Source organism: Xyrauchen texanus, chromosome 50 (assembly GCF_025860055.1).
Source record: "Xyrauchen texanus isolate HMW12.3.18 chromosome 50, RBS_HiC_50CHRs, whole genome shotgun sequence".
NCBI lineage: Eukaryota > Metazoa > Chordata > Actinopteri > Cypriniformes > Catostomidae > Xyrauchen > Xyrauchen texanus.
This window is the reverse complement of record NC_068325.1, coordinates 7,995,837-8,117,732: the sequence shown is the minus strand read 5'-3', so window position 1 is coordinate 8,117,732 and position 121,896 is coordinate 7,995,837. Positions and strand designations below refer to the sequence as shown.

The window sequence follows — 121,896 nt, the reverse complement described above, 5'->3', positions numbered from 1 at the left end:
ACACATATGCATACTGTTATGATTCTCTGTTGTTTGCCCCTGTCGTCGGTTTCCCATGGACTACACTTCCCATAATTCCCTGCCCTCATCACTGCCAGCTGTCCTTGATTGTCCTCACCTGTGTTTCATTAACTCATTTGTCATTGTGTATATAATGCCATGTTGTTTGCTTGTTCTTTGTCAGTTGTTGTGTGTTTTGACCTCCTGTTCCCCATCCGGTCCTTTCGTTCATGTTTTCGCTGTTCTTGTGTTTTCCCCCCCATCGTGGAGGTTTCTTTTGTTCCTGTGTTTACCCCATTAATCTGTACTTTTATTAAATACTTTAGGCTGCATTTAGATCCTGCTCCTGCGACCTACTTCATTTTAACGCATATAGTGTGTGTGTGTGTGTGTGTGTGTGTATATATATATATTTAAGCAATATCACACTAGCAAGAGTGTGATATGGCCCTACATCAGCACCGCTGTGATTCGGCCGCAGCGTGCCGTAGGTAATCACAGCAGTGCTGATGTAGGGCCATACAGCACGATTACGAGTGTGATATTGCTTATATACAATAGTTCAATGAACAAGTACATTTAAAAAAATACATATGGTTTAAAATAAGACTACGGTCATAAAAACGCATTTGTGCATGGAACTATATTACGCGACATATCAGAATCTGCCGTTGCTGGTTCAAAACAAATGATGCGTCTGTTAGTAATTAAAAATGTTCACTTCAGGAATAGTATCACGCCTTGTGCTGTTTCTAACAAGTTATTGGATAGACGGATTGATGTGTGTGTGTGCATGTGAGAGAGAGAGATGGAGCATGTGCAATCACCTGTTGCCACACCCAATCAGAGATGCTTACAGCTTTCTGGAGCTTACTAAAACACTTACTCCAATTCTCCAATACGTCGTAGCTTGTTCCTCGGCCACTCCTCCACCTTCTAACGAACGACAGCCACGCCTCTCCGGGCGGATAGGAGGCAGTCCTCCAGCCCCTGGCGGACGGAACACCCCACCGCGTTCTTGGGGAACAGAAGGGGTCTCCCCCGCCCCTGGCAGTGGTTCTCCACTCGCGGTCGGCAGTCTCAGACCCCGCCGCGTTTCAGCGGCTGGTAGGGGACTCCCTGCCCCTGGCAGCGGCCCTGACCACTCCAGGTGATCGGTTAGGAGCCCCTTCTCCCCTCGCGGTCGGCGGCCGTCCTCCACTTCCAGGTGGCCGGGCTCCTCTACTACATATCCCTCCTCCTTCCTGGATTTCGGCACCAGTGTAACGTAGTGGAATGGAAAAAGGAGGCGAGAACTGGCTTGACAATATGAATAATATTTAATTATAAACTTAAACAAAAGACATAAACACACATCTATATATACACACACAAATGCATACAGTTTATAAATACACACACCATATGCATACAGTATGTGTGTATATATATATATATATATATATATATATATATATATATATATATATATATCATACACACACACACACACACACACACACATGCATACAGTGTATATATATATATATATACACACACACACATCAGTACTGCAGTGATTCGTGCCATAGGTAATCACGGCAGTGCTGATTTAGGGCCATATAGCACGATTGCAAGTGTGATATTGCTTATACGCGACAGATCAAAATCTGCTATTTCTGGTTCAGACCAAATGATGCGTCCAAGCCTCCATTAGTAATTATAAAATGTCACTTCAGAAATAGTATCATGCCTTGTGCTGTTTCTAACAAGTTTTTGGATAAACAAGGATGGATGGATGGATGTGTGTGTGTGTGTGTGTGAGAGAGAGAGAGAGAGAGAGAGAGAGAGGAGAATGTGCGATCACCTGTTTCCACACCGAAGCAGAGATACTGTCAGCTTTCTGAAGATCAGCTTTCTCAGTGGAAAAATTGTGTCCAAGCGGGGGTATTTCTCCCTAATTCGCTGTAGCTGGTGCACAAAAGAAACCGCAATGTCCTCCATTTTAAACAGCACCCATTGTGTAATTAATCAGTCTGTTGTGTCTCTCAGCTGAGACACAAGTAATTTTTTTTTAAAGCCATTTGTATTTCCTAGCGATCATGAATGATCATGAATCATGATGCGGATTCACTTCAGTCACCTAACTGGCTCATATTACACACAAAAATAATCTTTCACCACCACCTGCTGGCTAACATATGTAATGTAAAAAAAAAAAAAAAAAAGACTAACAGAAGCTCTTAACAGATCTGCACTGCTCTTACACTTCAGTTTAGAACGGCACAAACACAAGCGGAGTGATACACACACAGTAAAGCATATATATATATATTAGGGCTGTCGATTTAACGCGTTAATTCAGTGCGATTAATTTTACAAAAAATAACACTTAAAAATGAACGCATTTAAACACAAGTAAACTCTGATATTTTTATTAAACTGTTTATTTATTTATTTTTCTTTTTGTTGTTGTGTGTTTTAATATACCTCTTGGCTCTAGATGTTAAAGTTTTTTAAGCATTAATAAAAATAAAAATAAATAAAAACATAGATAAAAATATGTATAATCATTATATATATTGAATTATTGTTATATGAGGGGCTTTCTCAGCAAATATTTGAAAATATGCGATTAATTAATAGGGACACCATGTAATTAATTCGATTAAAATGTTTAATCAATTGACCGCACTAATATATATACACACACGCACGCAGCTCGATTTTCACAGAAAGTGCAGATATCACTCGGTGTTCGACAGATTAAATCCATGGATGACGAATAACTGGAATAAATGATGGAGGCGGGAACACTGCTCTGTCCCGGCCCACTGAGGAGGATGTCGCTGCGGTCATGGCTCCCAGACAGATCGCGTATCATAGTGCAATAGCAAATAACTTAAAAGCAAGGGAATGCATGGCCATTTATTTGGTTTATAAATACGAGGTGTATTTTTAAAACACACGTCTATTTAAGTTTTTAGTTTAAAATCGTAACCCTTTATCAAATTTATGTGCGAACGAGGTATGGATGTGAATGTTGCAGACCGCTGCAGCATCAAGTCTGCGCCGCAAACAAACACCCCGCAGAATAACGCAGCAGATAGTGGAACACAAAATGCACCAAAGAAGAGGAGAAGAGGCAAAAGAGGGAAGAGACGGAGGGGCAAGAAGGCCAACGAGCCTCCGCCGTTTTTACCACCGGAGGTAAATAAATAGATGTGTATTAGATTGATGCTAACCATTAGCCAGATGAGATTACTGTCACTGTGTCAAATAAATAAACACGATCTTCTACAGATGGAAACGCATTGAGTGATTGTGGCTTTATGTTACACCACTGCAATACTAAGAACACTTATCATGTGTAATTACAAGCTGATCAGCAAAATTACAACATAAAAAGTGCTCAAAATTTACCATGGTAACCATACAGTCGCTTCATCCAAAATACCACATTTACCGCAATTACTGTGTAATAAACACTGTAAAATCACAATGAACTAACATGGAATGTCCTTTAAAGCTTTCAGAATCTTTGTATTTTGTTAATAATAATAAAAATGACTATTTTTGGCGGATAATATGTTTCTATGGTGAATGTTTGAAAGGGATTTTTTATTTGGAGTTATTACATTGTACTAATGATGTAACTACACTGTAATATGAGCACTTTTATGTAAAATGTTACTGAAGCAATGCAGAAATATGATATGGGCATAAATGAATGCACATATATCAATTTATGCTTCATGAACTTGAGCAAATAGGTACATAGTCAAATTCCACTAGTATTTGGGGAAATATGTAAATTACATATTTGAATAGAGCCATTTTTGTAGTATTTTGATATGCTCTATATATGTAGAAGTATTTGACTTTTTATTAGTGAATATACAGTATGTTTCACATATATTGCCATATGTCAGAATTCTGTATTGGATCTACTTGTATATGATAAAATTGAATAATTGTATAAATTAGGCTACAGAAAATACTTTTTTAGGCCTACTCCAAATTCACAATATTATATATAAATAATGTACACTGGCAGCCAAAAGTTTGGAATAATGAACATATTTTGCTCTTATGGAAATAAATTGGTACTTTTATTCACCAAAGTGGCATTTAACTGATCACAACGTATAGTCAGGACATTAATAATGCGAAAAATGACAATTTGAGGTTCAGAACATCTTAAACTACTTCAAAGAGTTCTTATCAAAAAATCCTCCACGTGCAGCAATAACAGCTTTTCAGATCCTTGGCATTCTAGCTGTCAGTTTGTCCAGATACTCAGGTGACATTTCACCCCACACTTCCTGTAGCGCTTACCATAGATGTGACTGTCTTGTCGGCACTTCTCACGCACCTTACAGTCCAGCTGATCCCACAAAAGCTCAATGTGGTTAAGATCCATAACACTCGTTTACAATTATCTGTTGTTCAATGTCTGTGTTTCTTTGCCCACTCTAACCTTTTCTTTTTGTTTTTCTGTTTCAAAAGTGGCTTTTTCTTTGCAGTTATTCCCATAATGCCTGAACCCCTGAGTCTTCTCTTTACTGTTGTACATGAAACTGGTGTTGAGCAGGTAGAATTCAATGAAGCTGTCAGCTGAGGACACGTGAGGCGTCTTTATCAAACTAGAGACTCTGATGTACTTATCCTCTTGTTTAGTTGTACAGCTGGCTTTCCACATCTCTTTCTGTCCTTGTTAGAGCCAGTTGTCCTTTGTCTTTGAAGACTGTAGTGTACACCTTTGTAGGAAATCATTTATTTAGGTAATTTCAAGCATTGTATAGCCTTCCTCATAACAATGATTGACTGATGAGTTTCTAGAGAAAGCCATTTTTGACCTAATATTGTCCTTAAGACACGCCAGTCTATTGCACACTGCAGCAACTCAAAAACAAACACAATGTTAAGCTTCATTTAATGAAAAAAAAAAGCTTTAACTGTGTTTGATATAATGACAAGTGATTTTCTAGTACCAAATGATCAATTTAGCATGTTTACTCAAGGATAAGGTGTTGGAGTGATGCTGCTTTCTAGATTTGATAATTTTTTTTTTCAAATAGTGATGGTGCTGTTTTTTACATCAGTAATGTCCTGACTATACTTTGTGATCAGTTGAATGCCACTTTGGTGAATTAAAGTACCAATTTCCTTCTGAAACAGCAAAATCTGCACATTATTCCAAACTTTTGGCCACCAGTGTACATATTTGTTTTTCACAGTTACGCATTGAGAATCTTATTAAATCAATAACAAAAAAGTCCATATTATTACCATGTTTTTGGGGCATTTAACATGGTAATACTAAAGTATTTTTGAAGTGCCAGGACCACATGACTACGCTAATTATTATAATGTAATAAATCAAAGTCCCATTATATTTCCACCACTGTACAATGGGAACACAGTACTTAAAAAAAGGGATTTCATGATATTTAATGACATCATTTGACAATGACGCTACCAATAAACTTGTTTTGTTAATTTAGCAAATTTTTTCTGCTTATTTAAAGACACTTATGTTTTATTCTGCACTGCGTAGTGCAGAATAAAATAAAATGTTATGTTTATTATTATTATTTTTTTACAGTTTTGTGCTATGTATTATTTGTATTTAGTAAGTAAATTAATGCGCAAGGAAATCTTCTTTTGACAAACGTAATTTGTTTTCTTTTTTCAGGCTGAAGAGGGAAACATTGAATACAAGGTACACACGAACCCCACTTTCACAATCTGAGTCAATGAAGTAGAAGTTAAACTCTCGACACATTCATCTAGTTTTTCTTTACTCATGCTCTTTGCAGTTGAAGCTAGTGAACCCTACACAGTATCGATTTGAGCACTTGGCCACTCAGTTGAAATGGCGACTTCAAGAGGGCCGCGGGGAGGCGGTGTATCAGATTGGGGTTGAGGATAACGGTCTGCTGGTTGGACTGACAGAGGAAGATATGAAAGCATCACTGAAGACCCTTCGCAGAATGGCTGAGAAGTATGTAGTCGAACTTATATATTTAATTCGTGTATTGTTTAATGTCAGTGTGTTAGGCATGGCTTACAAGCATGTTGTGTTGTCTTGGTAAGACTCTGTGACTCTGCGCAGGGTTGGAGCTGATATCACACTCCTCAGAGAGAGGGAGGTGGATTGTGATCGAGCTAGACGGAAAATCGCAGAAGTTCTTGTGCGGAAAGTGCCAGATGACCAGCAGGTTAGCTTGTGATGGCACAATAAGTTTCAATGCCATAGTAAATCATTGTTGTTATTGTAATAAATTATGTGATGCATATTTTTTGTGTGTCTGGATCTATCAGTTGATTAAAAAACATAAAAAGTATGTTTTTTGAAAATGAATTTTACACAATTTTTATGATGAGAACATGTTTTTAATGTGTATTAATAAAATATCTTTGTGTGGGACATAAATAAAAAAAATATCAAAGTGGTATACTCATACTGAGATTGGAAGAATATATATATACACACACACACACACACACACACACATACAATATATATACAGTGTAAACTAAACTTGGTAGTATGGCAATTATTTATTCTTATAATTAATAAGAGGCAGTGAAGTAGTTCTGTTTTTTAAAGTCATTAATATTTAAAAACATTTATCTTCCAAATCAGGTTAAAACAGGCTAACTGTCAAATGATATAACCTTTCGAAACGTCATGATATTCATAAATCAAACACACACACACACACACACACACACACATATATATATATATATATATATATATATATATATATATATATGCACATCGATCAGCCACAACATTAAAACCACCTGCCTAATATTTATCCGCTCGTGCCGCCAAAACAGCGTCAACCCGCATCTCAGAATAGCTTTGATGATATTCTTCTCTCTGAAATTGTACAGAGTGGTTATCTGAGTTACTGTAGACCTTGTCAGTTTGAACCAGTCTGGCCATTCTCCGTTGACCTCTCTCATCAACATGGCGTTTCCATCCACTGATCTGCCGGTCACTGGATGTTTTTTGTTTTTGCCACCATTCTAGAGTAAATTCTAGAGACTGTTGTGTGTGAAAATCCCAGGAGATCAACAGTTACTGAAATACTCAAACCAGCCCGTCTGTCACCAACAATCATCCATGCGATTATTTAATCAGACAATCCTTTGGCAGCCTTGCAGTGCATAAAAGCATGCAGATACAGGTCAGGAGCTTCTTTTAATGTTCATATCAACCATCAGAATGGGGATAATTTTTTATCTCCGTGATTTCGACAATGGCATGATTGTTGGTGCAGACGGGCTGGTTTGAGTTTTTCTGTAACTGCTGATCTCCTGGGATTTTCACACACAACTCCGAATTGTGCCATACAAATCGCATATACAAATATTTGCTGAGAAAGCCCCTCATATAACAATAATTGATTATATAATGATTATACATATTTATATCAATATATAATTATACATAGTTATCTTTAAATATTTAAAATATATATATATATATATATATATATATATATATATATATATATATATATATATATATATATATATGCACACAGTTCACAGCAATCCATTTCACAAGTGAATTTGTCAATCAGTTGGGGATTTATTATGAGGGCTTGTTTAAGGGCCCGTCAATTTACACCTACGTCAGATGTCTCTGGTGCGTTGCGTCATAAACATAAAATGTTTAGGTCACTGTGTCAAGTTAAATATAGTTTAATACTCAATCTTTAAACACATCTTGAGATCCCTTAGTTCGCATTTGCGCTCCTTCGAGTGTTTTGAACGCAAGAATGTAACACATGTTTGTGTTGTTCTGCCCACTGAAGTGTTGTTTTCTTCACTGTATAAACTGTGTGTTGCTCATAAAGCTGAAATTTCACTTACTGCCCTCTGGAGAAACAGGTGGTACTACAAGCTTGCATTTCTCAGGAATCTTCCTTATTATGGTCCGGAGGGGCATTGTGATTAAATGCGTTCATTTTTTTAACGTTTTATTTTTTGTAAAATTAATCGCACTGAATTAACGCGTTAAATCGACAGCCCTAATATATATATATATATATATTAAAAGTTATAGCTAATTGTACATTTTATTTTTACAAATTAATTTTTAAAAAAATACTTTCTAACTTGATTTTTTTTTACATGTATGTTTAAAAATAATGATCAGTAAGTGTTTGATTAATGATTGATTACATGTGTAAGGAATTTTTTTGGTAAAAATATGAGTTTTTTTTTAAATGTATGAACATAAATGTATGAATAGCAACATGAATATAAAAATATCTTTAAAAAATTTTTATTTTTATTTTTATCATCTATTCATTGACACACTAATGAATGTATTATATTGTAAAGTTGTTGTGATTTCTGTGTTTGTGTGTAGTTCCTGGATCTGCGTGTGGCTGTTCTGGGTAATGTGGACTCGGGGAAGTCGACTCTGCTGGGCGTGTTGACTCAGGGCGAGCTGGATAATGGGCGAGGCAGGGCGAGACTCAACCTCTTCAGACACCTGCATGAGATTCAAACCGGCCGTACGTCCAGCATCAGTTTCGAGATCCTCGGCTTCAACAGCAAAGGAGAGGTGGGAAAAATACTGAGAACCTTCAATTGCAGTTTAGTTTCAAATGCATTAACTGAGATTCAAACAAACAACCTCCTGCTTGTGAAATGTGAAAGTTGTGATATTACTATTTTTTTTTTATAAATTCAGGTTGTAAATTACAGTGATTCACGTACAGCAGAGGAGATCTGTGAGAGCTCTTCGAAAATGATCACATTTATTGATCTGGCTGGTCATTATAAGTACTTGAAGACCACCATATTTGGCTTGACAAGCTACTGCCCAGACTTTGCCATGCTGGTGGTAGGGGCAAACACTGGCATTGGTTAGTATTTATACATCTATACGCTGCACGTTTTTAAACTCGAACTTGATGTTAAAATTGGTTATGCAAAATTTCTAACACAAAGTAATTCACGGCACTTGCCGATTTATTGAATATTTCGGATGTATTTAATAGTATTTTGTTGCAAATACAGCATTTATCAACATCGTGAATATCGCAAAGAACTTAATGAGATATTTATTTGGGAACTAAAAATAAAGTAAATAAATTCTTTGATGTTGAAATACCCTTTACCTTTTACTATACCAGCTTAACCTTGTGCGACCCCTCGTCCACATGTGTGGACATTGTATTTTTGGTTCCGCTATACACAATGCGTAATTTAAATTTAAACCGACTTAATACTGTTCACAAGACTCTAGACTGTCATTTAAGGGTTAAACGTCTGACACACAGTCATGTGACGCAATAACATGGCGTAGATTTCCTTGAAGTGCTTCTACGGGCGCAGAGCCAACATAAGTGCCTCTGGTAAGACATTTTTTCATTAAAACCTGTTTGGGTGTAAAGAGTAGAATCTCTAATTTCGTTTGTTATGCCACTTTAAAAAATGGATGCATTTTTCATGCCTCAGCACGCTGGATAAATGCTGATGTCCACATACGTGGATTTTAGGACATAATTCCCTCAAAAGTAGAAAAAACATGTTAGTTATTTTGAATAACTTGAACACATCTGTGGGTCATTTAACTTCATTTTAATATACATTTTGTTATATTTTATTTGTAATCACAGTACAATACAGTTCTATTCATTAAAATGAGTACATGCATTCCTATTCACCTTATGCGCCAGAAAAACTAGCGCGCAGCCATCTTAAAAATTTGGTCTCGGAACTTCCGCTCTAGCGATTCTATATAGATTTCTATGGTGTCTGATATAAAGTGTAATTAGCTAGCAAAGTGGATTTACAGGTTATAGAGTTATCAAAAGTTATGAGTATTTTAAAGTTTTCAGAGGATGTCATAACAACTGGAAGCAGAGCGGGGGGAATTTAAAAAGAGTTCTTCGTTCATAAATACACAAGATCTTCATGCTGTGGACGTACTGATGTGCCTCAGTGCTCATGAAACTCCAAGAGACAACACAAAGTCATTTCAAATATCTCATACGACACCTCTGACCATTCTCTTCCCATGTCATTCACCCATCGTGTTATACTTAAGGTGAGAAGTTTTTTTGAGCGTTAAATCGGGACAGGGGGAGGGGTGTACTATACACACAAATTATTAATAAGTTGAAACCTAAAAATGAACCAGAATTACATGTATAACAAATAATGCTTGTATAATGAAAAAGTGCAGTGTATCATAGCTGTCCGAATGTAATCTGCCAGGTCCAATTAACCTTCGCAGGTGTCGTAGAAAACAAATAATTAGACCAGTGTTTCCCAATCCTGCTGAATTAGGTGAATATTCACTGTGTATTTTCACATTCAGAATCAATGGGCTCATGCAAAAGTGGAAAAATGTTGCTTTCAGGGGCTTTATATGGAGTTAGGATGAAAATAAGGTGCATTCAGAACTGTTCTGAGAACAGTGCAGACAGACAGCACACTGGAGGTCAAGTCATTCTCTAAATAGGGAGCAAGGGAGCATCATATAGCTCTTTATGCAGCTAAGTGCATTCACTCCTAAAATGCAATCAAAGTGGACATTGCTTGGTATAAGATATAAAAGAGACATTCGTTTATGATAAACATTACTTAAATGCAATAATTATTTTAATTAATTATAACGGACATATCAACATCTTGTATAAAAGCTTTCAACGTTTCTTTTTAGTGAACCACCACTTTAAAATGTCTTGGGGTCTGAAATATTAAGGAATCTCAGGAATGACCCGTTTACAACAGTATATAGTAGCGTCTCTGTTCCAAAATTGCAGTAGAGTCATTACCAGATACAGTCAGTAAAATCAAAACACTGATTTAACAATGTGTCATTGCTCAAAAATCTTCACATAAGCATTTGTCATGAATTAAAATGTTTCGGTTAGAAGGTTGGAAATTTTGCATTGTTATAGTGGTGCATAAATGTAAAAATGATTTCAAATAAAAAATATATTTAATATTTGCCTAGTCCTACTGGGAATACATACTTTATATTGTCAAACACTCTCTCTCTCAGCTGGCACAACAAGGGAGCACCTGGGTTTGGCTATGGCGCTGAAGGTGCCCATATTCATTGTGGTGAGTAAGGTGGACCTGTGCGGCAAAAGCACTGTGGAAAAAACCGTCCGTCAGCTGGAGAGAGTTCTTAAACAGCCCGGCTGCAATAAGGTCCCCATGGTGGTGGCAAACCCTGATGATGCTGTCACAGCCGCACAGCAGTTTGCACAATCCTCCAGGTACAAATGTGAATGTGTGTGTGTTTAAAGGAATAGTTCACCCAAAAATTTAAATTCTCTCATCATTTACTCACCCTCATGCCATCCCAGATGTGTATGACTTTCTCTCTTCTGCTGAACACAAAGATTTTTAGAAGAATATTTCAGCTCTGTAGCTCCATACAATGCAAGTCAACAGGGTTCAAAACTTTGAAGCTCAAAAAGCATAAAGGCAGCATAAAAGTATTCCATAACAGTGGTTAAATCCATGTCTTCAGAAGCAATATGATAGATAAACTTTTTTCACAATATAGCGTTTAAGGGGTTATAACCTCTTTTTCTCTGAAAGGGTCAGTTTACCTAAAAATGTAACTTCTGTAATCATTTACTGTCATGTCATCCCAGATGTGTATGACTTACTTTCTTATTTTAAGTATATCTGAACTTTTCAGCGATCACTTCTGCATTTATTTTAGTTAAAATAACAAAATAAGGCCTCAAAACATCCACGTTGAAAATTAACGTCCCCTGGATGTAACGGTTTAGACATTTATATAAAAAGAAGTCATATATCACTCTCAAGAATGTTACTGTACAGTTTATTTTGTTGCCCTTATACCACAGTTTGAAAGATTTTCAAAAGAATCACCAAGCGAAATATGATTCTTTAAATCATCCAATACAAACGTCTCTTTTGTACTCCAATAACTGCTGCTGTAAGCCCGAAATAGCTAACAAATTGATATCTTTTCTGTGAGCTTGCTTGGCTGAATGTTATATCTAATGTTATAATCAATGTTATATCTAAGATGTCCAGAACAAAATATGCCATTCAGAATGAAAAGCATGCAAAACAAATCATCAGAAAAATATTGATGATAAAATGTTTTATATCATTGCAAAGGGGAGGATCTCGGCTTTCTAATGACACCTAGATTGAGTTTCTAGTCCTCTAAGAGGCTGAGATATTCAACGAAATAATGAGGGTGGTGCTTGAACAGAAAATTAGACTGAATGTCTATGGACGAGCACATCTGAGAGGGCTAAAATGCTCTAGAGCGCCTCCTACATTTCAGATCAGTATATTGTGATGGAATGTGAAGATTGTTTTTTTTCCTAGTGCTTTCTGCCACATAGTGGAATAAAATTAGACTTTTCAAAGTGTGGTAGAGCGAACAGAACCAGAAATACACATCTAGGACAACAACAAAAAAAATAGTATCATAAGATTATAAACATATCCAATATTATTAATGAATAATTGGAGTCTTTTTTATTTGGGTGTTTCTCTGAAAAATTAGACCAATTTTTTTGCAATTAGTCCACAGAATGTGTGAATGTTTAGCTTTGAAATTTGAATGTGAAAAGTTGCAGGCAGCAGCCCAAAAATGCACCAAAGTTTAAGGGGCTAAATGAATCATATTCTGCACTAAAGATTATGCATTTCTGTTCCCGCAGTGTGACGCCCATCTTCACCCTCTCCAGTGTATCTGGGGAGAATCTGGACCTTCTAAAGGCCTTTTTCAATATTCTGCCTCCTCTGAGCAACAGCAAAGAGCAGGAGGAACTCATGCAGCAGCTTACGGAGTTCCAGGTAAATACACACTTACACATTCCAGCCAGCACACATACTGTCTGTTTTCTCAATTCTGGATGTCATTTTGATGTCAATGTATTCTTACAGGTAGATGAGATTTACAGTGTTCCTGACGTAGGGACAGTAGTTGGTGGAACGCTTTACAGGTCAGTCCATCTGTCTAACCCCCTAAAAACCACCACAAACACTGTACAACAGAATCGTTTTTAATGTAATACAATAAAAAAGGACTGTGTTACGGATAAGAGAATCATCATTGAAAACAGTGGGAATACTAAGTAGGTTGTTTTGATGTGTTACAGTAACGAGAATCATGGGTAAAATGTGCTGAAGTGTCCCGAAAATAACGTTACACTGCAAACAATCGTATTAGTTCTAAAATGTAAATTATGCTTCATTTTCTTTATGCAAAATATAATTCCATTTTATTTTTATTAGATATTAAATATGACCAGGACATTTTCTGGACAGGTTTAGTGAGAATCACACTTCAAGGCTTCTTAAACTTTTTCAGATGTCAAGTCAAGTCTTGATGAACTTGTCATTCCTTGTTTATGAATGACAGTACGTTTTCTCTGTAGTGGTGTCTGTCGTGAGGGAGACCGTTTGGTAGTGGGCCCTACAGATGATGGTAGGTTCTTGAGGTTGAAAGTGTGTAGTATTCACAGAAATCGCTCTGGATGCCGCGTGCTAAGAGCTGGACAGGCTGCCACACTCGCTCTGGGGAACTTTGATCGCTCATTACTACGAAAGGTTTGATATCAAAACTCCAAAGAAAACAATTCCTTTTGTATTGATGCAGACAGACTGTGATACAGTAACTTTATCAGTAGTTTGACTTTACAAAGTCTTTACAAGTCATGATTGTGTTTTAAGGGTATGGTAATGGTGAGTCCTAAGATGAACCCTACGATCTGCTGGCAGTTTGAAGCTGCGATCGTTCTCCTGTTCCATGCCAAGACGTTCCGCCGTGGTTTCCAGGTCACGGTGCACGTGGGGAACGTGAGGCAGACTGCAACAGTGGAGTGCCTCCTTGGGAAGGTAGTTGTCTTTTTACAGCCTCAAGTTTTGCTTAATAATATTTTACTTTCTAAACGTAGCTTTCCAACTTTATATATTTATGTGTGTTATGTATAATATATTTATAAAAATAAATGTAGATTGGGGGCCTGGGTAGCTCAGCAAGTATTGACGCTGACTGCCACCCCTGGAGTCGCGAGTTCGAATCCAGGGCATGCTGAGTGACTCCAGCCAGGTCTCCTAAGTAACCAAATTGGCCTGGTTGCTAGGGAGGGTAGAGTCACATGGGGGTAACCTCCTTGTGGTTGCGATTAGTGGTTCTCGCTCTCAGTGTGGTAAGTTGTGCGTGGATCGCGGAGAGTAGCATGAGCCTCCACATACTGGGAGTCTCCACGGTGTCAAGCACAGCAAGACACGTGATTCGATGCACGGATTGACGACGAGTAACCACGACACCACGAGGACCTAGTAAGTAGTGGGCAATTAATTATATAAAATGAACACTAACGTTTACGAAATGAATGAATTTCCCGGGCCATAATAAAGATTTGTCCTACCATCAGAGCAATTTAAGCTTGAAGTACAGTACCACATTTGTGTTTTCGTGAGTCCCAGTCAGCAGGGGGCAGTAAGCGCATCTCCAGCTGAACAGGCAACTCGCAGTAGTACAGGAAACGAACCACACTTACCGACAATAGACGTCACAAGATGAGGAGAGAAGGGTCTGTCTGCATCCTGCAAGACTACTACTACATGACACACCCACAAAAAGGCATGCCCACTACAAGTTACACCCCCAAATATGTGAGAAATGCTGAAGTCTTCAACAGATGAATGTAACATTTATAGACTGTTTGTTGTGTTTATTAGGAGTGCTGCAGCAACCCTACAGCTACACCTTTCCCTACCCCTTAACCCAACCACAAAGATTAAAACAATTAAAAGTTGGTAAAATTAACAAACACACCGCAACTTAAAAGTTCTAATGAATACAAATATACTGTTGTGTAACTAGGTGGCGACAGTGACCAGAAATGTGATGAAATGAAGGGAAGTTTGCGGTGTGTTAAGCTAATAGGCTAACTGGTTAGCTTGTGAGCTAACTGGAGATGACACAGAGAAATTGTACATTTTAGACCTTTGGTTAAATAATATAATATGTGACATATAATTTAAAAGTTATTATGTTATTGCCTTATTTGTTATTTACACAATTAAGACGACATGAATCATAAAGTGGTTAGATAGAATTTTAAATGTTTTTTTAGCCAATAGAATTGCTTTATTATCCAAGGGGGTGTTTCTGGGAGTGGGCATGTCATGTAGAAGGTGTTCCTTGTCGTCCTGCGGGATACAGACAGATGCACTTGGATGAGTTCAGTTTCTTGTGTTCAAACACAGCTGGATGGAACGCAACTCTGAATACAGTGGTTTTGAGATGTCTTTTTCTACTTTTCAAACTACGTTTAATTTGGCACAGCACTGTTTATGATGCAATGCAATTAAAGTGAGACACTTTAAAAGTGGACATAGATGCGTCCTTAGAAAAGATCATATAATAATTTTGATTGACAAATCATTTGTAAAATGATTGCTGTGGACTGTCGGACAATGAAAGGCTTATGGTCAATAATCTGGAAATAATATTGCCTTCGAAAGCCACTTTTTGTATTGTCTAATCAATGCTTTACTTGTCTTCCACAATAATGTAATGCATTTTTATTAACCTTATTATATATACATACATATATACATACAGTGTATATATACACCTATCAGCCACAACATTAAAACCACCTGCATAATATTGTGTAGGTCCCCCTCGTGCCGCCAAAACAGTGCCAACCCACATCTCAGAATAGCATTGATTATATTCTTCTCAATACAATTGTTCAGAGTGTTTATCTGAGTTACTGTAGACTTTGTCAGTTCAAACCAGTCTGGTCAATCTCTGTTGACCTCTCTTATTAACAAAACATTTCCATCCACAGAACTGCTGCTCACTGGATGTTTTATTTTTTTTGGCACCATTCGGAGTAAATTCTAGAGACTGTTGTGTGTGAGAATATAATATAATCAATGCTATTCTGAGATGCGGGTTGGTGCAGTTTTGGTGGCACGAGGGGGACCTACACAATATTAGGCAGGTGGTTTTAATGCTGTGGTTGATCAGAGTATATATACATATATATTATACATACATACTACACACACACACACAATGCATTCAGAAAGTATTCAGACCCCTTAATTTTCACATTTTGTTATGTTGCAGTTTTATGCTAAAATGCTTTAAATTATTTTTCACATCAATCTACACCCCATACCCCATAATGACAAAAAACAGATTTTTGATACATTTGTAAATGTATTAAAAAGAAAAACTGATTTATCACATTGAAATAAGTATTCAGACCCTTAACTCAGTACTCCTTTCATGTGGCAGCAATTACAGACTCAAGTCTTTTTTGGAAATGATGCGACACAGCTTTGCACTCCTGCTTTTCTGCCATTATTCTCTGCAGATCCTCTCAATCTCTGTCAGGTTGGATGGAGACCATTGGTGAACAGCCATTTTCAGGTCTCTCCAGAGATGTTCAATCAGGTTCAAGTCCGGGTTCTGGCTGGGACACTGAAGCGCATTCACAGAGTTGTCCCTAAGCCCCTCTTGCATTGTCTTGGCTGTGTGCTTAGGGTCGTTGTCCTGTTGGAAGGTGAACCTTCACCCCAGTCTGAGATCCAGAGCACTCTGGACCAGGTTTTCATTATGGATATCTCTGTATTTAGCTGCATTCAGTATTCCTTCAACCCTGACTAGTCCCCCAGTCCCTGCCGCTGAACAACACCTCCACAGCATTATGCTACCACCACCATGCTTCACCGTTGGGATGGTATTGCACAGGTGATGAGTGGTTCCTGGTTTCCTCCAGATATGATGCTTGGAATTGAGGCCAAACAGTTCAATCTTCATTTCATCAGACCAGAGAATCTTGTTTCTCACAGTCTGAGAGTCCTTTAGGTGCTTTTTTATGTGTCTTACACTGAGGAGAGGCTTCTGTCTGACCACTCTGCCATAAAGACCAGATTGCAGTGATGGTTGTCCTTTGGCAAATTTCTCCCATCTCCACACATGTCCTCTGGAGCTCAACCTATAGTGACCATCGTATTCTTGGTCACCTCTCTTACCAAGGCCCTTCTCCCCCAATTGCTCAGTTTTGCTGGGTGGCCTGGTTGTTCCAAAGTTCTTCCATTTAAGAATTATGGCGGCCACTGTGCTCTTGGGAACCTTCAATGCAGCCAAGACATTTTTGTAGCATTCCCCATATCTGTACCTCGACACAATCCTGTCTATGAGTAGTTCCTTTGACCTCATGAATTGTTTTTTGCTCTGATATGCATTTTCAGCTGTGAGACCTTATGTAGACCGGTGTGTGCCTTTCCAAATCATGTCCAATCAATTGAATTTGCCACAGGTGGACTCCAATCAAAGTGTAGAAACATCTCAAAGATGACCCAGAGAAATGGGATGCACCTGAGCTCAATTTCACATGTCATAGTGAAGGGTCTGAATACATATGTTAATGTGATATTTCAGTTTTTTTCTTTTTAATAAATTTGCAAAGTTATCAAAAATCTGGTTTTTGCTTTGTCATTGTGGGGTATGGAGTGTAGATTAATGTGAAAAATTAATAATTTGAAGCATTTTAATTATTTAGCATATTATTATATACACACACATACATAAAAATGTTTATCTAAATTATTATAATAATTATAATAATATATACTGTATGTATATACAGTATCTATGTATTAAAATTGTTAATCTATTGACAGCCCTTATAGATATGTAATCTCTTGACAGCAATCATATTTTTCTAAATTTCAGGCACTTAATTGAATCGAATCACCCTTAAATGTTGAAAACTGATGCTTTATGTGCACATCACAGATATATGTGTATGTCTCTGTGTGTCCTCTAGGAGGAGCTACGTACAGGAGAGAGAGCCGTAGTGTGCTTCAGATTCTTAAAGCACCCTGAGTATTTGCGCATAGGAGCCAAGCTCCTCTTCAGGGAGGGGGTGACCAAAGGCATCGGACATGTGACGCACCTCCTGCCCTCGACCCAGTACCATGTGCCTGACCAGAACCACAACCAGAACCACAATTAGATACTCTATAAGTCCAAAGAGGACACTCGACTGCAGTCACTTCTTGTCCTTGCCTTGAGTTTTGCATACCCTAGTTTTATCGTGTACCTTTCATTTCCACACTCAGATTACAGAGAGGCCGTACTACTTTCATAGATTTGCCTATATTAATCGCAGATTTGCCTGTGTGTAAATGCTCTCGGCTCTTGTGAGGTTTATCAATATATATATAAATATATTAACCTTAAATCGTTTTGTTCATGTTTTGGCAATGTCCATGTTGACAAATTGAGAGATGAATTTGCGCCAAAATAGAGAAGAGTTGGATTGAGGCAGTCTTTTACGTCAACAATAAAGATTGAAAACGTTTTCTTCTGAAAAGATGATTAGCAATCCTAAATATACAGGACTATATGGTAGTTTTATTTTATTATTATTTAAATTTAGCCTACTAGTTGAAAACCACTGGATAAGAGTATAATATACAGAATGTAATGGAGCTCAGAAACCTCACACATGTGCAGGTTTCACATCTTAAAGCTGTTTGACCTTGAGTAAAGCATGTGGGATTTTGCGTCACTAAGCTGTGGTCTTAACTGGGTATCTAGAGCAGATTGTTAAACGAACACTTCTTTCTACAGCCTGCATTATAGATATAAGAACATAATCACAGCATTTATTTGATTGAGAAATTTTCAGTTGGTCAATTCCGTAAACTTCCTCAGATTCTTGGTTACCCACGTAGATTTGTTGCATACCTCAAGATTCGTGTTGTATTTTGTACACACCATTTTTATTTTAATGTGAACAAAAATGAGGCTGAGAGGTGCAGAAATACAGTCTAAAAAACAGGGTGACGATCTTTTTAGCTGATGAAATTTTGAAAATAGTTTTTGCACAAATTTCAATGTAAAAAATGGAAAACATTTGTTGTAAAAATTAAGAGATGCGACCTCAAGATGACCCCACGAACGATTTATACAGAAATCCGTTGCATTGTGACAATTTATGCAAGAATGGTTTAACAAACTATTTACACTAATACGTTGCAATTGCGTCAATTTACGTAAAAATAGTTTTACGAACCATTTACCTGAAAGTGTTGCATTGTGACAATTAAATCAAGAATGGTTTTAGTATGATTCACGCAGAAATGTGTTGCATTGCGACACTTTACGTAAAAACGTTTTACGAACAATTTACACATTTGTTCTTCTTGTTTTCAGAATTTGACCCATTGAAAAAACTGAATTTCTATCCCTCACAGATTTGCTGACGTTTGTGAAATTTCAATTAGTTTCTGTGCGTTTGTTGGAGTGAATAATTATCACCCCGTCTTCACAACAAAATAATTTACAGGACATTCTTGGAGCTCTAGGGTTTAAGGATCAATACATTTATAAAAATTTCAGACTGGATTGCATTGTGCCTATTTAAAAATGTGTTTTCGGTGATTGTGCATATTGCGCACTTGTTTGGAAGCAAGGTTTGGTTGATTTTAGATGGTTTACAGGATTCGACTGAAAACATATGGCAGCTTTTTGTGATCGGTTTCAGTCTTGTGATCCTACGCATGCGCAGAAATTCAGATAACCGTTGTGTTGTGCATTGTAGTTTCATCCGTGCGTTCATATTTGAGATATTGTGCAATTCTAAAAAACATTGAATGTACTGATTGTGAATCTAAATGTATGGTTTTGAAGTTACTGAACTAATAACATGACTGCTAATATAGTATTCTTCAGCAGTATCTGTACACGTGCCTCATTTATCAAGCGCGAGCAGAAAAAACACATTGGTCCCTCAATTTATGTCATAAAGGTTTCACAAACTATTTACACACAAATGAATTCTGCTCGTGTTTCATGAACGAGTTCCACTCTTTTAAATCTCGTCAGTACAGCTTCTGGTCAACAGTGCATGTTGTGATTTAATAAATAATCATTAATATTGTCTGAAGTGCAGCTGGTTGGCTTGACTGCATTTTGGATGTTCATGTATCTTCTAAAAAGGCGTCACTGAAGCCTGCAAACAGGACTAGATATCTATTGCTTTGCTATTAGTTACTATGTAATAAAGAAACAATGTTTCATTTTGTTGTTTTTATTATTTTGGATTAAAGGTAGGACATCATATGTGATATGCTGTCGATTGACATCAGAAATAATTTCTACTCGCCTCTTAGTTTGTAAAAATAAACAAAAATCACATTCATAGTAATGCACTTTCAATGGAAGTCTATGGGACAAGGCAAGTAAAGCTTGTATTTTTGTTCAAGTCCTTATATTAATACTTCCATAAAAATAGTTCAAAAACAATGAAAAAAGACGTAAGAGTCCTGACTTAAAGTTTTTATTACGATAAATGAAAAGCCGTTTGGCGCAGTAAAATAAATGGTTAATTGTTCACAGAACACATTGTTGTAGCATAGCAGCAAGCACCATAGTAACAAGTTTACATAACATCGCATTATGTATTAAATAAAAAAGAAAAAAGTATTATAGAAAACCTCTTTTATATGCTTTTTTACACAGTTTTTGTGAAACCAGTTGCCGTTTGACAAACTAATGAAGCAGAAATTCAGCATTGCTTCAAAAAGATGAAAAAATGATATCGCTAAATCTGACAATCCTTCATATTAGACATAATACTTACATGACTGTATTAATGCATCTGTACTATTAACAAATACTCACATGCTTAAACCCCGCCTCTAAAATGTGCATCTAAGTTCAGTCTATCTGTTCTAATGTAGAAAAAAAGCCTTTAACCTTACAAGTCGTGTTTATTATAGGGAAAATAGGGTAGTCTGGGGCATGTCTTTACATTTTCAACTTAAAGAAATAGTTCAAACAAAAATGTAAATTCAGGCAATTTACTCACCTTCATGATGTTCCAAACCTGTACGACTTTCTTATGCGGAACACAAAAATAGATGTTTTAATGAATATCATGTGCTGTTTTACTCATAGTCCATACAAGTTTTGCATCATATTCCAAGTCTTGTGTTGTTTTTAGCGCTAAACAATGTAATTTCCCAAGTCAACATACGAGCCACTGTAAATGAGCTTTTCTTAGCGCTTATAAGCACAACGAACATAAACATTTTCACTGAAAAAGGATTTAAATTTTGGGTGTTTTATGAAAACCTATCATATGCCTTAAGGAGACTTGGAATATGATGCACAAGTTGCGTTACATACATTTATGATACAGTACTTTTGGATCCTGTAGTTTTGGAACAACATGAGGGTCAGTAAATTATGACAGAATTTTCATTTTTGGGTGACCTATTCCTATAAGTATCCCAGAATACACTAATTCACCCTACTACTATAAAACTATTATTTGTCAGATATTTCCATGTAAATGTGATATGTTTATCTTTAGAGCAGAACTTTCTTTTACACTTCAGAACGAAGCGATTTTTGAAACAGTTGACAAAACTCCCCGGGAAACCTCAGGCTCATCAGTGCTGGTGAATGTGTATAACTTTCCTTTTCCATACGGACGGAATGGTGATGTTTGTAGTATCTGAATGGAGATTTTACGCAAGGCTCCTCTGTCTGGGCTTGATTCTAGGGTACAGCTACAAATAAACAAACGTTAACACTAAAGTTAATGAATGCAAAAAATACATCTATACTGCTTTGCAAAGGCAAAACACAGTAAGAACACATTTCAACAAAATTGAGGTTTGATTAAAATCATGTCTTCTAGAGCACAATCAATCTATGACCAGTGTTGGGGGTGTATCTGATTATAAAGTAATTGTTACTGTAATCTAATTACTTTAAAAAATACTGTAACTTTACATTCTTGTAATCAGGGTAATCTGTAGTGTGATTACTTTTCATCTGAAGTAATCAGTAAAATAATCTGATTAAATTTTTTGAGAAGTAATTAGTAATATGCACTGGATTACTTATTTTGAGTAATTTACACAACATTGCCTGTGACAGATGGGTTTGCCTCAACTATGCTCGGATTTGGAGAAAACGGAGTGCGCTGCAGTTACTCCAAAATCCACACTGAAACAAACAAACTTAGAAGCCGTATTTTTCTGTTTCAGTGTTGGTGTACTTACTGTGTTTTGACTTTGTAGGGCAGCATACACCTTCCCCAAAATAGATAATAGTAAATCAATAAATCAATGATTGTATATAAACGCATCTTATGCAAGATATTTCCTCACCCCGAGCAGGTTGCGAGGTATGTAGCCCTCGTTGTCGGCACATCTCGCCCACCACCACTCGGTTTCATCACTGTCCTCTCTTCGTAAAATGGTCAGACAGTCTCCCTCCATAAAGGACAACTCATCTGGGCTCTCAGACTCGTAGTCCCACAGAGCATAAACAACACCCCTGTTCATGACGCCCATCTTCTCCTGCACACCTGTGGACAAACACATATGTGCTTAGATTCACATATATCTTTCTAAAAACAATAGAAGAGTTGGTGCATTGCGTTTGCAGTTCTTGGTGCAAAACTGGGGATGCACATTTTGGCCAATATTAACAATTAATTATTTTTATATACATTTTTTATGTTAAATAAACAAATATGATACATAAGGGCTTTGCCAATCATATATCATTAAATATTGCAATTCTTTTACTCTCAATATATCATCAATACTTTTATTTTTACTGATCCTATTGCGTCTAATTAGACCAATGCCGATATTAATATAAAAAAATGCTAATATTGGTCAATACCAATATTGACATATTGTACATTCTTCAAAGTATTTTATTACTTTATTACATTTAAAGGAATGTTCAGGGTTCAATACAAGTTAGGCTCAGTTGACATGGCATAATGTTGAAAACAACAAACAATCATTTAGACTCGCAAAAAATGGCAGTGAGGCACTTGCATGGGGCCAGTCGATATACATTAAAATACACACCATTTCAAAAGTATAGCCACAAAATCTAAACATTATACTTGTAAACATAATTTTAGTTTGATACAAGTACTCATAAAATTATATCCAATTATTCAACTTTGTTGCCATGACGACTCGATGCTGGTAAGCCCTGTAAGTGATTTTATCACACTAAAATAATATTTAGTATGTATAATGTTTACATTTTGTGGCTATACCTTTGAAAGTGTTTCTTTTAAATGTTAATCTATTGGCCCCATTCACTTCCACTGCAAGTAACCGTGATTCCATTGTAACCGTGATTTTTCCTTTTTTTTATTTAAACTCATGCGACCCCTCGTCCACATGTGTGGACATTGAAGTTTTGCTCCGCTATATGCAACGCATAATTTAAATGAACTTAAACTGACTGAATACTGTTCACAAGACTCTAGACTGTCATTTAAGGGTTGTCACGTGTTGTCACCAAGTCACATGACACAATAACATGGCGTAGATTTCCGTGAAGTGCTTCAACGGGCGCAGAGCCATAAGTGCCTCTGGAAAGAAATCTCTAAGTTTTTAAAACCTGTTTGGGTGTAAAGAGTAGAATCTCTAATTTCATTTGATATGCCGCTTTAAAAAAAGTATTCATTTTTTGTGCGTCAGCACGCTGATAAACGCTGATGTCCACGTACGTGGATTTTGGGACATAATTCCCTCAAAAGTAGAAACCACGTTAGTAATTTCTGTAGCTTTCAACATTAACACATCTGTGTCTTATTTCTCATCATTTTTTTTATACATTTTGTTATATTTTATTATCGCTGTACAGTATGGTTCTATTCATTAACATTAGTACATGCATTCCTATATTTACTGTAAATTTGTACATTTAAAAATAAATGGGTTTATCTAAAAGCTGAAACATTTTGCTTTCAGGGGCTTTATATGGAGTTAGGATCAAAATAAGGTGCATTTCGAACTGTTCAGTAACCAGTGCAGACAGACAGCACACTGGAGGTCAAATCATTCACTAAATAGGAAGCAAGAGAGCATCATATTTTTCCTATGCAGCTAAGTGCATTCATTCCTAAAATCTGACCAAAAGTTCAGTTTCAGGCTGCAGATGATGTTTGGACCACTCAACATGTTTGGCAGAAATGGGACAATGATAATCAGTACATAGATTCAGAATTTATAATGTATCAGTTTATTTTAACATGGTTGGCAGTGATTGAATGATGCTGACCATTACTTTAAATCAGAATTAATTAAGCTAATTTCTGATGTAATGTCTGCAATGTCTCAAAAACATGAATGACCAAACATAATACATAATTTGATAAAAATCTGACTTTCTATAACTTGGCATTATTTAAAATGTCACAACTTAGTGGATGTCACACACATGTGTTGTCCACATATGTGGATATAAATATTTAGGAAAACGAATTGCTCAAGAATTTTTTCATTTGTGTTTTTGCTTGTTTATAAGGTGCTACTAGTTACAAATCAGAAAGGGAAATGGAAAATGCACACAGCAGTCACGCTCTTGTCTCAGGAGGTTAATAAACAAGGAACAAGTCGAAAATATTTTCTGAGGTAATCAACATTATGCCACAAATGCTGTCGATTAAGCTTAACTTGTACTAAACCCGGAGCTCAAAAGGCATGAATGCTGCATTCATTGTGACTAGTGTGCGTTGAATAATAATGGGAGGACTGGTTTCTCACCGTAGAGAAACTGGGAGCACTGGGTGTAGCCTTCCTCCATCTCCTCACACTTATCTGCTGCTGTCTGCATATCACTGTAGGTCATGGCGTACACTGCAGCTCCAGACTCCACTAGAAACTTACACACTTGCACATTATTACAGGAGGCAGCACAGTGCAGTGGAGTCCTAACACACATAGAAAGAGAGGTTTCGTATTGTTTTATTGCATTTATGGACAGAATTATTCATAGTGTATACAGTGTATATACTATTATATACTCTAGCACTCAAAGGTCTGAGTCCAAATTGAAAAACGTTTAAAAAATTCTTATAAATTAAAGAGAAAACCCCCCCCAATTAATTAAATAAATAAATTAAAAAGATTCAGCACTCTTTTTAGGTCACTGATTAAATGAGCAATGTTATGATGTCAGATTTCCTTTTCCAAGAATGCTCTTTGGAACATTCTCAAATCATGCTGGATAACATGGAAAATCAGTTTTTGCACAAACTTGAGGAATTCATGCCAGCTTGAGTGTATAATGTCATTAAAGTAAAACTAAAACTGTAATGTAAAAAGAATCAGTCTGTACCCCGACTTTTGAACCCTACTGTATTTTCTTTTTGCTTACCATCCATCGCTGTCAGCAGCATTGACATTCACTCCAAACTGCACCAGGAACTTTACAATCTCCGTGTGTCCAGCACATACAGAATTGTGCAGAGCGGTGATGCCCTCATCATTGGGCATACTGGGGTCCTCCACCTGGATATGATGAACGGCCACATACACACTTGAAATGCTGAGCTCTTACATGATGTACAGTCACATTTTTGCATCTTATTTAAAAATTCAAGGGATAGGTTACTAATTTAGACTCACATCATATATGATTCTCTGGACCAGGTCATATTCACCCTCTAAAGATGAGTCCAGCAAGAGCGCCAATGGGTTAAATCGCACACGCATCCCATGGTTGATGCGCTCAGAGCCTGTCTTACGAAGGTTTGTCCTTTTGCCCTAAGAAAAACAAGAAAGTTTGGATAGATGGTCAGCCAGATAGTTGGTAATAGTGGTCGACTGATGTCAAGTTTTTCAATAGCCAATGCTGATGCCAATATCTAGAGAGCAGGGTGAACGATAACCAATAAAATAAAGATACACCGAAAATAGGCTACATGACGCAACACAATTTAATTATAGCAATTAAAAAATATCTTTATTCTCCATCTCAATGTTTTATTTTATATCTATATAGTATATTTATATTTATGATGCAAAGCAACAGAGATGCTCCAAAAGCATCCGTCTGATGCAGGTGTACATTGACACGTCCTTAGACAAGCCCTTATAATAAATATTGGACTGATTGACAAATTCAGCTGCAAAATGGATTGCTATGAACTGTAGCTCACTGATAGGCTTATGTTCAATAATATGGAAATAAACTATATATTGCACTCTAAAGTCAGCGAGCTTAGTGAGTATTAAAACTGACTACCACCCCTGGAGTCGCAAGTTCGAATCCAGGACGTGCTGAGTGAATCCATACAGGTCTCCTAAGCAACCAAATTGGCCCAGTTGCTAGGGAGGGTAGAGTCACATGGGGTAACCTCCTCGTGGTTGCTATAATGTGGTTCTCGCTCTTGGTGGGGCATGTGGCGAGTTGTGTGCGGATGCCGCGGAGAATAGCATCGGCCTCCACACGCGCTACATCTCCGCGGTAATGCGCTCAACAAGCCACGGGATAAGATGCGCTGATTGACGTGGAGGCAACTGAGATTTGTCCTCCGCCACCTGAATTGAGGCGAGTCACTACGCCACCACGAGGACTTAAGAGCGCTTTGGGAATTCCAAATTGGGGAGAAATATTTATTATTTTTATATTTCCAAATAACATTTGGTCGATGCTGATACCGATATCTAGAGAGTAGCACTGTTGATATAAACGCCGATATTCATGATATAATTTAACAACAGAAAATTCGATGTACATAAAATTTTAATTTTGTGAAATACTCCAGAAAGGGGGCTTGGCTACTTAAAAATGGGGTTGCGGCAACTCCAAAAGGGGGCGTCACTTCCACTCACAGTTAAGGTTAAGGAAAGTGTTAAGTAAGGGGTTCCCTAAATTGGTTCCCACCCCTTTTTGGAACAATGGCTAGAGCTTTATCCTTCTAAAAATATTGGCCAATTAATCAGTCCGGCTGATATATTGGTCTATAGTTTATTTCCCAATATTAACTAAATATGAACTAAAATACTAAATTCACAAAAATATCTGAAAACAGAAAATGTGCATTCTCAATTGTAAGTAGATTCTTAACTGACTCAATTGGGAGCTCAAATTTTCAATGTCGAAATTCCCAAATACTGGCCGATTTATCAGCCTGAATTATGTACTGTATATTTGTCAATTTAATAGGCTATATGTGGTATATATATGTTTTTATGCAGCAAGCTGGAAGATTCTTGGCCATCAAGAAATCTTACCAGGTGTTAGCTTAACTTCAAAATAAACCATTCTTCCATTTTGCATATTAAATGCCCAATTGAGGGTCATTGGTTGCCACTTCTGCACCATTTAAATGTTTAATGAGATCTGTGTGCAGTGAAAAGAATCTTAGTGTGGCTAGTTGCTAAGCAACAGCCCAGAATGAATGGCTTGATTGGAATCTCTGCTGACCTGACATGTCTTCAACCTCCCTCTCTCTCATTATCTGTGGCCATACTTGACTCAAATCTAAAGATTGCTTGTAATCTACTAAAAAGACAAATTGTTGTCAGTGTGAATGCCCCTTTAGTCCGCTATGAATGTAGTTTTCCCCTTACAGAAAGTAGTAATACATACCGGCGGTAACGTTACTTGTCCAGTGACCTCTGGAGCCTTCATTTCGGCACTCTCCTCCCCTGGTACCTCCTGTTCTGTCATACTGGGATATGGAGGTGGGGGATAAGGTGGGTAGTCCTCAATATAGGGCTCCGGTGCAGCCGGACCATAGACTTCCAGATCTTCCTTCACGGGTGGTTCCTTCAGTCCAGAGCTGTTAATAGTGGTATCATTCAGGAGAGGAGTTCGAGGAGGAAGGGGTGGAGGGGTCAGATCCTCTTCCTCTCTTTCACACTCAGGTATTGTCATATCATGGGGTCCCTCTTGGGGTCTAGTGCCCTCAGCATCAGCCTGCCGGCCTCCATCCTCTGCCCCTGCCTGAAAGAATGTTGTTGGGGTGCCGGTAGTGGTCTCCATGGCTGCCAATGTAGTCTTCTGGTAGAGGAGCTTCTGGATGTTGGGACCCGCAGGTCCCTCAGGTTCCGTTATAGAGCTGCGCTTCTTAAGAGGTCGGGGCGCATGGTGCAGTCTTTTTCTAAGGGCCTCCAAGTCGACGTCGCTCTGGAGCCGATGGGAGTTTGAGATGAACGGTAGCAGTTTGGTCGGACTAAGGGGTCTTGGAGCACGCTCCATTTCCTGGCCCTGTTCCACCTGTTCACCATCTAGACCGCTAGGTTTCTCAAGATAACTACTGTCCTGGGGATATTGCCCCCCGCTGGATGGGATGACTGGTTTACCGTATACTGTGAGAGGGTATGAGTGAGGGTCAGGCAGTTTATAAAACAGTTGGGTCTCATTTCATAGGTAGTATACCATTGCATAATATTGATAACACACACTATTTAATGACTAAATTCTTATTTGTGTTTACATTTACAGACACAGAGCAATTTGTGTGAAGTTGGAACCTAATTTCTACAAATAGATATACCAAAGGAATGAACACTTTCCCTTTGCCACTTTATTTTTTATTTGAATGTTACCTTGATATCATGGCAGCAAATTCCAATTTGTTGCCATCAAGATCTTAAATAAATTGCCTTGGGTTTCAAAATAATAGCAAGGATATGTCACCCAAGATCACATGATCATAAACTGCAAAATTACTTTTATTGTTACCATATACTTTGCTAATGGCTTTATTGAAGAGCCTTTTAGGAACATTATAGTTAAAGTACTGTATATAGTAGATATATACTAACTGAGCACTTTACTGGGAACACTATGGAACACTGAAAAGTGCCTGCCATGGTCTTCTGCTGTTTTAGACCATCCTCCTTAAGGTTCAACACAATTTTACGGAGTCGTTATCGGAGTTACCATAGCCTTTCTGTCAGCTCAATACAGTCTGGCCATTCTCCGGAAAATTCCAGGAGATCAGCAGTTACAGAAATAGCAGTCTAGCAGTCGGGCTAGTTTGTCATGCCGCAGTCGAATCATGCCATGGTCGAAATCACTGAGATCAAATTTTTTCCCAATTCTGATGGTTGAGGTGAACATTAAGTGAAGCTCCTGACCCGTATCTGGATGATTTTATGCATTGCACTGCTGCCGCTCGATTGGCTGATTAGATAATTGCATTAATACGTAGGTGTACAGGTGTTCCAAATAAAGTGTTTAGTGAGTGTATAACTAAACATAGTATTATTCTTGTGTATCTTAGATACTTATCAAGTTCCATTACAAGATGTTTGTTGAGGCGGCAATACTTACATCGAGGCTGTGAACGAATCAACGTACTTTGCCCTTGGTAACCCTTCCCAAGTGTGCTGTGCTGGGTGTACATCGAGATGATGTCACTACTCGCTGCCCCCATCTTGTGCTTGTGGAGGGTGGTGGAAGATTCTTTCCCTGCCAAAGTCTCTGATGTGAAAGGAGGGACTGTTGCGGCGGGTAAAGTGTCCGGTTTAGGGGGCAAAGGTAAAGGTAAGGCGTTACTTTGAGATGGAATGGGCATTGGAGGTTTCTGACTGGCTGATCTGGCTTTGCCAGGGAAGGTGCCGGTGCTGTATGGAGGTTTGCTGAAGGTCGACTGGCCTGATAGAGCAGGTTTGGGCTTGCTGGGAACTGGAGGAGGAACCTTCCCGAATGTTCTACCAGCAGACTAGTGATGAAGAGAGGAAGACAAGATTTCAAAGATGGATTGCTTGGATCAAGTACCATTTGCAAACATGGTCCAGCAGCTAGATCGCACCAAACTAACACTAACTAGCATAAACAAGCCTGAACCAGCATGGAAATTCATGCTGCTCTAAGCTTGTCTATTCAGCAGGAATTGTTGCTGAACCTCAAATACAATGAACCTCAAATTCAAATATGAACTTCTCAGGCAAATAACCATTCAGTTTATTTGAACTTGGCTTAAATATGACTACAACATACATCTCAGGAGTTTTAGGCATTTGTGGTAATTTACTGCATAATATCTCACATTTTTACACTAAGTGCAGTACCTGTGCATCCCTCAAGAGGTCCTCGCTACTCTGGTTCTTGCGCAAGGGCAAAGGTGGTGGTCTCAAATCGGCCTCGGGTTCTATGACAGAAATTAGAGAACATACATTGAGGGCGACCTGTTCCCTTTAGAATTCTGAACCATCAATGTGGATTTTGAATAAACCAATCTTAAACTTTTACAAATGGGCTTCATCTAAAAGCTGAAAGATGCTGGCTTTGGTGGAGGTAGGATGAAAGTAAGGTCCTAAGGCAGCAGACCAAGCTCTCGAATGCAATAATGGACCACCCCCACAAATCTTGAATATCTGGTTGCGTCCTTGCAGGTCTTTAAATGTTAGAAAAAGGCATATTGTACCTTTCTCCTGGGAGGTGTGGCTGGTCATGCGGGGAAGGGTGGAGGAGTGGACATGGGAGCTGCTGTTGGTTTCAGCGTTGGAAATTTTACTTGTCAGGAAACCAATACCTGGCATCGGGAAAGTGGTTGGAGAGAATCAGGAAAAGACAGGGTTTACTGGCTCAGTTGGCGGATACAATCAAACACAAATACACATGGTTTTGCAAGATGGTGGTAAAGGTACTGCAGATACACATATACATGTACCTATGGTGGGTTTGGTGAGTGGTTTGGGAAGGGTGGCTGTGCCATCGGGGTAAGCAGGCTTCACCAGAATTTCCTGCCTGGGAGGAACTGGAGGGGCTGGGGTGGTCTGTATATACGGTCCAACGGCAGCAACCCGGGGTGGGCCAGTAGACTGAGAGCTCTGCCCTTCAGGCTGCTGGAAACAAAGATATTGAAACAAAAAAATCTTGAAATTATGTATGTCAGAAAATACATTTGTGCCTAAAAGAAATTCTTGTAAAATGTAAAAAAACAAACAAACAAAAAAAAAACATTTTCTTTCAGTATTTTGCCTAGATTTCTAGTAAAAATATTTAAACATCCTCAAAACAAGCTACATTTACCTGGGAAGCAAAATACTGTAGCTTGAGATAATAAGAATTTCAGAGAATATGTATGAATTAAGTTTATTTTTCTAACCCCATTGACAAATTGTTTTGTTGTATTTTAAGCATAAATAAAAATAATAATAATAAATGAGGTTTGTCCTTTAAAAAATAAAAATGCCAGTGAGGTAAACAAATGATTATAAAATACAATTATTTAAATTGAAACTGTATATAATTCTTATTCCATTGACAAATTGTTTTTGTACAATTTTAAGCATAAATATAAAAATACATTTATTCTTAAAACAAGATTTTTGTTCTCATTAAATAAAAACTATATATTTCTTACCCCATCTAAAATTTTTGTTTTATTTGAAGCCTCAAAAAAAGAAAAAAGATTTATACTTGAAACACGAAAAAACAAGATGCCAATAGGGTAAAACAAATTAATAGTTATCAAATAAAATACAATAATAGATTTATATATTTTTTACCCAATTGACAAAAAGCATAAATTGAACAATATTTAATGATGTGTAAGTTAAATAATATATATATATTTTACACGGTTGTGAGGGTTACTTTTGAAATGTATTCCACTACAGATTACAGGATACATGCTGTAAAATGTAATTTGTAATGTATTTTGTTAGATTACTCAAATTCAGTAAGGTATTCTAAATACTTTGGATTACTTCTTCAGCACTGCTAGATTTGTTCACTTGTTTTGACTATAATAAATCTTTCCGTACAGTAAGACAAAATACAGATGTTAAAAATACATTCTCTGAAAAACCTAAATATCTTATGCAGTGTTGTTTCTGAAACAAAATAAATCAAATTGATCTTGTTTCAAGGATTTTTAGATGTTTTTACAGGAAAACAATACAAAGATTATTATCAAGAATATGATTTTTGCCCTCATATCAAAGGACTTACTGGAAAAATAAATTATGATCCAACGTGAATTTTATTGATAAAATATGATTGTGTCTGGTAACATGTTCATGTAAAATGGCTAGAAATAGCATTTTAGCTTAGCGTAAAGCTGACAATTTACACAAGGTTTATTTTTATTTCTTCTGCTCCAAACTTTCTTCAAACATACTTCTCTGTCTGCTCGAATGATTGTAACACATCATAAGAAAGTGTTTCACCGCTGTTAAATGCACTTTGGATCACATCATTTATATGTTATAAATGTTTTCCATCTGAAAGCACTAAATATTAAATGAAACAAATGACAATAAAGTGCAACGTAATCTCTTCAGTAATCAAAATACTTTTTGAATGTAACTGTATTCTAAATACCAGTAAAAGTAAAAATCAATTATAAAATAAAATTACACATATACATATATATGCTGTATAATCAACTAAAAAAAGTTCTTGCAGGTATTTTCTCTGAAATCAAGTCATGTCTTACACAAACTTTCTTCTCAAGTAAATGCAACTTGTTCTAAAAAAAAATGTAAAGGAATGTAAAGCTAATGTAAAGAAAAGTTGCTCACAGGCAAGTTCTCTTTCTGTTGAAGAGCAGCTTTTTTCTTCCAGAGTCTCTCTCTCAGTTCAGCTACTCTTTTGTCCATGGCAACCACCTCGAGGTTCCTCTTGTTTAGATTGTCTCTCTGCTGCTGGAGTTTGCCACTCTGCTCCTGGTTCAACTTATTCCTCAGCTGAAGAACAGTGACATTTTTTGAACAAAAGAGGGACTGTGTTTGAGGCTATGATTTACAACTGTAATCTTGAATTTTACTCATTACAGTTTATGTGTCCTGTTTATTATTGGATGCATACTATAGGTAGAAAAGACTTATGGGCCAGAACATCAAAGGTGTTTTATTAAAAAAAGGGTCATAACATTAAAATTCTTTACAAAAAACTCCCACCTCAGTCCACCCAGATCATTTATTGAAACTAAGCTGCAAAATTGGCTCATTCAAAAATCATCTTGGTAATAACATCACATTTGCATACCGCCAACTTTTACATTCCAAAGTTTATTAGTATTATGTACTGTACTGAGCCTGCCCAGATGAATGTCAGTGTGAACAATAAGTCTCCAGGGGTCAGCAAATCACAAAAGAGGTAATTTACATATAGAAGTAGCAAAGGTACAGTAGCAAAAATAGCTGTTAACAGCATGTCCTAACCAGGCAATGTTGCAAGATTCCAGCTACAAGTAATTTGTTTCAATATGAGTAAATTTGCTACCTGAAGCTCTTTATACAGTCGCTCTAGTTCTCCAGAGGAGCTCGGTCCGGCATCGACAGGCATGTCTACTTTACCACCACGCAACATCTCCAGTTGTCGGCTCAACTCCTCCACCCGGCTCACAGCCACCACCAGCTCCCTCTGCTTCTGCTGGAACAGACTGTTCATCTGCTCAATTTCCTCCACTAGACAGAGAGAGAAACAAATGGAGGAATATTCTTCACTTGTTAATTAAGTTCTCATGGCCAATAGTATGATCATTTGTTATTGTTTCCCTTTATTAATGTGGTCACTAATGGCATGTTTATATAACAGAAACAGTAGAATAAAACGTTTGCATCAGTGGGCAAATGGACCACAACAAATGACATGCTCATAAATGATCTTGGAGAAAGGCCTAAAACATTTTTTATTATAAAATAAAAACAAATTACAAGCCTTCAAATTATGTACCTCAATATAGATCATATTTAAAGAAAATTATTATTAAAATTGGCAGGAAAACCTAATTATCTGACCAAACTGATAATCTCGGTCTTTGGTGTTCAGAGTGGTTGTTAGCTCATGCTACGCAGTTGCTAAAGTGTTCTGTGTGGTTGTTAGCACATTCCTACATGGTTGCAAAAGTGTTTACAGTGGTTCTTAGCACATTGCTATTCAGTTGCTAAAGTGTTCTGTGTGATTGTTAGCACATTGCTATGCGATTGCTAAAATGTTCAGAGTGGGTGTTAGCTCACTGCTATGCAGTTGCTAAAGTGTTCAGAATGGGTGTTAGCACATTGCTACACAGTTGCTAAAGTATTCCATGTGGTTTTTAAGTGTATTGCTATGCGGTTGCTAAAGAATTCCTAGGCTGTTGCTAAGCTGTTCTTGGTGGTTGCTTACCTGTCCAAGTCAAAACAGCCCACTCCAATGCTCAGGTTCATCCTATGCAAGTCTAAGTGATTTTTGTTGAAGACTTTTCCTTTTTTTAACTTCTCCTATCCCTGCAAATGTCTATGCTACCCTCTTTTTCTTGTCCCTGTATTTTCTATTTTACTCCCTGAAGTCGACTGATTCTGACCCAGTTTGCTGTTGCTGATGCGTTTCTGTTCCACTTGTCCTTTCAGAGCTCGAACCCTGCGCAGTTTGGCCTCCTGGTTCTCTGCGTTCTCTCGCAGCTGTCGCAGTTTATCCTGATCAGATATCTGCTGCTGCTGCTGGCGTTGGTCCTGCAGCTTCAGGAAATGCAGTCGCTGTTCCTGTGAGGTGTCAGGTCAACATCTCACTAAAATATATTCGCAGACTTAAGAAAGATTTTTTTAAATGTATTGGTCAACTGTTTTTATTCACGCTGGGGCTAAAAACAAAAACAACTTAAATCAGCCTAATTGGTATGCTGGTCTATGTTGGTTTAAGTTGGTCTATCAGCCTGGCCAAGCTGGTTTTCAGCTGAAAAAAAGGCTCCAAATCCAGCAAACAGATATGCCTGACCAGGCTGGGAGACCAACAAAGACCAGAAAACCATCTTAGGCTGGTTTAAAACTTTCTTACTAGCAGGAATAATGATGAACATGTATTACTTTCTAAGTCATTCTATTCAAATTACCTTATCTCCAAACATTAAGTAGATGGCACTGTACCTTAGAGGCCAAGACCTGTTGTTGTGCATTGATCTGCTGTTGCTGCCGTGACGCCATCTCTTGCAGCTCACTAAGAGTGATGTCCATGCATGGAGGCACCATCTGGAAAAATGAAAGCATTATTTTAGCTATAGTGAACATCTATTGGGCCTCAGTGCTGTAAACATAAATGTTCATTGGTAAGGGACAAACAAATGTATTTAGTGACAATCAATTGTGCAGGAACAACAAGGAATTCAACACTCACTCCATTCTCCATCTGTCTGTCCATTGTTCCCTTTACTGCATTTCTCCTGACAAGAGGCTCTGCAGATCTGTGACCTCCTGGAGTTCACAGCGACATATAGAGAGAGATAGCGAGACACAGAGAGAGAGAGAGAGAGAGAGAGAGAGAGAGAGAGAGAGAGAGAGAGAGAGAATGACGAATAGTGTGACAGAGATAACGGCTTGCATAGACAGAAGCACAAAGACTTTAGGACAGACCAAATATACATTTAAATTCATGCAAACAAGCAGGATACATCCTCCCATCCCAGGGATAGTTCACCCAAAAACGAAAATATTGTCATATTTTCCTCACCAACACGTCACTCCAAACTCATATAACAAAAAATGAGAATTACTGAAGAATGTTCACACTGCTTCTTCCATAAAATAGAAGTGAATGGGGACTGAGGTGGAGGACAAAAAAGCCCCATAAAAGTAGCTCATACACATGTTAAATCTTGCTGTGTTAAAGGAATGCTCCACGTTTAAAACAATCCATAGTCAATTAACAGCATTTTCTGCATAATGTTATGTAATACCACAGGACATAAACATTATAAATCTTAACATGATTTTAGTGTGATAAAATCAGGGATTTACTGCCGTTACGCCATTTTCCAGATTACATTATTTACCAGCTTTTCGTAGTTAAACAGATGAAGTTAATTATCCAACTAAAATAAATTTAACAACTTGCTCCATTAACCACCTTATGGATTTTTTTTTTTTTTATAAATGAAGGAAGAGTTGAGATAATTTTTATGGAAATCAACATTATTTCACACATGCGGTCAACTGAACTTAATTGTAATGCACGAATCATTCCTTTAAGACAATGATGCCGAATGCCATAGGATCTCGCGTGTCTCATAACTAATTTGTAATTGAGTACTCGATCACATAAAAAAGCGAATAATCGATTACTTGAATTACAGAATTTTAATTCAACCTTAACCTTTGAACCTGTTTTTCTTATGAAAAAATTAGCACTATGCATAAACAACAATATCTAGATGAAATAAGGACAAAAATAAAACAAATAGAAACATACATTAGATTTTTCTGAAGCAATACAATCATTTAAATAATGACAGAATTTTTATTTTTGGGTCAACTATTCCTTTAACAACATAAACTAGTTGTTTCATTAATGCCCACACCAGGCAAAGGCACAAAGAATTTCAATATCGAAATTCGAGTATTGCTTTTACTAGTCTAATATTTACTCGATTAATCAATTACTCGTGCACATCCCTACTCGTAACCGATCGAAGATTTTCTGTGAAAAACTACTTCAATTTCAGTCTGTTTGTTATGCAAAGCTATCGTATGGCTTCAGAAGACTTGGAATATAGCACATAAGTCATATGGAAAACACTTTTATGGCCTCTGCCTCAGTCCCTGTTAACTTCTATTGCATTGAAAAAGCAATGTGAACATTCTTCCGAATTTCTCATTTTCGTGTTCTACGTAAGAAAGTCAGTCATATGGGTTTGGAACGACATGAGGGTGAGTAAATGATGACAATTTTCATTTTGGGGTTAACTATCCCTTTAACAACCAAATCTATACAAAAAACAAAAGTTATTAATTATATATTAAGACCTTGTCTAAGATTGCAAACATTTCACAAAATAAACAATCTATGTGGTAACCTACCCTTTGTGTAAACCAAGTTAAAGCTCACATCAGTCTACAATTGAACAAACTACCAATGAAGGCCAGGTGCAATGTATTTAGCCTGAAGAAGTGAGGTTATGTGGCAGAGCAGGGACTGGGGTGAACCTCATTACATAATGACTGTTTGGCCCAAGCAAAAGTACTCAATTATCCTGCCTATGACTGTCGGTGCCAGGATCCAACTTACATAACTTCAACACTGGCACTGCTAGCGATGTTTATATAGGTTACCGGATAAACCGCTCTAAAAAAGCTAAACAATGGCCAACAAATGACCTCGGTCACAGTCTGACACCACAGGGGTCCTAATCAGGGTTTACAGATTACACAAGCAAAGGGTTTTACCTCCATACTAAGTGAAAACAAACCACAAACAAAACTTATGTGAGCCCAGCTGGGTGTAACTGACTAAAATTAAGCTCAAAATAAGGCAGAATAAATAAGGCATTCTTTTGTGAGGTTAAGCCATGTCCAAAGGGTGATATTGCTTGTGCTGTTGTGTAACAGCTAGTCTTTGTCCAATAAAGAGGGCTAAATTATCTCTGAGTAATATGAAACAGCACACATGGTTTCACATGACTGTGATGTTTAAACTTCTCAGGAGGGAAAAGGGAGGATTCACTTTATACACTTTGGGTAAACAAATTAGTAAGAGATTACAAATAGGGTATATTTGCTTTAAAAAAAACAAAAACCACTAGCTAGCACTTTTATCAAAGTTGCTATGGAAGTTGTTTGAAGTTTTATAAAACTTGGTACCATCGTAAAACCATGTTTTCGTTTTTTGTTAAAGCCGTCAAAAAGAAAGAGTTCACAAATGTTATTAATTGAAAAAGTGTAACACGTTCATTTTTCCTAATAAGGATTAAAGCATTTACTGTACCATTAATACAGCATAAACACTTGTTGGAAGGGCAGAAACTTTGCAATGTGTCTGTCTGGAGTATTTACACTGATACACATGCGCGCGATTCAGTGTCAGTGATCATATGATGGAGAAAGAAGATCTTAACGCTATTTGTTGTACAAAACATGCCCAGATGGGACACATTTTAATTAGCACAGAAGCACACCAAGTCTTAACTATCACAAATACGCAGAATGGGACGTTTTTGTCAGCAAGCGCATTTCACGTGGAGTTCAAAGCAAGCTTGATGCTGACTTTAATGCCCTGATGCGAACCATGAATGCAGCTTCACCATTGCTGTAGCAAATTGGGTAGCCACAGTCAACAGGCAGATCAATATTGGGGAGGATGAGAGTTTAAGTGATTTAAAGCCCATTGCAATGAATATACATCCTATGTGGGCACTGATTCTTTCAATGAGTCAACCTCCCACTTAGACTTTGCAAAACATTTAATGTTACTAGAATTGGTGTTATTTTAGCACATTTCCATCTTTACACTGTGGAAGGCTTTGTTTTGAAAATGTTACATATTTTCTTTTCTAAAAAGGAAATAAATGCATTTTGACAGGAAAAGAAGTATAGTTATAAGGTCAAATTTCAGCACATTAAATAGGAAAAATTAAGCACAATTTTTTTTTTTACCATTAGACAACATAATATAAAAGCAAATAAAATTTATTTTAAAGAAATACAACAAATCAAATGTTTCATCAAGTTTATTATGTTGTGAATGATAAATACTATATTATATAAAAATTATGACAATTTTTTTTGGACATTTTCTGGTTGTCAAATGTTCATGGATCATACAAAACCATATACATAAAATGCCATGGTATATCACCATCTAATAAACCACTGTACCATGTTAACACTAAAGTACATTTTTCTAAAATGTTTTTTTGTGAGCAGGCATTAGTGTACGTTTTTTGTTAACCATATTATCATATTAAGAAATTGTGGAGCGGAGAGGGGCAGGGCTGGGTCGGAAAATATCGCGCGCCCGGTCCCCAATCGGCCTGATGAGACGCGCGAGGGATAAAGGTGGCCAGTGACGTTGGTTCGAGAGAGAGAGAGAATTACGGGCATGTCCGTCATGTGTGTGTTTATGTTTGTGCTTTTGGTTTAAGTTTCCATTAAATTATTATTTATATTGACAAGCCGGTTCTCGTCTCCTCCTTGCCCATCTGAATCTCCTTGCCCATCTTTAACTGTGTTACAGCAATGTTTTTTTTAAAAGTGTTTGACTGCTGTGCCGTACTGTAATGTTCTTTCAGTGTCTCGCGCAGGGCCGGAATTTTTTTTTTTTTACATGCAGTGCCAAGTTAAAAAAAACTTTTAAAAATGCGTCTTGAGACACCCGAATTCTGTCCTGTTCATTGCACTGTGTATAGTTTTTAGCACAAAAATGCATTTAGTCTGAACGGCCCAAGTATCGTTGTAGCTGGGTTTCCATCCACAATTTATTTTTTTTTGCCATTTTGGGATATGACATAAAACATGCTGGATGGAAACATCAAGACGCGCAACTTTCCAAAATGTGCATAAAAACAACTCACTTGAGGTGGGTAAATTGTTTATTTGGTAAGATGACATGAACAAAAACTTTGACGGAAACACGTTTATCAAATATATTCCTATTGAATTTATATAAATGTACACTCATTGAGCACTTTTAGGAACACTATGGTCCTAATAAAGTGCCCGGCGTGGTCTTCTGCTGTTGTAGACCATCCAACTCAAGGTTCGACATATTGGGCATTCTTAGATGCTATTCTGCTCACTACAATTGTACAGAGTGGTTATCTGAGTTACCATAGCCTTTCTGTCAGCTTGAACCAGTCTGACCATTCTCCACTGCCGCTCACAGGATGTTTTTTGGCACCATTCTGAGTAAATTCTAGAGACTGTTGTGTGTGCAAATCCCAGGAGATCAGCAGTTACAGAAATACTCAATCCAGACCATCTGGCACCAAAAATCATACCACGATCAAAATCACTGATATACATTTTTTTCCACATTTTGATGATTGATGTGAACATTAACTGAAGCTCCTGGTCCATATCTGCATTATTTTATGCATTGGACTGCTGCCATACGATTGGCTGATTAGATAAATGCATGAATAAGATTATGTTTAGATGCTCATCAAAAACATCATGTGCCTCTGAGCGAATAGGAATGGCTAGTCAGAGCATTTTGTTTGTGCGTTCTAAACCGCAAGTAATTTACTACATTTAATAAAAGAGCCACAGTGGCTATTCGCAAATTAATGTTGCGCTATTGAGATTTTGTGCATAAATAACATTTTCAGTTTAGATGGAAAGATGTGTCTCATTTGTATCTCATGTTTTCCTTTCTCCTGATGACTTTGAAGAGAAACATCTGAAATGTATAGTAAGTTGATACTTAAATCAAACATAACTGAGCTATGAAAAGGGAAACCTTTGAGCAATACCATTTTTCTTTGGGTGGACATGTTTACAGTACACAAGATAAAGATCCATTCTGATTCGTTCCAAAACCCCTTAGGCATTCCCACACAACAAGCCGATCTGCAGTAAATTATTCATACCCCAACACAGCCAATACCATGTCATATTTACAACCCTCTATCCACAGACTACCATAAAAGGAAATGACATTCACACCCATTTGCTACAATGGCAATGGCCATAACAGCAGACTGCAGAGGACGAGAGGATGTAATCGAATGGGCCTGTGATTTTACATAAAAAGAACTGATCTATATTCCAATCACCATCCAACTATACAACAGATGGTAAATTATAAACATTCCCTAAATTGACAACAAACACCTCCACTACTTTCATAAAGCTTGCTTTTGAAAATTTAGATTTTGGTGACTCCTCTCACAAATTACAATACCGATTATACTTTCACATGAGTATCATTGAGAGAAAACCTTTTTTCATTTTATTTTCAAGTAGCACCCCTAGTCCTCCATACACTAGACATTTAAAGTCAAGGTGAATCAGACTGTCCCATGTAATCTCACTATCTCTCACCAGTATCGTGTCCAGGTGCTCGGTCATGTCGCAGGAAGAATCGCACCTCCGCCCTCTGCTGACCCCAGCGCTGCAGCACCTCAATGATTCGCTCGCTGTTACCAATCACACGCTCTGAGGAAGTTAGCAACCAATAAGAAACATGGGATGCAAATTAGGTGGCAAAGTTCCATTCTACAGTGATGCACTACTGCAATGACTTTGTGCTTCTGTGGAACAGAAAAGGAGATGATTTGATGAATGTTAAGCCTACTTTCTTTCCATACAATGAAAGCATACGGTCACCAGAAGAAATAAATAAAGGCAATTAAAAAAAGTTATCATTACATTGTTTTTAAGAACAGACTAGGGCTGGTTTTAAAACAGGTTTCCCAAATGGATACAATTTCGATCTGATTGGATTCAATTGCAATTAATGTAGCTATATTTCAGTTATAATGTCTACTTTGCTTATTCATTAAACCAATCTGATCATTCTCAATACCAATTTTTATACTACAACAAACTGATATATATTAATGGCATACTAGACAGCAGCAGGTCAATTATGCTGCACTGACACCTCAAATCCAAAATTTTGATACAAACCTTTTTGGTCCTCTGTTTACATTCACTTTAGACATAACTTGGAATTTTCAAGTGTACCGCAACTCTTTGAGCGATCTCAGAGCACACGCTTACATAAAACATGCACACATAAGCCACCTGTCAGTCAGTCAAACAGCGAGCGGGTACTAATAATTAGGGGAAAAAAGTCATCTTTAAGAATTTCGCTATTTTTGTAGTTTCTCAAATTTATATTCTTTTTGGCCTGATTAACATGATTAACCAGTGATCGCCAATATGCACACCTGGCATGGAGTAGAAGATTGATCTTGTAATTTAAAGAATTGATATCGGGTCTGGGGTCCTGGGTAGCTCAATGACTAATGACGCTGTCTACCACCCCTGGAGTTCGTGAGTTAGAATCCAGGGCGAGCTGAGTGACTCGAGCCAGGTCTCCTAAGCAACTAAATTGGCCTGGTTGCTAGGGAGGGTAGATGCGTGGGTTGCAGTGCAGGCAACTGAGACTTGTCTTCCACCATCCGGATTGAGGCGAGTCACTACACCACCACGAGGACTTAGAGTGAATTGGGAATTCCAAATTGGGGAGAAAAAGGGGAGAAAATCCCCAAAAATGTAATAATTGATATCGGGATCATTCAAATGAGGATAGTGATGAATCAGCATTTTTTTTTTTTTTTTTTTTTACACAAAAATTTAGGCCACGTCCAGACTAATACATTTTTGTTTGAAAACGCATCTTTATCTTTTTTGGCCATCCATCCAAACTGAGACAGCGTTTTTGACAGCGAAAACGGAGCATTTAGAAAACGCTCCAAAGTGGATACATTTGAAATTGCCAACTACACGATGCAGTGTGGACTTGGATAACGTAGAATTTCGAAAACAATGATATATTTGTTGTCATGTGACACAGTAGGGAGCGTATCTATGTTCCCAGGGTCCAATGTTTCCAGGGTCCTATGTTTCCAGGGTCCTATGTTCCCCATTTCAATATTCTGTTAACACACATTAACCCTCCTATTGTGTTCGGGTCAAATTTGACCCGTTTCAAGTTAAAATAAAAATACCCCATGTAACTCTACCCTCCCTAGCAACCGGGCCAATTTGGTTGCTTGGGACACCTGGCTGGAGTCACTCAGCACACCCTGGTTTCGAACTCGCGACTCCAGGGGTGGTTGGCAGCGTCAATACTCTAAGCTAACCAGGCCCCCTTATATTTCATAAATATGGAACATAGGACCCTTTGTCATGTGATCATTATGTGCCATATAAATCTGGCGAACATAGGAATGACCCCACACAGTCATGTGATCCATTCAACCAGAAACAATCAAGATGGTGACCCATGTTGTAGCCTTGTTGTGCCTGCTATTCACTTTGATAGCATTGTTAAAGATCAATTTTACTTTGTACAACCTTTACATTGCATTTCTTCAAAAGGCAACGGAAGTTTACTCGGAATTTTTGTGCGTTTTATACCATACAACGAACGGCGATTTTTTGCATGCGCATTAAGGGGATTTAGGAGTACTTACTGTACTTAGGCATAGCCAAAGTTGTGATTCACAAGAAATCTTGGCCTCCGCAGTAGCTCTCAAATCTCATTCGTGCATGTGTGTATTCAAACTTTTCAAACTTGTTTTTTTACCATTGATTCTCACATTTTGGGACTGATTGTGACTTGGAATATAGTGCACATGTATTATAGCTTACATGGGACTATGACAGTCATATTGATAGTCCCTGCCGTCACTGTACGCTTTATTGTATGGCAGAGAGTTGCGTAAAGATTCTTCAAAATGTCATATTTTGTGCTCCACATTCATTCAATTTGGAATGACATTACAGTGAGTAAATGATGAAAGAACTTTCACTATTGGGTGAATAATTTCTTAATATGTGAAGCTATATAAATATGGCACATTCAAATTGTATTGCTCAAATATATAATTATGCATTTACGGCATAATGTTGATTACCAGAAAAAAGAATTTCAACTATCCAATCACTTGTTTATTAAAAAATAAAAAATAAATCACAGTTACAGTAAGGCTATTACAGTGGAAGTGAATGGGGCCAGTCCACAAACATTAACATACACACAATTTCAGAGGTATAGCCTCAAGACATAAACATAATACATTTGACCAAGAATTTAGTGTGATAAAATCGCTTCATCTTCCCTGTGTAAAGTTGCAACGTAACAACAATAAAACCTGGAATCAATTATATCACACTACAATCATGTTAACACATATAATGTTTACATCTTGTGGCTATACTTTTGAAACTGAGTATTTGAAAATTTATGGACCGGGCCATTCACTTCCACTGTAAGTGCCTTACTGATACAAATATTTTTGCTTCTTTTTTTTTATTATTATTAAAAGTTTAAACTATTTTCTGTGGTAATCAACATTATTCTTCACATGTTGTTGATTTAGCTTTAACTTGTGTTGAACTTGGAACATTCCTTTAATAAGACATCACAAAAACTGGTCTTGTCAGCACATACCAGATCCTCTCCACATCTCGGCCAGATAGCAGTCCACCTCCCCCGGCTCTTTACACATGTCCACCACATCTCGACACAGCGTCTCCGGTGTGATAGGAAGCTCGGTGAAGTCAGTGTTGCTGAGGTACACGGTCAAAAACATCTGGAACATTACAAAAGGACACAATAGGGAGCTGTTACAATACGTAACAATCTCATTTTAAGATTGTTTCCTTTGCAGAACCTTAATCAGTGTTGATTAGTTGACTCAATACATCTTGAATATAATCTTATGTCTTAAAACCAAAATTGGTTTTACCATTATAATGTTTTTATTTTCTTTCTTTACTTTCAGAAAACCATACGCACAGGTGCTTTAAACCAAAATGCTAAAAATATGCCAAACAATTGGGTAAAACTCCAGAAAACATTGGTGAAATAGATGTGACGTGAGCAAGTCATTCACATCAAATGAAATATTGCATCTACCCTGAGGTCTATAATGTTAGTACCACCAAGGGCTCTTTTAATCTACATAGAACCCTATAGCCAACTCAAGAACGCTCTACAGCAAAATGGCTCTTGATAAGAATATTGTTAATTGCTAAACCTATGCTGCAAAAGAACCATTGAAGAACACTACTTTTTAAGAGTATCAGTAAAAGGAGATAGTTCTCAATGAATGCTCTTAACCATTCAGACCGAGAGAAGACATTTTTTTTATTTCTGTCTTGGCACTTTTACTGCAGCCTTTCACATCAAGTGTGTTCTTATCCAAAAATAAAACACAAGCATGGGGTAATTAGTCAGAAATCAAGAAGGTAACTGAATTGCAATTCTGACAGGCAGTTCCAGAGTTTCACAGGAAAATTATGAAATTGTTGTCAATGTGCATGAAACCATTTCAGTAATATACATTCATGAAAAAAAAAAATCTCTTAAAAGAACATCTGAGACAAAGTTGATACGAATTATACAATACATAAAAATGGACATAAACGAGACAATTGTTGACATACAGTAAGTACCGTATATAGCTTTAAATTAATGTGAATAACATAGCTCTCAATTTAATATTGTTTCATTCATGATAACTCTATGAATACATTTTAAACTATTATAATGGATATGACAAGTATGTGTGTTCAGTTTTGGCTGATAAGATCTGCTTAGGCTGCAGACCAACTATGAAGGGTACTGCAAGAACATACATACAGTAGACATGCCACGTTGAGCATGTAAGACATACTGCTGCATAATTAGACACATATGACATGCTGCTGCTTCGCAATTAGATGCATACATCCTCTTTAAAGCAGATCTAGACCCGTGGTGTTGGGGAGGAGGAGGGCAAGTTAATTGGCTAACAGGTTACATATTCAAAAGGACCTTAAAGAGTGTGCCATGTAAGGATTCATGACTGAACTTTCACTTGTCATTTTTCTTTCCTATAAATGTTACTTATTGTGAAAAGTATCCATTGAATGTATAAATAAGAGCACATCATCCTTCCAGATAAAAAAATAAGCATTCTGTTTAAGGAAAAACTTGCCTGCTTGTTTATCTTCAGGCTATCGGCAGCAGAGTTTTTATCATTGTTGAAAGAGCGCAAAGTCTTAACTGTTCGACATTACCATGTCTGCTTGTGTGTGTTCGCAAGGTAAGCCGAGGTAGTACTGTCACACCAGATGGAAAAACTCAGTGGCTCTTCCCATAACCTGAGTAACGCAACGATAGACAAACCAGGAACTACATGAATTCTCCACTTGCATAATAACCTGGCAGTTCACCATTTTTACAAATTTGTCAATTGATTTTACATCTCTTCTTTGGCTTGATATAAACAACTAAGCCAAGCTGTATAATTATTTCATTGGCCCAGCCTAGATTATGTCAGAAAGGCCATTTTGCTTTCCAAAATGTTGCTGGCTAATTTAGCATCCTTAATTTTCCAACCCAAATTTTGCCAGGTGAAGTTGTGACCACAATTACACCATGGTTATTATTCAAGACCATGAATATCAAATAATCTTTTCAGATTCAGATACCATATGATTTTAGAAGAACATGTGTCATAAACAGCTGTCATTAAACAGAAGTCCTTAAATCAGTTTTTAAAATAGCTATCGACGTGTACTAATGCAGTGATCAGTATTTCCTGATCTGTGCAATATCCAGCGCGGTGACACTTATCACACACAGCTGTGCGTTTAAGGTTTAAGAGGCCTTCCCTTTTTCTAAAAGCACTCAGTCAATTTTAATCTGGCTTTGGATATGCACATGACTGGCAAGACACTTTCATCCATGTCCACTGTCATGCTACAGGTATGGAAGATATTAATGCTTGACAAGATACAGGAATGACAATGTTTAGTCCAGTAATCTAGCAGGTTTTGTAACACCAAGAAGCTGATCTGAAAAGAATTACAAAAAATTGAGTACGAAAAGGGTGATAAAAAATTTGACAAAATTAATTTGCGTCAATGGTCAGGTTTCTGTAGTTTCCAAGTCATGATGGAATTTAAGCAAACCCACCTGAATTTCACAAAAGCAATTTGCAAATCCCATGTGCTCAAGAGAACAAAATAGCCCATTCCGAGGAAATTGGTACCTTGGAAATGGATGCTGTAGCCACAGGGTCAGTCACTGAGGCTCTTTAGTGAATATAATAAATTAGCTTGTTTACATAGACACCAGAAAGCTGTTTATTAAGAAGCTTAAGACTGAAAGCAACATTCCCATTTACATGCACTGCATTAGCGGCTTTCCATTTACCCCCGTATAAATTCGGCTTGGTCAGTAAACAGCTTTCTCCACAGCAATGTAATTTCCCTGTGACACTTGTGCAAATAACAAACCTGGCGTTTGAGGGCGACTTTGCTTTTTTTTTTCTCTGTTGCTTGACTATATTTTTAGATATTCCAGAGTTGTTTTTTGTTTGTTTCCTTAAATTTCCTTTGCGACCTGCAGAGGAATTGCGCTGTAATAGTGGGGTTTCCCTCTTACTTCAAACTCCGGGATTACCCCAATGTACTTGAGAGCATATATGAAGACGTAAGGGACAGTAGTCGATATTTTAAATTGGTGTATAGAAACTGACAGAGTTTATAGTGCGCATGTGTGATTTTCCATTTCCCACTTTACTTCCATAAATGTTGAATTCTTTCTGCTGTGTTGACTTCTTGATATTATGTAGGGCTCAATCCTAGTTATATGGTCAATTTACACACATGCACACTATTTAAACAACCATCAGAATGCCGCTTATGCATTTTCATGGCCACATAAGACACATAATTTATTTTGGAAATGTATTTGCATTTCAAATTTTATATTTCAGCATTTAAAGCATTTCCTTGTGGAACTCTGACTACTGCAAAGGATTCTCAAAATTCATCCACAAAACATATCTATGAAAAACTATACCAAAAGTAGTAAGCATTTTCTTGGGAAATCATGCACATAATGTCCCCACTACATGCCAGATATACGGAGATTAATAATAATAATTAAAAAAAAGGATCACACTTGTCTCTCTGACAGCCATTTGCTCTATAAACAAGCTAAAATAATCTGAGCGTGTCTTGCATGTGTTAGTAAATCAGAAAACTTGGAAGCGACAAAAATATGTGGGAGTATTTGGAAAACCTGTTTGAAAACAAGGTCATCATTTTTGCATGTCAATTTGGTGCAGCTAGTGGTCCATATATCACTTATAGGTAAACTTAATGTAAGCATGAAGATCACCATCTAACGGATATAGAGCAAATCTATAATTTGGCAAGTCATTTGGCTCCAAAGTGCTTAATTTTTGTCTAGAGCCCTGCTATAAAAGTCAGGGAATTATATTTCCCTTAGATACCCGACTGAGTTTGACTGCCTGAATCATAATTTTCTCTCTCAGACTGACCAATCAAAGCCTTTATTGGATAAACAGCCCTTTGAGAATCACGCTGGAAATGGCATTTCATTAATCTTCCATTAATGCATATCTTTATCTAATGTCCATATGTCGTAAATTACATTGCTCTAAAATGCTAGACGGTAACCTCATTCGTCTCTTGTTCATAAAATATTCTCATAGAAGGTTCAAATCGAATTATGGACATAGCATATTGCCTTCACAATCCCTAACAGAATGTTCTTTTTCCATTGTAGATAGAACTCATAATAATGAATTAAAAGTGCCTAAAGATATCTAATTAACCTACCTACCAATATGAACAGTGGTTTGGAATCAGAGTTTGGTTCAAAAACGGCATACAATCCTAAACAGATAACTGATGATTGTTATAGAATAACCCAAAGGCCAGCCCTGATGGGGATACAGCAGTCAATCTCCTCGGTTAAATTTCTGAGAATTCTTAATGGAATATAACATTATGTACCAGAGCATAGGGCAGAGCATTAGGATTACAGTAATATATTACCATTTTGCAACAGGGCACTGTTTATGTTGTGAATGGTTACCTCAGGTGATGTATTGGATTTGAATAGGCAACATATTGGCATTTACCAATAGCAGACATGCACTGGCCTCCTCATTTAAATACTGAAAATTCATGGCATGTCTCAAACAATGTCTCGCACTGTGCTAAGATTTGCCAGATTTTACCAAAGTCTGCAAAAAAATGTCTCTTCACATTAAGAGATCTTAATATGAACTCAAATATTTCTCATCAAATTCTTCAAAATTATCTGAGCCATGTTGTCCACTTTAATATCATAGCTCTACACTCTTACTGTATGTAAACAATTGTCTAGTTTATGTCAATGTTTTTGGTACAATTGTACTGTATAGTATTCTATTGAATTATGCTATTTGTATCAAATGATGATTAAAAAAAGGTGATTAAAAGGTGTTATAATTAAAAGAAATGGTGACCAGTTATAAAAGATATTCCCTGTCCTTCATACATTAATGTACATTTTTTAATGTAAACTATCGACACTGAAGAAGAAATAATGATTCACCATAACGTAAGACAACATAACCTAAGAAAATAAATACTTTTTATTACTACTAAATTTTTTTGCTTTACTGTATTAATGTGTACAACACAAAATATTAATTATTAAGGTTAACTTATGGTGCTTCATAAGTTCATGTTGGAATGATTGTATTTATGAGTTGAACGCACATGAACGTCACCAAAAAGTCGTAAATATGATTGGAAAGCTCTGTCAAGCCCCGACTTTCAGAGTTTAGGACATATTGATTTAAGAATCATGGTGGAAACAAATTGTCATTGGTAATAATTCAGTTTTACTTGAGGATTTTGACTGTACGGTTTAATTTGTATACATTTTTGTACTGTTAATGAAGAATTCGATGAAACTTGCCAGAAATTAAGACTCATTTAGCTGGTTAATGCATGGCAAGTGTTTGCAACAAAACTACATATACCATCATTATATATGGCTGCACAAGAGTGATAAAATAGGTAGATAAAGCATTAATAACACAGCTAATGTGCTGCTTTGCTCTTGAACTAATTTAAAACAATGTGCAATTAGTTGCTAAATCTTTTTCAAGTTGAATAAACTGATACATTTATGTGTATCAAACAAAAGTTTTCTAGTTGTGCGGACATAAAATGACCATACGTTGAATTTACTTAAAAAGCTTGACACTGACTACAACACCTGGAGTCGCGAGTTCGAATCCAGGGCATGCTGAGTGACTCCAGCCAGGTCTCCTAAGCAACCAAATTGGCCTGGTTGCTAGGGAGTTTAGAGTCACATGGGGTAACCTCCTCGTGGTCATGATTAGGGGTTCTCGCTCTCAATGGGGCGCGTGGTAAGATGTGCGTGGATTGCGGAGAGTAGCATGAGCCTCCACATTCTGGGAGTCTCTGTGGTGTCATGCACAACGAGCCACGTGATAAGATGCGCAGATTGACTGTCTCAGAAGCAGAGGCAACTGAGTCTTGTCCTCTGCACCCAGATTGAGGCGAGTAACCGCGCTACCACGAGGACCTACAAAGTAGTGGGAATTGAGCATTCCAAACTGGGGATAAAAAAATAAAGCTTGATGCAAACTGCAACATACATATTTTAAGTAAATCCAACACAGTGCATACAGGTTCATTTAAGTAATAATTTAATAAAATATGTCAAATTGAAAAACAAGCTTAGACAACATCATATCTTGCTGGTTAAACTAGATAAGAAGCCTGGTGTGGACAACAAAACACAACATATGCTGGTGGCAAGCCATGCTGTTCTTTTCAGCATGGGGTATTTTCCATTAGATTTCTCAAATGTATGTTGTGTAGGTCTGTTATCCCCATTAAATATGACAATTTATCTGACCTAATTTTAATAATAATTAATAATAATAATTCTTTACATTTAATAGTGCTTTTCTAGGCACTCAAAGCGCTTTACATAGTATAGGGGGACTCTCATCCACCACCAGTGTGCAGCATCCACCTGGATGATTTTGTTCTCTTATAATGTTTCTGCTTAGATTTATGTGTTCCCTACATAGTTCAGCCCTGTTGAATAGAGTATGTAGGCCAGTTCATTAGACCATTTTGAATGGACGAAGAAAAAGGTCATCATTCTCACTCCCTATTCAAAGTCAAAGGCGTTGCCTTGGGCAACTTTGCATTTCATACTCCAAAACAGTAAACATTAAACAAAAGGTTTTGTGATTACTCCAAGTCTTTGTCTATAGCTCACGTGTAATGGAGTGCACAGATATGATGTAACAATATTCGAGAGAACGCATGCACCCATTAACCGTAAAACGTTTAGATAGAACTAACCAAGCCATGAGAAAAACATATGGGTTACAACATTTCCATAATAGGAAGCATGCTAAGAGATTCTTCCTGTTGTTGAAAACAGTAGATGCATTGTTCAACTCGGATGTATAACCAATGACATCGTCTGTTGTAATGAACATACAATCAACATAAGGTGCCTGTGCTGGTTTTTATTAACTCTAGAGGTTCATTGGCTTGAAAAGACTCGAGGTTGTGGAAAAGTGGGCAGAAATCCCATCGGACAGGCTGAATGAAAAGCAGTCAACCAAAAAGTCTGGGAAAAGCCACTACAGCAACAGAAAGAGGTAATCCAATGCAGGTTGAGAGAATCAATTATTTAGTCTGATCACTACATAAGCATCTGCCAATACACAACATTAAGAGCTTCTAACAGCACAGTTTCTAATAGCTCATTATAACAGGTTTAATTAATTTGCACATGTTTTGTTAAGACCGAGGAAGGTGTTCTTCTGTATGTCACAGGACACAAGCCGCAGATTCAGCAGACTGCAGTGTGTGTGTGTGTGTGTGTGTATATGCGGACATAGAATCAGCCATATGGCCCCTGCACTAAGCACGAGTCATATGAGGATTAGTCTTGAGTTCACCCGAGTGTTCCCAACATGGACTCCGCATAGCAAAAAATGTTGTTGTGTGGAATGTGACCATGGCAACGGTTGCCATGGCACCGGGAGCCGCATTTCTGGTCATTGTTTCCCGCAGAGGCCTCAGGTGGCTGAAAGGGCCTGACAACAATCAGGGATATTTATAACTCCTAATGCAGAGCCTTTGAACTGAAGTGGGTTCAACAATTAAGTTATTCCAAGCTAATCTTATTCTACAAGTACTCTCAGCCAGAGTCATCTATACACCTGTCAAATCAAGTTAGAGTCTTGAAAATTGCTGCTCTGGGCACTTACTCTATGGGAAATTAGCCCCAAAATACATGACCACACAAAGACCCAACAAGGAGCCTTTAATACCTTTCAAATGAGGGAAGCTATGCAAAACAAAGGCATGTTCCACTCTAGGGGAACTATAAACAATACCTTGAAATGCATTTTTTGTTAAACACTTCTCTAAAATGGTCACACTGAGAGGAATATCCTACTTCAACTTTTTTTTTTTTTTAAATCATAAATCACTGTTTCTTTGAGAATTACAGCAGCGAGTAATTCACAGCAAAAACATTGAACTCAAAAAGGATTTATGGGTTGAACACAGAACACAGTCACTATTCAAACAACTCACATTGCTAAAAGAACCAGCTGTTAATACAAGCTCAAATACACATATGTTGTCTCAATCACAGTGTATACCCTCATGTAGTTTGATACCCAAACCAATGATTCTTGTGAGCCAGTTCTTTTAAATCTCGTGAAACATTGTTCAACCAGTGAATTCTTTTTTAAAATGAATGACACTTATATGACTTTTGGTTACTTTAACAGATTGAAGCATACAATGTACATGTCCAGTGTAGACCTATTTATGAACCAATGACTTTTATGATCCGGTTCTTTTGAATCTCCAGCTCAAAACATAGTTTTAAAACAAATTAACTCAATAACTTGCGAGTCGATCCTTTAAAGTCTACTGTGCAAACCATAGTTCGGCCAGTGTAATACGGTTCCCAAACCAATGAGTCTAATGAGGATATTCTTTTGAACCTACAGTGAGACCAGTGTAGTTCAATTTCCGAACCAATGACACCTTTGTGCTGGTTCTTTTAAATCTACAGTGCCAGTGTAATGCGGTTCGCAGATGAATGACTCTTATGAGTCGGTTATTTGAAACCTTCAGCATGAAACACACAATGCAAACAGTATAGAAACAAATTACACCTATGAGTAAATTCTTTTGAATCTACACCACAAAACTTAAAGGGTTGGTTCACCCAAAAATGAAAATGATCCAAAAATGTACTCACCCTCAAGCCATCCTAGTTGTATATGACTTTCTTCTTTCAGCCAAACACAATCTGAGTTATATTAAAAACCATCCTGGCTCTTCCAAGCTTTATAATGGGAGTGAAAGGGATTTTGAAGTCCAAAAATGTGCATACATCCATCAAAAAAGTAATCCATACAGCTCCAGGGGGTTAATAAAAGCCTTTTGAAGCGAAGCGATGCATTTTTGTAAGAAACAGCTCCATATATATATATATATATACACACTCACCTAAAGGATTATTAGGAACACCATACTAATACTGTGTTTGACCCCCTTTCGCCTTCACAACTGCCTTAATTCTACGTGGCATTGATTCAACAAGGTGCTGAAAGCATTCTTTAGAAATGTTGGCCCATATTGATAGGATAGCATCTTGCAATTGATGGAGATTTGTGGGATGCACATCCAGGGCACGAAGCTCCCGTTCCACCACATTCCAAAGATGCTCTATTGGGTTGAGATCTGGTGACTGTGGGGGCCATTTTAGTACAGTGAACTCATTGTCATGTTCAAGAAACCAATTTGAAATGATTCGAGCTTTGTGACATGGTGCATTATCCTGCTGGAAGTAGCCATCAGAGGATGGGTACATGGTGGCCATAAAGGGATGGACATGGTCAGAAACAATGCTCAGGTAGGCCGTGGCATTTAAACGATGCCCAATTGGCACTAAGGGGCCTAAAGTGTGCTAAGAAAACATCCCCCACACCATTACACCACCACCACCAGCCTGCACAGTGGTAACAAGGCATGATGGATCCATGTTCTCATTCTGTTTACGCCAAATTCTGACTCTACCATCTGAATGTCTCAACAGAAATCGAGACTCATCAGACCAGGCAACATTTTTCCAGTCTTCAACTGTCCAATTTTGGTGAGCTCTTGCAAATTGTAGCCTCTTCCTATTTGTAGTGGAGATGAGTGGTACCCGGTGGGGTCTTCTGCTGTTGTAGCCCATCCGCCTCAAGGTTATGCGTATTGTGGCTTCACAAATGCTTTGCTGCATACCTCGGTTGTAACGAGTGCTTATTTCAGGCAAAGTTGCTCTTCTATCAGCTTGAATCAGTCGGCCCATTCACCTCTGACCTCTAGCATCAACAAGGCATTTTCGCCCACAGGACTGCCGCATACTGGATGTTTTTCCCTTTTCACACCATTCTTTGTAAACCCTAGAAATGGTTGTGCGTGAAAATCCCAGTAACTGAGCAGATTGTGAAATACTCAGACCGGCCCGCCTGGCACCAACAACCATGCCACGCTCATTGCTTAAATCACCTTTCTTTCCCATTCTGACATTCAGTTTGGAGTTCAGGAGATTGTCTTGACCAGGACCACACCCCTAAATGCATTGAAGCAACTGCCATGTGATTGCTTGATTAGATAATTAATGAGAAATTGAACAGGTGTTCCTAATAATCCTTTAGGTGAGTGTGTATATATATATATATATATATATATATATATATATATATATATATATAATATGACTTTATAAACTATAATAACTGGCTTCCGGTAACGGCCGTCCGCACGTTCACTTGCTTCCTCTATCCTCTGCGCTTTCGCATTCGCCGACTCTCTCGTGAATGCGCTGACGGCCGTTACCAATCCATTCCGATTATAAAGCTTGGAAGAGCAAGGATATATTTTAATATAATTTCGATTGTGTTTGGCTGAAAGAAGAAAGTCATATACAACTAGGATGGCTTGAGGGTGAGTAAATTATGGGATCATTTTCATTTTTGGGTGAACTAATCCTTTAACAGTCCTTCTGACTGAATGAATGACTCTGATGAGCCAGCACTTTTTTAGTGAATCAAAAACTTACTGAACCACAAATCATTAATTTCACCAACTCCAAATAAACCAAAAATTGTTACCGTGTTATGCATGCTATGAATAATAAATATCTTAATTTGAAAGTCAGTCTAAACAATTTGCAAGAATTTGTTGTTAAAATATGAAATTATCTCATAATTTGATTACATGTTGAGGCCAGTGAATCAAATAAGAATTACATTTCTTATTTCCAAATATTTCTTCCTCAAAAAATACTAATAGAATCATTTAAATGGAACCAAATATTTATTTACAAGATTCTGTTGTGTCCACCTCAAACACACAACAATGCTAGACAACAGTACTGAATACTAAAAATCTTATGATACAACCAAATGTTGTAGTAGCTTCAAATCTTTACACAGTTCTTCAGAATTGTGGATTTTCACGGAAGCAATACCAATAAATCAAATCGCAGGATGTTCTTCCATTCACAATCCTTTTTTTTTTTTCATTAATAGTGTCTCTTTCAGAGGACATTTGAAAATATACCAAATAAAAACACAAAAGTGTCCCATTCTAGTTTGTCAGCAGGGATTATGATTCACACTAATGCATAGTGGCAATAAATCCATGGATATTACTGACAGTTCATCCAGATTGAAAGCGGACATCCAGTGAAAAAGCCAATGGAGATTAAGTACACATTTGAAAATTAACATTTACAGCACGGTTTTACCCTATACTTGCTCTTCATTTCAGACATATTACAATTGGAAGGTCAAAATGACAAATGCCCCTTGTCATTAATTTGTTACTGGGACAGAGGTGACACTGTCAATTGTTTTAACTGTGGATGGTATACGAATGTGTGACTCACCCATACACCATGAGTGACTCACCCACATGAGTGGTGACAGTAATGAGAAAACAGGTGCTAATAGCACACTAAAGACGTATTACAATAGAGAGAAGTATATCAAATATATTTTACCAAAATAAATAAATATCCATTTATATACATTCTATAATGCCACTCTAAACTGAACTGATCTGGCTCTGTTAGATGATTGAAATTTAGCCTAGGTTTATGTAGTAATTGTATTGCCATATGTCTATCTGTATCTATATGAAACCATGTGTATCCTGCTTGAACCACTCTGAACATGATTCGAACCTGCAGCTCCGCTGTGGAAGGCGGGTGCGCTAACGAGGAGGCTAAAAGGCTACAGCCTCTAGTGTCAGTCACTAGAGTGCCTCTAGAGGCCAGGAGAGTGGGGTTCACACACTGCACAGCTAACTACCTGCTGGCTGCCATTACTCACCCACCTAAACCTCACGCCCATCCGGGTCACGGCACCACTGTAACGGGTCCTGCTCGACCCGCTCTGAATGGGATTTGAACTGCATCTCCAATGTGGGAGGCGGGCATGCTAACAAGGAGGCTAAAGGCTACAGCCTCTAGCGTCAAGTCACTAGTGCGCCTCTTGAAGCCAGGGGAGTGAGGTTTCCACACAGCACAGCTAACTACCAGATGGCTACTGTTACATTCACCCTCCTAATCCTCAGGCTCATCCGGGTCATGGCACCACTCTAACCGGTCCTGCTGACCCGCTCCAAATGGGATTCGAACCAGCGTCTCCGGTGTGGGAGGCGGACACGCTAACAAGAGGCTAAAGGCTACAGCCTCTAGCGTCAGTCGCTAGTGCGCCTCTTGAGGCCAGGGGAGTGAGATTTACACACTGCACAGCTACCTACCAGCTGGCTACCGTTACACATGCTTGCATATAATCCTTTACATTCTTTTTTGATCCGTTTTTAATCACACCTGTGTTGAAGGATCTGTCAGAAATCCTACTTTACTGGAATTATTTCATGGATACACAATTTTAAGCATCATTCTGTGGACATCACTAGATAACATATCAATACACAGGTACAAGACAACAAGGTAATTCAGATCCAATGCCTTCCTGTATTAATATCACTGTAGATCTCCTATATCACCATTAAATAACAGTCCTATTGGGGTTTCAATATTATAATTCATATGATTCAATAAGTACAACCAGGTTAAAAACAAGAAATGTAATTTACCCAATGCATGTTGAGTAAACCAATACAGTCCATACATTTCAGCAAATAAAGCATTTGAAAAAGAGGCATGTTGATGCATAGAGGTGAACATTTTAAGTAGCATATACTCGACCTCGACTCAACTTACCGGCATCATTTTGAAAAGCAGTTCACGATATTGTATAGTCTTTATATTTCCTTATATTGTAGATATAAATAATATAACGGTCTTTGTCAGCCAAGCAGTGTTTCTTATTGTTGTTACATATGCAGGTAAAGTGTGCATGTATTATCCTCTTCGTTTACACATCATTATATTTTCAGCAGTCTCCTTTGATGTTGTCCGACAACTTTGTAGCCCTGGTTTATTACAGAAACCTGTTGCAGAATGAACCCGAGATGAACCCACTAAATGAAGTAAAGGTTCCTCCACGAATGGCTCAGAGAACCGCAGACCACATATAAGACCGAAACAATTGTGGTCGCCACGATTCGCTGCCGCTATACAATATATAAGCGATATAAAGATAACGTGCGTTCGCGAATATCCTGTACCAGCTATGGTCCGCTAAGCTGATTATAGGTCCACATTAGATCCGTGCGCGTCGTACGGCGAGTGAGCAAGCGAGGCTTTACGCTGCTAGATCAACAAACGCAACCCATCCCAAAATGACGCTGCGCGAGATTCCGACCTCGGCGCGTTCATGACAAACTCCTCCTCGCGCCACCCGCGCGCTTCCGGTGTTGTGTCGAACTCTGTTTCCTAGTCGGGATCCGTTTCCTTCCAGCAGATCTGTATGGGGTAACAGGATCTGACAGTAACATTCTCCGCTGTCAGAATGCATTCCCCATGCACAAACCTAAGTCTAACTCTTCCCTACTGTACCCTAACCTACCTCCCGTAACAATAACCATAACCCCATACCCTATGGGGGCTAGGGGGATATAACACTGGCCGCCCACTTCATCGCCTACCTATGAATATCCGTTAGCTTTAACGTTTTAAGGGTTTTATATGCTCTAGCGTTTATTTAATGTTTCCCCACACTCTTTCCATAATGGTGAACTGACAAATACGCGAGATCAGTGGACCCAAGACTACAAGTCCTATTTGTTATTTCATTCAAGAACTGATTTTACGATTACAGAAAAAGCTATAATCTCTCTCTCTCTCTCTTTTTTTAATATATTTTTTTAAACCCTCTAAAATAGTCTAAACGTCCTTAAATGCAATAATACATAACAAATGGCCAAGTATTTCTTAACCATTGTGCGTCAATAAAAAAAAAGTTACTCAGAGGACCTTAGAGGACAAAAATGTCGGCGTCAAAAAAACTGCCAGAGTAATATTATATATTAATATTATTTTCCACTTTCAGTGAGTTTTAACCCTTTAAATGCCAGTTTGTATATATAATGCCACTATTGTTTTTACACACACACACACACACACACACACACACACACACACACACACACACACACACACAATTTTAGCTGCATTATTTATTCAATAGGACAAAAAGCATTGCTCAGAGGCTAAACGTGAGAAAAATGGCGCCATCTGGTGGAAAATGTTTTGGTGGAAATATTTATTTTTGAAGCCAGGGATCTGGAATGAAAGCATAATATCATAGAATTCATGATTTAATGCTTTAATCAAATATTGCCTTTTTAATGGGTTTCAATTAGGAAATTTTTGTCCTGAAGTTCCTGAGTGTAACTATTTTGTGTACACAGATAGGACCTGAGGTTGAAGCTGTGTTGCTTACATCATACCAATTGTAACAGTAGCACACCCACAAGAGTATTCAGTTGTTAATTTGCACGTAAATATTCAAAGTCTTACAGTACTAAGTGGCATAATTAATGCAGTGTACTGAAAAGTAGCAAAATAAACCAGTAGACAATGCATTTACTGTAAACACGTTAACCACTTTAATTGCTTTTGGTTTAAAAAGTGCAGAACTATCATCTACAATAAAAATAACTTAAGATAAACAGTATTACATTAATAATTATAATTAGAAATATTAATCTCAGGATATTCTACAGCAAGGCTGAGCAAATACGAAGGCTGCTGTGCTATTAACGTACCTGCCACATCCGCTGAGGTTGAAACAAGGATCAGTGGATACAGGTGCTGGTAAGTGCTCCTCACCTGCAGAGGATGGACCTGATGAAAGATGAAAATAATAATAATTATTTTAATAATAATAATAAAAGCTAGACTTGTTAGATGTCATATTAGAAGGTAATGCAACGGTCTGTCAAAAAACAAAAATCACAAAAGGCATGGTTTATCCATATAAATATATTGATCTGGGATTGTTGAAAACTCATCTGCTGTATCATCATCAGCTGTAGCACTGGCACTAGGGGCAGGTGGTATTGGTTGTGCCCCACCTCCAAAATATTTCAACAAGCTCCTAAAGAAGTTTTATAAGAGTACATAGTTGATGGAACAGAATGTTATTTTAACAACATAAATTATTATACACAGCAGCAAGACATCTGTACACCTACTACAACAACAATAACAACAACTTTTAATCTATAACTTGCAAATTGAGGCATAATGACATTGGAATATAATAGCAAAGACCCAAAATGGTAGACTAATGTAAATAATGTTAAGCTGTTATCAGTACCAAGTTTATGGAACAAGAAGCATATTTTTATTACAAAAATGTATACGCAGGAACCAGTTATTTTTACACAGAAGGCAAAAACTTTAATCTAAAACTAGCTAAGTAACATGTTGTATTATAATATATTAATATGTCAAGGGTATTTACGGACGTTTGATCAAACGTGAACGTTCCGAAAACAAGAAAATATGCTACCTAGGCTATGTTTACTAACTAGTCAGCTAACGTTAGCTTACAACATAGCCTAGCTACTTAACATACCTTTATCTTGCTGGTTTTGTTTTTAGCTGTTTTGCTGCTGCCTCTTCAATCAACTAACTGTCTGACTGTGCTTGTATCCTGCAGCCCCTTAACATATTGCATTTAATATTGTGTTTTTGAATAATTATCTTTGTCCGTTGACATAATATATCACAAAATAAATACAGAAATAAAAATAAAAACAAATCAAGCTATTTCATGTGCTCTTGGGGGCCCCTGGTGGCCACGGCGCCCTAAGCAGCTACATAGTTTGCTTATACCTTGGGCGGACTCTGATCAGTAGTACTCTTTGAAGTACTTTGAAAACATCATAGTCCATGATTATGGACATCATTAAGTACCGTGGTAGCTATATATCAAGCTAAAATAGTATTATCATCTGATACTGTCACTACCATCATAGCACTGTTTTTTGTAAGTGTAATCAGCTATGAGCTATTTGACCAGGATATACTGTGTTGACTTTTCAAGCCATGCTTGCCTGATCTAGCTCAGAGCAGTTCTGGTACGAGTTGATAGGCAGTTGGTGGATTGCATGAATACATGGTCTGAGCATGCAGTTGGATTGTGTTATGTGAAGCAAATCATAGCTGAAAAGACAAGAAACATATTGAGCAAAAGCTGCTATAGTCATGAGGTTCAATCGCAGCTGACAGACTGGAATGGCGACAGATTTCAAAGGACATCGTCTATACCCACCATGGGTGACACGGCACTTAAGCAAAGTAAGAAAGCTATAGTCGTGGTTTAACTCCCTGAACCATGAAGGAGGACATCATAAGAAGCTGCATTAGCAAAACAGCAACATTCAAATTGACCTAATAATGAAAGAATCCAATTCTACATGTTACTAAGTAAACACTTGGGCACAACTCGTCCCACGACGTTTACTTTCTGCCTCACCATTGACATTTACTTAAAAAATGTAAAGAAATCTAATCAAAACATTGACTATGCAAACAATGTACCTATTGTAGTACTTGCAATGCAGTGTTTCTTAAATCTTCAAATCTTCTACATTTACAGTATTCATTTTATTTCTTATCTCTTTTGTCCTTTCCCTCACATCTCGCTTTCTCCATTTCTTGCTTGACCTTGCAGAGCACCTGTGATTGATGGGTTGAGGACAATGTTATGGCAGGTTCTGTACGTTCTAGATTAATGGTGCTTGGCTCAGATTTAGAGGTTTGGCAGTAAAACAGCCTCTTCTGAATGGACATTATAGATTTCAGTGCAATTTTCAAAGTAAAAACAGTCAAAAGTTTGTTCAGAATATAGGACATACTGTGCAGAATCAGTTTATTTTCAATCCTACAGTTTTCTGGGCTAATATTCTTTTGTGTTCATTCTGTCCCCTACTGGACAAATGTGGTTACGACAGATGCCTAAAATTAATTACCACCTCCAAAATAAGGGAGAAGGATATAGCTGCAGGCAGAGCTCCAAAAAAGGGCAGAAGCTTGGATCCACCAGCTAAGATATAAGATAAACTAACCCTTTCCTCAACACTAATCGTGTGTAGAATTAACGCCCCCTTTTGGGAGAGTTGGCACAACCCCCTTTTGGAGTAACCCCACCCTCTTTAGGAGTTTCCGCCCCCCATTTGGAGATATCCGGCCTACAGCTATACCTAAGTGAAATAAGGTCCCACCCTGTTTATAAGTCTATGGGTTGTCTCAGGTCACAAACAACACATTTCAGTTAACAAAGCTGATCTAAGATCAGATGTTTACTGTTGACCCTTTTTTAATACCTTGGTCAAAACAGCAAAACTGAACCAGAAACTGCCATTGTAGTTTGACAGGCAGCAGGGGGCATGAGCACATCCAGACCATATTTACAGTGAGTGCTTCAGACAGGGCCGTGTGTCTGGTCTGGGCTGAGGTGGGTGTAGGGATGTTTTTGACCACTGTCAGATGACATTTGATATCACTGAGAACACATTGCAAATTAGGGATTGAACAAGCAAAAATGATTAAGAAAAATCGTGGTTTTGCAACATTTTAAAGGAATACACACACACACACACACACACACACACACACACACGTTGAGTTTCCATGTTTTATGGGGACTTTCCATAGACATAATGGTTTTTATACTGTACAAACTATAAATTCTATCCTCTAAACCTAACCCTCACAGAAAACTTTCTTCAATTTTACATTTTCAAAAAACATAATTTAGTATGATTAATAAGCTGTTTTCCTCATAGGGACTGACAAAATGTCCCCACAAGGTCAAACATTTCGGGTTTTACTATCCTTATGGGGACATTTGGTTCCCACATAGTGACACACACACACACACACACACACACACACACACACACACACACACACACACACACACACACACACACACACACACACACACACTATGGTATGACACTTGAAATTTAGCTCAGGTGCTTCCAATTTCTCTGGATCATCTTTGAGATGTTTCTACACTTTGTTTGGTGTCCACCTGTTTCAGTCAACAAATTCAATTGATTGGACATGATTTGGAAAGGCACACACTGGTCTATATAAGGTCTCACAGCTGAAAATGCATATCAGAGCAAAAAACAATTCATGAGGTCAAAGGAACTACTCATAGACAGGATTGTGTCGAGGTACAGATATGGGGAATGCTACAAAAATGTTGGCTGCATTGCAGGTTCCCAAGAGCACAGTGGCCTCCATAATTCTTAAATGGAAGAACTTTGGGACAACCAGGACTCTTCTTAGAGCTGGCCACCCTGCCAAACCGAGCAGTGGGGGGAGAAGATCCTTGGTAAGTGTGGAGATGGGAGAAACTTGCAGAAGGACAACCATCACCGCAACACCCCACCAATCTGGTCTTTATGGCAGAGTGGTCAGACAGAAGCCTCTCCTCAGTGTAAGACACATAAAAAAAGCACCTAAAGGACTCTCCGACTGTGAGAAACAAGATTCTCTGGTCTGATGAAATGAAGATTGAACTGTTTGGCCTCAATTCCAAGCATCATATCTGGAGGAAACCAGGCACCACTCATCACCTTTGCAATACCATCCCAACGGTGAAGCATGGTGTTGGTAGCATAATGCTGTGGGGGTGTTGTTCAGCGGCAGGGACTGGGGGACTAGTCAGGGTTGAAGAAAAGCTGAACGCAACAAAATACTGATAAAACCTGGTCCAGAGTGCTCTGGATCTCATACTGGGCCAAAGGTTAACCTTCCAACAGGACAATGACCCTAAGCACACAGCCAAGACAATGCAAGAGGGGCTTAGGGACAACTCTGTGAATGTCCTTGAGTGTCCCAGCTAGAACCCGGACTTCTACCCAATCGAACATCTCTGGAGAGACCTGAAAATGGCTGTTCACCAATGGTCTCCATCCAACCTGACAGAGATTGAGAGGATCTGCAGAGAAGAATGGCATAAAATCCCCAAATCCAAGAGTGCAAAGCTGTGTCGCATCATATCCAAAAATCACTTGACGCTGTAATCGCTACCAAAGGTGCTTCAACCAAGTACTGAGTTAAGGGTCTGAATACTTATTTCAATGTGATATATCAGTTTTTTCTTTTAAATATTTTCTTTTTCTTTTTAAAAAAAGTTTTTGGCTTTGTCATTATGGGGTATAGACTGATGTGAAAAAAAAAATATAAATAATTTTAACATTATTTATAATGTTGCAAAAAAGTTTTTGGCTTTGTCATTATGGGGTATAAACTGATGTGAAAAAAAAATTATAAATAATTTTAACATTATTTATAATGTTGCAAAAAAGTTTTTGGCTTTGTCATTATGGGGTATAGACTGATGTGAAAAAAAAAATTATAAATAATTTTAACATACATAACAAACAACATAACAAACATAAACAGGTTGTACTACAAGCTTGCATCTCTCAGGAAAGCATTGCGATTAAATGCGTTAATGTTTTTAACGCGTTATTTTCTGTAAAATGAAATGAATCGCACGTTATTAACACGTTAAATCGACAGCCCTAAAAATATATATATATATATATATGTAGCAATCTAAGAAATTAACTTTTTCCATAAAAGGGCAAGTATTTTCCTCTGGATTTGATTTTCATTTTTTTGCCCAGAGCCACCCTTTATTTCTGACCCTGGTAGCAATATGTGTAGAAGTTTTTAAACACTGAAATAAAAACAACAAATATTATGTAGAATGGGGTCCAAATGACACCACAAGTGAAAATGCCTTAATTTTTAATTTTTCTAATTTAATGCAATAAAAGTTATTACCAGCATAACATTGAGTTAAAAGTTGAAGTGAAGATTTTCATGAATTTAAGAATATTCTTGTCTGAACTCAGATTTTTTTTTTTAAGTTATAGACATATTAATTTCCAGGTTGAAATGTTATTTTAAATCCCAGATTATCTGTGTATTCCAATATATACCACAATTATTTAAAGTGTGTAGAAATACTTTAAGTTGGAGATATCAATTATTTCTATATTCATTAAAGAAGACTAAAGTATAATTTCAAGAAAACTTTACATAAACAATCTGAACTGTTTGTCTTTGTGGTTGATTTGATTAATGTGCTGACTGTAATGTTGTATTATTTCACTAGGTGGCACTATGAAGAAGCATTGAATGCAGTGGAACTGGATTTCATCTCTCCATGACGCAGTGCACTTGTGGTCAGGATTGCATGTGAAGTAACTCACTGCAGAGCTCCAACTGTAAACTGGCATCATCCTTCAACCAAATTTGTATTTACTAAGTTTGAGATTGCCTGTGATTGTTGAGCCAGTAAAGAGAGGCCTAAGGAAAAAGGACTCGCTCTGCTACTGTGGTACATATATGCTTTAAAACACAGTATTGTTACGTCCCAGGGCATAATTATTTATGTGATACATGGGCAGTGATAATTGTATTGCTTCCTGTGTAGGTGTTGTCTGTATTGTGGCAGTGGTTTGCTCTCTCTTTCTCTTTCCTTCTCAATCTCTCCTCATTGCAAAGGTTAATGGACACCAGCCAACAATGGTTACCTTTTGATTGCTGCCTGGTTCTGATTGGTTGCTGGATGGAGAGCTTGAAGATAAAGCTGGAGAGTGAACTCACTTGAAGGAGGCATTTTGGTGTCCAGGCTGCTGAGACAGTTTTCGCCTGCCCCAGACAATTATTATTATTATTATTATTATTATTATTATTATTATTATTAGTAGTAGTTGTTGTTGTTGTTGTTGTTGTTGTTTCTTCTTCATGCCAAGTGTTTCCTCAAATTGTTGTAGTTGTAACCATTTGTTATTGTACAACCTGTTGCTTATTGAAGTAACGGTGGTAAGTGTTAATTCTTTGTTTCATATTTTAAGATATTGATACTCCTAGAGAATCTTAAGTTCATTGTTTATTTTTGGTTCTTTTTGGAAGCCGTAGGGAGGAGGACACCCTTTTTTAAAAAATTTTTTTATTGATCATGTTTTCTCCTGTTTTTGGTTTAGAGAGGAAGTAAGGGAAGAGTCTTGTTGTTGATCTAAATTTTATTTGTAAAGGTTAGAAAGTACTCAATAAAAATGTCTGAAGAAATGTGTTGTTTTGACCTGGTCCCCTTTTGAAGCTTCCCTTTCTCATGTGTAATTTTATTAATAAATATGATTTAAGATTGGAGTAGTCTTTGTGACAGAGCTGGGACAGGAGAGGACACTCTTTAGCTGACTGTTAGTTTTATATATATAATATATATATATATATATATATATATATATATATATATATATATATATATATATATACCTTGTTACCCCCTCCCAATCCTAGACGGGAGGGACGTAACAACTGGGGGCTCGTCCGGGATTTTAAAGTAACGACACAGACTCGATCATCCATTTTCTTGTCTTTTGAACACTCAACTGTGTCATTATTAAATAAGTAAGTTTGTATGGCTGCTTTAAACTTTGGTGGGTAAGGAGATCCTATATTTGTTTGTAAAAAAAAATAAAAAAATATGGATTTCGATTTAATGTTTATGCTGTCTCCTACGTTGGAGGTATTCAATCAGTGTAGAAAAAAAGATTTGCTTTTAATAGCTGACTTTTTTAATATGACTTTTTCCAGAGGGGCACAGAAACGTGTGATAAATGAGTTATATATAAAATTAGTAAAAGGAGGGTTTCTTACCAGATCAAACGTCCGCACACAGGGAAGAATGCATGCATTTTGTCCTAGCAAGCGCTGCAAGGCGGAGTTATCCTTTCTTAAAAAAAAAGTGTAACAATGATTTCAACAGACCATGAACCACTGCCCATTGAACATGTGTTTATTTGTGTGTGTGGTGTGTGAGAGAGGGAGTGTCCTTTGAAAAAAAAAAAAAAAACTTGTGGTGCACAAGAAACATGTCCAAAGCAATGATGTAAATAAATGAACACTTGACATCATATGTGTTTCCTGATGCGCATTTTGTCCATTGCCACATAGAGAGGACAACCGAAGACAAGAACAGAGGAAGGGAAGCGAAAAATAATAGGGGTGTGCCTCTCGTGCTGTTTAATCTCCAGACAGTCCCTAATTTCTCTAATTATCAAGCTGCTAAGCAAACAGAGGCAAGCAGGCAGGAATTGGCCGTCTCCTGCGGCTTACACTCCGGGGGGTCGCGTCTAATTTGAGGGAAGCCCAGGTCCATCTCTCGCACAAACTCATCTAGGGCTAACACAGCTCTACTAGCATGACCCCTCCCTTCCTACCCCTACCCTCATGCACCAGCTTTATGGCAGATGGCGTAGTTCACCCTCCCTATGAACCTCCACCCCCACCCCCACCCTCAGCAGCTTTTGTGCCCCTGTGCGTGTGGTGTTAGGGGTTCTGCGACAACAACAGCCCTCCCCACTGCTTCCTCCTGCCCTGCCCTGCTATTGTAAATGGGGTTCAGCTTCATGCACGGCACCATGATCAGGTGCCCTAACAGGGCTGTCAGAGCCCCAAAAAATTGTTTTAATCCCAGTAGTGGTGTGTCACAGCCAATGGAGTCCTTACTATCATTACACACTTGACCGGGTTTGATCCCGAGCCATTTTGAAAATGTCAAGAACATTGTCAAGGCCTGTTGCAGCATTATGCCACAGTATAGGGCCGCACTGATTGTTTTAAATACACTTATTATTGAATTGTTTGTTTTGTTGTGAAGTTTTGGTGTGTTGGTTCCTTTGCCAGGTTTTGTTCCAATGGACAATGCTTCACAGCTCTTTCTTGCAGCTAAAAACTTGATCAAAATGTTCATTTCAGCATGCAAAGATTCTGTTAGGTAGAGTGTTGAGATGGAAAAAAACTTTATGAAAGATCAACAGTGAGGCTTTGGCCAGTTGGGGTCCTTTACTAGCGTTTGTTCCAATGAACAAACATTCTTCAGCTAAAAAAATAATCAGGCCAAGATCCAGCTTGGTCATGTTGAAATGGAAACACATTTTTGGGGGAATTCCCTAAGAATGAACTGCACCCGGTAAAAGTGGCATTTATGTGCATGCGCTGATTAAGTGCTCGATACAGTACACAAAAGGAATTGTGCAGATCAGGCAACGTTGCAAAACGTGGCCACAAAAACAGAGCTGAAAGCAATTTGATGGTACAGCATCACTTCGCTACATTGATCCAGACACCTGAATCATCTCTTTAACATGCTGAAAGTGTGCTTCAATACACCGTGCATGTGGATATATGCAAGAGTTTAACCCTCTTCTGCATCATTTAATCATTATTTGATAAATTACTGCTGAACTACACAAAAATCTCTTTTGAATAATACTTAGGTTACAGCCTGCTTTCCACAGAGCCTAATTTACATAAAAAGGAGGCGTGTTTGCACAGAAATGAATGACAATGACTTGATATGTATTTCTGTGGAAACTAAGATAGTGTGATGAAGATCAGATGTGTTTATATCCATACAAAGCAAGTTATTGGGGTCCAACATGTTCAAGCTTCAAAAGGGACATAAAGGGAGCATGAAGGTAATCCATACAACTCCAGTAGTTTAATCTATGTCTTCTGAAGTAATATAATTGGTTTGGGTGAGAAACAGACCAAAATGTAACCCCCTTTTCAATAAATCTTGACATCTCCTTGGCACGATCATGATTTGGAGCTGATTGCACTTCTTTGTGTGTCTTTATATCCATTTTTGAGCTTGAAAATTTTGATTCCCATTGACATTCGCATTGTATACTGTAGATATAAACACATACTGTATCTCCAGCTAAAAATATTTTTGTGTTCTGCTATAGAAAGAAAGTCATCCGAATTTGAGATGGAATAAAAGTGAGTAAATGTGGCAGCGGGGGCGCGTTCAAGCGCCTGTCCGGGAGAGAAAGCAGTAAGGGCGCTTGCACCTGAGCTAAATTATGTCTAACACCTGTCTCTAATTTCAGTGAGCATGGGGAGTGCAGCATATAAACAGACACAGAACGTAAAGACGGGAAGAGAGTCAGAGACTGAGAGAGCCCTGTTGTGAAATTGTGAAGCTGTAAAGAGCTGAATTAAGTTGTTAAAAGTGCCGAGTTGACGAATTAAAGAGTGTTACCTTTGTTTGGAGCAACCTGCCTCCCGTGTCCTCACTACGTAATCCTCTACAGTAAATTATCAAAATTATTAGATTTTTGGGTGAACTATTCCTTTAAACTAGATTGCGGGTGTTTTCTGAATAAGATGCAGGTTTTGGCCTGAAATACAATGCGCAATAATGCCACAACTGTTAAGTTAATTTATCCCTATAAGAGAGGTTGAATTCATACCCATTAGTGCTTTAATTTAAGCTTTTGCCAAGTGTGGTGGCCAAAATGTGTTCAGATACTATATTTTCAGGGTGGCACGCAGTTATTTGACAGTGTTGTAAATATGCACATTTAAAAATATTGAATTGTTAGGCTCTAAATACTGCATTATATTAATGCTGAAACATTACAAATAAATTATCATAAACAATTGCAAAAGTGCTGTTCTGTATATTAGCTTGCGATCGGGTCACTGACATGAGGAAGGCAATCACAGCTAGGCTGATATTCAGTAACCAACCATTCAGAACTACTACTAGACAAAACAACAATATTAGAAATAAACCAGATTATTAAAGTCGCAGCATAGATCTAAATATATTTTCTATTACATCTGTATTTCATATTATTTAAAAAATTACATGTTTTCATGTTTTCCCTCAAAGACAATTAAGAAGCTACTTAAAAACTTGCAAACATAGGTCCTGTTAAAATATGCACAAATATTACTACTTGGCTTGATTAATGTAATGCACAGAAGAATTCAAAGTGTTGGGCAAGCTAATAGAAATGTAGCTACTCTGCCAAATACTTAATTACTGACACCGCTATAGTTGAAATACTTTCAAAAATGTTAACTACTTTGGCAGTACAGTTATCCTCTTGGATGTTCACACCATGGTACTTCGATATATACCATGATATTTACAGGTACTTTATAGAACTCATAACACTGCCATGATGCATTTCAAATAGGGCTGCACGATATGGAGGAAAAATGCGATAAAGAATCTGTGTTGTAAAATATTTAATTTTTACACTGTAACTCATGTTTGTATAAATTTCAAAATAAGTTTATTAAATGTGGGACTTTCATTTTGGAAAAATATATCCAGAAGCGCTTGCCATAGACATTTTCTTCCTGTATTGGTTCAACGTAATTGTTGTCACTCATGAATGAACATCAAAGGGTATGTTAAAAGATACAACTTACTAAAATGTGTCTTCTCTCATGTAATCGCCCAGTCTGTTAATGAAAATGAATGGGGAAAATCTCGAGCTCTGGAGAAGCACTAAAGGGATCAGCACATACAGTATGTGCCAAGTGACAGTCATGTGGTCACTCTATTCTCTGCGTTGCCTTGAACGTTACTGTATTAAAATCATTCTGTTATCGGAAGCCCTTGCAATATACATATTGCGCTATGTACAGTTGAAGTCAGAATTTACACAGTCATTAAATTGTTTTTTTTAAACGACACCAGAATTCATATTAGCAAACCATAGTTTTGGCAATTCGTTTAGGACATCTACTTTGTGCATGACACAAGTAATTTTTCCACTAATTGTTTACAGACAGATTGTTTCACTTTTAACTGATTATATCACAATTTATGTGGGTCAGAAGTTTACATATATTAAGTTAACTGTGCCTTTAATCAGCTTGGAAAATTCCAGAAAATTATGCCAAGCCTTTAGACAATTTGCTTTTGATAGGAGGTGTACTGAATTGGAGGTGTACCTGTGGATTTATTTTAAGGCCTTTCTTCAAACTCAGTGCCTCTTTGCTTGACATCATGGGAAAATCAAAAGAAAACTGCCAAGACCACAGGAAAAAATTGTGGACCTTCACAAGTCCGGTTCATTCTTTGGAGCAATTTCTGAAGTTACCACATTCATCTGTACAAACAATAGTATGCAAGTATAAACACCATGGGACCAGGCAACCATCCTACCACTCAGGAAGGAGATGCATTCTCTCTCCTAGAGATGAATGTGGTTTGGTGCGAAAAGTGCAAATCAATCCCAGAACAACAACAAAGGACCTTGTGAAGATGCAAGAGGAAACAGGTAGACAAGTATCTATATCCACAGTAAAACAAATCCTATATCGACATAACCTAAAAGGCTGCTCAGCAAGAAGGAAGCCACTGCTCCAAAACTGCCATAAATAATCCAGACTACTGTTTGCAAGTGCACATGGGGACAAAGATGTTTTTGAGAAATGTCCTCTGGTCTGATGAAAATGTAACGGTTTGGCCATAATGACCATCGTTAAGTTTGTAGGAAAAAGGGTTTGGCTTGCAAGCTGAAGAACACCACCCCAACCGTGAAGCATGTGGTGGCAGCATCATGTTGTGGGGGTGCTATGTTGCAGATGGAAAATGATGTGGATATATTGAAGAAAAATCTCAAGACATCAGCCAGGACGTTAAAGCTCGTCGCAAATGGATCTTCCACATGGACAATGACCCCAAACATACCTCCAAATTGTGGTATAATTGCTTAAGGACAACGAAGTCAAGGTATTGGAGTGGGCATCACAAAGCCCTGACACAAACTCCGATAGAAAATTTGTAGGCAGAACTGAAAAAGCTTTTGCGAGCAAGGAGGCCTACAAACCTGACTCAGTTACACCAGTACTGTCTGGAGGAATGGGCCAAAATTCCAGCAACTTATTGTGAGAAGCTTGTGGAAGGCTACCCATAACATTTGATCCAAGTTAAACTTCTGACCCACTGGGAATGTGATGAAAGAAATAAAAGCTGAAAGAAATAATTCTCTCTACTATTATTCTGACATTTCACATTCTTAAAATAAAGTAGTGATCCTAACTGACCTAAGACAGGGAATGTTTTCTATGATTAAATGTCAGGAATTGTGAAAAACTGAGTTTGAATGTATTTGGCTAAGGTGTATGTAAACTTCTGACTTCAACTGTACATTTGCGATATTTCTATAAAGTCGATATATCGTGCATCCTATTTGTGTTTTATACTCTTATGATAAGAAAATGTGTACCTGTAGTATTCAAGTACAGGGTCGTTCTCTAGCAGCACACACAGGTGTTGGACTTAATGAAGACCTTTTTCCATCACTGGCAAACAATATAGGAAGCATTTTCAGATCTCGTTTCAAAGTAAATATTCCACTTCATCAAGTGCTCTGTTTGTTTTCTAAAGTTTCATGTTACTGTTTGAGTAAAAAAAGCTTAAAATGATTCAGTGCATGTGAGATCCATCTGAATGATTTAGAATTAATTGTGAATTGATTCAGACCATTTTGCTAAGCCGCTTGACTGACAAAAGTCAAAAGACAGTCAAAAGAACCGACTCAAAAGTGTGATTTGTTGATGGATCAGCCACTGTGTTTGATTCTAAACAACTGATGGAAAATACTGGACACGTGCTTGTTTGTTGAAATACTGTCAGTAAAAATAAATTCAACATTGTAGCGTGATAGAATAACCTGCCAAATTGGGTAGTGAGTTGACAGCGTTACCTATGCTGCGTGTCAGAAAATTAAAGTTTGCAGAGTTTTAATGAGAGTACTATATTAATCTAATCTAAATAATGCTAAATTTAATGTACTGTAGGCCTACTGTTATGGGCAGAATATTTGTTGGTCCTGATAATAACAAGTATAATGTCTGAGTTCACCAGCAAATTTATAGACGTGTGGCCAACATTATTTTACTGGATAAGTATGCACATCCATTAAAAATACAATTTTGAATCAGTGACAATACTTTTTAAGAATTAATAAGAAATATTAAAAGTTCACCCAAAAATGAACATTCTCTCATACATCCCAGATATGTATGACTTTCTTCAGCTGAACACAAACAAAGATTTTTAGAAGAATATTTTAGCTCTGTAGGTCCATACAATGCAAGTAAATGGTGATCAGGTATTTGAAGCTCCAAAAAGGAGATGAAGTCAGCATAAACAATCCATCAGACTCCAATTGTTTAATCAATGTCTTCTGATGCGATACAGCTAGTTTTGGGCCTTCTCTGCTGGCATAACATGCTTAATAAATAAATATTTTTTTATCGTTTCATTCTTATTGACCTTTTTGCCAATGTATTTTCAATCGCTTTCCACCCCTAATTAATCTATAAACGAATAGCAAAAAACTAAAAAAATCTATCCAATTCCTCGATGCTTACAAGCAAAGTGTGACAACTGTTTCACAAATCGCATGCCCGAAGCCATGCTCATTAGCCGAAGCAGTGCGTGAGTTTGAGCTCCACTCCTGTCAGGCCTTCAGAATTTCCACAGAATCCCTCAACACTGCAGTGAATAGGCATCTAAAGTCAGATTGTCATATTCATCAGCCAATCAGATTGATTTATTTGTGGGTGTGGTCTTTAGGATATGTTCCAATCCAGGCCTACTAGCTGGTGTTGACGGGTCGGCTGTCATCGCTGCTGATATTGCCGTTGAGAAAGTGATCCTTTTTTTTTTTTACGGTTTTCTAAATGGCATGAATCGCACTGAAGGCCTGATCACCATTCACTTGCATTTTATGTACATACAGAGCTAAAATATTCTTCTAAAAACCTTTGTTTGTGTTCAGCAGAAGTAAGAAAGTAATACACATCTTAGATGGCATGAGGGTGAGTTGATGATGAGAGAAGTTTCATTTTTTGGTGAACTATGTATCACACACTGTATGTATCTAAAGTAATTCAGATTCTTAATCCCAGTCCATCCCTGATGGATCCTTTTTCACTTGATGAAGAGTGGTTTTTGTTTGTTAGTAATGGAAAGTAACTGTTTTGCATATGTCTTGAAAGTAATAATAATAATAAAAAATGTCAGTCATACCTTTCTTGATTTAGCAAATCTTGAGATAAGTGAATCGTTACACCCCTAGTATGTTCCAATAAACAATCCTTCTCAATGCTTCCTTGCAGCTAAAAACCTGACAAAAATCAGCAATTGCAGAAGACAAGGATTCTGCTTGGTCAAGATTGTTGAGATAGAAAAGCATTGCGAAAGGTAGCAAGATATATAATTAAAGGCTACTCATCAGTGCTTTAATTGAGGATTTGTCAAATGTGCTAGATTGCATGATTTGTTCCAATTGCAGCTAAAGACGTAATCAAAATGGCAATTGCAGCAGGCAAAGATTCTGCTTGGTCATGAGTGTTATGTAACCGCTAAGGGACTTCTGGTTCCCTGAGGTTATCTCCATGACAACAGGGTTCAAGTCTCTTGGGACCTTTGGCACACGCGACCCTTCCACAGGGCAAGACCCCTGGGGCCTGGGGGTGGGGAAACGAGTGGGTTAAAGGTTGCTGGACACTGCGGACACTGAAAGCAAATTGGGGAAGTGTTACGGTGACATGGGCTGAGGTCAACTCAGAAAATGCCTCACATTTCCATAGCATTAGCTACGTTACGGACTCAAAAGAAGTCCTTTCTGACCATCAAAACCTAAGTTGACCCTTGGAGCGGATGGCACATGCCACCAATTTAATCACTAAGCTGATGGACAGCTAATTCACAATCCTTTTTCACCCTCAATTTAGTTTCAGTGTATTTTTCTGGCTAGTTTCTTTCTGGAATAAATAAGTGACCTGCAACTTATGCCAAGTAAGCGAAACATTGCTTACGCTGTATTCTACTGCCCCTGGAGAATTTAGCAATCTTAGTTTCACCTGCCACTAGTTTTCAAACTGTTGACCCTTGACAGAGCTGTCACTACTGTACCATAGGCATTGAGGTGGACATGTCCATCTATTATTATTATTAAGAATAGTGAATGGTGGGGGGGCTGGGTAGCTCAGTAAGTAAAGATGCTGACTACCACCCCTGGTTTTGCGAGTTCGAATCCGGGGGGTGGGGGGTTACATGGGGTAACCTCCTCATGGTTCTCGCTCTCGCATGGTGAGCCGTGGAGAAAAGCGTTAAGCTTCCACTCAACAAGCCACATGATAAGATTTGCTGATTGATGGTCTCAGACACGGAGGCAACTGAGATTCGTCCTCCGCCACCCGGATTGAGGCGAGTCACTATGCCACTATGGGGACCAAGAGCACATTGTGAATGGGGCATTCCAAATTGGAAAGACAAAGGTAAAAAAAATTATGAAATTAAAGATTCTAAAACCTTTGCATTGGTCCCTCCAAACTTGTCTCTTTAAATGTTTTCCCCTCTCCCTTCAGTTTTGAGCTACTTTTCACGGTCTGGCCTCACAATGTAAGCAACTGAGCAATGAGGCAAATAGAAAGTGGACAGAAAAAAAAAATCAATACATTGCATGTCCAGTGGCCTATACGGATGACAAATGCAGCAACCGAAGATGCCAAGATCAGTTGGCCAGCGTGAAGAGAGAAAGAAAACAGAATACAAAATACAGGGGATGAGTTGGGAAAAGAGTTGCAAAGAATGTTTTCAAAAATGTCCCCCACTTTCTCCTTCCTCTTCCCTTTGTTTTTCTCGTTTTCTTCATTGTGAACTGTAACATGTTCCTCAGTTCGCTTTGTTATCACATGACAACCTGCTGACACTCATCCACAAACTCCCTGAAATTCTCATAATCTCTCCCAGAGTCTTTCCCACTTACTCTTGCTCTCTTCCTTCCATCAGTGTCTCTAACTCAAATGTTTGTGGTATCCTATTTTATACTTACTATTTAATAGTTTTGCTACAAGTCTGGGACATAAAAAAGGAAAAAAAGAAGAGGGAAAAAGTAGGGCGTTGGAGCGAGATTTGTGGCTGTGGTCATTCCAGAAGCTCTTGTCCCACCTGCCATCCGTCCATGATGGAGGGGGTGAAAGAAGAGTAAAGTGGGGAGCTGCATCTCTCTTTCCCTCGACTAACTCACCCTGACAGGCGGGAACGCAGACTGCAGAGAGGAGGAGGACGACGAGGAGGGGCCTCAGCCCCCACCCACCAATCAGACGCTTCCCTCGATCTCAGCCAGTGGCAGTGGGGCAAAAACAGAAGCAGGGCTAAAGCTAGTGGTCCTCTCTTCTCCTCTCCTCTTCTGTCTCCTTTTTTTCTAACACTCTAGGCATGGAGTACTATTCCTCCATCTCCAGGGCGTCACGCCTCTCTTCTCCACCCTGGCTGACCACTGCAGTGCATCCACGAGGTACTCTCTCTTTCTTGATTTCCTACTCTTATCCTTTGGCTCTCTCATGAACATTCTCTCGGGCTTGTTGCTATCATAGATTGTTCAAAATAACTTTTTTGGTGAATGTGTAGCTTTTTGCAATCTTTCTCTATTCCCCCCACTATAGAAACTAGACTAGTAAATGTTTGAAGAAGGTTGATTAATTAATTTGTGGTTCACTTTCAAATAAACTGGTTCTCCCAAATGAATTGTTTTCCCATCTATTAAGTTATGCCGTTTCTTGCATATTTTATGCACTACATTGCACGCTGGGTAGTAAAGTAGTAAACACACATTTATGTTTTGACCCCACCATAAACAGAAGGTGCTGTGGTGCAAAATATTCCCTCTCATGAGAATGCAGTAACTTGACTGAATTAGAAATAGAAAAGTTGTGCATTTGAATTTAATGTACATTTCTGTTTTTAATATATCTTTTGACCATGCAGCCTGCTACGCATTCTTAAATGTGATGGGTGTAGAGATGGACACGACAAAAGTGGAAGTGCATTATACATATTTCAAACACATTTTCCATACGTCTTATTCATAAAATTGCTTGGCTTTTGGGGAGATGAGTAATATTATTACTCCCTTTACATCATACAACTATTGAGATACTCTGTTTGGACCTAACAAAGTTTGGCTTTGATATCCAGTTAGCCGTTCGGAGCAGCATGGCACACTTATGTGTGGGCTCTCAAATGGAGAACGCATTTCCAGGCTGCACATTTCTAAAACCAGTGTTTCCACCCCCACTTCTGTCTCTTGTATTGATTGGTTAATGGCATTATTTGTGGAGTGTGCCTCTCTGGACCTAAGCTCTTTTTGGCCCCCTCTATATCTGTGTGTGTGTGTGTTTGGTCAACAGAAGGCCACTGAAGCCTAACCAATGGTCATCTTTCAGCTTTATTCGCTTTCACGCCAAAGGTCGGGGTGAGACATAAGAAGTCAGAGGGTAATAAGTTTAACCCTGATAGGGCCAAGGTCACTCGTGGTGTGACTCCAACGACACCTGATCAATATACCCCTCACACCATCCTCTTCCTCATATTCTGAAAAGATTCTATCCCCATTCTCGAAGGATATACAAATATCTGACATCACCGTGTGCAGACTGAAAAGCCTTAAAAGCATTCCTTGAAATATGATTTGTGTTTCATTTACTCAACTCATGAGAAATTTTTTTTTTTTTTTTGTCTTAAGTAACTTGTTGCGAAACCTCACAAATATTTTGTGAAAGCATGTGTTGATCTATCCGTCTTAGGTACAGCGAGCCAGTTGCTGGTGGCAGAGCAGGGCAACACCCACTCACAGATTTGTGAACATTCTGGAAATTATTCATTCTGTGCCTCTACATATCTCATTCTCAACTCACCTTAAAGTGTTTTGGTATGCTTTTAAAAGTATTTTTTTTTGTATTTTGGATGATAACATGTCTCTAAAAATCTGCATCTTACAGTATATTTGGGTACCTATTCAAACAAAGCGTGGCAGGAGAAAATCTTTAGATTTTTTTTAGAAACTTTAGAAGCTGAACTGTTAGGTGTGTAGATTTTTACCAAAAAGTCCTGAGAGAAAACCAGCAGGTGTGTATGCACCAAACCTTGTGATAAAAACCAACTAAATGTTTAAACATGAACGAATGATAGTGTGGGAAGGCCACCGGCTGGGCAAGTGCATACGATAAGAGCCACCATCTTCATCGAGTCAGCCATTTTACTACTTATTATCTGTTGGTCATCCTGACACTAATCTTGGTATTTTTACAAAGTTTTAAGTTTTACAAATATTTTTTAACAAAATTCGCAGTTTTTATTCTCAATCTAATGCACTCTTCATAACACATGAAACCCGATAGACGTGAGCATGCAGTAGGAGCACATGAGGCTGTAGATCTCATTCAAAATTTCTAGTTTTGCACAACATTTTTAAAGTAATCAGTTAATCTATAATGAATCTACAATACGGTAGTCAAGGTACATCATTTTGAACATTACCCACAACCCTCTTCTGACAATTTCGTATAGTTCCAATTGTACACGTAACCCATAATAAAGCAGAGCGATCATTTTAAATTCCATTATGGCTACAACGTTTTCTTCATTTGTACATAGCAGTAATCAGCGCTAAGGCGTTGTTTGATCATCTTGTTGCATTAAAAAGAGGTTGACGAATTTACAACAATAGCCTCTACAAAAAGAATAAAACAAACTGAAACACAACGCTGTTGACTCACAACAATCCTGTCTCTGAATTCAATACGAATTTAAAACAAATCCAACTAATTTTACAATGTAAAATCTTGACATAATTGCACACTGAATGCTTGTGTACATCATGCTGTGCATCTTGTCAAAACAGAGGTGTTTGCTCATTAGTCTGAACTCCAATTGTCTCAACCAAGTGAAACTTTGGAAGAGCTGCATTATGATATAGGCTGAGTGGGATACACCTTTGTAAATGTAACCCTGTAAACCCTTTTACCAGGCCACATACACTCAGTGCTCTTTAACACACAGATACTACATTCCTGTCTCACTGGAGAGAACAAGGCAAAAGAGGGAAAAGGGAAGAGCTCTCTTTCACATCTCTCATTCTCTGAAAAACTCAAGACTACAGCTCTTTAAAGAAAACCAAGCAATGGTTAAAAAGGAAGAAGTGACCTGCATGGTGGAAGGCAAGCAAGAGAGAGCAAGATTGATCAATGAGGGGGCCATTGGAGAGAGAGAGAGAGAGAGAGAGAGAGAGAGAGAGAGCTGTGTGTTGCTCTACAGCCAGAAAGATAGGGTGGGATTTCACATGCTAGCAGCACATGCTCTCACAATGCTGAAAGATGTATAGTACATGTGTATGTGTATGCATTAGAAGGCCCGGGCATCTTGAGACTGTCGCTTTTGAAGAAAAGGCAAGGTAAGACACCTTTACGATTATATATACACAAGTTCTCCCAACGTTTAGGGTTATGACAGAAATGTACTTCTAGATTGCGAAAACAGAAAGTGCTGCAATATTTGCACAAAAAAGTGTTTAGTATCTTCGCTAAATTTTGAGAACATTTAGTATATGTTAGACAGAATTATTTTAGTGTAGATTGTACATTTTGCAGATTATAATGTCTTTGTTTAAAAAAAAAAAAAATTATTTGTTTTGTCAACATGGGTGATTGTCGTTCTGATGATATGTTTTAAATTAACATTATTATTTGCTTTGTCACCATGGGCTCCTTGCCCAAATGGCACCGTCAGTGGTTCAGTTGATTGCAGTAATGCATTTATCACTGAAACCACTACTGAACTCACATCTCCTTTGTTCACAATGAGGCAAAATGTAACTAAGAATAGTAAATAAAGGTAAAAAAGTCAATTGATTATTTCCATCGTTCATTTTTGCTAAATTTAAAGACTTTTAATCGCACACTTTTTCAATTCATTTTCAAAAATATTATTTTATATAAACATAGAAATGTGATCAAATTAAAAGTAAGTTAAAAAGTACATTTGAAAAATATTTCTAATCCACAATTAAGAAACTTTTAGGTGTACCTGATTTGAATTTGACTAATTTACAGTATAAGCAGTTCGGTCAAAATATGGTTTAAGTAGGCAGTAAGTCTGTAACATAATACATCTTGTGTGCATAAGCTATCACTAATTGAAGATGACTATTACTCTAATTACCGAAGTCCAAGATGTCCAGGGTTTGAGAGAAACAAAACTTCAGAGAACACAATATAACAGTCCTCATTAATGAGACCCAAGTGCAACATCAGAGATCCTTCTGTCAAGGTCTGGTCATATTGTCTTTTTCTGTTTTCAATTTTCTACCAGACAATATAACAGCAGAGGGGGGTCCCTTGCCACATCCACTGCCAGTGAAGCTGTTCCACTTTTTCAATTGTTATTTTTCCTCTAGACCTCTGCCCCTGGTGGGAAAGTATTTAGGACTTTAGGTCTGTGACAAATAAAAATGTCATCCCTGCTCATGTCTGCAGTGATTGTTTGTGGGCAAGCTGGTGTTCAGAGGTCTTGAGATGTTGCCTTACAGTGAGAAGAGATGCTGGGATTGGCTCTGTCTCCTTTATGTGCCACCTTTTGGTCAAGCCCAAGTTCTCAAACAAAGCTGGCCTTCTCTTAACAATACAATTTGCAGCAACCAAAGCTCACACAAATTCACATAGTGAGACTGTTTAATGCCTTTTGAATATGGTCACCAATTGACACATCTCAGTTTAAGGGGGTGGTGGGGGGAACTTGTATTACATATAATGAATAACATGGAGAAATTATTTAAAGAATAGTAAATTAACAACATAATCAGAATAAGTGTCAAAAGGAAAAACAAAAAAAATATATAAAACTTAAGAAAACTAAACCAAAGATTAAATTTTTTGTGGTTTAATACATTAGGTCAAGACACCTGAGCTTCTTGGATCATAATTTCTTGTTGAAATTAGAATATGGATATTTGCAAAACATGTGTCACTAGACTTTTTTGGCTTGATTTTTCAGGTAGTGGAGTGCTTAAAATGTTTATTTGCTACCTCGCGTTCACAATAGGTTTATAAAGAGCCACATTCACAGCCAAGTCTAGGATCTTTTGTATATACATGGAAGATTTGCAGAGCATGAGGCAGACATAAACTACTGAAAAAATAAACAGCAGACGATATTTCTGACTCGCCATCATAAGTCCAGCTTGTAAGCCAAGTTCGACAGCAATAATAAAAAAATACTGTGTCCACCATGAGCCATCTTTAAACTACTTTTAACAGTATCCATATCAGGTTTATTTATCTTAATTTTGTTTAGTGTTTGATATTCTTTCTACTACACAGAAACTTAACATATGATACTTATTAGTGCTATAGGCCTAAAATAAGCATATCAAGCAAATGGGAAAATCACATATTTTTGTAGAAGTTTCCAAATGGTTAGTTAATTAGATAGATTAATACATTGTTTGCCATGCCCCTTGAAACTGAGGACACACCCCAAATTTTTTTTAAGCGAAGTTGATTTTGAGTTACCCACAAAAAAATATTGTATGTTAATAATTAAGACTATTAAGTTGTCACCCAATCTAGGGACACCTCATTTAAAGCTGAAATAATTTCAAAATAAACAATGATTTCAGAACAGCTGAATATGCCACTCATCTACTGTTGAGTGAACAAACTAATAGCCGCACCCCCAGCTAATGCCATTGGTTGAATAATGTTGTTGGGGCAGGTCTAAACGGGTAATAGGAATAATAAATAGGAATTTTTATAGCACCACAGAGACACAGTGTCTTTTTTTTTTTAGAAAATTTACCTATGAATGGCTTACTTACAATTGTCTTCAGCTTTAATTTGCTCGAAAGGGAGTTTTCACATAGAACTGTCATTCGAAATTCATACGATTTTTTCCCCTGTGGAACACAAGAGTAATTTTGTAAAAAGTCATGGTCATCAGCTCACTGGCTGTCAAGTTGAGTAGCAATTTTACTTGGTTTAAAAAAAGAAGAAGATGTATATTAGGTCGGGATTTGAAACCACATACACTCCACACCACTTGCACTCAAAACAAAAAACATACCACTAAGCTAACTCATCTTGAAAACTTCTGTATAAAACTATAAACTATAAATGTATTTTAGTTTGTCATGCCCAATCTTAGGGTACCAAGTAAGCTAGGATTGGCACTGGTGCCCCCTCAAAAAATAGATGCAAAACAGTCTCTAGAATTTACTCAGAATGGTGCCAAAAACAGAAAACAAAAAGTTAGCAGCAGTTCTGCATATGGAAATGTCATTGTTGATGAGAGAGGTCAATGGAAAATGGCCAGACTGGTTTGAACTGACAGAAAGACATCAGGCACACAATTTGGACCATAGTGTTCCTTATAAACTGCTCAATGAGTGTATATTATAAAGAATGTAGGCTATAAAATGCCATACAAATTAAATTTGTTGTCGTTGTCCGTTCGAACAAATTACAAACAAAATTATAAACTGCAACATCCTAAAGTGCTCCCTTTTCCATTGACTTTTTTTGGTTAGTATCAGGTGTTCACAAAGAAATCTCTTTTTTCAGCAAGCTAAGTCCCATCAGCTTTGTAAAAGGTCTGCTAGTTTTGGAAGAACTGTCTTTTGATGTGGCCTACACAACTTAGTCTAGCAAACATGCAACGGCTACTCTCTCTCTCTCTCTCTCCCTCCCTCTTTCTTTCCTTTCTTCTTCTTCGCTTTGACGCCGTCTTTCTCAATTTGTTGCAGTGCTCAGGGGTGTCAAAGGACTCGAGCTGTGACTCTAAAGAAGAGACGGCGAGAGGGACATACACATCGGACGCTCGGACAATACAGGCGCAGGTTCCTGCGAGTTTGCCATGGCGACCGGTGGGCCCTGACAGCAGCGGGGATCAGAGTCTTGCTGAGGAAGAGAGTGTGTGTTTGTGTGTGTGTTAGGGGGGTGTAAGGGTTACTGGGGGACACACGCCAGATGCCTTGGGGAGACGCCCTTTAGCTCACCAGCTGGGAGAGGCTAAACTGCCCCTCATGCGTCAGTTCTCGTGCTTAACAGATTAGTGTTTGTTTACGGCACACTTCGCACACAAACAACAATATAAAGCTCAGTTTCAACACAACCACCTTTGTTAGCGAGTACTGTCGCAACAAATTAGCTAACGATCCTATGTACCGACTAGGTAATCTCTGCAGGCAACTGTGATGTGTTTAAAGTCTCACATTGACCTGTAGGGATTAAGTAGTCTGTTTACACCCATAATCTGACCGTGGAGAGAGATAACTACTTACTTTTTATGCTAATCTGTTGTTTTACAATAATGGCTTCATTTTGAGTTCCACTAACTAACCTAATAGAACGTTGTTCTTGTTCTGTACTGATGAGTTAAAGTTGTTCAATATTCTACCATCTCTGAGATGCGAGTAACTGTGCGCCGCTTGCTGGAGGACTCTGGTATTGTGCAGCTGAGTTTCGGCATAATCTCAGCTGGCAACTGTGAGTAGTGTGTCACCCCTCTCACAGGCGCTGCTGGGGTTCTGTCACACCCAGCACCCTGCTACTTTGTTCATTGCTGGCACACACCATGACAAAATGTCAGCGGCCTTCAGTGGATAGAACAGCAAAACTTGTGGAAAGGAATTCAAAAATATAATGGAATCAAACTGAAAGAACTCCCGAGGAAATAGAACCTGCCTCTCGGATCTTCCTTAAACAGCGTTGATTGTTTGAAGATTACCGCAAGAGGTTATGGGGTTATCAAGTATTCATCTATTTCTGTTTATATATTTTTATGGAGGACATTTGGTGGACCTGATCTGTGAGAACTTTCTGATGTTGGTGATACTGCATCAGGAACTGATTGGATGATATACAGGAGCCATCAGTACCTGATGCACTCCCTTCAGCATCGAAAAATACACCAGCGAGTCTTTTTACTTTTACAATCCAGAACATGCATGTCAGTGAACAGTCCTCAAGAAACCTGTTGAAAAAATAACCTGGTCATATGTAACCCCAAATTCAAAGACAATATGAAATTATATTTTGTGTAAAATTAAGCAGCATTAAGTACCATTAAGATTTTTTTTGCACTGTGATATTATTTTCAGGACATTTAAAATATAATAATCTTATATAATAATATTAAAATATTATTATTTTTCATCATTATATTATATACTGTATAATATATTATATTATTACATATATTATTATAATTAATATAATAATATGAATATATAACCATTCTTAATGGCCCTAATAATAGGCTTAATTTTCTATATGTAAAATAGAACCCTTTTCACATTTTCTTGACAAGTTTCATTAGAATCACCCTGTTGTTTTGTGAGGAGTTTATCTTGATATCAAGATATAGTTTTACACAAATTTAGCACAGATTGCTTATAACTTACATACTGTTGTAATTCAATGAATTTGTATATAAAATAGCAATATAAAATAGCATCATATTATATTAAAAACCACAATATTGGCCAAACACTTCTAGTACAACAACTATAACATATTGATCTTTGTTTTGTGCTTTAATTGTTCTACTGTCTTGTTGTGAATAAAGTTACTATGATGGTCTACATTTTGCTCTTCATTTGACACCAAACATCTACCACACACTCTGTAGGATTACTTTACTTGAATTAAATTGCTTATTTGATGTAGGGTACAGTGGCCCCAAAAAGTAGCTTATGTGGACACTTTAGGCACACTAAAAATGTACGTTATCATAGCAGTAGATGACAAAATATCAAGTGGTTCTTTTATCAAGAGTCAAGACTACATTGCTTTTCAATGCCCATCTGCCATTTCTGCAATTACATTTAACCAACAGGTGTCAAGGTTCTCTTAAAGGGATTTCTGACTTAAAGATTTCTGAAGAAAATTTCAGCTTTGTAGGTCCATGCAATACAAGTGAATGGGGGCCACGATCGTGCCTAGAGACAGCAATGGCAAGATGTTCAGTAAAAAAGGAGTTATATTTTGGTCTGTTCTCACCCCAAATTTCTAAGATCGCTTCAGAAGACATGGGGTGCGTTCCATTTTGAAGGGCTCATACATATGCTGTAATCCATTCAGAGGGTTTACCCTCCAGAGTGAGGGCTTTGTAGAGGGTGTAGGGCTTCAAAATATCAGTCATTTGGAGCACACTTCAACGTTGTCTATCCAAGTCAAATGAGCCGCTCTTACCATTGCAAATGGCAGATGCACCTAATCAGAAATATTTACACATGATTTTGCACCATTGACTGCTTTCAGAATAGAAAATGAAAAGAAATTACTTAAACTTTATGACTTGATGAAAATTTTAAATTTCATATTAAATTTATTTTTGTGTTTTAGTCATTTTAATAAAAAAGAAACCAACAAACAAAAGTAGTGCATTTATTAAATAAATAAAATACAACATTGTATTATTATTTTATTTAATCTCCTTTAGAATAACTGATCCAGCAAATTTACATTAAAATAACGCAAGCATTAACCAGTTTCAAGGTTTAAAATCTTTTTTTAAAAGTTCATTATAATAATTAAAAGCTTTTATAGACTATGGAGATGAAGGGATGTCACATGTTTTAATTTATAGCAACTGCAGATTCACCTGGATTAATTTACACTAAATTACACTTGGCAAACCACCATATTTGTGACTAAGCTCCAGTCCGCTTGGCCGCAAATTGTCCATCTGTTGAACCCAACCGAAACGCTTTTTTCCAAGAGCCCTTCGGTTTGGAACGACCCTTCAACATGGTGGACACAATCGTTTCCCCTTCGTTGGTGGATTTGTCTCATTTGGAACATAGGTATGGATAAAACCACTAGAGTCTTTTATGTGCTTTCTGGTGCTTCAAAGTTTTTGACACCATTCACTTTATATTAGCATACTCCTTTTTGTAATATGTTGTGCTTAAAAGTAGTGCTTCTTTAAAACAAATGCCTCATGGTTTAATATTGTATCCAAAGCGATGACTTTGCTGCATGTTTAAGTGTGATTTAACCGTCACTGCATGGACAGTTTTCGTTGAAGAAATATACGAAAATTGGTGACATCGCGCCCTCTACCGACTTACAACAGGCTGAACTGTACAGGCCTGTAAGAAAGAATACATTCAGATTTCGTTTGTATTTATGAACACCGATGTTTCATATTGGAGCAAATGTGGAAAAATTAGAAGAAGAAAAATAAGACAAGCTGTACCACTTCATTTGAAAAACAACTTAATAGAAATGTGCGCTATAGCTTGTGGGTTAGAAACGCCCTTTATTGGTTAAAGCATGCCATTGTCACGTATGTGCACATGAAGTAATTTGAGTTTATATTACTCACCTGCAGTGTGTGAAAGCGGCAGGACTAAAGCGTTGTCGGTTGTACATTTTACGAGTTAAAACAAAAATTGCGACAGCTCACATGAGCGCGAAAGGAGTCACAGATAAACGCGCCAAAAAGGTGCGTCATTTGGATTCGAATGATGCGCCTTCATTATCGCAATCAATAATCGATAAACGTCTAAATATTATACCAGCCGGGCGACAGTTAGATCGAACCCCTCCACCCAGAAGTGAAATAACCACAATATGCCAGTCAAACACACCAGACGATACTCCAGGATCAGAACAAGCCGTCAAAGATGAGCCATGTGCCCAGGTAAACAAACTTCCAAAACAAAGATTTAGAAATAGAAGATTTAAAAGTACTTTTGAAGTCTCATTTAATTCGTTCTTTTCAAGGAAATTTCTAAACGCGTTTCTTGCAATGGATCAAATGAAGTTCTCGAACACACTAAAGTTAAAGATGAGAGGAAGTCTATCAGGAGATCTAGTTGTACAGTTGCATCAGGTCCCCTCATATTATCAGTGCATTTCAGTATGGGTTGTTGATATGAAATACTTTTGGGAAGTTGACATGTCTTGCACTATTACATGCTATACTCCAACTAAAACTAGTTTAAACAGCATTTTGTTCATAATTAATTGTCTTTTTAATTGTTATCCTTGCGTTTTTTATTTATTTTTTTATTTATATAACCTCATTAATCAAGAGATTACATGGAATATATGTTATTTAAAAAAAAAAAAATTGTTAATGCCGCAAGATAATTTAAAATTCAAGTATTTGTATTTAATATTCTAAAATTTATATATATATATATTACACACACTCTGGTGGCCAAAATGTTTGAATAATGTACAGAATTTGCTCCTATGGAAAGACATTTGTACTTTTATTCACCAAAATGTCATTCAACTGATCACAATGTATAGCCAGGTCATTAATAATGTGAAAAATTACTATTACAATCTGAAAAAAATTATCCAGATACTCCGGTGACATTTCACCCCACACTTCCTGTTGCACTTGCCATAGATGTAGCTGTCTTGTTGGGCACTTCTCACGCACTTTAAAGTCTAGCTGATCCCACAAAAGCTTAATGGGGTTAATGTCCATTGTGTTTTTTTTGCCCATTTTAACCTTTTCATTTCTGTTTCAAAAGTGGCTTTTTCTTTGTAATTATTCCCATAAGTCCTGCACCCCTGAGTCTTCTCTTTACTGTTGTACATGAAACTGGTGTTGAGCAGGTAGAATTCAATGAAGCTGTCAGCTGAGGACATGTGAAGCATCTATTTCTCAAACTTGAGACTCTGATGTACTTATCCTCCTGTTTAGTTGTACATCTGGTCATCCACATTTCTTTCTGTCCTTGTCAGTTGCCAGTTGTCCTTTGAAGACTGTAGTGTACACCTTTTGTATGAAATCTTAAATTTTATGGCAATTTAAAGCATTGTATAGCTTTCATTCCTTATAACAATGATTGACCGATGAGTTTCTAGAGAAAGCTGATTTTGATCTAATATTGACATTAAGACATGCCAATCTATTGCATACGGTGGCAACTCAAGAACAAACACAATGTTAGGCTTAATTTAATGAAAAGAAAAAAAACTGTGTTTGATATAATGGCAAGTTCAAGTATCAAATTAACAATTTAGCATGATTACTCAAGGTGTTGGAGTGAAGGCTGCTGGAAATGGGGTCTCTCTAGATTTGATGAATTACTTTTTTCAAATAGTGTTGGTGCTGTTTTTTTTACATCAGTAATGTCCTGACTATACTTTGTGATCAGTTGAATGCCAATTTGGTGAATTAAAGTACCAATTTCCTTCTGAAACAGCAAAATCTGAACATTATTCCTAACTTTTGTACGCCAGTGTATATATAAACCAAAAAAATTATATAATCCATTGACATGTCAACTACCCACCTGTATATAACTTTATGGGTTTACATCTTTGTTGGTATTCGTGGTGTCACACCACATGTGGCTTTACTCATTGTTTCTGGTTGGGTGTCATTTATGGGTTTAATATTCACTCAAATGGATGTTCAGCAACACCTGGGAAAACAAACCCAGAAATGTTCATCCAGGGAATGCAGGGTTACAAGTGGACAGAGACGGACCTGGAGTTTGTATATCAAAGCAAATGGAAGAAGCAAGTTCAGCAGCTCCAGGTGAGTACTGCGTACTACAGTGTAACAGTGTATAAAGAAAAATTGGTATTGAATAGTAATACTTAAAATACACTGCCTGGCCAAAAAAAGGTTGCCGTTTGAATTTAAATAAGAAGATACTTAAGAGCCAATGATTGTATCATTAGTGCAGTGATAAATATGTTTCAACTGGCAACAATTCTTTTAACTGATGCAGTGTGTAGCTTCTCATTTCTTAAACGACCATGTCGGAAGAGGAATCCCGTGGTCATGGAAAATATGTTACTGTGTTTCAGAAGGGGCAAATTGCTGGCCTGAATCAAACAAAGAAAACATCTAAGTAGAAGTAATGTGGCTGGAAAAAAATATTGAATGATCATGATATGTGATCACTAAAATGCTTTAAGTCACATCGTAAAAAATCGACAGGTTAAAGTAAGAGCATTTTCACAAGCACAATGCGACAAGATCTTACAGAATTGGAACTAAACATCTGTGTGACCACAAGAAAGCCACTTGTTAGTGAGGCTAATCTGAAAAAACATTTGACAAATTGTTAGGGAGCATAAAGATTGGACTGTGGAGCAATGGAAAAAGGTAATGTGGTCTGATGAGTCCAAATTTACCCGAATCCAAAGTGATGGGTGCATCAGGGTAAGAAGGCAAGCGCATGAAACGATGACCCGTCATGCATAGTGTCCACTGTACAAGCCTCTGGAGTCAGTGTCATGATCTGAGGTTGCTTCAATTGGTCAAGTCTAGGATCAGCATTGTTATGAATGACCAGGGTATCCCATCAATGGATTTTTTCTCCCCTGATGGCATGGGCATATTCTAGGATGACAATGCCAAGATTCATCAGGCTCAAATGGAATAATTTTCACACATGACTTGCTCACCACAGAGTCCTGACCTTAACCCCATTGAAAGTCTTTGGGATGTACTGGAGAAGATTTTACAGAGTGGTTCGACTCTCCCGTCATCAATTCAAGATCTCGGCCAAAAATGAATGCAACTCTGGACAGAAATAAATGTTATGATGTTGCATAAGTTTGTCAAAACAATGCCATGACGAATGCGTGCCACAATCAAAGCTAAAGGTGGTCCAACGAAATAGAGTATGCAATTTATTTTTTTTTGGTCCAGGCAGTGTAGTAGGCTACAGTGTTATCACAAGACATCATTATGATCCACTTTTGTGTAAAATTGTTGTAACTTTTTGCTATCCGATCGAATAACAGCAAAAAAATAACCAAATATTTACTGTTCAGAATCATAACACTTACATTTCTTTAGTCACATTTGAAATTAATAGTCAAATCATCTACAGCACATTCTCAGATACAGTGTTTGTGCTATGAGCTATGATTGTATACCGCACATTTTGGCAAATGTACTTTGTGGTCCGTGTATAGAGCGCAACAGTGCCCACCCACGTTTTTAGACGCCTTTGCTGGATTTCATAAAATCCTTCATAAAAAGAGTTTTAAGCCAAGAACCAAACCAAACAGCTCCGAGGTGAATCACAACATTATCAAATTTGATTTGAAGCAAAAAGGTATTTGAAATTTAGACAAAAAAAAAAAAATCAAGGTACAAGAATGTGTTCTTTTTTTCTCCCCAATTTGGAATGCCCAACTCCAAGTGGCATAGTGACTCGCCTCAATCCAGGTGGTGGAGGACAAATCTCAGTTGCCTCCATGTCTGAGACTGTCAACCTGCTCATCTTATCACGTGGCTTGAGTGCATTACTGCGGAGACATAGCAAGTGTGGAGGCTTCACGCTATTCTCCGCGCATCCACGCACAACTCGCCACGCACCCCAAAGAGACAGATAACCACAACATAGCGACCATGAGGAGGTTACCCCATGTGACTCTACCCTCCCTAGCAACTGAGCCAATTTGGTTGCTTAGGAGACCTGGCTGGCACGCCCTGGATTCGAACTTGCAACTCCAGGGGTGGTAGTCGGCGTCTTTACTCGCTGAGCTACCCAGGCCCCCCCAAGAATTTTACTTTCTTCTCCTGAACACAAACTAAGATTTTTAAAAGAAAAATTAATGCAAAATAATCAGATATCTACAAATATATACAGTCAGGTCCATAAATATTGGGACATCGACACAATTCTAATCTTTTTGGCTCTATACACCACCACAATGGATTTGAAATGTAACGAACAAGATGTGCTTTAACTGCAGACTTTCAGCTTTAATTTGAGGGTATTTACATCCAAATCAGGTGAACGGTGTAGGAATTACAACAGTTTGTATATGTGCCTCCCACTTTTTAAGGGACCAAAATTAATGGGACAATTGGCTGCTCAGCTGTTCCATGGCCAGGTGTGTCTTATTCCCTCATTATCCCAAGGAGCAGATAAAAGGTCCAGAGTTCATTCAAGTGTGCTATTTGCAAATCCATTGTGGTGGTGTATAGAGCCAAAAAGATTAGAACTGTGTAGATGTCCCAATATTTATGGACATGACTAAGTAGTTTGAGTGTGTATAGAGACCGTTTGCATCATTCGCTTTGCATCATAAAATTGGGCATTCGTTGCTCTGATTTTTGGCATGGTTTGTTTCTCATAATTCTCTGATTAGTGGATACTTTCTCTTCAGGATCATGGGTAGTTCTTTAACAGGAATTCCACTATAAAACATAAAATAAAAAAAATTACAAAATCAGTTGTAATAACGCAGATAGATGTCTTTAACAGGAGCATATGACATCAATTAACTACCTGAGAGCTCATAGTAGGTCTGCCTTAAAATGTTTATGAATTTTAAAAATAATTTAGCCTATGGAGAAAATTAATGGGATTTTTACTTCTGGAACCCGACTGTTGGGCTCTATTCCAAGCAAACAAAACAATGGAAAACCATGCACCGTATACAGTACACAGTACATACTGCATAAAAAGCCAATGTCATCTTTTTCATCAGAATTAAGATTTTTTTTAATGAGCATTTGTACGTTTAAATTAAACATTTCAATTAGGTATTTATGACATGTTGTTTATAGCAAGAGATAAGTGATGTGCAGAAATTTCTGAAGAGCACAAAACAAATGAGGGACATGGCCCTTGCTGCACATGAAAAACAACAAACGGAGCTCTCGAAGGTGATTTCATACACATGCACCGTTGCAATGCATTATTATATCAAATGGTATATAGCATTTTGTGCACCATTTTCATTATTTCATACCTATGCAACACCTCTCTGGAATGGATCTTTCAGGTTTCATCATGTGAACGCATACACCAAATGTCCAGGGAAATACTTCTTAAATCCCAGAGCTCTAGTCAGTTGGAAGGGCTTGATTCTAAAGCTCTTCTCGCAAGACTAAAAGTTACTGATGTGCAGTGTGCTACAACTGAGGAGAAGACAGAGGTCAGCAAACTCAAGACAAAGATAGCAAAAGCACAAGAAATGAGGTATGAACCCAAAAGCTTGCAACACAATGAAAGAATGACAGTGATATTAATTGAAAAAATGTAGTTCCCTTACGATTCAGTACACTCGACATTGCGTCACGCTGACACATATAGGGAAAATCCTTTTCCGACGACCTAGTTGAAACCATTGTGCAATAATGCCAATTCTACAATTGGCAATGGTGTGTAAGCCCCACCCTGTCATGAAGCTGTCCAGTATATGAGCGGGCATGCAAGCACATTCCTCAGAATTTTCTTCCTTCAAGACTGAGATTTTCTCTCATCTGCAAGCCCTCTACAACTTCGCCATTGACGTACACGTGTCAGTGGGCAGGATTTTCACGACAACGAGAAGACACTCCGCTCCCCTGCAGTGTTCTGGGGAACACGTTTGGGAACGTTTTAAAGATGGTCGGACACGGCTGTATGATTCAGTTCGTACTCCGGCCACCTTGCTCCCAGTTTGATATTAATCTTCCCTCCTGAATTCGCAAATTAGGGGAAATTAGTCATTAGAGGTGTATATATTGAATTCGGTGACATCCTAATTATTTTCATCCCTCCCAAATTCACTAGTCATGTGATGTCTGTGACTTCCTAATTATTTCCTTCCTTTGGGACCGGGATGTTACTCATTGTTTGTGTATTGCATTCAACAATAACGTTCTCACAGAAGAGAAAAGCACTAATTTCACACGCATTCTGCTACACATTCCAATATGGAACACCAAAAGGGTCATATTTCACCAATGGTGTCCTATCATACACAGTCTCATTTGAAAAATGGGGTGTGATGTTGCAGTGTGCAGAAAATTCACCATCTCCTCACAAAGCATCATAGGGATTGTTAAGAACTGCAGTGCTACATGCTTCAATATGGAACCCCACAGGGGTCATTGGCTATTCCAAGCCTAATCAGAGGCTCTATTGTGTGAGCACAAAGATCTAGTACTTGAGAAATTGAATGGTCTGGGTCTCCATGTCAACTGGTCAAAGAGCAAATTGTTCCCCAGCTAACAAATCTCTTTTTTGGGGGTCCGACTCAACTCTGTGTACCGTTTTTCAGTGTCTGTCTGTTCAAACTGGGGGAAAAAAACTTTTCAAACAATATTGGGTCTCATGGAGGCTTCAGCTTCCGCCATATTACAAATGAGACCTCTCCAGTGCTGGTGCAAACGTTGTGTGCCGCGGCATGCATGCTGCATTTGCATTGCCGTAACTTGCCGCTGTCTGGCTGCTCTAGCACCATGGGCAGCTCCAGACTTTTACCATCAGGGTGTTATACCGGGTCAGGTTTTCAAGCAAAAAGTAGTGACCATGGATGTGTCCAACACAGGCTGGGGTGTGTTGTGCAACGGACGTCTAGACTTTTGCACCTGGACAGGTGTGAAGGCGTGGCACATCAACCGCCTGGTACTGTTAGCCGTCTTTCTAGCCCTGAAGGCTTTTCATTTTGAGATACAAAATCACCATGTGCTGATTCAGTTTGACAACATGAAGGCAGGGGCATACGTAAATCACCAGGGTGGAATTCTTTCGCTGTCAACGATGAGCCTGGTGCGGCACCACCTCCTGTGAGCGAGCACCATCTCCTCTCCCTGCGGGCAACATATTACCCAGGCTGTCTGAATTACTGTGTTAACCTGTTATCACACCAAGGAGCGATGCCGGTGGAATGGAGACTTCATCCTCAGACTGCCCTGATGATTTGGGAAATATTCAGCAAAACGGAGATCGATCTACAGGTCCTTCTCAAAAAATTTGCATATTGTGATAAAGGTCATTATTTTCCATAATGTAATGATAAAAATTAAACTTTCATATATTTTAGATTCATTGCACACCAACTGAAATATTTCAGGTCTTTTATTGTTTTAATACTGATGATTTTGGCATACAGCTCATGAAAACCCAAAATTCCTATCTCAAAAAATTAGCATATCATGAAAAGGGTCTCTAAACGAGCTATTAACCTAATCATCTGAATCAACTAATTAACTCTAAACACCTGCAAAAGATTCCTGAGGCTTTTAAAAACTCCCAGCCTGTTTCATTACTCAACCGCAATCATGGGTAAGACTGCTGTCCAGAAGGCCATCATTGACACCCTCAAGCAAGAGGGTAAGACACAGAAAGAAATTTCTGAACAAATAGGCTGTTCCCAGAGTGCTGTATCAAGGCACCTCAGTGGGAAGTCTGTGGGAAGGCAAAAAGTGTGGCAAAAAATGCTGCACAACGAGAAGAGGTGACCGGACCCTGAGGAAGATTGTGGAGAAGGACTGATTCCAGACCTTGGGGGACCTGCGGAAGCAGTGGACTGAGTAGAAACATCCCCGCATTCCCCAGGTCAAGCCACTTTTGAACCAGAAACAGCGGCAGAAGCGCCTGACCTGGGCTACAGAGAAGCAGCACTGGACTGTTGCTCAGTGGTCCAAAGTACTTTTTTCAGATGAAAGCAAATTTTGCATGTCATTCGGAAATCAAGGTGCCAGAGTCTGGAGGAAGACTGGGGAGAAGGAAATGCCAAAATGCCTGAAGTCCAGTGTCAAGTACCCACAGTCAGTGATGGTCTGGGGTGCCATGTCAGCTGCTGGTGTTGGTCCACTGTGTTTTATCAAGGGCAGGGTCAATGCAGCTAGCTATCAGGAGATTTTGGAGCAATTCATGCTTCCATCTGCTGAAAAGCTTTATGGAGATGAAGATTTCATTTTTCAGCACGACCTGGCACCTGCTCACAGTGCCAAAACCACTGGTAAATGGTTTACTGACCATGGTATTACTGTGCTCAATTGGCCTGCCAACTCTCCTGACCTGAACCCCATAGAGAATCTGTGGGATATTGTGAAGAGAAAGTTGAGAGACGCAAGACCCAACACTCTGGATGAGCTTAAGGCCGCTATCGAAGCATCCTGGGCCTCCATAACACCTCAGCAGTGCCACAGGCTGATTGCCTCCATGCCACGCCGCATTGAAGCAGTCATTTCTGCAAAAGGATTCCGGACCAAGTATTGAGTGCATAACTGAACATAAGTATTTGAAGGTTGACTTTTTTTTGGTATTAAAAACACTTCTTTTATTGGTCGGATGAAATATGCTAATTTTTTGAGATAGGAATTTGGGGTTTTCATGAGCTGTATGCCAAAATCATCAGTATTAAAACAATAAAAGACCTGAAATATTTCAGTTGGTGTGCAATGAATCTAAAATATATGAAAGTTTAATTTTTATCATTACATTATGGAAAATAATGACCTTTATCACAATATGCTAATTTTTTGAGAAGGACCTGTATTTGCCCCTACGGAGAACGGTTATGAACACCATTTTACAGGGCAGAGCGCCGTCTACGGGATGCCTTTTTGCACTGAAATGGAATGTGTTCACTAATTGTTGCTTTTCATGTAGCAAAAACCCAGTGAACTGCCCCATACCTGAAATTCTTAAATTTCTTCGAGTGATTGGATGCAGGGCTCACTCCGTCAACATTCACACACCTGAATCCAGCACCTCTATAGGCTAAATCTCCCTCACCTGGCTACAGTCCTGACTTGGGACCTAACTTTGGTCCTAAAAGCACTTGTGGGGCTCCCCTTCGAGTCTTTAGACTCCGTTGAATTGCATGTGCTTTCTCTTAAGACGGCATTACTGCTGGCTCTGGCCTCAGTAAAACGGGTCGGTAATTTGCAAGCGCTATCATTCGACAATTCATGTCTGGAGTATAGTCTGGGTCTTTTAAAATTCACCGTCAAACAAAAGGCTATGTGCCTAAAGTTTTATCCATGCTTTTAAGAGCTCATTTAATTCAGATGAGGAACAGTCATTTGTTATGCCCTGTGCGAGCACCACACACATATGTTGAGCTCACCCTCCAGTTTAGACTGTCTGACCAGCTCTTTGTGTGCTATGGAAAAAAAAAAAAGGAATGTCCATCTCCAAGCAAAGACTTTCTCACTGGATCGTTGATGCGATTGCCCTGGCTTATGAGTTGCAGGGTGCAAAGTGCCTAACTAGTGTTAAAGCACACTCAACTAGAGGCATGTCCTCTTCATGGGCATGAACGAACGATGCCAGGTTTTTGTGATGTAAAGGAATGAGACAAAGATAAATCATGTCAGAATTTTTCCACTTTTAATGTCAACAATTCAATTGAAAAACAAACAGAAATCTTCGTGGGGGAAAAATTTTAAACCTGAAAATTAAAAACCTTACAATAAACTGGTTGCATAAGTGTGCACACCCTCTTATAACTGGGGATGTGGCTGTGTTCAGAATTAACCAATCACATTCAAACTCATGTTAAATAGAATTCATTGCATACCTGCCATCATTTAAAGTGTCTCTGATTAATCACAAATAAAGTTCAGCTGTTCTAGTAGGATTTTCCTGACATTTTCTTAGTTGCATCTCAGAGCAAAAGCAATGGTCCGCAGAGAGCTTCCAAAGCATCAGAGGGATCTCATTGTTGAAAGATATCAGTCAGGAGAAGGGTACAAAATAATTTACAAAGCATTAGATATACCATGGAACACAGTGAATACATCATCAAGTGGAGAAAATATGGCACAACATAGACATTACTAAGAACTGGACATCCCTCCAAAATTGATGAAAAGACAAGAAGAAAACTGGTCAGGGAGGCTTCTAAGAGGCCTACAGCAACATTAAAAGAACTAGCTGTGTGCTACATGTGACAGCAATCTCCCGTATTCTTCATATGAATGGGCTATGTGTTAGGGTGGCAAGACGGAAGCCTTTTCTTACAAAGAAAAACATCCAAGCCCGGCAAACATCAAGTCTCCCAAAAGCACGTGGCAAAATGTATTATGGTCTGATGAAACCAAAAGGTATGTTTGGTGCAAAAACAACACTGCACATCACCCAAAGAACATCATACCCACAGTGAAGCATGATGGTGATGCTTGCAGTAGCAAATGCCTACAGAAGATGTCAGAATGTTTTCTAAATTTTATTTCATTGCAGAGAAAAGGAGGAGCAACTCATGAAGGACATTGATAGCTGTAAGGTGAACATCGACCAGATCAAGGTTATTGTTACTTTAAAATTGTGCTTGGTCTTTACTTGACATGGATCTCAATTTTGTGTATGGGACTTAAGATGACACATTTTTGTTTTTAAGGTTAACATACATATATTGACAGCAGACATGTCTGCACTGAAATCCCAGGTGTTGCATAATAAGGTTAGTGCATCACATTGGGCCAATATGCTTTAGCACTTGGTTAAAAAGCATTAGGGGTGAATTCACTAAACATTTGCGCCACTTTTGACCATGGTCTTATTTAGTAACCAGTCACAATCTTGTTAAAGCAGGTGCAAACAGTGCTGAAATAGAACTGCAATTAGAGTAGAATTAAGTCATTTAAATTATGTCATTGGCTGTTTCTTAATGTAAAGAACGCGGAGAACGGACTTGGGTTCTTATGAAGAACAGTCTTGCCAAGCCACCTTGGAAGAATGAACTCTGTAGGACAGGAGGATGTAGAACGCATCTATTGCGAGCTTGGAGATGTGCTGCAATCTTCCTGTTGCACAATTAACTGTCCCAACACATTTGTAGCCAGTGAGAGAACTACTGGCATTATCACACACCAGTGACAGTATTATTATAATTCACACAGGTGAGGTTTTGTAAGGCATGTGAAATGTTAATAGAATAAAGTCTGTAAACACTCATTTTCTTCATATTGGGGATGGGCAATACCACTTATTTTCTTTTAGGCCAGTATCGCCTATATCGTTACCAATACAGATACCTCTAATGCAGTGTTTCCCAAACTGGGGTGGTATGCGAGGTGACCATGTGGATACGCAAATACAATTCTTAACCATTCTTTAAATTTCATCACGGTCTAAAATAACGTACAAACCCAGATCATGTATTTCTCACTGGCAAAAATAATTTTGTGTGCCATCTAGTAGTGTTGTCACGGTACCAAAATTGTTGTGTCATAAAGGTCAGATAAATATGCAGTGAAATAACCCTATCTACTCATGCATCGTGTGTCACACAATCTTTTCCGCCAGCCCAGCACACTGCTAGGTGACGTAGCTTAGCGATAGCAAGTAAAATGGATACTTCACTGTTTTACCAGGCTCGCACTTGTCAGTCACCCACGATTTTAGTTTGTCTGTTTTTTTTTCTTTTTTGCTTCCGCTGTTTAAAACGTAATTTGTATTTAAGGTTAGATGCATAGGAAGTTTTGATTCTGATGGTATAAGTTAATAAGCTTTGACTGGTGTCAGACATCCGGTGTGGCCAAATAATTTTCCACATTCACATGCAGTAATTTTCATTCACATTTGCTCGCACACTAGAGACCTGCTTTTACATTTTTGCATGATGTTTTTTCAGCAAATGAGCTCAACCAGTGTCAAATGTGACATAAAAAAGCACCTTGAACTGAAAGTACAATTGCACAGATACTTACCCGCAATGCTTGAAGTTTGACGCAATGATGTACTTGCAATGATGCACAAATACAGGCACAGAACTGAACGCTATTCTTGCATACCATGACGTGATGAGGGGAGAGTTTTCAAGTTATGCAGTTATATCATATCTAGTATACCCATCTCAATCATTAAGCCATTTATTCAATATGTATATGATTAATATACTGTAACATGTACAAATATAACATGTTTAATATAAGGGAGTTGTTTTACAAAGATAATTGTTATACATATTTTCAAAATACCATGTGTGAATGTTATCTATGCTTTAGAGAGGGGGTACGTGAATGGATGCTGAATGTTTGGATGGGTATGCCGCTGTAAAAAGTTTGGGAACCACTGCTCTCGATCTGCCCATCCCTACTTCATTTGTTTTTACTATATTAAAATGATGCTCAACAAAACAACACATGTTGATTTGAGTATAACGACTCTCACGAGCCGTCAGACTTTTGCAAGCTGACAGCGGAAAACTCTTTGAGGGGAAAATACAACAATAAATGTCCTTCATCTGCCACCATAGTACCGATGGGTTCATGCCCACAAGTCACCACCCAATGCATCCTTGATATTTAGCCTGATTGAGAACATATCTGGGTAATTTTATGCATATTCGGTACTTGCGTTCTTGAGTATTGGAATTGAACTTCAGCAATAGATAATAACGAGTCCACGAGAACGTAAGAACACAAACGAATGCACATTGAGAAACAGCCAAAGTCTTGCTTTTCTATGTAAATTAGGCTAATTATAGATTGTGCTTTATTCACAAAACTCTTTGTTAATTGTGATATTTGACAGGCATAATTAACATTGCACTTTTACTGCTTGAGGAAAGTAGGTGGTAAGCTGACTTTAATTTAAAATGATGAATGTGTACAGGTTCTATGGATCCTGGTAGTAGAAATTCATCAAGAAATTATCAAATGGTGGAGAAGAACGTTATTATCAGGCATTTATCCAGATGCATGATGAAGTCAAGTGCACTTTCAGCATATTACAGAGATGATTCAGGTGCCTTGATCACAGTAATGTAGTGATGTTTTATAGTCTTGCCAGAATGAGCCATGGTCTGCTGCATTTTCCAATATAGTGCACAGAACCAACCCACTAGATTATAATTGCGCCATGCGAATTGCGTTAAACTCTTATTTTTTTTTTGGCCATGTTTTTGCTGTTGTTTGACCTCCATTAATCCTTTTGCGAATCGGTTGCTTAACCAGGGTAGACAGCACATACGCAAAAACTGTGTTTTCACCGACAGCAATTTATTCTCCCCTTTTAGTATTTTAAACAGATTAAGGCAATTCAATCTGCAAGTACAAAGACAGAAATTATTGTGACAGAAATTTCTCTATTTCCCGCCTTTCATAGGGTGCTCCACAGTCAGCTAAACCGCAACAAAGAATCAGAGGCCGTAAACCACCTGCTGCTGTTTCTGCACCAAAACCCTCCAAACCAACCCATGTCTCAAAGACCCCAGAAGCCCCCACTGTCCCAACACCGTCCAAACCCACCACTACTCCTAAGCCCCGTACTGCCCCAAAACCGTCAAAGCCCACCACTAATCCAAAGCCCACAAAAGCTCCTGCTGCCCCAAAACCATCCAAGCCCACCACTACGCCAGAGCCCCCTATTGCCCCAAAAACATCCAAGCCCACTACTACCCCAAAGCCCCCTGCTGCCCCAAAACATCCAAGCCCACCATTACCCCAAAGCCCCCAAAAGCCCCTACTGCCCCAAAACCATCCAAGCCCACTACTACCACAAAGCCCCTCAAAGCCCCCACTGCCTCAAAGCCATCCAAACCCACCACTATTACAAATGCCCCTACTGCCCCAAAACCCTCGAAATTTCCTACTGCTCCCAAGCCCTCCAAACCCAAGACTGCCCCCAAACCTGTGGAGGGTGATGGAGATCTCCGCCGCTCTAAAAGGATTGCTGCTAAAAAAAACAAGTGAAGAATCTGCTCAGAAAATACAGTGAATCAGAAAGAAAAACTTTCTTTGTGTTCTTAATTGCTATATCTCATAATTTACTACAGGCATCTTTCTGAAATGTTTTTGTTTTATCTATAGGAAATAATTTAGTTTAGTCTTGGAGGGACCGAGTTCAGATTTAGGCTTTTAGATGTAGATGGAAAAGTTTGTTGGCTGCCCTCTTGTGGATATTTGGAATTTAAGATTAATTGATTCTCAGTGTTTGTAATACTCAAATCAAATGTAATTCAAACCTCCGAGTTCATCTAACAGTTGTCTGAACAGTATACAAGGTTTTTGTTCTCTCTGTAAATTCCACATGTCCACATGAGTCCCTATTGTAATTTTTTTTTTTCTCCTGAAGTTCGCATTGCCTTCCTCTTTGTTTTTTTTGAATAAATGCTTTTCAAATGTTTTCTTTACAGCTGTTGTGCGTTGTGGAATGCCCTGGTTTTAAATAATATTTTAGAGACACCAAATGTGTAAATATGCAGCATAGACGTCCTTTCTTCAAACCGCCAATGTCTGGTTGACCTACTGTGTATGACACTCCTCCCAGTCTAGAAAAAGTGTTGTTTGGGCCAATGGCATGACTCCATGTTTTTGTTGGGATCTGTTAATTATTTTAATAGATATATTATATGCATAATTTCGTTCCCACAGACCAATGACTTGAATACACCTCTTCTATGATAAACGTGTTCTAAATTACTGAGTTCCGAGTCACATGAAAATGGGCTTTAAGTAAAAAATTTAAAGTGGTGTAACTGTCTGGAGAAAGTTTAAAAGAAATAACATTCTAAGTCTCATTAAAAGCGAAAATGATATATATATATATATATATTTAGATATATATTTATATACACACACACACTCTCAAACAGGGGTGTAAATTACAAATACTCCCAAGTTACTGTAAGCACACTGCCAATATAACAAAGGAGTGGCTAGGGGACAACTCTGTGAATGTCCTTGAATGACCCAGCCAGAGCTCAGACTTGAACCCGAATGAACATCTCTGGAGAGATCTGAAAATGGCTGTGCACCGAAGCTCCCCATCGAACCTGATGAAGCTTGAGAGGTCCTGCAAAGAAGAATGGGAGAAACTGCCCAAAAATAGGTGTGCCAAGCTTGTAGCATCATACACAAAAAGATTTGAGGCTGTAATTGGTGCCAAAGGTGCTTCAACAAAGTATTGAGCAAAGGCTGTGAATACTTGTGTACTTGTGATTATAATTTTTTTTTAAATTTTGTTATAAATTTGCAAAGATTTCAAAAAACCTTCTTTCACATTGTCATTATGGGGTATTGTTTGTGCATTCCACCGGTCACAAACTTAAGAAAATTGTGCTTCATGCATTAGAATGAGAACACAACTATTTCTTGGCTTAAAAGATACAAGAACTAAATCAATGTTGATCATTGTATCTCAAAAGGAGGACAATGTGGCCCCCCATGTGCTAATTACAGAAATAATTAACACAAAAATGAATACAGAAATAATTAACACAAAAATGAAATTTCTCTTATCATTTACTCACCCTCATGCTATCTGTCTATGACTTTCTTCAGAAGAACACAAATTAAGATTTTTAGAAAAATAATTCTGCTCTGTAGGTCCATTCAATGTAAGTGATGGGGTGCCAAAATGTTGATGCTCCAAAAAGCCATAAAAGTAATACATACAACTCCAATGGTTTTATACATGACTTACAAAAATCATGCTCTGTCAGCATTAAGGGAAATTTAGACCCTAAACATAAACTGATTTTAATGTAATTGTTTCATACATTACGATTTAAAATGGTGATCAGTATACTGAAAATGACTTTTTAATCTTTTAATTTCTGTTATGTCTCCCTTTTATTTTTTGGAATCAGATTCATGTAGTGTTTATCATAGCTAAGTGATGTATTTCAGATTCATCTTTGTGAAGGACACATGAATCAAGCCACATTCTATTAAGGATCTTTGACAAGGGCCAAATTGTGATGGCTAGTTGACTGGGTCAGAGCATCTCCAAAATGGCAGATCTTTTTGGGTGTTCCCAGATAGTACCCAAGTCTCAATGATGCGTGTGGGGAAAGAAGGCTAGCCCGTCTGTCCCGATCCCACAGAAGAGCTACTGTAACACAAATAGCTGAAAAGCTTTGTCAGGACACACAGTGCATCGCAGCTTGCTGCGTAGCCGCGGACCGGTCAGAGTGCCCATGCTGACCCCGTCCACCACCAAAAGCAACTACAATGGGCACGTGAGCATCAGAACTGGACCATGGAGCAATGGAAGAAGATTGCCTTGTCTGATGAATCACGTTTCCTTTTAGATCATGTGGATGGATGGGTGCTTGTCTGTTGTTTACCTGGGGAGGAGATGGCAGCTGGATGCACCATGAGTAGAAGGCAGGCTTGCGGAGGCAGTGTGATGCTTTGGGCAATGTTCTGCTGGGAAACCTTGAGTTGTGGCATTCATGTGGATGTTAATTTTGACACGTACCACCTACCTAAAGATTGTTCCAGACCACGTACACCCCTTCATGGCAATGGTATTCCCTGATGGCAGTGGCCTCACCAAAATATCATTCAACTGATCACAATTTATAGTCAGGACATTAATAATGTGAAATATCACTATTACAATTTGAAAAATAACTTCTTAAACTACTTCAAAGAGTTCTCTTAAAATAAAGTGTCTGTCTGTGGGGGATGGAAAACGGGAGGGCTAGTCACCTGGGCTGTAAATACTCCTATACTTGACACCTGTCTCTCATTATAGTGATGTCAGAGGGGCCTGATAATGATTTTCAGGACATCAGAGTGGGGAGAGAGCAGCTATGAGCAGTGGTGTCTGAAGGACCAGCAGCAAAACTCAGAGACTGCCATATTGAAAAGCCTCGTTTGAGTCGGCCACTGAGAGCTGTTTCTTTTTTTGTGTTAATCTGAAGAGCGTGTAGAGAATAAATACTAAAGTGTTCGCTGTCTCCTGACTCCTGTATTGCCCATGAAATTGGATATTTAACAGTGGTGCTGAAAACCCAGCTTTGGAGAAGAACGCCGTTATGGAGTTTGTGCTGCTGGGTGAAATCTTCAAGACCCTCATCAGCATCCAGCAAAATCAGCATCAAGCTCTCATGGATGTACACCTGGTGTTGGGAACCAGCGGTGCTGTTGATGTTGTCAATCTGGTGGTACTGGAGTTCGTCTCCCAACTTCCTTGATGAATGTCCGAGTTGGTCCAGTGCCACCACCCGGTGTCAAACCCCGCCCAAACCCCATCTCCAGTCCAGGGGACCCCTCTCCTTTTCTGTCCCTCCTACTCCCCCTGTCTCCCTCCGCTATCCTCACCAGGTTGGAAGTTAAGCCTGGGCCAGTCTGTTGGAGCTGTGGGGAACCCGGGTATGGCCAGGATCGATGTCCGTTGATGGTGGGGACACTGATCTGGATCCCCAACGCTCCACAGGCCACAACCGATTGGGCAGGGGCGTATCTTATATCAGTAAGAGTAAAAGGGGATACACATTAAGCTTTAGTGGATTCGGATTGTTCCCAAAACTTTATCCACCAATGCTAGGTGCAAAGGGGGGCATTTGGTAATAATAAACAGGTGAGGGTAAGGTGTATGCATGGTGATATTCACAAGTATCCGGTGGTTACCATTGAAATACGATTCAGGGGAAAAATGTATAGAGTTGAGGCCACGGTAAATTCCCGTCTGTGTGGATGGGTCCTGCAAATTGGTGTTGCGGTGTGTGACGTGCGATGCTATGGCTGGAGAAGCGGTGCCAGGGCCATCGATGGCGGCCTGTGCCATGATGATGCAGACGAGGGAATTCCTGTACTCAGGGGCTTCCCTGAGGAGGATTTCCCTTTTGAGTAGTCACGTGACGAGTCTCTCAAGCACACCTATGACCAAGTGAAAGAAATGTATGGTCAACAGCTCCAGCCTAATATGGTGCTCACATACCCATACTTTTCTATTATTAAAGAGTGGTGCTATCAAGTGACACAGGACACTCAGACCAAAGAGAATACAACTCTGCTATTGGTACCAAAGAGCTGTCGTGAAACACTCTTCTAGGAGGCTCACTATAACACAATGGCTGGTCACTTAGGTCATAAAAAGACTTTGAACCATATAATGGCACATTTTTTTTGGACAGGCATTCACGCCTATGTACGTATATGGTGTGCGGTGTGCTGCGAATGTCAGTTGGTGAACACACTGGCCATTGTGCCCCCTTCCGTTCATCGAGGTCCTCTTCGAGAGATTTGGCATGGAACTCGTTGGCCATCAGATCAGACTGCATGCGGCCATCGCTTTGTATTAGTTTGGGTGGACTATGCAACGTGATATCCGGAAGCAGTGACTCTACGCAACATCTCAGCAAGTAGTGTTGCGGAAGCACTCTTCAAAATTATCTCCCGAGTGGGGATTCCAAAGGAAATCCTCCCTGATCGAGGCACAACATTCGTGCCACATACACTGCACAAACTGTACAAACTATTAGGCATTCAATTGATTCGCACCAGCATTTATCACCTGCAAACCGATGGCCTGGTTCAAATGATTTAAGTACATGATACGTAAGTTCGTACATGAAGATGCTAAAAATTGGGATAAGTGGCTCAAACCCCAGCTGTTTGCAGTACAAGAGGTCCTGCAAGCTTCCACAGGGATTTCCCCATTTGAGCTACTGTATAGGGGTCGGCCGCGCGGCGTGCTCAACATCCTATGGGAAGCTTGGGAGGAAGGACCTTCAATAGCAAAAACCAAAATCAATACGTTCTTGACCTCAGAGCAAAACTCCACACTTTGTGGCAGGTGACAGGAGAATTTGCTCCAAGCGCAAGAACATCAAGGTCGACTGCACGACAGGGGCACATCGACTAAATGAATTCGCACAGGGAGATAAAATGCTTGTATTGTTGCCCACTTAGAGCTCCAAATTACTTGCCAAGTTGCAAGGACACTTTGAGGTCACACAACGAGTTGGAGATCTTGATTATGGGGTTAGGCAAACGGATAGAGGAGGGACACATCAAATCAACCATCTCAACCTCCTCAAACCATGGAGGCAGGCGGTATCTGTTGCCTTGGCGACAGTAGTTTCAGAGAGGGTGACTCCCAAACCAAATTCATTCACCCCGTTCCTCTGTTGAGACACCTCTCACTGTTGCAGCTTACATACATGGCCCTGTAGCAAGCAAAATTTACAGAAGGATTTTCAAACCTTCCCAGTTGCACAAACCTTATAGAGCACCATATTAAGACCACCCCGGGGGTTGGTGGTTTGTAGCCACCCCTATCGTCTTCCTGAACACAAGAAAAAGATAGTTCAGGAAGAATTGGTGGCAGTGTTTGACATGGGTGTAATACAAGAGTCGCACAGTGATTGGGCCAGCCCGATAGTTCTGGTACCAAAGAGCGACAGCTTGGTCCGGTTCTGTGTACGCAGTGTCCAAATTTGATCACTTACCCAATTTGATCGATCCAAATTCGCTTACTCAATGATGTAAATTTACCAGTTATGTGATCGGTTGGGTTACTCAACGCTGGACTTAACAAAGGGTTATTGTTAACTCTAATGTCCTGAGAAAAAATTGCTTTTTCTACACCGTTCGGATTACTCCAATTTGTGACGCTTCCGTTCGGTTTGTTTGGAGCCCCGGCCACATTTCTGCGCCTCATGGACAAGATTCTCATTCTGCATATGGCATATGCTGCTGCATATTTAGATGATATCATAATTTATATTAATGACTGGAGGCGGCATGTGCAACATTTGTGGGCTGTTCTGAGAGTGCTTCAACAGGCGGAACTCATGGCCAACCCGAAGAAGTGTGCAATTGGGCGGGTGGAAGTTAGGTATCTGGGGTTCCACTTAGGTCGTGGGTTCACAGGTTAATAAATCTGCAGCTATCGCAGCTTGCCCAACGGCCAAGACCAAAAAGGAGGTAAGGCAGTTTTTGGGTCTGGCTGTCTACTACTGGAGGTTTGTGCCTAGTTATTCTAATGTCACCAGCCCACTGACTGAACTTACTAAAAAGGGGTCCCGCGATCAGGTCCAGTGGACAGAGTTGTGTCGACAGGCTTTCCTTAAGGTAAAGTCTGCAGTTTGTGAGGGGCTGCTGGTACATGCATCTGACGGGGCTGGGGGCTGTGTTCTCGTAGGAGGTGGAAGGGGAGGTATGGCCGGTGCTGTTTATTAGTTACAAGCTCTCCCTCTTCTTACCTTCTTACCCTCCGCTACTACTTGCTGTGACGGACCTTCTATCTATGTTCCGATCACGCTCCTCTGCAGTGGCTCCACCGCATAAAGGATACTAACGTGCAGATCACCCGTTGGCATCTGGCTCTTCAGCCCTTTAAATTCAAGGTGCTCCACAAAGCGGGGTCAGGCCGGATGTTGCCCCGTCCTGAGTCGGCGGTGGGCATATATGGCATGGGGGGGGCGTGATCTTGTGTCTGTCTGTGGGAGAGGATAAGCAATATGCTTGTCACCTGGGCTGTAATTACTCTAACACCTTTCTCTCATTTTAGTGATGGCGGAGGGAGACCTTATAAGGCTCGCTAAAATGTCAGAGTGGGAGAGAGAGTGGCTATGAGCAGTGGTGTTTGAAGGACCAGCAGAACCCAGAGACTGCAAAACCCAGAGACTGTCATATTGAAAAGCCCTGTTATAGTTAGCCACTGAGAGCCATTACTTTTTTGTGTGTGTTAATCTGAAGTGTGCATAGAGAATAAATACTCAACTGTTCGCTGTCTCCTGACTCAAACTCAAATTACTTTTTTCAAATAATGATGATGCTGTTTTTTTTTACATCCTGTGTATTGACTATACTTTGTGATAAGTTGAATTCCACTTTGGTGAATTAAAGTACCAATTTCCTTCCAAAACAGCAAAATCTGTACATTATTCCAAACTTTTGGCTGCCAGTTGCTATGTAAAATCCCGGCCCGATTTCTCTACCCAGTCCAGCCCTGAACAAGGTGTTTCCATCCGCAGAACTGTCTGAGAACCTTTTACTTGATGTTTACACCACATTACATTTTTAAAGTAATTAAATAAATGTTATGGTAGAAAACATGTTTGAAACTAAATTGGATACAAAGATTGTATTTCTTCAAATTTGACACTTGTGTTTTAAACTATATTTTTAAAAGATTTCTCCCTTTTATCACCTTGTACAACCTTATTTGTCAGTGACCCATATTCCTATTTATTTCCTGCTGGGTTAAACTTGCTGCTTTTGCTTGTCAATGATATTCTGTTCTTTAGATATCGGTTGGTTCCCCCCTGCAATATAAGTCCATGGTATTTATTTTATGATACACCAGGCGCGAATCATAAGTATGATGGTTTTGAAAAGTAACGGCACACCTCTTCTCAACAAGCGGCACGATTTGAGGTGTCATACATGTTCATAGCAAAAACAGTGCAGGATAAGTTATGTGCCAGATTTTAATACTTAGGTTTAGGGTTTTTGACAATAATGGTTGTTGATGAGAAAGTTTGCAGTCTTTGAGATAGCATTTGTGTCATTTGGCCTTCAGTTTTGTATTTTACCACCTTTTTTGAGCTGTCAATTTTAATTTAATGTTAAGATAATTTAAGGCTTATTTTGTGGTGTGGTTTGTATTCTGATACAATGTTCAGGGTGGAATTTTACACGCATGTAATACATACAGACACTAAGGCCTTCATGGAACTAAAAGGGAACACATTAATGCTATGCTGAATCATCCAGTTATTATTGGCTTGAAAACAGTGGATTATAGAAAGAATGAGAGAGAGACTCCAAATGTGGTTAAAATATCATCAAAGCCTAGTGATTTTGTAAGGCAGGGATTAACCCTGGGCTTACATCAACAGATTCCTGCTGGTTCAGATAAAATCGGCGTTGAAGCTGTTTACACTTTCAAAACAGTTGATTTTGGAAATGTTGTTTTCTCAATGATAATGTCTTCCAGACCTATTCTGAATAAATGCCTTCATACTGAACAGCAGTCTTTCAGAGGAAAGACAAGCTTGTATCCTACCAGCATGAACCAAAAATGTATTGTCAACCACTATAATGTTGCTGATCACTTTAACTCATTTTAAACAATGGGGGCCAAAAATCTGAGTCCATTACTGAACAGAATCTGTATCTGGAGAACCCTTATGATTAATTATTTCAATAATCTAGATCACATTGACCTCTGAAAATCAGACTGATCTGTCTAATGGTTTAATTGCCTTTAGAACCCAGACATTGGTTTCTGAATGGATCATGTCATTCTGCATAAGGTCTCGGGCAAAAAAAACTTGTATGCATCTCTGATAACCTCATAATGAAATTGAAAGATATCTTTCTCTTTGCTTTTACAAGCCCAGCAATTTGTAATTTACTCAATTTTATCATTGGAACAGTGGAACATACCTGTTTAAAAATGTATTGTCTGATCTTTGCACTTGTTGTGCATAGCCTCTGGTTTATGGTGGATTATGTTAGGGTGTCTGGGTGCTTAAAGCTGCAATGTGTAATTTGTTTTGGTGTTCTAAATTCTAATGTTTGTTTGAGCAGTGTGTGCATTTGCTGAGAACAAATGTTACAGGATGGAGTCCAAAAAGTCAACACAGCGGAAAGAATTCAACATTTACCAGACTACAGTGGGAAAAGCACATAAACTATATACTATACCTGTTTATACTAGGGAAGTCCCGATAACGATACCAGTCCAGTTTATTCAGTGTATAATAAAGCATTTCCTCCATAGACATCCATTCAAAAAGAACAGACTCTTGTCTCCTCGCCTGAGTACCACCAATAGAATGTCTATGGGACTGCAGCATTGAGGCCTTTTCACACCAAACACGACATGATTATGAGATGCGAATCACAGATGAATGGCCCTTTCCCACAGAAAGTGAAATGAATGTTCGCCTTTAGTACTTTCACGCCTTTACAATAGTTGACACTAATCGACAAGCAATTTGACCTGGTACAGTAGGTGGCCCAATGCCCCTTTTGAGCTGGTCCGCCCTTCGCCCATCACAGAGTTAGAAGAAGAACTAACCGCTTGACAATTTTGCAAAACAAAGAAAGAAAAAAAAGGGATTCTCTAGCAACCAGATTGAAAAAATAAAACTCCTTTCTCTACCAGGCGGCTGTGGCTCAGGTGGTAGAGCAGGTTGGAAACTAATCGCAGGGTTGGCGGTTCGATTCCAGGCCCACATGACTCCACATGCCGAAGTGTCCCTGGGCAAGACACTGAACCCCAAGTTGCTCCCAATGGCAGGCTAGCGCCTTGCATGGCAACTCTGCCGTCATTGGTGTGTGAGTGTGTCTGTGAATTGGTGAATGAGACACAATGTAAAGTGCTTTAGTAATCGCTAAAGTTAAAAAAGGCGTTATATAAGTGAGTATTACCAGCTGAGGCAGCGATGATGAGTGTATTGTTGATTTGCTCAAAGAGAAAGAACTTTCGAGACACTTCACTAACAATTTAAGTTCACCTTCTGGACAAGTTGACTGACAATATTGTCATGAATAAGAACTGAGTGTAAAAAATGGTTTAACAGTTAAAACTTGTTTAATTTGGAACAATATTAATTATATGCAACTGCCACTCATGCATTGTGTTAAATGCATTTGTTTAAAATCACTGCGTCATGCACACACGTGACTGTTCAAACAAATGTTTAAAACAAACGTTTGACTGTATCTTATTGCCAAGTACATCATCTTGTGTTATATTTGCCAAAACCCTGTTACTAATTAAACTGTGTTGAAATCGAAACGCTCCAGTTCAAGTTCAATCAAGTCATTTTTATTTGTATAGTGCTTTTCACAACACACATCATTTCAAAGCAGCTTTTAACAGAAAAAGCTGTAATGTCTGAGAGTCATAATTACGGAGCCCCTGAAGTGACCTGTGCAAAAAAAAAATCAAAGAGACGTTCGTGTGCGCATGAGATACTTTCGCGTGCGCACGCGTTACAGTTTGTGTGTGTATAGCTCTTTTCCGATTGCGTCATTGCCATCATTCATTTACTCAAAGATACTGAGAGCATGGATGCGCATGAATTTATAGAGATATATTTTAAACTTGGCCTTCAATACAAAGACATTACTGTCTATGACATTTGTAATACTGTCATGGCTGAGACACGCTTTGATCTTCCAAAGGACACTAATCAAGCAATAGACTTGTACTTGCATTTAACACTAGCACTAACGGAATTCTATAACTACTATAATGGCCATAGCGGTCATTCTGACCGTTCATAGACTGTACCAAATGTCATGTCATATTTACATTCGAAACTTCTATTGAGGTTTTAGAATGAAGCTTCTAATGTCTGTCGTCATATTTTATGACGTCATCACCCTAAAAAATTTTTAAATCCTCGAACAAAATCCTCAATTTGAATAAAATAGAATAATATGGATCAAATGGAGCATGGAGCGCCAAGTGAACGCAGATAGTCCTACATAATACAATCTGTTTTTGTAATATATTATATGAACGGTCAGAATGACCGCTATGGCCATTCTAGTAGTTATAGAATTCCGGTAGTTCTAGTGTTAAATGCAAGTACAAGTCTATTGCTTGATTAGTGTCCTTTATTTATTAAACTTTATTTATTTATTATTTTAAATTATAAAATAATACAATATCATGTTAAAAATTAATCGTTATACTTTCGTTTAATTGAAGTTTTTATGAATTTTGAATGAACACCATTTTGATGATAAGATTTTATTAATAAGTTGATATGCAGTTCAAAAGAAAAAAAACAAGTATCAGACTCTGTATCGATGAGTAAAAAAAAAAGTAGGGGTACTCATACTCAGTGTACTCATAAATGGTATCGGGGCATCCCTAGTTTATACACACCAATGTAAAATATAGAGGTTCCCTCACGTTCGCATATATGCAGTAATACATTGAGAGAATCCCCATAGTTGTATGTAAGAGGGAAGCCCCACTATTGCAGCGCAATTCTGCTGCAGGTTGCAATAGAAAATTAAGGAAACAAACACATCAACAAATCTGAAATATCTGGAAATAAAGTGAGGAAACAGAGAATAAAATAGTGTCTTCCTTGGGTACCATGTTTGTTATTTACACAAACGTTGCAGGGAAATTATGTTGCAGAGGATACGGGAGTAAAGAATTTGCTGCTTCTACAGTGCATGTAAACGGGAATGCTGCTCTCTGGCAAAAATGGAAACATAGTCACTGACTAAACCAATGGCATGATTTTGGGGCAGAACTCTGTTTGTTCTATCAACTGCAGACGGGGGATGTATTCAGAAAGCTGTTTGAAAACAATGTTTATTTTTGCAATTCCTTTTGGTGGCGCTGGTGGTACAGAAATTAAACACTTCAGTTTTAAAAGAGATATTACCTCTGACCTAATGATGGGACAAGGCACACTTAGTAGACAAACTTAGACTCTTTTTAAACATACTCTGTAACAATATACTGTACACTATAATAATAAGTAAATGCCAAAAGTGTCTGCTTTCAAATGGTTGAACTGCTCAGCTTATTTAGATCACATTGGGTCAGACTGTTGTTTTTACAATTAGATTTTGAAACCATATATTGTTTAATTCCTGAAAAGGTTACTGACCAGTTCACGAGTGATTAAGAAAGCAAAAATCTAGTTTACAGGGAGGTACTAACAATGAAAGTAAATGTGGCCAATTTGTTATGTGTTTAAAGACAGAAATGTGATGCTTATAATTTTATAAAAGCACATACATTAATTCTTCTGTTAAAACTTGTGTATTATTTCAGATGTAATGTTGTTGAAAACGTCGCTTTTGCGGGATTACAGGGTTTTTGGCATTATGACAACTAAGTTGTATATTTAGATATAACTTTGCAAAGAAAAGGTTATTGAGTGGTTTTATCACATTAAAATCATATTAACATTGACATTGTTTATGTCTTGTGGACATATTTGTAAAAAAGTGAGTATTTTAACATTTATGGATCGAACCCATTCACTTCCTTTGTAAGTGCAGCATTGTGTGTTTCAAGTAGTGCCCAAATTTCTGCTTTCATCCATGGTTTGTGGTTTTCCCAAATGATGATGAGTTTGGAGACCATAAAATCAACTATGCACTTGCTTATGTACCCAGACACAGATGCTGCATACCCCTTCAAACTGATGTTTCGAGAAGGCCGCACAGTTTAAAATGTCATAAAAGTCTGACAAATACATCAACAGCGAGATTCAGGAAAGAATTCTGTTTACTGCTCACAGCCAAGCAAACGCTGCACATTCCGGTTCAAGACACTGTGGGAAACAAGGGATTCGCATTTGCTCAAGTCCAGATTTTCAGATTTTACCATGCCTTGTTCATTACTTGGTCAGATGGTTTTCACATTATCCTTGTACTGAACCAGAGCAATCTCTGACCAAACACACATCTCCTTGAAACACAGCCAGTATTGGACGCAATAAGCCAAATGGCCCTATATTTGCTCCTTTCTTGTAATTTAAGATCAATTGTGAGATTAGGCCTATAAATGGACAATATTTAGTTCAATGTAAAGACAAAGATAAATAAATGGAGGAATCCTATGATTCTGAATACATACGTACTTCGATATCCTTAATAGTCTGTTTTGGTTTGCTGTAGAGCTTCATTTATCAGGCTACGGTAGTTGAGTGTGCTGTTAGCATGCTAGGGCATTATGAAAGCCTATTATAATGATAAATGTGTAGAGCTGGAAGACATGTATGTTAGTGTAAAAGATTAGCTTCTGTTTTTCTAGTGTTAGTGGAAAGTCCTCGGACAAGGTCAGCTCATGGGATCTGATGATTGTAGGTCTTCAGAAAGCCAATTGTCCTGCTGTCCAATGGATACCTCTGATCTCATTTAAAATAAATTACATCTCCTTTATTATAGAGGCAAACAGTTCAAGGTCAGTTCAGTCCTTGTTTGATCAGCCACAGCCTGTGATTTGCCTCCAGTCCAAATAAAGCATGTTCCTTTGTTTTGGATTGCAAGACGGTAGGTGAATTTCTCGAAACCTTGCTGGTATCAGAATCCCAGCCTAATACAACTACTTTCATCTCACACACTGATCTTTTAATTATGTTGGCTTGACAAAGCCAACATACTGTTATTCTATAGACTTGGCTTAGGTTTTTTTCCAAATCCCTAAACCAAGACCGAAATTGTATCTCGTCTTATTACTTTCAAGCTGCATCCACCAAACTTGGCACAGTCATTCAGCCTGTTCAGTCTCGAGTTCTGTCTTTTCTAACTGATCATACTAAGTTTTTTCATAGCGGACGATCAAAAATTCACAATATATCATAGCCACATCCACAGAAATCCATTTTTAGTTTCCTAACATTATTGGTTGCAGTAATGAAGAGCATTTTCCAAAAACTGTTTTTAGTGTAGGAAACCATTCTAGTGTGGATAAGAGGTGTAACAATAGTGAAATGAACGCATTATCAAAAGAAAACGTTTCGGTTTTAAATTCTGTTTTCAATTTCCTAATGTAACTGGTTTCCAAAGTATGCGGTAATGCAGAGTGTTTCTGAAAAGCGCTTTTTTAATGTAGAGGGAAATGCTATTCTAGTGTGAATGAGAGATGTAAACACAGTAGAGGTCTGCAACCCAACCCAGGCCCGATGGGACCCAAGAAACTATTGAGTTTCGGGTTAAGTTCGGGTCAGTTTTTGAAGTATGACTTAGGGTTTGGGTTTGTAATTAATGAGAAAGTAACCAGACCTACATAACTTTTTAATCTCGCTCACAGACATGCATGAACGGATGAGTTAGGGGCTGTTCACACCAAACACGGTTTTGCATGCGTCTGCGCTGTTTTCCTATGTAAACACGTGCTGGATAGACGCCTTTCATATTGCAACATGTCTTGCCATTTTTACCACATCTCGTGCAGGACCGCTTATTTTTTAGCCACTTTGTCAAGTTAAAAAGAATTTCAAGTTTCAAAAACGCATGTCGAGACAGCAGCATTCTTTTTTATTTGTTGCGCTGTATCTATCTTGTTTTTAGTGCAGGTGTCACAAAGGTGTCACTAACTAACTAAAATTAGATTGCTTGCTTGTTTACAACTATTTCTAACTTTCAGACAAAGTTTTTTGTCAAGCCAACATCAAACTTGCTCTTTATGAACTTGTTGCACTCTAGAATTTCACATTAACCACGTCTTTTTGCAGAGCCAATCTTAGTGCACTTCCCATTGTACCCACTAGAGGTCAGAATGTGGTGCCAGACAGCACCTTTTCAAATTTGAATCATTCATCAAGTTGTTACAATGCCCTAGCAGGGACAGTCATATCAGCCCAGTCATACCACTGCTGGTAAAAAAGGCTACCAGCCTTCCCATGTAACGTTTGTCGGTTTGGTTTGGAGATGATCTATGGTCATTCTCTGAAGCCAAGAAAAATCTCATAAAAATATATTAGAGGAATGAAGCGGCTTAACTTCAGACTGTGAAAGAAAAATCATGGCACATGTGGCAGAAGCCGCGTGAATCCAAGCCAGGCGACCTGAAGCACACATAGCCTGTTTCGCAAGTAAGCAAAGTGCGAAACCAGCCACGCAGATGGCCCTGACAGGCCTGATACAACCACAAATATGTAAGCCCTGGGCCTAAGACACTGTCTGACAGTGTTATTTGATGGTCTTTCTAAAGTCTCCCCCTAAATTAAAGCAATATTCCACTGGAACTAACTTCAGATCACTTCAGTCTAGCCAGGCACATTGCTGGTGTAACATTGAAACAGCGTTAAATACATGCAGCATTGAAACCATTCTTCAGCCTGCTGCAAAAAGTGTGAGTTTTATTTTTGCTTTAAATCAGAATGGCCATTTATAGTGGAGATTCTAGCTCTGCGGGACATTTATTACTTCTGTATTTATATGGCAGGAAACAAGCGTACAGATATGTCAACAGAAAGATCGTTTTTTCCCAAGATAAGCTGGTATTGTTAATGGTACTGGTACTGTTTTTAAGAGAGCATGCTGTCTGAGTTTCAGCACTTGCACACGGGCTCTTGAAAGCCTGTTTATAATGACATGTATTATCACATTACAAGGAACTCCATGGAGAACGTGTGAGAATTTGTATATACACCTTATTTTATTCATACTATATGCACAGTATATAAAGGTGTCATAAAAGGTATTGTAAAAACTATTTTAGTTATATATTCATTGGGAATTATCCAAAAAATAAAAACTTTGTAGTTTGCTCATCTTTATTTTGTTCCAACAATTATTATTTTCTTTCTTTGGTTAAAAACAAATGTGTGAGCACAGAATGTGTAAGCTTCCATTCTCCATAAAATGAATGTGGATGGTGATTTATACTGCCAAGCCCTAAAATGACAACAAGATAGCTCGTCTATTATATTCTAAGTCTTCTGAATCAATTTAGTAGCTTTGTGTAAGGAACAGATCAGATTACACAGGAAATCGACACGTTGCTTCTGAAAGTTCATGTACCCAGAAATCAACCCCATTCAGTCAAATTACTGACAAGTGTCAACCCCCATCAGACATTTTTGCATTAATTCATGCTTGAATACATTTCCTTCTACCTCTATTGACTTCCAAGATACAGGTTATGGATAAACAATGGTGACCACCATCTAAAATACAGTTTTTACTCCACTGACGTTTAGGGTTGGGGTTTGGGTTAGGGCATAATGTTAGTAAAATATGCATGCATGTTGACTGTATTACACTATTTACAACAAAAAATGCAACTCGTATTTGGTGCCACCCTGTGTATATTTCACCTGGAAACTGGAGCTTTCAACAACATTTCCAGATTTGGGCACTGGGGGGCAATAATTCAAATTTAGGTAATCATAGATCGATTTCAGCAGCAAAACTTTCGACTTACTGTTGCCGAATTCATTCTGACCAGTCATAATCGTCATGATGGTGACAAACGTAAACATTTTTTGCAAACTGTTTTTTTAAATTGGAATCATGCAATTATATTTGTCATGGAATGCTTGTTAATAGGCTTGCGTGATGGACCGCTTCGCATGTAAGGCCTAAATGCAAGGTTGCAGAAAAGCCCTGAAGTCATTTGTTTTACTACTCCGTGAGGAATGCCTTTCAGGAAGAAAGTGGTTTCAGGAGGAAAAGGAAAAAAAAGTTGTTGAACGAACTCTTGAATGTGCACTGGCAACAATTTGTGGGGGAGGCACTAGAATAAAGCACATGAGACTAAACATTTGGACAGTGTCTAAGTACACACTCTCTACAGCACAGGAAAAAGGTGACAGGGGTAACTGGTGGTGGACCGCTCCAGCGGAGAACGTCTCATGCCTTGCATTCTTCAAATCTCAGTCTAAATTAATGAGGTGGAATTTGTTGTGTTGTAGCTATTTCAATTCACTGTTATCCTGTAAATATTTATTGTTACATACCAAGCAATGAAACCCTCTATCAGACTAAACATTTGGAACAGTGTATACAAGCCGGTTTGTATTAAGTGGGAGTGTGAATACTGTACCTCAATGGCTTTTGGATCAACTCTAAATAACCATAATTTGCAAAATTACGGTCTTCTCCACCCCGGTATCAAATGTAAACTGAGAGGACCAGATTACAGTGGATGTGGTCATGTCCTTTTGGATGATTCTGCACTTCAGTGGTACTGAGGTAATATCTCATGATGCTTGGGGTTTTGGCTGTTCATTGAAGCACAATATTAATGCATTCCTTTATTTCTTCCCTCATTCACTCATTCATTGGTGAGCAAATGGTTGTCATTAATGTCAAGCGAACAGTGGTTCTCAACTGATGGGTCGAAACTCAAAAAATGGGCTGCAGGTCTGTCGTGGACATAAGGGGAAATACAATGTTTAATGCAAAAAATAAAATTAAACTAATTTTGATATTAGTTTTATAATTGTATAATGTATAATTGTGCATTTGATAATATGTGGCTGGATTGAGATGGTGCAAAATTTGGAAATTACCCCATAAATATTAAAAAAGTACTACCTCACTAATTATTTTCTTGTAGAGAGATTTAGTTGTGATGTCGATATATTCTTTACATTTTGTGGTCTGCAGGAGGAAACATTTTTTCATTTATTTTGGAGTTGTCCCTACTCGACTTGTTTTGGTCTGATTTCTACAAGATTGTTAGAGATCATATTATTCCCAGCTTTCAACTTTGTTTTGAAAATGTTTTATTCGTTTTTAAATATTTAGCTATCTTCATAAGGAATATTATTTGATTAATGTTCTGCTTTTGTTGGCAAAGTTTAGTATTCATAAATGTAAGTTTGGTGGTTATAAACCATTAGTTTTAATATTTAATTCAGAGGTTCAGCAATACCTAAGAACAATTTCCAATTTTAGTAACAAGAAAGCTGTAAAGTGTATTGAAATATGTAAACAATTTGATATTTTTATTAAACTGTTTATTTATTTATTTTCCTTTTTGTTGTTTGTTTTAATATACCTCTTGGCTCTAGATGTAATAGTTTTGTAAGCATTAATAAAAAAAATTAAAATAATGTCTGACGCAGGTGTAAATTGACGGGTCCTTAAACAAGCCCTCATAATAAATCTCCAACTGATTGACAAATTCACTTGTGAAATGGATTGCTGTGAACTGTATGCCAATGATTGGCTTATGATCAATAATATGGTAGTAAACAATACATTGTATTCTAAAGCCACTTTTTGAATGGTCTTATCAATGATGAACTCTTCTGCTACAAGAATGTAATGCATATTAATTATCTAAATATTTTTATTTATATATATATATATATATATATATATATATATATATATATATATATATATATATATATATATATATATATATTTTTTTTTTTTATATTTTTCAGTATTTAAAAATAACTATGTATAATTATATATTGATATAAATATGTATAAACTTTATATATTGAATTATTGTTATATGAGGGGCTTTCTCAGCAAATATTTGTATATTGCGATTAATCGCTATTAATTAATCGGGACACCATGTAATGAATTCAATTAAAAATTGTAATCGATTGACAGCCCTAATATATATATATATATATATATATATATATATATATATATATATATAGTTAGTTCGGTCCTCGAATCTGATTGACAAGAGACATTCCATCAGCAATCCGATGCTTCAATTTGTGTGTATCAATCCGCTTGTGTTCATGCTGTTAAGAGCTTCTGTTTGTCTTCTTTTTTTTTACATTATGTATGTTAGCCAGCAGGTGGCTGAAAAAGATAATTTCGTTTGCATACAGCACTCCGTGATCGCTTACTACACTTACTACACTACACTACTAAATCGGCTTTAAACGAACAACTTTTACAGCATTACGGCTCATCACAGCTGAGAGACACAACAGACGGATTAATTACACAATGGGTGCTGTTTAAAATGGCGGAGGACATTGCTGTTTCTATGGTAATCGACTCTCGCGAACTGGCTACCGCGAAATAAGGAGAAATACCCCCGATTGGACGCTATTTTTCCACTGAGAAAGCTGATCTTCAGAAAGCTGACAGCATCTCTGCTTGGGAGTGGCAACAGGTGATCGCACATGCTCCGTCTCTCTCTATCTCTCTCTCTCTCTCTCTCTCACACACACACACACTCACAAATCCATCCTTGTTTATTCGATAAATTGTTAGAAACTGCACAAACCGTGACACTATTTCTGAAGTTACATTTTTGAATTACTAACGAAGGCTTGGATGCATGATTTGATTTGAACCAGCACAGCGGTGCTGATGTATGGGCCATATCACACTCTTGCTTGTGTGATATTGCTTAAATATATATATATATATATATATATATATATATATATATATATATATATATATATATTATAACTCAGATAATTAAAATAAATTACATTATTATGGGGGACGAATAATGCATTAATTAGACAATACAACAACTGGCTTCAGAAGGCAATATATTGTTTATTTCTCTATCATTGAACATAAACCTATCATTAACCTACAGTCAACAGCAATCCATTTTGCAATTCAATTTGCCAATATGTCCATGGAAGACTCATTACAAGGGCTGTTATTAGGGGCATAGACTCCATGGTGGATGTCGTCAGTAAGTGTGGTTTGTTGCCTGAACAGCTGGAGTTTATTGCCCCCAGCTGATTGGGATTCCGAAAAAAAAATGCTCTAATGTATTGCATCCATTTTTACGTGTTATTTTTCATATAATTAATTGTTAAATCATAAGCCCTAATCAAAAGATATAGGCTGATTAATGTTTAAAGGGGGGAAGAAAAAGCTTTGCATACCATACATCCAAGGCTGTGCGTCAAACATTATGATATGTTGGTGTAAACTTACCTGTCGCAATATTTAATCAAGTGCTGGTTCCCGTGTTAGGCTTGTTAATCACAGTTCATCTATTCAGTCTATATTTGACATATCATTGGGCCTATGCAGTTATGTAATATTAATTAATTGCAATGTTAAAATCTAAGGATGTTTTTGTTTACTTTTGAACAATAAACTATTCTGGTATTGTCTTGGGTCGCCAGTTATGAAATGTAAAATCCAATAATGTACAGTATAGAGGTCGACCGATAGTGGATTTTGTCAAAACCGATAACTAAGTTGGTGGGACAGGCAGATAAGAGATTAATCACCCAATAGTTTTGAAAATGGATTCATAAAATAAAATATAGAAATATTCTTTCTGTACTATGGTGGGCAAAGACAAAGTTCAAAATGAATAAAATACCAGATGCAGTTTTTTCAACCAAAATCCCAATGTTAACCAGAAAAAAATTAAGAATCAGTGCATAACGTGGGACTTTTAAGGATAAACAAGCCCGAAACACAACAGGGACACTTATTTTGAAATGATGAAATGATGAAGAAACTATCGACATAGATTTTTACAGATCGGCACCGATTATCGGCACCGATTAATCTGTAAAATCGTTATATCAGCCTACCTCTAGTACAGTACAATATAAAATCTGGGTCCTGATGCAAAACCTGTTAAGAACCACTATTCTACTGTATATCAACAGACTTCATACAGTTCATTAATTAGATTTTTGTGAATTGGGCCTTGGAACCAGTTTATCGTGACATTCACAAACACTTTTATCATACTGGCCACATAAACACTACAACGTTTCAAGAGGGACAACCTCTCTAATCCCAATCCCCTAAATTTTCATTCCATGTGTGAATGGTACAGGACTGACTTCCGCAACTGAGATGACTGACAAGTGATAATCACAGCAATGCTGCAGCGTCTCGTGCCTGTGAAACATGAATGCCACCATCTTAAATCTGGCCACCATCTTGAAAATAGTTAATTCAGTTGTAGAATGCGGTTTTCACTTGCGTATTTTATCGAACTGTGTGTGTGCAGAACAGGGTTAAGCACTAAAAGGTGAAATGACAACCGCATTTAACTGAAGCATGTACGTGGCCTCTTTGTGATGCTTGTGGACACCATATAAAGCCATCAGGGCAGTTTGAGCCCCAGAGAAGCTGCTGAGGAAGCTGTATGACACTATAGGGACTTCTTTTCCATGGCCACTAGCCCACCCCATTCTAGGTCAGCCAAGATGAACTTTGACAATCGTAAAACTCCCAGCCTGCTGCAAAGCGCTCCTGCCAGAGTTGACAGATAGTAAGGAGCCGCACGGTGTGTACACTGGCACACGGCTGTATAACAATTTGTCCAATATGTGTTTGAAATATTTGTGGAGCAGTCTGAGACACGCATGACCTTGGGATTCTAAAATAAATGCGACAGAGTAAATCAACCTCCAGCACCACAATGAGCTAATACGGACGAAGAAGTATTTGTGTCTGTGATAGGCTACAACATGTCTGGAAACACCACCAAAGACAGCCTTGCGAATACTTTCATGTCGTTTGATTGATATGGCTCGAGGTTTGATTTGTCTGTATTTTGGCCCTTCATGCTCCAGCATTCGTTCTTCTGGTTTTCTTCACATTGTTCTTTTTTAGTGGGACACAAAAATAGACAGTTTTGAAAAATGGTGAACAATTGTTACAGCTCTTAGTACAACAGCAGTTCAATTCAACAAGTAATTCCTTGCTTGATAGGTTTGGCTGATAAAGTAACAGACAGAGTTCACATTGTACACAGACGTCACAGCTTGATTGAGAAAGGGACCATTAGTCATTTGGGAATAATCAGGACATTATTCTTTCCAGAAAGGACTCGTTTGGAATTTAGCCACCCTGGAGTCTATACGCTTAGCTTGAAAATCAAAATAAAACATATATGACGTTTTCTGTCAAGAGCGTCTGCTTTCGCTTACAATGTCTGTGGTGTTTTCATGCCAGAAGTTGTGTGAAATTAAATACACACACACTGCCAGAGTAAATGTATTGCATTGAGTGGTAGTGGAAAAAACTAAATATAATTAATCACATGCTAAATACTGCAGCTCTCTGATTCTAAAGTATTTCTTCTGTGAACCACAGGATGAAATTTTTTAGATGCTTGTTTATTTTATTTGTGTGTGTGTGTGTGTGTGTCTAAATATTCATTTTTATATTTATTTGTTTAAAGGAATATTCTGGGTTCAGCTCAATCGACAGCATTTGTGGCGTAACATTGACTACCACAAAAAATAATTTTGACTCATCCTTCCTTTTCTTTAAAAAGAGCAAAAATCTGGGTTCCAGTGAAGCACTTACAATGGAAGTGAATGGGGGCCAATACATACATGTTAAAATACTCACTGTTTCAAAAGTATAGCCACAAGACGTAAACAATATGTGTGTTACCATGATTTTAGTGTGATAAAATCGCTGTCTATCCTCTTCTGTGTAAAATTATAGCCAATTATTCAACTTCGTTGCATTGACGATGTCAACAAACCCCAAATCCCTATAATGACTGTTAAAATTTCGATTGAAACAACTTTACAGCTCTAATAATACATGAGTTTTACCAGAATAAGTAATGTAAGTGCTTTTATAAAATTAGAAGCTTCACATTTCTGCCTTTAAACGCTCCAAAATTGGCCCCATTAACTTCCATTATAAGTGCCTTGGTGTAACTTGGATATGAATTGATTAAATTATATGTTAATTATCTAAATCCTTTTATAAATTAATTTCACTAAAAATAATCCCACTGGTTACAATCGTGACCAGACTGTTGAATGGAGGTTACGGTGAGGCACTTATAATGGAAGGGAATGTGGCCATTTTTTGGAGGGTATTAAAGCAGAAATGTAACGTTTATAATTTTATGAAAGCACTTTCATTACTTATTCTGGTAAAACTCGTATTATTAGAGCTGTAAAGTTGTTTCAATCATAATTTTAACAGTCATTTTAGGGATTTGGGGTTTGTTGACCTCATATAAAATTGGCTATAACTTTACACAAAAGAGGTCAGACAGCGATTTTATCACACTAAAATCATGTTATCACATACTGTATATTGTTTATGTTTTGTGGCTATACTTTTGAAACCAGTATTTTTAAGTTTATAGATCGGCCCCATTTACTTTCCTCAATGTAATTGATTGCCCAGAGTTATGCTTTCTTATTCCTTAAATAAGATCGCGTTGGCTCAAATATAATCATACTCACAGGACAAGTAAACATGTAATTGTTCTCAACCGTGACCAGAATAGGCGACTAACTGAATCCCATTTTATATTGGCAGATTTAGAAGTATTGGTACAATAAATTAAACAAAGTAAAATTAAAAAAGAAATATGCAGTTCTTCTTGGTTTATGATTCCATTTCTCCCAACAATTTCTTGTTTGTGAATTTTATTTAAAATTATGTTTTCTTTGTTTGCAATTTTCTAAAGGGTCCTATTGAGAAACTGATCAAAATGTAATGCATTGTTTCCCACTGGTTACCTTTTATTTATTTAGAAAAGGCATACACTTTGTTTCACTGGGCTATCCAAGGATAAAAAATGTGCTCAATTAACAGGAAAAAATTGGGATTAAATGGGAATATTGGCTTCCCGTTTTTATAATATATACACTCGCCGAGCACTTTATTAGGAACACTCTGGTCCTAATAAAGTGCCCGATGTGGTCTTCTGCTGTTGTAGCCCATCCGCCTCAAGGTTCAACATGTGCATTCTGAGATGCTATTCTGCTCACTACAATTGTACAGAGTGGTTATCCGAGTTACTGTAGCCTTTCTGTCAGCTCAAACCAGTCTGGCCATTCTCCGTTGACCTCTCTCATCAACAAGTTGTTTCCGTCCATAGAACTGCCACTCACTGGATGTTTCTAGAGAATTTTGTGCG

At 38.1% G+C, this 121,896-nt stretch overlaps 3 protein-coding genes across 4 annotated transcripts; 2 read left to right on the top strand and 1 right to left on the bottom strand.

Annotated features, from left to right (window-relative positions):
- The first annotated feature begins 2,819 nt into the window (after window positions 1-2,819).
- On the top strand, window positions 2,820-20,061 carry LOC127640851 (GTP-binding protein 2-like). The gene is made up of 12 exons (XM_052123524.1): window positions 2,820-3,189; window positions 5,678-5,704; window positions 5,802-5,986; window positions 6,098-6,203; window positions 8,378-8,575; window positions 8,705-8,879; window positions 11,030-11,249; window positions 12,687-12,822; window positions 12,913-12,971; window positions 13,407-13,578; window positions 13,702-13,866; window positions 17,829-20,061. The coding sequence occupies exons 1-12, from the start codon at window positions 2,995-2,997 to the stop codon at window positions 18,015-18,017; spliced, it is 1,827 nt and encodes a 608-aa protein (XP_051979484.1). The 5' UTR covers window positions 2,820-2,994; the 3' UTR covers window positions 18,018-20,061.
- Window positions 20,062-20,154: 93 nt separating this feature from the next.
- Window positions 20,155-56,857, bottom strand: tp53bp2b (tumor protein p53 binding protein, 2b). Of its 2 annotated transcripts, none has more exons than XM_052123517.1 (18): window positions 56,330-56,857; window positions 43,622-43,763; window positions 40,540-40,653; window positions 34,901-34,977; window positions 34,654-34,755; window positions 34,095-34,272; window positions 33,032-33,216; window positions 32,329-32,493; window positions 30,471-30,642; window positions 30,225-30,332; window positions 29,869-29,948; window positions 29,129-29,519; window positions 27,437-28,158; window positions 25,468-25,605; window positions 25,217-25,350; window positions 24,604-24,770; window positions 22,192-22,391; window positions 20,155-21,585 (listed from the first exon to the last, which is right to left on the bottom strand). In XM_052123517.1, exons 1-18 carry the CDS (start codon window positions 56,336-56,338, stop codon window positions 21,544-21,546), a joined length of 3,126 nt encoding a protein of 1,041 aa, XP_051979477.1. In that variant the 5' UTR covers window positions 56,339-56,857; the 3' UTR covers window positions 20,155-21,543. The 2 variants fall into 2 exon arrangements, with proteins under 2 accessions (XP_051979477.1, XP_051979476.1); XM_052123516.1 differs by having other exon boundaries at window positions 20,158-21,585; window positions 30,471-30,645.
- A 27,775-nt stretch (window positions 56,858-84,632) lies between these two features.
- si:dkeyp-34c12.1 (uncharacterized protein LOC570187 homolog) lies at window positions 84,633-98,607 on the top strand. The gene is made up of 8 exons (XM_052123712.1): window positions 84,633-84,869; window positions 84,953-85,061; window positions 86,611-86,732; window positions 89,733-89,831; window positions 89,951-90,147; window positions 95,128-95,191; window positions 95,285-95,347; window positions 97,996-98,607. The coding sequence occupies exons 1-8, from the start codon at window positions 84,633-84,635 to the stop codon at window positions 98,605-98,607; spliced, it is 1,503 nt and encodes a 500-aa protein (XP_051979672.1).
- Window positions 98,608-121,896: the final 23,289 nt, after the last annotated feature.

Excerpts from the sequence above, each read along its gene's own strand:
- si:dkeyp-34c12.1 (XM_052123712.1), top strand. The coding sequence starts at position 84,633 with ATGAGCGCGAAAGGAGTCACAGATAAACGCGCCAAAAAGGTGCGTCAT. Across the intron at positions 84,870-84,952 it reads AAGATGAGCCATGTGCCCAG|GAAATTTCTAAACGCGTTTC; the intron begins GTAAACAAACTT and ends GTTCTTTTCAAG. Across the intron at positions 89,832-89,950 it reads AACAAACGGAGCTCTCGAAG|GTTTCATCATGTGAACGCAT; the intron begins GTGATTTCATAC and ends TGGATCTTTCAG.
- LOC127640851 (XM_052123524.1), top strand. The coding sequence starts at position 2,995 with ATGTGCGAACGAGGTATGGATGTGAATGTTGCAGACCGCTGCAGCATC. Across the intron at positions 3,190-5,677 it reads CGCCGTTTTTACCACCGGAG|GCTGAAGAGGGAAACATTGA; the intron begins GTAAATAAATAG and ends TTCTTTTTTCAG. Across the intron at positions 13,579-13,701 it reads ATCGCTCATTACTACGAAAG|GGTATGGTAATGGTGAGTCC; the intron begins GTTTGATATCAA and ends TTGTGTTTTAAG.
- tp53bp2b (XM_052123516.1), bottom strand. Across the intron at positions 34,756-34,900 it reads ACAGACAGATGGAGAATGGA|ATGGTGCCTCCATGCATGGA; the intron begins GTGAGTGTTGAA and ends TCATTTTTCCAG. Across the intron at positions 30,646-32,328 it reads AACAGAAAGAGAACTTGCCT|CAGCCTGAAGGGCAGAGCTC; the intron begins GTGAGCAACTTT and ends CTTTGTTTCCAG.